General features: G+C 48.8%; 2 protein-coding genes across 2 annotated transcripts; one reads left to right on the top strand and one right to left on the bottom strand.

The window, feature by feature from the left end:
• Nucleotides 1-2,082: 2,082 nt before the first annotated feature.
• LOC119957250 (CD209 antigen-like protein C) lies at nt 2,083-70,966 on the bottom strand. Its single transcript, XM_038785096.1, has 8 exons — nt 70,849-70,966; nt 70,045-70,164; nt 35,147-35,221; nt 31,420-31,494; nt 25,110-25,190; nt 15,188-15,336; nt 5,745-5,857; nt 2,083-2,478 (listed from the first exon to the last, which is right to left on the bottom strand). The coding sequence occupies exons 1-8, from the start codon at nt 70,922-70,924 to the stop codon at nt 2,349-2,351; spliced, it is 819 nt and encodes a 272-aa protein (XP_038641024.1). The 5' UTR covers nt 70,925-70,966; the 3' UTR covers nt 2,083-2,348.
• Nucleotides 70,967-123,588: 52,622 nt separating this feature from the next.
• Nucleotides 123,589-134,181, top strand: LOC119957016 (probable G-protein coupled receptor 139). The gene is made up of 2 exons (XM_038784600.1): nt 123,589-124,382; nt 133,283-134,181. Exons 1-2 carry the CDS (start codon nt 124,202-124,204, stop codon nt 134,179-134,181), a joined length of 1,080 nt encoding a protein of 359 aa, XP_038640528.1. The 5' UTR covers nt 123,589-124,201.
• Nucleotides 134,182-144,179: the final 9,998 nt, after the last annotated feature.

Genomic DNA, 144,179 nt, shown 5'->3' on the forward strand with positions numbered 1-144,179 from the left:
TGTGCAGGTTAGGTGGATTGGCCATGCTAACTTACCCTTAGTGTCCAAAATTCCCCTTAGTGTTGGGTGGGGTTACTGGGTTATGGGGGTAGGGTGGTGGTCTTGACCTTGGGTAGGGTGCTCTTTCCAAATGCCGGTGCAGACTCGATGGGCCGAATGGCCTCCTTCTGCACTGTAAATTCTATGAATTCTATGAGTCCATCAGGATAGAGAGAGAGATGAGGGCCGGGAATCTCAGAAATCCTGGCCAAGTGTTGACGCCGGTGTAAACACCGGAGTGGTGAATGCCAGCGTTAACGGGCTTCCTGGCCCAGCAATTCACCGTTTTTTAGGGGGCTAGCATGGCGTCAGAGTGCTGCGCGCTGCTCTGGCACCAAAAGGCGACCCTGCACGTCCGGCGCGGAGCCGTGCATGCGCGCGATGGCAGTATCCGTGCTGGCACATGCTCGTGGTTGCCGTCTCCTCACTGGCACAGAGCAACATGTCGGGGACCTTGCAGCGGGCCCGCACGGAAGGAGGTAGGCTCCCTCCAGATCGCGGGCGCCCGCCGCTTGGAAGCCCCTGAACGCGGGCCTGGACCCTGTGGAGACCCGCCTGAAGTCAGATCTCCCTCCCTCCCCCACCCCCACCAGGATATTCACCGCGGCCGTGGGTCCGAGCTCCTGCCGGGTGGTACCAGGTTCGAACCACGCCGGCGGGACTCGGTGGGAGTTAGGCCCGTCGTCCGCGGAGAATTGCCGTGAGGGCCATTTTCAGCGGCTCCCAACCGGCGCCGTGGCGACCGCGAGGCTGCGATTGGCACCGATACTCCGGTCGCTGGAGAATCGGCGGCCCGGCGTCGTGCAGGGAATCTCCCATGACCCCGGCGATTCTGTGACCTGGCGTGGGCCTGGAATGTCCTGGCCCAGGGCTTTAACCCTCCAGCTTCTTGATCAAACTGCAAGACTCACAGGCTGGATGTCGGAGAAAAGCTGGCTGCTCCGTTTCCCTGGGGTGAGCCCCTGCCCAGGTGTTGGAGAGCGTTTCATCCCTTTATTAGAAGGGAAAAAACTTCAAAGAGCTTCCTTCGGCTCTGAGTTCAAACCAAAACTCACTCATAAACTGACTCACAGAGAAAAGGAAGATTCCAGAAGTCATGACCAATCAGCATCGACGACCAAGTCCATCAAGGTACGTCCATCCCCAATGTCAGCAAATCTGGATTCCTTGTTTTTAATTAAAGGCGAAGTTCATCTTACAGGAACAAGCAAATTTTTGTGCAAGTACAAAATTATAAAAGGCAAAATAACTGAAAATAAAGGTAATAGAGAATCTTGTTTCCCGATTTTCCCCACCCCTTGTGAGTGACAGAATGAGGCAGGGACAAATTGAAATGTATTAAAAGGGCGATCCCGCCATATATTCCTTCAGGTAAGGAATTGTTCCCTCACTGTTGTGACGTCACGTCAAAAGGTTTTACAAGTGGGCAGCACGGTAGCATGGTGGTTAGCATAAATGCTTCGCAGCTCCAGGGTCCCAGGTTCGATTCCCGGCTGGGTCACTGTATGTGCGGAGTCTGCACACCCTCCCACTGTGTGCGTGGGTTTCCTCCGGGTGCTCCGGTTTCCTCCCACAGTCCAAAGATGTGCAGGTTAGGTGGATTGGCCATGCTAAATTGCCCGTAGTGTCCTAAAAAGTAAGGTTAAGGGGGGGGGGGGGGTTGTTGGGTTACGGGTATAGGGTGGATACGTGGGTTTGAGTAGGGTGACCATGGCTCGGCACAACATCGAGGGCCGAAGGGCTTGTTCTGTGCTGTACTGTTCTATGTTCTATGTTTACGCAAAATATTAAGCTGTTGAGGGGAGCTCGCCGGGGGATGGGGCCTGCACGGCCAGGCCAACCTAACAGTGCCTCATCAGGTAGTTACAACCAACCTGGCACTGCCTGGAGAGGCTGTGCCAAAGCAGGCCCTCTGGGGAGCCCCATGAGGGGTGTTCTCCTTATCTGTGTGCGGTGGGTAACCCGGGTGATTGTGTGGGGAGGGGGGGGGGGGGGGGGGGGGGGGAGATGGGAGGGCGGAGTTGTCCCGTTGCTGGTGGGGGAGTGGGGGCACGGTCCTCTGTCTCCATGCAGGGGAGTTTAGTTTTAACAGAGATTGGGCCACCCTTTCTCACCAATCTCTGCGGAGCCGGCGTTGCTCCCAGATATTCCGTGCACGGAGAATCTGGAGAGAAAACGCAGCCATGCAGCTGGGGAGCTACACGCCGGTTTTCTCGCCCCAGCCAGCACTCTGTGCACAGAGTGTGAGATTCCCACCCTATATTTTAACACAGATTCACTTTCCACTCGCAGCAACGTTACGGCAAATATTATGCTGACTTTTCACAGGTCCAATATCGATCAACATTACATGGTGTATCATTCCACTCTCCGAAAACGAGCAGTTCTGCACAGTCTTCATTATTATTAGCATCATTGGGTTCATCTGGACTCCAAAACCTTAAAAGAGAAAAGAAGAAAGGGAACAAAACTCATTGTCAGAACTCAGCTTAAAACTGATCTTTGTTTTTACATGGTGAAAATCCATTTTGGTACTTAAAGAGATTTGGGTGCCCTTGTCTAAAATACACAAAGTTAACATGCAGGTATGGTGAACAATTAGGAAGCTAAATGGTATGTTGGCCTTTATTGCAAGGATATTGGAGTACAGGAATACAGAGGTTTTGCTGCATTGTACAAGACCTGATGAAAGCACACTTGGGATATTGTGCAAAGTTTCGGTCAATCTCTCAGGAAGGGTATACGTGTCTGAGAGAGGTTGCAAAGGAACTTTACAGGATTGATTCCTGGCATGAGGGGTTGGTCCGGTGAGAAGGGATTGAGTTTGATGGGTCGATAGTCCCTGGAGGTAAAAGGAATGAGAGGTAGCATTATTGAAGATTTTGAGAGGGATTGATGGGTACACACTGAGAGGAGGAGGCATTTCTTCACACAGAGGGTTTGAATCTTTGGAATTCTCTACCCCAGAGGGCTGTGGAAGCTCAGTCAGTGATACATTCCAGAATAGATTGATAGATTTTTGGACTCCTAAGGGATGTGGCACCAGACAGAAAAATTGAATTGAAGATCGACCATGATCTTATTGAGTGGGTGGAGCAGATTCAAGCACCAGATAACCCACTCCTGCTCCCATTCCTTATATTCACTTTCAAATCACAATTGGTCAAGATTGAGGGTGAAATGGTCCCACTTATTGGCAGCACTGACAGGAAAAATGGCTTTGAAGCCGTCAGCCCCAACAGCAACTTTCTCAATCACTTAGTCTTTTAAAGATCCCAGCACCATTTTTAAAAGCTGCCCTGGTACAAAAAACGTAAAATAAATCACCCACCCCTCCCCCCCTGCAAAACCCCGCACCCCCTTACCCTGGCACTGCCCAGACACTTCCCCGTGATACTGATCCAGCACTGTCACCAGCAGTACCCCCAGCACTATGCAAACACTGGCCGTAGGTACTGTCCCCGACACTACCCACAGTGCCTCTCAGCATTACTCCCAGTACTTTCCCCAGTACTGCCCTGGCACTGCCCTGAGCACACCTACCCCAGTATTGCCCACTTTCCCGTGGCACTGCCCAAACTGTCCCCAGGCAGTGCCAGCGGCCAGTTCTTGGGCATGACCCCCTCCCATCTGAGTGATGCACTCACCTGAGCTCTTTCAGTGGGTTCTGGCGTCAGGTACATGCTATGAGAGACATGTCGTAATTCGAATGGGGAAGGGGGGATACATCAGGCCCAGAGGTCTGACAATTAAATGTTAATTTATTCTATTGGGCTTTCGCATATTGATTATTGCATCACAGGACTCGGTGAAGGAGAGAGAGAAGAGATATGCTCCATCCATTTAGCAACCCCCCCCCCCCCCCCACCTCCCGCCGGCAGAGTAGGCCAAAAAAAAATCCGGATAGCGGTAATAGAAAAAGAACAGATGTAAAACGACACTCAAATGCCCATTTCTCTCCCATTAAATCTTTGTGCTCGCAATAGTTTCTCAGTTTTCAGTGGGGTGTTTGGGGAATGTTGTTCATGGGGATTCCTGCTTATTCACTGATGAAGTGGAAGTTTGATCTTTCCTGGATATTCATTTGGAGCTCCGCCTTCATGCAAAATATCTGCAAGGTGACAAGGTGCTTGGGCATGAGTTCTGAAGGTTGCTGAGTCATCCACAAAATATAGTGGGGCTGGATTCTCTGCTGCTCGAGCTGCGTGTTTCTGTGGATTTAATTGGCCAGTTGCTTCTTTGCTCCCACATTTGCCCTTCCCTGTAATGGGTTACCCATTGTTATGTTGAATAGTAATGGAGAGAGTGGGCCACCTTGCTCAATGGCCCTGTTGATGTGTCACTCTTTCCGTATTAAGCGTTTATCTCTGGATCGTTACAGTCTCTGTGGTTGTCCTTTGTATTTACACCGACCACATTGAGCTGTGTCTCCCCATGGCCCCACTGGTAGGAATGAATGTGTATTGGTTAAGGTAACTCTCAAAGAATATAAAATGCAGGATGATCACTGATCCCGCAGCGATGAGAAGGAAGTGATTGTCACGCAGGTCAATGCTCGGAGTTGAGCCACAAGAAGTTTAATGACCTCACACAAGTGTTCAAGGGTCAGTGATGCATCTTCAGATACATGCCATATTCTACCAACTGCACCAACAACCTCATTTATTGCTCAATTCACCACACACACTTCACTCACTTACCAACAGGCGCGAATGATCAAGACTCACATTAATAAAAGTTATAACAGATTTGGAGTTGGAACATGGTGAGAACACATGAAATGAAAATGAAAATCGCTTATTGTCACGAGTAGGCTTCAATGAAGTTACTATGAAAAGCCCCTAGTCACCACATTCCGACACATGGTAAGCCACCAAGCAAAAGTGCATTGCAGTCAGGGCACGGAGAATGGAGAGCAGACGTACAAGCTCTCCGGAGGGTGAGCTCCTATTCCAGATCGGTTACAGAAGATCCAGGTGAGACTTTACTGCACTGGGGCTGTGGAAGAAGGCTGATGGGTATGCACCAGGGGCATTGGAAACCCTGCCAGAGTCTGCATTCGAGGTCAAGATGCATGAAAGAGCTCAGCATCAATTTGCCAGAGGGCTTTGTGTGGAGATGGGTGTCTGTCCTTTCCAGCAAAGATTTGGCTTCCATTAACAAATCTGCAGAGCCAACCATTATGGCCGATATATTAGCTTCCTTTGCAACAAGAGCATTATCCACCAAACATCTGAGAGTTGCAGTGGAAGCTCAGACGGCTGCCATCATGGCTCTGAATACCAGTCTAATGAGGCATCTGGGGCATCTAAAATCTGGACCGGAATTCTCCGGCCGTTAGGGTTCTCTGTTTCCTCCGGCAGCACACCTTGCCCAGGGGTTTCCCGGCGATGTGGGGTGGCTTCAAATGGGCAATCCCATTGACAAGCGGCGGGAAGAGACAGTGCAACGCTGAGAGATAGGCGATTGGGGGGCCAGAGAATCCAGCCCCAGATGTTTGGGTGCACACACCAGTGGTGTCATTTTTGAAAGGACCTCATGGCACCCAATAAATTGGCATTGCCCACCAAATGTCACTGCTTCTGTCCCTAATTTGCTTTGCTGTTTGGCTGAATATCTGAAGGTCAAACACAAATCCAGCTTTATAATCATCTTCAATGCCAAGGATATTGTGCAGAATGTCCAAGGGGGAAAAGAGAACTTACTTTACAGAGGAAGCGTAGTCTGTCCCATCCACCCAGCGCCAATCACCTTCAGAGATCGAATCACTGAGTCCAATCCAGTGACTTCCTTTTTGAATCCATTGTTGTATAAATGCCTGTCAGACAGATTAAAGTTTACTGCAGTATACGGAGCAACGTAAATTGTTGGCAATATTAATGACAAACTCCCTGCTTGGCAACGTCCTGTCTGAGTTCTTAACCCATTTACTTTAAGCCAACCTTTGTTCCTACTGCAATCCAAGATACTGGCGATTGAAATGCATTCTCTATCCCAGAGGCTGGATCATTGAATATATTCAAGGCTGAGATTATGAGTCGGTCTAGGAGTCACGGCCTATGGGAGGCAGAAAAGAAAGTGGCGTTGAGACCATGATCAAATTGCATGGCAGAGCAGTCTCTACGTCAGTTGGCCTCCTCCTGCTACTTTTCCTTTTCCGATGAATACGAGTCAAATGTTTCATTTTCGGATAGTTGGTAGCACTTCTTCTGTCAGAAGTCAAGCCCCATGGGACTTCAGTGATTAATCTAAAGTGGAGTTTCTGAGCAACACTGGGAAAGTGTGGTCTTCTGGATGGGACAGTGTTGTAATGGTAGGTGGTCAGAGATTTAACAAGGGGCGGCAGGTTTCTGCAATCGGGCGTCAGGATGCTTAGACTTTTGCCCCAGGCCATTGCTGACATCTGCAGTTTCCTTGAAGAATATCTTTGATGATGACCCATTTTCAATGATCGACAAGGTTATCACATCCCTGAACATGTTAACGTGCTGCACCTTCTAGGGATCTAGTGTCTCAAGGATCCCTCAATTTTCGGTAGATTCTCTATTGCCCGATGCAGATTTCGTAATCGGTTATGGGGCGAAGAATCCACTCCGACGCCCAAATTGGGCTCGGTGGCAGTTTGACGCCCGTCAGCCATTCCCTGCCCGCTCCAAAATGGAGTCATCGCATTGGCGCGTCATCGACAGGCCCTCTCGCCATGCTATTCCCCTGATGGGCCGAGTTCCCAGCTGCACGGGCCACGTGTTGTCTCAGCGTGTGGGAATATGGCGTGGCGGCTGCGGACTGCGGCACCACCACACAGCGCCGGCCCTAGGGTTGCTGGCGCCCTGGGCAAGCTGAACTTCGGCGCCCTTGGGGGGGGGTGGGGCCAAGGGGGGGGGGGTGTGGCCGAGGGGGGGGGGCCGAGGGGGGGGGGGCCGAGGGGGGGGGGGCCGAGGGGCAGGGGGGGGGCCGAGGGGCGGACCCGGCGGGGGGGGCGGACTCGGCGGGGGGGGCGGACCCGAGGGGGGGGCGGGGGGGCGGACCCGAGGGGGGGGGGACGGACCGCGGGGGGAGCGGACCGAGGGGGGAGCAGACCGAGGGGGGGGCCGCCCTGGGGGAGGGCGGCCACCGCGCATGCGCTGGTTGGCACCTGCCCAACTGCGCATGCGCGGGACCCGAGTCTCTGGCGCCCCCTAGCACATGGCGCCCCGGGCGACTGCCCGAGTTGCCGGTGCCTTGAGCCGGCCCTGCCACCACACTCGGCCGGGATCTGTTCCGCTGGCTGGGGGAGCTTCCGTGAGGGTTGGGGTGACTGGTAGGGGGTTTAGCATACAAAATGATCAGAGGGTTAGATAGGCTGGACAGCGAGAGCCTTCTCCCGCGGATGGAGGTGGCTAGCACGAGGGGACATAGCCTTAAATTGAGGGGTAATAGATATAGGACAGAGGTCAGAGGTGGGTTTTTTACGCAAAGAGTGGTGAGGCCGTGGAATGCCCTACCTGCAACAGTAGTGAACTCGCCAACATTGAGGGCATTTAAAAATTTATTGGATAAGCATATGGATGATAAGGGCATAGTGTAGGTTAGATGGCCTTTAGATTTTTTCCATGTCGGTGCAACATCGAGGGCCGAAGGGCCTGTACTGTGCTGTATCGTTCTATGTTCTATGTTCTATGGGTGGCCAGTGGGGACGTGAATGGCGGGTCGGGTCCGTGCACGGCCTGGCGCCATGTTGCACGGCGTGACCGCTGCAGGTCGTCGCCGTGTGCATGTGCGGCCAGGGACCCAACCATTCTTCAGCCGCTTTCGGTGCGGGAGCCGAGAATTTCATCCGGCACCCTGCTAGCCCACTCTCGCAACCCCTCCCCTCCCGTCAACCCTTCCTGTCACTTCCTCATAGAATTCGATCAAATTTGTGAGGCAGATCGTTCCTTTAACAAATCCTTCATGTACGCCCTCGCGCTGTATGAATATCCCACCCAGTATGTCAGTGTTCCTCCTGGACTACTAAATCTGCATCATCCATTTCCTTTGTCAAGATGGAGACAAAATATTTAAAACCCTTCCCACAGCCCCTGCATCCACATACAAGTTGCCCTCTTCATCTCTGATAGGTCCAACATTTTCCTTAATATATCATTTTACCATTAATATATTGATAAAACATCTTTGGGTTTTCTTTAATTTTACTTGCTAATCTTTTTTCATGCCCTGTCTTTGATTTCCTGATTTCCTTTTTGACTTTGTCCCTGGACTTTCCCTGCTTGTCCAGGCTATCAGCAATGCTTAGTTCTTTAAGCCTATTGTACGCTTCCTTTTTCTGTTTAATGATCCCCTGCATTCCTCCAGCCAACGTAGACTAGGCTACCTATCTTATATTCACATAGACGAGGGGTGGGACTCTCCGCCGGCGGGCTGCTCCATTTTGCCGACGCCCAGGGGTTTCCCCGACGGCGTGGGGTTGCCCCACAATGGGGCAGCAGGGTAGCATGGTGGTTAACATAAATGCTTCACAGCTCCAGGGTCCCAGGTTCAGTTCCCGGCTTGGGTCACTGTCTGTGCGGAGTCTGCTCGTCCTCCCCGTGTGTGCGTGGGTTTTCTCCGAGTGCTCCGGTTTCCTCCCACAGTCCAAAGATGTGCGGGTTAGGTGGATTGGCCATGATAAATTGCCCGTAGTGTCCTAAAAAGTAAGGTTGGGGGGGGGGGGGGGGGGGGGGGTTGTTGGGTTCCGGGTATAGGGTGGATACGTGGGTTTGAGTGGGGTGATCATTGCTCGGCACAACATAGAGGGCGGAAGGGCCTGTTCTGTGCTGTACTGTTCTATGTTCTATCATTGCTCGGCACAACATCGAGGGCCGAAGGGCCTGTTCTGTGCTGTACTGTTCTATGTGCTATCATTGCTCGGCACAACATCGAGGGCCGAAGGGCCTGTTCTGTGCTGTACTGTTCTATGTTCTATGTTCTAATGGGAAACCCCATTGACTGGCTGGCGTGATGGAGCATCTCGCCCGCGTGATGAGGCAGAATGTGGTGCGGCCAGGATGGGGCGGAGAATTCTGCCCTAGGTTTTTGCTCCCCTAGATCTAGCAGATTAAGGGATGATTTAATTAAGGGGTTCCAGGTTGACCAATCTTTGGCACGCTAGCGAATTAAAGGCTGCAGAACTAAGGTGTTAAATGGAGTTAAATCACAGATTAACTGCGATCTAACCAAATGGCGGGACAGGCTTGAGGGATTGAATGGTCTTCTTCCGTACTGTCTGTCAGGGAAGCAATAATGCTTTCCTCAGCTGGTCTGACCTCTATATGACATCAGTGCCATACCAAACTGATTAAATCTCCTCCAAAATGGTTCAGTAAACTCCTCAATGTATCAAACTGCTCAAACTGCTGCAACGAAAGAATATTTTACACCAACACCTAAGGACCATGAAAGACGGTCAATAATGCTTACACATTGATAGTTCATTGCAAAACATAAAGTCAAAAGTACTTGTCAGCTGCACAGGTGGGGACGACAGAAGAACAGGGAAACAGCCTGATATCTTGGCTATTGTTACTAAAATCAGATTTTCATTTATTTAGCACTTTCATCACCCCAGAATGACTCAAACACGTCCTTGCCAGTTTTGTATTTCAGAAATGTAACAACTGCTGTAATGTGAGAAATGCAACGGCTGATTTATGTACAGTGAGGTCCCACAAACAACAATGAGATAATGACCGGGTCACTTGTTTCTACGGTTCAAGCTGAGAGGTCAGTATATTCACAGAATGTCAGGGAGAACCCTGCTTATCTTTGAGGACAGTAAGAAGCCTTACAACACCAGGTTAAAGTCCAACAGGTGTGTTTCGAATCACTAGCTTATGGAGCACTGCTCCTTCCTCAGGTGAATGAAGGGGTGGGTTCCAGAAACACATATATTGACAAAGTCAAAGATGCAAGACGATACTTTGAATGTGAGTCTTTGCAGGTAACTAAGTCTACAGGTCCAAACGGAGCAACTGGAGAGAGGGATAATCACAGGTTAAAGAGGTGTGAATTGCCTCAAGCCAGGACAGTTGCTAGGATTTTTCAAACCCAGGCCAGATGGTGGGGGATGAATATAATGCGACATGAATCCAAAGTCCCGGTTGAGGCCGTACTCACATATGCGGAACTTATTTGCTATAAGGCAATGGGACCCTGTGTGAGAACCTCTCTGGCTACATCAAGAGCATCTTGAAACCCATCGTGCAAGGAACGCCCAGCTTCAGTTGTGATACGACGGACGCCTTACAGAAACTCAGCACCCATGGACCAGTTGAACCCGGAACATTCCTCGTCACAATGGATGTCTCGGCACTCTACACCAGCATCCCCCATGACGACGGCATTGCTGCAACAGCCTCAATACTCAACACCGACAACTGCCAATCTCCAGACGCAATTCTGCAACTCATCCGCTTCATTCTGGATCACAATGTCTCCACCTTCGACAACAGGTTCTTCATCCAGACGCACGGAACAGCCATGGGGACCAAATTCGCACCTCAATATGGCAACATCTTCATGCACAAGTTTGAACAAGACTTCCTCACCGCACAGGACCTTGAACCGACGTTATACACCAGATATATTGATGACATTTTCTTCCCTTTGGACCAATGGTGAAGAATCATTGAAATGACTAAACGATGACATCAATAAGTTTCATCCCACCATCAGACTCACCATGGACTACTCTCCAAAATCAGTTGCATTCTTGGACACACTCATCTCCATCAAGGACGGTCACCTCAGCACTTTGCTTTACCGCAAGCCCACAGATAACCTCACAATGCTCCACTTCTCCAGCTTCCACCCTTAACACATTAAAGAAGCCAACCCCTCTGGACAAGCCCTCCGTATACACAGGATCTGCTCAGACGTGGAGGAGCATAACAGACATCTACAGATACTGAAAGACGCCCTCGTATGAACGGGAAACGGCGCTCGACTCATTGATCGACAGTTCCAATGCGCCACAGCAAAATAAACGCACCAAACTCCTCAGAAGACAAAAAATATGACACAACCGACAGAGCACCCTTCGTCGTCCAGTACTTCCCCGGAGTGGAGAACTACGACATCTTCTTCGCAGACTTCAACATGTCATCGATGCAGACGAACATCTTGCCAAGTTCATCCCCACACTCCCACTACTTGCCTTCAAACAACCGCGCAACCTCAAACAAACCATTGTTTGCAGCAAACTACCCAGCCTTCAGAACAGCGACCACGACACCACACAACCCTGCCATGGCAATCTCTGCAAGACGTGCCAGATCATCGACATGGGTCCCACCATTACACATGAGAACACCACCCACCAGGTACGTGGTACATACTCGTGCGACTCGGCCAACGTTGTCTACCTCATACGCTGCAGGAAAGGATGTCCCGAAGCGTGGTACATTGGAGAGACCATGCAGACTCTGCGACAACAGATGAACGGACATTGCACGACAATCGTCAGGCAGGAATGTTCCCTTCCAGTCGAGGAACACTTCAGTAGTCGAGGGCATTCAGCCTCTGATCTCCGGGTAAGCGTTCTCCAAGGCGGCCTTCAGGACGCGCGACAACGCAGAATCGCCGAGCAGAAACTTATAGCCAAGTTCCGCACACATGAGGGCGGCCTCAACCAGGACCTGGGATTCATGTCGCATTACATTCACCCCCCACCATCTGGCCTGGGCTTGCGAAATCCAACCAACTGTCCTGGCTTGAGACAATTCACACCTCTTTAACCTGGGGTTACCCCTCTCTCCAGTTGCTCTGTCTGGACCTGTAGACTTAATTACCTGCAAAGACTCACATTGAAAGTATCGTCTTGCATCTTTGACTTTGTCCATTTTTTATATGTTTCTGGAACCTACCTCTTGATTCACCTGGGGAATGAGCTGTGCTCCGAAAGCTAGTGATTTATGTATATCACAAACAACAGTGGTCCGAGCACTAGTGGAACACCACTAGTCACCTTTTTCCATTTTGAGACACTCCCTTCCACCACTACTCTCTGTCTCCTGTTGCCCAGCCAGTTCTTTATCCATCTAGCAAGTACACCCTGAACCCCATACGACTTCACTTTTTCCATCAACCTGCCATGGGAAACCTTATCAAACGCCTTACTGAAGTCCATGTATATGACATCTACAGCCCTTACCTCATCAATTAACTTTGTCACTTCCTCAAAGAATTCTATTAGGTCAGTAAGACATGACCTTCCCTGCACAAAACCATGCTGCCTATCACTGATAAGTCTATTTTCTTCCATATGTGAATAGATCCTATCCCTCAGTATCTTCTCCAGCAGTTTGCCCACCATTGACGTCAAGCTCACAGGTCAATAATTCCCTGGATTTTCCCTGCTACCCTTCTTAAACAAAGGGACAACATTAGCAATTCTCCAGTCCTCTGGGACCTCACCCGTGCTCAAGGATGCTGCAAAGATATCTGTTACGGCCCCAGCTATTTCGACCCTCGCTTCCCTCAGTAACCTGGGATAGATCCCATCCGGACCTGGGGACTTGTCCACCTTAATGCCTTTTAGAACACCCAAAACTTCCCCCTTCCTTATGCCGACTTGTCCTGGAGTATTTAAACATACATCCCTAGCCTGAACATCCGTCATGTCCCTCTCCTTGGTGAATACCGATGCAAAGTATTCATTAAGAATCTCACCCATTTCCTCTGACTCCACACATAAATTCCCTCTTTTGTCTTTTGAGTGGGCCAATCCTTTCCCTAGTTACCCTCTTGCTCCTTATATACGAATAAAAGGTATATCAATTGCAGGCAGGTGGTGGGAATTAACAAACATTTTATTAGGGTGCCTACAGATGGACACAGCTGAAGAAAACTCGGTTTCTGAGCGAGGAGATGCTTCCTCGTAATAAATCACTTCAAAAATTGCATTAAAAATTGGCTCCATTTCTAACCACCAATTGATATAAGAAACATCCATGACATTGCTGAAAATTAAGTAATGCGCTACATTACTGGAACAATGCTATGCTACTGGGGCATAAGTAATCTAAATTGAGCAGTCTCTGAATAATATATACAAATTTTTAATAAAAATGTTGTATTCTTACGTGACAATTGAAGAATTACCTGACTAAATGAGACTGCCGGGAACGTACTGGAAGGATTGCACTAAGCCTTTCCCACCAATATTTATAAAATGCACAGAAATAAAGGGCACACTTCTCCAGGAACATTTCTGAATGCGGTAGCGAGCGGGATTAGCCGCGAGCTCCCCAGCGCACAGCCCAGTGAGGCCAGCAATACAATTCAATGTTAATTGGTCCACTTAACGAGGCCTCACGGGCTTCTCGCCGCAAATTAATGCTCACCAGCTGATTCGCTGGGATTACGCTCGCTTGGAGGGTGAGCCACAGGGCAGCAAGTGCTGCCTGGGATGAGGTGGTGATGGCCGTGAGCTCGCGGAGTGTGAAGAGGAGGACTGGCCGGCAGTGCAGGCAGCGCCGGCCCTAGGGTTGCTGGCGCCCCGGGCAAGCTGAACTTCGGCGCCCTTGGGGGGGGGGGGGGGGCCGAGAGGGGGGCGGGGCCGAGGGGGGCCGCGGGGGGGGAGGGGCCGAGGGGGGGGGCGGACCCGGGGGGGGCGGACCTGAGGGGGGGGCGGGGCGGACCCGAGGGGGGGGGGCGGGGCGGACCCGAGGGGGCGGGGCGGGGCGGACCCGAGGGGGCGGGGCTGGGGGGCGGACCTGAGGGCGGGGCTGGGGGGGGCGGACCCGAGGGGGGGGCGGGGGGGCGGGGGGGGCGGACCCAAGGGGGGGGCGGGGCGGGCGGACCCGAGGGGGGGGGGGGGAGAGAACCGAGCGGACCGAGCGGGGGGGCGGACCGAGGGGACGGACCGGGGGGGGGGCCGCCCTGGGGCAGTGCGGCCACACTGGGGGAGAGCGGCCACCGCGCATGCGCTGGTTGGCGCCGGCCCAACTGCGCATGCGCGGGACCCGAGTCTGGCGCCCCCTAGCACATGGCGCCCCGGGCAACAGCCCGAGTTGCCGGTGCCTTGAGCCGGCCCTGAGTGCAGGGAGAAGGTCAACGACCTACACTGGGCAGCACAAGTGATTAGACACTAACCCACCCCCCCCAAGGGAGCATCCACCCCTCAACTCCCCATGCGATCCCCAGCCCTCCCTCCACCCCTCCCCCCCAAACCCCACCTTCACACCCCCTCTCCCACCACGGTGAACCACATGTGTGGCTAACGATGCCCTCTCTTTGTCTCCTCAGGAAACGCTGTCCCATAATCGTCGGGAAGAGCCGCAGACTGGTGGAAGGCTGCCAAACATCAGAATCCTCACCCGCTTTGAGGAGCGGGCCTTAGAGCTGACCAGTGTGACCAAGGACAGATCGGTCACCCACGCAGACGCTGGGGAAAAAGCAGAGGTGAGGAACCACCGGGCTCCACCCGGGGGGACCTATCGAAGGGGAGTAGTGATTGCCTTACTGACTCACCCAACCCTCCAGCTGACCACATGTCCATTCTCCCACAGGACCTCCAGGATATTACTGCCGTTGAGCGAGTGCGACGAAGATTCACTCGTCTTGTTCCGGGGATGACGGGACTGTCTTATGAAGGAGATTGGGAAACAGGGCCTGTATTCCCTAGAGTTTTGAGGAATGAGAGGTGATCTCATTGACAGCTACAAAGTACTTAAATGAATAGACAGGGTGGATGTAGGAAAGAGTTTATCTCGGTTGGGGAGTCTAGAACCAGGGGGCACAATTTCAAAACTCGGACCGAGACGAGGAGAAGTTTCTTTAGAGGAGTTTGTGAATCTTTGGAATTCTCTGTCCCAGAGCAGGGTGTGGAAGCTCAGTCACCGAGTATGTTTGAAGCAGAGATTGATAGATTCTGATTAGCAATAACATAAAGAGTTACGGGGATAGTGGGTGTAAAAACCATTGACGTGTCTGATCAGCTATGACCATATTAAATAGCAGAGCAGGCTTGATGGACCGAATGGCCTACTCCTGTTTCCAGGTCCCTATGGTAGATCCAGTTGAAGAGCTAGAATCGGCACAGGAATATCCATTCTCGCTGTCCTTCTAGTTCTATATCATCACTGAACAATCAGCTGTCGGTGAGTTTGAAATTATAATAATTTCCTACCTGTTCCGCAGCACTGTTAATGACGACAAGATTGGTGTGCATTGTTGTACAGGATCTCTGGGCATCAGCATAGTTTTTCTTCACTGATGAAAAGTAATAAAAGTTTTGCTGGAACCGCTTCCATTGGTCAGGACACTCAACCTGAGGATCTGCGAAGAGATTTAAACAAATATTAGAGCCAGCATGGACACCCCAGTACCTCATAAATCTCCTTAGTTACCAAGGTTTTACCATCATTCTAAAATGGCTAGTTACGGATCATCAAGTGCCCCATGGCACAAACAATTTAGGATCTCACAATTAAGAACATAAGAACATAAGAACTAGGAGCAGGAGTCGGCCACCTGGCCCCTCGAGCCAGCTCCGCCATTCAGTGAGATCATGGCTGATCTTTTGTGGACTCAGCTCCACTTTCCGGCCCAAACACCATAACCCTTAATCCCTTTATTCTTCAAAAAACTATCTATCTCTATCTTAAAAACATTTAATGAAGGAGCCTCAACTGCTTCACAGGGCAAGGAATTCCATAGATTCACAACCCTTTGGGTGAAGAAGTTCCTCCTAAATTGTCATGTATGTCCCTTTAAGAAAGGTTTTTGTCTTATCACATGGCTTCAGTGATGTCATTTTATGGGTGGAGCTGGGCTGTGGTTGTTTCAGTTTCATTCTGGACTGTTCTGAACTGCAGAGGAAGAAAGAAGAGATTTTTGCCCCGTCTTTCTCTATTTTCATTTTAAAAGCTGTTCCAGCAGGGTAGCATGGTGGTTAGCATAAATGCTTCACAGCTCCAGGGTCCCAGGTTCGATTCCCGGCTGGGTCACTGTCTGTGCGGAGTCTGCACGTCCTCCCCGTGTGTGCGTGGGTTTTCTCCGGGTGCTCCGGTTTCCTCCCACAGTCCAAAGATATGCGGGTTAGGTGGATTGGCCATGCTAAATTGCCCGTAGTGTCCTAATAAAAGTAAGGTTAAGGGGGGGGTTGTTGGGTTACGGGTATAGGGTGGATACGTGGGTTTGAGTATGGTGATCATTGCTCGGCACAACATTGAGGGCCGAAGGGCCTGTTCTGTGCTGTACTGTTCTAAGTGAAAAGCCCATTGGTTGTGGCTAATTGCTTTGGTAACTTAAGAGACTTTCTGGAAGGAATTAGAACTTGCTGGTTGAGACTGGATTAGAATCTTAGGGAAAGGACCAGCCCCATTCAAATGAGAATTCAGTGTTCTGGGCCATGCTCTTTAATAGGGGTTTGGTTTATTGGATTTTGTTATTGAATTGGAACAGTTAAGGGGGAATTCATTAGGTGTTATACATAGATTACTGTAGCTGTGTGGTGTATTTATATTTGTAATTGATAAAAATTCTTGCTGTGTTTATATGTATATATATTTATATATATGTTAACTATATTCTAAGAATAACTCTTGTTTTGATTTAAGTACCAAGGAAGACTGTTGAATTACACCTGAAGGGAAGACTCTTGTGCTCATCCTAGCCAAATTCAACATAAAAGGTTGTAGGTCAGGTGAATGCCATAGTACACTTTGGAGTTTCTAAGCCCGGGCCGAAAACACAAATCAGAGTCTAGTAATTGGCGACGGAATTCTTCCTTCCTGAGACTATGGGAATTCAACCCGCGCTGCTGGCCTCGTTCTGCATTACAAACCAGCTGCCTAGCCCACTGAGCTAAACCGACCCACAGCAGCAAGGAGAGGGGCACCCTGCTTTGCGAACGCCAAGCTTGGGAACCTGGACGCCATGGATGAGAGGCGGACGACCCTGTACCTGGGAAGGAGGCTGCCAGCCCTCGCCATTCGCCTTGCCTGGGCGCAGCTGGCAGGGGCTGTAAGCAATACCATTTGGACCGCCCGGCAGTGGCAAAAGAAACTGCACGACCTCCTCAGGGCGGCCAGAGTGAGTCGATAGCACTGTGCCCCTGGCACCAACCCCCATCCCACACACCCGTTACCCCACCCTCCCAACCCAGAGGGCAGTAAAACGCCCACCCTGCACCACATGCTGGGACCCATACTGGCCACTGAAGTCACCAGCTACCGGTCTCCTGGGCTGCATGCGCCGAAGTGTCTAACACTCTGTGTTTTGTTTCCCAACCCCAGGAGAGGGCCGCCCATAACTGCCGGGAGTGGAAAAAGACTGGATGTGGTCAGCAGGCCCGAGGAAAGGACTGGCGCCGGGGTGGGGGTCGGCATCAGGCGAGGAGGTGAGGCCCCGCTGAGTTACGGTTCCCCACGGCACGTATATCACCTTCACCCGCCAACACCCTCACCCCCCCAGACCCTCCCAATATCACCCCCACACCACCACCACTCTCCCTTCCCCAACACAACCCCCTCCCGAACACACTCCCACTTCCCCCGGCAATCATGCATCTTGTCTTGTGTCTTGCAGGGCCTGCTGGTGACGCGGCGGGCTCTCCTGGTGTCCCTCGCCCCCAGCCACAGTCAGAGCCAGAGCCCCAGGTGCCGACCAGTCACTAGGGCACCAACACGGATGCGAGTCACAGACCCGAGACCACGACACCCCCTGAGCTCGAGTCCGATGTTGACACAGATTTCCCGTCTCCAACACCACCACCATTCCCTCGACACTCACCTTGGAGTGAAGTGGCTCCTGGGTCTCTATCTGGCGCGCACCACACACATGCTCCGGTAAAGCAGGTGCAGATAGGAACATTCTAGGGGGCAGACAGTCAAAGGGTGGGCTGATCCCAGGGACTAGCTGCCATCCAGAGGGGTTTTGGTCTTCAGGAACGGACAGTGCCATTGATTGTGGAGATGCAGTCGCATAGCCAGGGTCTATATGAGGAGTTGTCAGCGAGCATCCAGCATCTGCCTGTGAAGGTGGAGGAGCCCAACCACGGAGAGGAGCAGGAGGTGGTACCGATCATGTGTGCCACCGCACGGGTGGCATCCGCAGTGCATACCTGGCGGCGAGGGCTTCGGTCATGGATCATGGAATTTACAGTGCAGAAGGAGGCCATTCAACCCATTGGGTCGGCACTGGCTCTTGGAAAGAGCACTCTATTTAAGCCCACACCTCCACCCTTTTCCCGTAACCCAGTAACCCCACCTCACCTTTTTTTTTTGAACACTAAGGGCAATTTATCATGGCCAATCCACCTAACCTGCACGTCTTTGGACAATGGGAGGAAACCGGAGCACCCGGAGGAAACCCATGCACACACGGAGAGAATGTGCAGACTCCGCACAGACAGTGACCCAGTGGAGATTCGAACCTGGAACCCTGGCGCTATGAAGCCACAGTGCTAACCACAATGCTACCGCGCTTGTCCAAAGCCTGAGGCAATCAGTGCAGATGGTGGCCGCAACCCAGGACAATGCTGCCCTCTCACCAGTAGCCATCGGCCAGAGTCACCTGGACATTGCAGTGGCACTAGTGAGCGTGGCCCAGTCACAGCGGGCCATGCCACAGACAGAGAGAGAGAGAGTTGGCCCAGTCCCAGAGGGAGATGGCATAGTCACTAGCTGATGTGGTACCGACTCAGAAGGTTGTGGCACAGTCAGAGCATGATGTGGGGCAGTCCCAAGTTGGTCCAACCCCTACGCTCCATGGTCGCGGGTATGCAGACCCTGGCCAATAAGGCAGTAGGCCTCCAGGGCAGGCAGTACCATGTGGCCCGGGGGAGCTCGCACCCCCATCTCGCGCAGTAGCCGCTGGACATCGGGCACCCCGAGAGCGCCTCGGGTTCACATCACACCCCCTCCTGCCTTGACGCATCTGGTGGGCAGCGGGCAGAACCGTGCCACCTGGGACACCCGAGCCGTAACTGGGCCCTGTGGTGATCACAAGTTAACTAGATGCAATACAACTGAGCAAACACTAGAGGGGGCACGGGAGAGCCATATAAATAGACGGGGACAGGAAGTGAGGACACACTTCACGGAGGGCAGAACTTGGAGCAGGACACACATACACACGCCAGCTAGGAGCACTGAAGGTAGCCGTAGGTAACAGCTCTGAAGAGAGAACGAACTCACAATAAAGCATCTTCTCCACATTTGAGACTACGAGCTTTATTAAGACACGAGTAACAACACATGGTACCAGGAGTGGCTTCAGACGCTTACTACAGGACAACTCAGTGGCAGATACAGAAAGCTCAAAATGGCATGGAAATCTCCTACTGGACATTTGACTTGGGAAGACATCGCTGATTCGAAGATGTGGCTTGGATACCCAGAGCAGCTGGACCTGACTGGCAATGTAATAAATGTCTGGAAAAGGTTTAAACAAATGTTTGATATTTATCTCACAGCTAATGATGTACAAGAAGCCTCAGACAACATTAAAATAGCAATTCTCACCGCAGGGCCTGTAAATAGGAAAGTGTATAATGGATTTAAATACTCAAAAGATGAAGACAGAAACAGCTTACAAACGTTACTAAACAAATTTGAAGAGTACTGTGAGAAATTTGAACAGCAAGGCATGCTCAGAGTCCAAACTGCACAGAGACTGAGTGATGCAAAACCTAAAAAATCACGAAAAGAACAAGAAATTGCGAATGAAAAGTACAGATCAAAAAGAAGAAATAACAAGAATTTCTCACAAAGCCAAAACGCTGAAACCCTGTCCAGATCGGGAAGAGAAGATTACTTTTTTTTTTTTAAATTTAGATTAGCCAATTATTTTTTCCAATTAAGGGGCAATTTAGCGTGGCCAATCCACCTACTCTGCACATTTTTGGGTTGTGGGGGCGAAACCCACGCAGACACAGGGAGAATGTGCAAACCCCACACGGACAGTGACCCAGAGCCGGGATCGAACCTGGGACCTCAGCGCCGTGAGGCGGTTGTGCTAACCACTAGGCCACCGTGCTGCCCTGGAAGAGAAGATTACTTACAACTTTTAGAAATCCAGTCCTGGTGGGAAAGAAAAATCCCTGAAATCCGCGAAAAATGTGAAAAAATGGCGTCGGAGCACATTTTGCAGTCTCTGGTAAGCAAAGAACTACAAATCGCGTCTGCGCATGCGCCGGAACCGGAAACCGCGCATGCGCAGTTTAAAAAAGATCGCGGTGCCGATCGTTATGCGCATGCGCAAGCCGCGCATGCGCAATGGACACAGAACCGCACAGGGAAGGAAAGCCGATCTGCGCATGCGCAATTCATTCCTACGCGTGACGTCATGACGTCTGAGCATCCCGACCACGCCCACTTAAAAGGGAAATGCCCGAAAATTGAAAATAAGACACTTAAAGTGGTAAACACAAATTTTCTTGCCTCAGAACACAGAAAAACGCCTGAACTTAAACCAACAGTTAAAAACAACTTGCACAACACCCTGAAAAAAGCAGTCTGCACCACCCAAAGTGAAGAGAACAAAAAGAATTCCGAAACAACAAAAGATGATTTGTTTTTTGAAGATTACCTCTCAGACACGGCTGAGACAGTCGGATATGCTTCTCACAGCATCAGCGACACGGTCGCAACGTTCAACACGAATCAACTCGTGGTAGAAGAATCCAACCAGGATGATTTGGTTTTCGAAGAATACTACTCAGACACAGCTGAGTCAGTCGGATATGCTTATCACAGCATCAGCGACACGGTCGCAAAGTTCAACACGAATCAACTCGTGGTAGAAGAAGCCAACGAAGATGAAATGGGTATCAAAGAATACTACTCAGACATGGAGGAGTTATTTGGACATGCTGATCACAGCATCAGCGACACCGTTGCAAAGCTCAACACGACTCTACTCATGGTAGATGAATCCAGCACCATGGTGCCATGGCAGCTCGTCGATACATTGGATGACAGCAATACCCTAGACGAAGACGACGCCACACAGAGAGCACAGGAAGACTCCACAGAGCGAGCGATGACAGGCTCCACAGTGCGAGTGATGAAAGACTCCAAAAGGGATGCAAGCAAACACTCCCTGGCGAACACCATGCATGAACAAGACCATGCAGGTAAACCCGCTGTATCTGAGCAACCGCAAGCAGACTATGAAAGTCTACCAAGCTCACAGGAACAAAAAGAAGACAATGCACCTCTACCCACTGCATGCGAAGACAGTGACAAGGTGATCACACTCGACGTACAGGATCACAGCGAGACTGACAGTTCTCAGCTTGTCTGTACCGACGCACAGAGCGAAAACAGTAACAAGGTGATCGCACTCGACGTACAGGATCACAGCGAGACTGACAGTTCTCAGCTTGTCTGTACAGAAGCACAGAGTCGGGCCACCCAACAGTCCAGAGAGACGATGCCGAAAGAAAACATGCAGATTTTGACTCCAGAAGAGGAGCACCTGGAGTCCAGAGAGACAACGCCGAAAGAAACCATGCAGATTCTGACTCCAGAAGAGGAGCACCTGGAGTCCAGAGAGACCAAGCCAAAAGAAACCATGCAGATTTTGACTCCAGAAGAGGAGCACCTGGAGTCCAGTGAGACAACATCAACGGAAATCATGAAGATTTCGACTCCAGAAGAGGAGCGCCAGAAGTCCACAGACACCGCGTCAAACGAAATCGAGAAGAATTTGACTCCGGAAGAGGAGCACCAAAAAAGCAAAGATGAGGAATCCAATTCTCCACAAATGATTGATGTCACCTGCACCGATGCAACATCAGATCATTCGCACCACTCTCGAGACGAAATGCTCAATGACTCAAATTATCCACTCGGGACACGAATAGAGTATAACAAGAAAAACAAAAGTCAAAAGAAGCACAGCAGAAACGGGACAAACAACAGCAAGAACAAAAGCAACATGAAGCGCGACAAGACCAACAACAATAGCAAGAAGCACAGCAGAAACGAGAACGACAACAGAAAGAACAAAAGCAACATGAAGCGCGACAAGACAAACAACAAAGTCAGGCACAAAGATAGCGACAACGACAGAGACAGAAACAACAAGAACGGCAACGAAAACAACAAAGTCAGGAACAAAGACAGCGACAACACCAAAGACAGAAACGACATAAACAGCAACAAGTACGGTAACGAAAACAACAAAAACAGGAACGACAGAAACAACAGCAATGAAACAACGACTTGTACACAATGGTACTACTTGGCACATGAAGGACAATGCCACAGCTCACTGCAAAACGATGACAAGACTACAAACATGTCATGGGATGGCAACGAATCGCACAAACTCACGTCTGCTCCAGAACGAGCAAGCACACCAGCATCCAAGGCGGATGAGACAATAAATCAACACCACAAGCACAGAAAAAAGTCCATGCCAGTCAACATCAGTGAGGTGACCATGCAAACACCTCGGGATGATGCATTGGGTACTTAAAATAACAAGGAACACCAACAACATTCACAGCGGACTTGCAATATCAATATCACCACGTCATCAACAACAAAAAGAAAAAAAAGCTCTGAACAAATTCATCAAGTTTGGACTCATAAATGTTTTTATTAAGATTGGACATATAACTACATTGGCTTTGTAAAATATGCAATAGCACCATCACCTGTATAGATACGCATATCATAAGTAACTGTTTTCTATAATTTTCTTTAACGATGTACAGCAAATATGTAAAGAGAAAAAGAGGGATGTGGTGATCGTAGATTGACTAGATACAATACAATTGAGCAAACACCAGAGGGAGAGCTATAAATACACCGGAACAGGATGTACAATTTTCTTTAACGATGTACAGAAAATATGTAAAGAGAAAAAGGGGGATGTGGTGATCACAAGTTAACTAGATGCAATACAACTGAGCAAACACTAGAGGGGGCACGGGAGAGCCATATAAATAGACGGGGACAGGAAGTGAGGACACACTTCACGGAGGGCAGAACTTGGAGCAGGACACACACACACACGCCAGCTAGGAGCACTGAAGGTAGCCGTAGGTAACAGCTCTGAAGAGAGAACGAACTCACAATAAAGCATCTTCTCCACATTTGAGACTACGAGCTTTATTAAGACACGAGTAACAACACAGGCCCATCCAGGTGCGGTCACTCCAGAAGATGCCACCAAAGGGGACCCAGGTCGCTGGCCGCCTCCACTCCTGATGTACCGTCTGGAGGTGCAACCAGATGTAACGTTAGGGCCCTGAGGGCCAGAAAAGTAGACACAAGTTGGCACAGGCACAGGACACAATGTAGCGAGAAGGGCTAGGGCATGAAGCTGTGTATATTTATTCATATTAAACACCTGATTATATTGTTAAAACCTGCCTCGGTGCTCTGTCAGATGGGTATGAGGGTAGGCTGGTCTGAGCTGGCCGTGGACAGGGTGAGGGGGGTAAATGGGCAGATGTTGGAGGTGGGCTTGACTCAGGGACCGCGGTTCAGCCAGGGCTCACGTCCCGACCCCCATCGTCCCCAACACAGGGAATCGACGAGGTGGAATGGCCAGCTCGCAGGAATCACTCAGGCAGACGGTGGAAAGTGCGATCTTGGGCAGGAGTCAGACATTATCAAATGTGGTGGAGTACCAGAGCTCATCGCAGAATGGGTTGTCATCATAGTCCATCCCATGGACCACACCCGCTGTTACAGCCAACCGAGAGTCTGTAGTGCGGCGGGTATGTATCACAAAGGAGGTTGTAGGCGGTCTCCGTTCCCCTGGCCTGCCTACCTCCCAAGTCGGTGAAACTGGATGTGATCAGAGCGCCCTGTGTGTATTGGCCCTGGCACACATGTCATGCAGCCTCCCGCGCCTGCCTGAGTTCCATGTCCTGTCCACCCTCATCCGCACCCTCCTCGTCAGACGAGGACTGCCATTTATCTCCTGCTCCAGTACGTCGCAGCTCTGCTGTGCGATGTTGTGGAGGACACAGCAGGCCAACATGATACTGGCGGCCCTCCCTGCATAATAGTGGGCCCCTCCAGAGCCGTCCAGGCACCTGAAGCTCTGGGTCTGGATGCCGAGCACCGCTCGATCACACTCCTGGTCGCTGTATAGGCGTCACTGTACCGGGTCTTTGCGTTCAATTTTATTGAACTCTTAACTATCACACATACTTTAACTGTGGGTTGACACGATGCTGACTTGACTGGAAACCTGAGGCTAACCTGACCAGACTACCTTACTGCCACATGGTATATGTTCTAGTTGCTGCTCACGGGCTCTGACTGTCTCAGAGGCTGCATCCCAAGAGAGCAGGAAAACAAGTGCCCTCTGGCTTTATAGTGGTCGTGTCCTGTCTGGTGATTGGCTGCTGTGTTCTGTGTGTTCATTGGTCATCCTGTGTGTCAATCACTGCCTGTCTGCACTCCATCATATACCTGTGTGTATATTATGACATCTCCCCCCCTTTTCTTTTACTTAAAAAAAATGTGTGCAGGTCAATAAACAGTGAGTGTGTGTGTTTACAGGAGCCTGACTATATACAAAGTATGTTAACGTATACATGGGAAGATGTCTAGTGCAGATAGAGGGCAGATAACAAATTAGAAAGAACCAATATGTACAGATGTGTAAATGGATCACAAGGTAATGCAACATTCAGTCGATAAACTCAGTCTCTGTGGCGGGCGCCGAATTCTGGTTGACCACCTCAAGGGTGGGTCAGGGGCCGCCTGCAGTTGAACTTGTACAAAAGTTGTTAATATTGTGTGTTCTGCATACAATCTGAAATGCCTCCAATAAAGTATTTTTCAAAAAAAATCCGCTCTTCCCCAATTCAAAACCTTTTTTTTGCAACTTGTTTCTTTGTCCATAACAAACCTAAGGACGCAATGATAAAACAAACCTTGCACGTTGAGTGCTCCAGGCATTATTCCAGCCTGCAAGCTAGATGCGTAACTCCAGCAACAGAAAAAGAAGTGAAATTGGTGATTTAATTGTATTTAGGATTTGAAGCAGTGATATGTCGTTATACAGTATTATCAATCCACGGAATTACTGTGTCAACATTCTGACAATTAATTTCTGATGGTAATTAAACTTACTCTCCTTCAGCTTTGAAATTTCAGACTTAAGTTCAGCAAGTTCAGCGAGTAAGCTTGTCACCTCTTTGGACAGTCGTGTACCTGAAAGAGAAACAACACTCCAGATCATGTGGCATTGCTTCTCCAAGAGAAACAGGGGCAGCACGGTAGCATAGTGGTTAGCATAAATGCTTCACAGCTCCAGGGTCCCAGGTTCAATTCCCAGCTGGGTCACTGTCTGTGTGGAGTCTGCACGTCCTCCCCCTGTGTGCGTGGGTTTCCTCCGGGTGCTCCGGTTTCCTCCCACAGTCCAAAGATGTGCGGGTTAGGTGGATTGGCCATGCTAAATTGCCTGTAGTGTCCTAATAAAAGTAAGGTTAAGGGGGGGTTGTTGGGTTACGGGTATAGGGTGGATACGTGGGTTTGAGTAGGGTGATCATGGCTCGGCACAACATTGAGGGCCGAAGGGCCTGTTCTGTGCTGTACTGTTCTATGTTCTATGTTCTAATGTCGACATGGGTGGACCACGACAGATTGATTTTGATGTTTACTCCTGGGAATTGAAGCTGTCAACCATCTCCACCTCGGCATCATTGATACAGACAAGGGTGTGTACAATGCTGTGCTTCCTGAAGTCGACGACCAGCTACTTAATTGGGTTACGGGTATAGGGTGGATACGTGGGTTTGAGTAGGGTGATCATGGCTCGGCACAACATTGAGGGCCGAAGGGCCTGTTCTGTGCTGTACTGTTCTATGTTCTATGAAACAGTATCTCATTATCACCTTTCCTCCAGACTTACTTTGAATATGTGGTAATACTGCTGGCCACAGACATTAACCGTATCAAAGAGCAGTGCATTCCAACCACTCCAGCAAGTGATTGCAATGCCCTTACCACATTTTGATGTGGCTGATGTTTGTAAATATTGGGGTTTCCCCACTGACAGTCACTCATCCATGAGGGGAGATGAATGAATCTAGGCTGCAACTGGTTTGTAGAAGCTGTCAATCACAGCCCACTACTAGAAAGGAATGAAAGGCTTTAAGATAATGGATCTGCAGGGTTGAAACACAGGGCACATGGAGCCTCCAGGGAAGTGTAACAGCTGTGGTTTTTTTAACTGTCCCTGTCAGGACTGCTCTCTAGCTTCTAGACGGGAGTGTCTTTTCTGGGGGTGGGTGGGGGATTCCTTTAACTGGTTAGGGAGTCCCTGGAAGGGGGGGCGTGGGGTAGGGTAAGTCACCCACATACCTGGGTGTGCACTCAGGAAATCAGGGCATGGGTGGCTGCTTTGCGGTTCAGGGGAAGGAGGGGGTGGTCGAACACAGGACCTCGCTATAGTGCCGCCCACTCAAAATGGTGGCCCAAGAGAGATATTCCCTGATCCCTGCATTCCTCGCCATGCATAAATTTGCATGGCAAGGGATATGGAATTGCTTCTACTTTTTCTCTCCCAGGGGGGAATGTAAATTCTCTTCTGACGGGAGAACAGTTACGCCAGGATCACGATGTGCGATCAGGCGGAGAATTGGGTGTCAGCGGGAAATCGAGATCTGCGCCAGGCTCCGGTTCCTCGATGGCGGTGTGAACGTGTTCCATTCCCCATACCAGCATGCAAAATGTACATTGGCATGCATTAACGTATCATTACTGGGCCTCATCCAGTAGTCTCCGCCCTCCCGCCTTCTCCGCATCTGCCAGGCGGGAATGAGGGCAGCGCGGTTCACTTATTGACCACATTAAAAACGGGGAATGGGCGCCGTGGCTGCTGAGGGAGAGAGGGGTAAAAAATGGTTCCAAAGGTGCAAGTGGGCTGACAGTTGTGCCAGGGCCGGAAGCAGGAGCAGAGGACGACCAAGGGATGAACTGTGGGTTTGGGGTGTCATTGACCACCATTGCCGCAGTCTGCAAGGTAGCCATGTAGCGAACTCCACTGACCGCCCATTGTGTCCTGTAAATGTGCAGACCTCCACCAGCAGTAGAAGTGCCACCCCACCCACCAGGTCACCCTCCTAGGAACCGTCAGACCCCAGCCGCCCCATCAACGGGATGGGAGTGGTCCACGCAGCCAGCAGTACACCAGATGTTGACACGCCTCAGTGTATCTATCCAAGTCGCTGCCCCACTGCAGGGGGAGCAGGGAAGTACAGACTGCACCCCGAACAACGGACAAATGCACCGCGGCCTTTGGCACCCCCCCCCCTAGCATACTGCCCCTCTCAGGGCAGATGCCGCACCAGCGACACTATCAACCAGGGCCGTCACCAAGCCCCACTTGCCTCCTGTGGCCGAGCTCCCATCCATCCAGTCCCCCCAGACAGGTAGGCACAACCCTTACATAGCAGAGAGGACACAAAGCACTCTACAGTTACGTTCCAACTGGTGTCCATTCTGCTGCCCTGCCCCATCCCTGGGGCCCTGCCCGCATGCCTGCCTGGTTGGTGGCAATGACTCCCCCACTGCATAACCAAGTGCCACCCTGCTGGTAAGGCATTACATAGCCCAGCCAAGAGGACACCCATAGTCATCAGTACTGGAGGACCCAGGACAAGGTCCGCAGAATGTATTGCTGGCAGGGGTAGAGCCAGCCTCTGGTACCCTGCCGGCAGGAATGGGTGGCTGGGCTAGGTGCCCAGTGGTGGGGCCAGGGGTGCAGTACGAAAGGCAACATGTCAGGGTGAATGGTCAGGGATGGGGGGGGGATTGGGAGAGGGACTCTGCACTGGTTGGAGTCAGACCTGGCACAAAGGAAGATGGCTATGGTGGTTGGAGGTCAATCTTCTCAGCTCCTGGAGATCACCGCAGGAGTTCCTCAGGGTAGTGTCCTCGGCCCATCCACCTTCAGTTGCTTCATCAATGACCTCCCTTCCATCATAAGGTCAGAAGTGTTTGCGGAGTACTGCACAATGTTCAGCACCATTCATGACTCCTCAGATAATGAAGCAGTCCATGTCCAAATGGAGAAAGGCCCGGACAATATCCAGGTTTGGACTGCCAAGGGGCAAGTTACATTCGCGCAACACAGGTGCCAGGCAATGACCCATCTCCAACAAGAGAGGATTTAACCATTGACATTCAATGGCATTACTATCACTGAATCCCCCACAATCAACATCCTGGGGTTACCATTGATCAGGATCTGGACTGCAATAGACATATTAAAAAATAAATAAATTTAGAGTTCCCAATTTTTTTTCCAGTAAAGGGGCAATTTAGCATGGCCAATCCATCTAACCTGCATATCTTTGGGTTTTAGACGTAGACATAGAATTTACAGTGCAGAAGGAGGCCATTCGGCCCATCGAGTCTGCACCGGCTCTTGGAAAGAGCATCCTACCCAAGATCAACACCTCCACCCTATCCCCATAACCCAGTAACCCCACCCAACACTAAGGGCAATTTTGGACACTAAGGGCAATTTAGCATGGCCAATCCACCTAACCTGCACAACTTTGGACTGTGGGAGGAAACCGGAGTACCCGGAGGAAACCCACGCACACACGGGGAGGATGTGCAGACTCCGCACGGACAGTGACTTAGGGCCGGGATTTGAACCCGGTCCCTCAGCGCCATGAGGCAGCAGTGCTAACCGCTAGGCCACATGCCGCCCACTAACCATATTAATACTATGGCTACCAGGGAAGGTCAGAGGCCAGGAATCCTTAGGCGAGTAACTCACCTCCTGACTCCCCAAAGCCTGCCAACCATCTACACGGCACAAGTCAGGTGTGTAAGGGAATATTCTCCACTTGCCTGGATGAGTGCAGCTTCGCCAACACACAATTCGCTCAACACCATCCAGGACAAAGCAGCCCCGCTTGATTGCTCCCCCTTCCACAAACATTCAAGCAACACGAGCTCCAGGAGAGGCATCATGCTCACTGGAAGCAGGACAGAGGGTTCAAGCCAAGGGACGCTGTACACATCTAGGACTTGGGGGGGGGGGGGGGGGGGGCGGGACCCAGTGAGACAGGACCAGCCTCTTATGCAGTTAAAACCAGAGAAAAAGCTGTGAAATGAAAATGAAATGAAAATCGCTGATTGTCACAAGTAGGCTTCAAATGAAGTTACTGTGAAAAGCTCCTAGTCGCCACATTCCGGCACCTGTTCGGGGAGGCTCGTACGCGAAGGCTGTGTGCAAAGATGTGGACCATCTTAAAGGCAGGGAGCCTACACCAGAGACAGCCCTGGCAGAAGAATAAGTTCCTCGTCCCTCATTCCCATCATCCATGAGGCATATGCAGAAAGTAAGGAGGCATGAGACAGTGGGAAATTTGGGCAGTTGGATAACGAACTAGCTAACCAATAGAAGTCAGAGAGTGGTGGTGGATGGCAAATATTCAGCCTAGAGCCCAGTTACCAGTGGCGTACCGCAGGGATCAGTTCTGGGTCCTCTGCTGTTTGTGATTTTCATTAATGACTTGGATGAGGGAGTTGAAGGGTGGGTCAGTAAATTTGCAGATGATACCAAGATTGGTGGAGTTGTGGATAGTGAGGAGGGCTGTTGTCGGCTTCAAAGAGACATAGATAGGATGCAGAGCTGGGTTGAGAAGTGGCAGATGGAGTTTAACCCTGACAAGTGTGAGGTTGTCCATTTTGGAAGGACAAATATGAATGCGGAATACAGGGTTAACGGTAGGGTTCTTGGCAATGTGGAGGAGCAGAGAGATCTTGGGGTCGATGTTCATAGATCTTTGAAAGTTGCCACTCAAGTGGATAGAGCTGTGAAGAAGGCCTATGGTGTGCTAGCGTTCATTAGCAGAGGGATTGAATTTAAGAGCCATGAGGTGATGATGCAGCTGTACAAAACCTTGGTCAGGCCACATTTGGAGTTCTGTGTGCAGTTCTGGTCGCCCATTTTAGGAAGGATGTGGAAGCTTTGGAAAAGGTGCAAAGGAGATTTACCAGGATGTTGCCTGGAATGGAGAGTAGGTCATACAAGGAAAGGTTGAGGGTGCTAGGCCTTTTCTCATTAGAACGGAGAAGTATGAGGGGTGACTATGTAGAGGTTTATAAGGTGATCAGGGGAATAGATAGAGTTGACAGTCAGAGACTTTTTCCCCGGGTGGAACAAACCATTACAAGGGGACATAAATTTAAGGTGAACGGTGGAAGATATAGGGGGGATGTCAGAGGTAGGTTCTTTACCCAGAGAGTAGTGGGGGCACGGAATGCACTGCCTGTGGAAGTAGTTGAGTCGGAAACATTAGGGACCTTCAAGCGGCTATTGGATAGGTACATGGATTACGGTAGAATAATGGAGTGTAGATTAATTTGTTCTTAAGGGCAGCAGGGTAGCATTGTGGATAGCACAATTGTTTCACAGCTGCAGGGTCCTGTGTCCAATTCCGGCTTGGGTCACTGTTTGTGCGGAGTCTGCACATCCTCCCCGTGTGTGTGTGGGTTTCCTCCGGGTGCTCTTGTTTCCTCCCACAGTCCAAAGATTTGCAGGTTAGGTGGATTGGTCATGATAAATTTCCCTTAATGTCAAAAATTGCCCTTAGTGTTGGGTGCAGTTACTGGGTTATGGTGATAGGGTGGAGGTGTTGACCTTAGGTAGGGTGCTCTATCCAAGAGCCGGTGCAGACTCGATGGGCCGAATGGCCTCCTTCTGCACTGTAAATTCTATGACAATCTATGATTAATCTAGGACAAAGGTTCGGCACAACATCGTGGGCCGAAGGGCCTGTTCTGTGCTGTATTCTTCTATGTTCTGTGTTCAATGAAACTCAATCCAATAAAAGCTAACACACTGTACGCCTTCTTAACAACGATATCAACCTGGGTGGCAACTTTCAGGGATCTATGCACATGGACACCGAGATCTCTCTGCTCATCCACACTATGAAGAAACTTACCATTAGCCCAGTACTCTGTCTTCCTGTTACTCCTTCCAAAATGAATCACCTCACACATTTCTGCATTAAACTCCATTTGCCACTTCTCAGCCCAGCTCTGCAGCTTATCTATGTCCCTCTGTATCCTATAACATCCTTCTGCACTGTCCACAACTCCACCGACTTTAGTGTCATCTGCAAATTTACTCATCCATCCTTCTGCGTCCTCCTCCAGGTCATTTATAAAAATGACAAACAGCAGTGGCCCCAAAACAGATCCTTGTGGTACACCACTAGTAACTGAACTCCAGGCTGAACATTTCCCAATTTCCTCTAAATCCACTAAGTAAGTTTGAAGTATTCAAGATGGTTGCAGGTTGAGTGCCGAGAGAACCAACAAACCATCTTCAAAACTCGAGAACTCTGAATTGAAGACACAAAGATCTAGATAATAATAATATAATAATGTCAGTTTTGAATTTCACACTCACCATTACTAGTCACCTGGGAAAGCTCCTTTTTGAAATTTGCGTCAATCGTCTTCATTTCATTGCACATCTGTGAAACTAAAATGGTACCAAGATTTGTTACAGAACATTCCGACTATTGATTGGAACCTCTATAGGTCGAACAGTCGTATGGGGCAATTTTTGTACAGTGTGTGCAGGAGGGACACAATGGGCGAAATTCTCTGCAGACCGTCGTAACGCCGATTTCCGGCGAGCAAAATTGGTGTAGATGACTCCGGCGTGGGGGCCTTCTTTTAGGCGGCTATTCTCCGTTCCCGGAGGGGCCAGCAGCTGACTGACGCGATACGCGTCAGTTTCACCAGCTGCGGAAGTGGTGAGACCCGGCGTTTTTTGGGGGGGGGGGGAGGAGGAGAGAGACAGACCGGCATTTTGGAGGGGGGGGGGGGAGAGAGAGAGACAGACCGGCATTGGTGGGGGGGGAGGAGGAGGAGAGAGACTGACCCGGCGTTTGGGGGGGGGGGGGGGGGGGGGGGGGGGAGGAGGAGGAGCGAGACAGACCGGCATTTTGGGGGGGGGGGGGAGGAGGAGAGAGACAGACCCGGCATTTGGGGGGGGGGGGGAGGAGAGAGAGACAGACCCGGCATTTGGGGGGGGGGGAGAGAGAGAGAGAGACAGACCGGCATTGGGGGGGGGGGGAGGAGGAGGAGAGAGACAGACCGGCATTTGGGGGGGGGGGGGGAGGAGGAGGAGAGAGACAGACCCGGCGTTGGGGGGTTTTGCGGCGTTGAGTTGAGAGGAGGGGGGGGGGGTTTGCGGCGTGGCGTTGAGTTGAGAGGATGGGGGGGGGGTTTGCGGCGTTGAGTTGAGAGGGGGGGGGTTTGCGGCATTGAGTTGAGAGGGGGGGGTTTGCGGCGTTGAGTTGAGGGGGGGTTGCGGTGTTGAGTTGAGAGAGGGGGGGCGGTGTTGGAGGGGGGCGGCGTTGGAGGGGGGTAGGGGTGGTGAAGGGGGTAGGGGTGGTGAGGGGGGGGTTGGGGTAGGGGCAGCGGCATGCAGAGGAGGGGGGCGACGGATGCCCGGGGCCAATGCACCGTCGCCCCCCTCTGCACGCAGCTGCCCCTACCCCAACTCCCTCCCCTCACCACCCCTACCCCCTTCACCACCCCTACCCCCCTCCAACGCCGCACCCCCCCACTAACAGAGGAAGGAAGGGGGGGAGGAGGAAGGAAAGGGGAGGAGGAAGGAAGGGGGGAGAAGGAAGGAAGGGGGGAGGAGGAAGGAAGGGGGGGAGGAGGAAGGAAGGGGGGAGGAGGAGAGAGGGGGGGGGTGTGTGGGTACCGGCCTTCAGAGGGAGGGGGGGGTGTGGGTACCGGCCTTCAGAGGGAGGGGGACGGGGTGTGGGTACCGGCGTTGAGGGGGGGGGGGACCCGGCGTTGAGAGGGGGGGACCCGGCGTTGAGAGGGGGGGGGGTTGCAGCGATGAGGGTGGGGGGTTGCGGCGTTGCGAGAGATGGGGGGTTGCGGCATTGCGAGAGATGGGGGGGCGGCGTTGGAGGGGGGTAGGGGTGGTGGGGAGGGGGGTAGGGGTGGTGAGGGGGGGGTGGTTGGGGTAGGGGGCAGCGGCGTACAGAGGGGGGGCAACGGTGCGTTGGCCCGGGCATCCGTCGCCCCCCCTCTCTGCACGCCGCTGCCCCCAAACCCCCCCCCGATGCCGCAACCCCCCCTCGATGCCGCACCCCCCCCGATGCCGCAACCCCCCCAATGCCGCAACCCCCCCCCGATGCCGCAACCCCCCCCCCGATGCCGCAACCCCCCCCGATGCCGGAACCCCCCCCCCGATGCCGCAACCCGCCCCGATGCCGCAACCCCCCCCGATGCCGTAACCCCCCCCCCCGATGCCGCAACCCCCCCGATGCCGCAACCCCCCCCCGATTGCCGCAACCCCCCCGATGCCGCAACCCCCCCCCGATGCCGCAACCCCCCCCGATGCCGCAACCCCCCCCCCCCCGACACTGAACGGCGTCAACCATCATCAATGGTTGACGGCATTCTAAAGCAACTGTGATTTTCGCCGACGTGACCCGTGGCCACGTCGGCGGGACTTCGGCCCATCCGGGCCGGAGATTTGTGGAAACAAAAATATAATGAAATCCCGCCGGCGCCAGCTGTTTTCAGAGGCTGCCGGCGGGATTTGCACAGCGCCGGTTTTTGGCCGGTCAGAGAATTAAAAACCCTGCGGGAGCGGGATTAACGCCGCTGCCGGCCGATTCTCCGACCCTGCGTGGGGTCGGAGAATTTCGCCCAATATGTGGATAGGCCGACAAGAGGTGGGGCCACATTGGATTTGATACTGACTAATGAACCGGGCCAAGTGTTAGATTTGTTTGTGGGAGAGCACTTGGAGATAGTGACCACGATTCGGAGTCTTTCACTATTGCAATGGAGAGGGATAGGGCCATAAGGCAGGGCAAGGTTTATAATTGGGGGAGGGGTAATTATGGTGCGATTAGGCAAGAAATAGGGAGCATAAGATTGGAACAGAAAATGTCAGGGATAGGCACAATTGAAAAGTTGAGCTTGTTCAAGGAACAAATACTGTGTGTCTTTGATAGGTATGTCCCTGTCAGGCAGGGAGGAAATGGCCGTGTGAGGGAAACATGGTTCACAAAAGAAGTTGAGTGTCTTGTCAAGAGGAAAAAGGAAGCATATGTAAGGATGAGAAAACAAGGTTCAGTTGGGTCGCTTGAGGGTTACAACGTAGCAAGGATGAGCTGAAAAAAGGGCTTAGGAGAGCTAGGAGGGGGCATGAGAAGTTATTGGCGGGTCGGATCAAGGAAAACCCCAAGGCTTTTTACTCTTATGTGAGAAATAAAAGAATGACCAGGGTGAGGTTAGGGCCGGTCAACGACAGTAGTCGTAAATTGTGCATGGAGTCAGGAGAAATAGGAGAGGCGTTGAATGAATACTTTTCTTCAGTGTTCACCAAGGAGAGGGGCCATGTTTTTGAGGATGAGAGTGTGATACAGGCGGGTAGGCTGGAGGAGGTAGATGTTCGCACTATAGGAAGGATGTGGAAGCATTGGAAAGGGTGCAAAGGAGATTTACCAGGATGCTGCCTGGTTTGCAGGATAGGCCTTATGAGGAAAGGTTGAGGGAGGTTGGGCTTTTCTCTTTGGAGCATAGGAGGATGAGAGACGACTTAATAGAGGTTTATAAGATGATGAGGGGGATAGATCAGAGACTATTTCCTCAGGTGGATGAAGCTGTTACAAGGGGGCATAACTATAAAGTTCGGGGTGGGAGATATAGGAGGGATGTCGAGGTAGGTTCTTTACTCAGAGAGTGGTTAGGGTGTGGAATGGACTGCCTGCTGTGATAATGGAGTCGGACACTTTAGGAACTTTCAAGCGGTTATTGGATAGGCACATGGAGCACACCAGAATGACAGGGAGTGGGATAGCTTGATCTTGGTTTTGGACAAGGCTCGGCACAACTTTGAGGGCCGAAGGGCCTGTTCTGCGCTGTACTGTTCAACGTTCTATGTTCCATGTTCTCTTTGTCAAGATTGGATTTGCTTTTCCTGTCCCTCATGGAGCATAATTACACGATAAGGTTCACATTTGTATCCCCCACCCCCACTCTCAATTTCCTTTCACCAGAATCTGCTGGATTGGTGCAAGTCACTACCTTCCAGATAGACCACATTGGAAAATAATAATATAATAATGTCAGTTTTGGAATTTCACACTCACCATTACTAGTCACCTGGGAAAGCTCCTTTTTGAAATTTGCGTCAATCGTCTTCATTTCATTGAATATCTGTGAAACTAAAATGGAAGCAAGATTTGTTCCAGAACATTAGTCAAGATTGGATTTGCCTCTCCTGTCCCTCATGGAGCAAAATCACACGATAAGGTTCACATTTGTATCCCCCACCCCCACGCTCAATTTCCCTTCACCCTAGATTGGTACAAGTCACCACCTTCCAGATAGACCACATTGGAAAATAATAATCTTTTATTAGTGTCACAAGTAGGCTGACATTAACACTGCAATGAAGTTACTGTGAAAATTCCCCAGTCGTCGCAATCCGGCTCCTGTTCGGGTACACAGAGGGAGAATTCAGAATGCCTAATTCACCAAACAAGCGCAGCTTTCGGGACTTATGGGAGGAAACCGGAGCACCCGGAGGAAACCAACGCAGGCGCGGGGAGAACGAGCAGACTCCACAGACAGTGACCCAAGCCGCGAATCGAACCCAGGTCCCCGGTGCTGTGAAGCAACAGTGATAAACACCGTGCTATCGTGCCGCCACTCAGCAAAGCTGGGAAAAGCACCCAATTTCCCAAACTTCCACTCCAACAATTAGGAGAGAAAATCTGTTGCTGAAGGGGTTTGGGCTAATGGATGTTACCTAAGGGTTGAAGAAGGGTTGAAGTGGTGACCTGCAGAGTAGATGTGGGTCCACTTTCATTCTTAATTTATACAGAATCACAGGATCGCACAGCGCAGGAGAGGTCCGATGGCCCATCGAGTCTGCACCGACATGCAAAAAACACTTGACCCACCTACTTAATCCCATTTATCAGCACTTAGCCCATAGCCTTGAATGTAATGGTGTGCCAAGCACTTATCCAGGTACTTTTTAAAGGATATGAAAAAATGAAAAATGAAAATCGCTTATTGTCACGAGTAGGCTTCACTGAAGTTACTATGAAAAGCCCCTAGTCGCCACATTCCGGCGCCTGTCCGGGGAGGCTGGTACGGGAATCGAACCGTGCTGCTGGCCTGCTTGGTCTGCTTTAAAAGCCAACGATTTAGCCCAGTGAGCTAAACCAGCCCCTGAGGCAACCCGCCTCTACCACCCTCCCAGGCAGTGCATTTTACCTTCTCGGTAAAAACGTTTTTACTCGGGGCGGCACTGAGGTGCAGTGGTTAGCACTGATGCCTCACAGCACTGAGGAACCGGGTTCGAATCCCGGCTCTGGGTCACTGTCAGTGTAGAGTTTGCCCATTCTCTCCGTGTCAGCGTGGGTCTCACGCCCACAACCCAAAGATGTGCAGGCTAGGTGGATTGGCCACGTTAAATTGTCCCTTTATTGGAAAAAAAATCATTGGGTACTCTAAATTTATTCCAAAAAAAAAGTTTTTCCTCACGTTCTCACTAAACCTCCTGCCCCTCATCTCAAACTTATGCCCCCTCCCAAAGTCACCACCATGAGAGATGCCAGTCTTCAATTCACTCCATGTAATATTAGAAAACAGCTGAATGTAGACGATATAACAAAGGAAATAGGCATTGACAATATAGCAAGTGTATAGCTGAAGACTTGTTCTCCAGAACTTGCAAGGCATCTAGCCAGTCTCTTTCAGTGCAGCTAAAACACTGGCATATGGCATATATGCATCAACGTCCTATTCTAAAGAGCTAAGTCTCCATGTGTCTGTGTGGGTTTCCTCCGGGTGCTCCGGTTTCCTTCCACAAGTCCCAAACGCGTGCTTGTCCTTTAGCGAAGAAAATCTGCCATCCTTACCCGGCCTGGCCTTCATGTGACTCCAGACCCACAGCAAATATGGTTGACTCTTCGGTGCCTTCTGGATTGGTTGTGGGGTTGTGAGCGTGAGACCCACGCAGACACAGGGAGAATGAGCAAACTCTACACTGACAGTGACCCAGAGCCGGGATTCGAACCCGGTTCCTCAGTGCTGTGAGGCATCAGTGCTAACCACTGCACCTCAGTGCCGCCCCGAGTAAAAACGTTTTTACCCAGAAAGTAAATTGAAGGTGAATTGAACATTCCGAATTCTCCCTCAGTTTACCAGAACAGTGTTAATGCAAGCCTACTTGTAACAATAATAAAGATTATTAAAAATAAATCCAATTAGGTCAAGTGCCACCTTGCAGATCATCAGCAAAATGATGGAAAGTGTCAACAACAGTGTTATCAAACATCATTTGCTGACTAATGTGGTGCATGTAATATATGTACGTATGATAATTCACACTGTCTTTGTAAGCGCAGTAGCACTATCCTACCACTAGGGGGAGTAGCTCTGGGAGTACTCAGGAACTTGTACTGGGCTCCACCCTTGGCTCTGCCCATGACTCCTCCCCCTAGTGCAGCTGTATAAATACCCTTGTCCAGAGTCAGCCTGAGTTCACTAAGAGTTCATCAACGGGTAACAGGCTGGCTCTGAAGTAAGTCGATTAAATTGATGGAACCATCAACTAATAACCTGACCACTTCAGCTCAAGCTTCATCAAGAACACTCAGCTCCAGGTGATGACCTTAGTCCCAATGGACACATTTTTTTAAAAAATCATTCACGAGATGTGGGTATCGCTGGCTGGGCCAGCGTGTATTGTTTATCCCTAATTGTGAAATGAAATGAAATGAAAATGAAAATCGCTTATTGTCACGAGTAGGCTTCAATGAAGTTACTGTGAAAAGCCCCTAGTCACCACATTCCGGCACCTGTCTGGGGAGGCTGATACGGGAATCGAACCGTGCTGCTGGCCTGCTTGGTCTGCTTTAAAAGCCAGCGATTTAGCCCAGTGAGCTAAATCAGCCCCTTGTCTTGAAACTGAGGCCATTGCCCATGAATTGACACCAATCCAGAAGGCACCGAAGAGTCAACCATATTTGCTGTGGGTCTGGAGTCACATGTAGGCCAGACCCGGTAAGGACGGCAGATTTCCTCCCCTAAAGGACACGGGTGAACCAGATGGGTTTTTACGACAATCGAGAAGAAATGATTTCATGATCATCATTGGACTTTTAATACTTTATTTTTATTGAATTCAAATTTCACCATCTGTGGTGGTGGGATTTGAACTGGGGTGCCCGGAGCCTTATCCTGGGTCTGGATTTCTACCTCAGTGACATAATGCTGAATTCCAGAACTGAGGTCACTGAGTGACTGATTTTGACTTCAAGACAGAGTGCGGCACCAAGAGATCTGAAATGAAGAACTTTCCCAGCAGCTGGAGTCAAATCAAGAGATCCAGCATATTGCTGCTGGAGTACATTAGCATATTGTTAAGGCCCAACTATCTCCAGTTGCTTCAATAATTACCGCCTTCATCATAAGATCAGAAGTGATGTTTGCTGATGGTGGCATGGTGTTGTGGGCAGGAGGGAGTTCAATTTAAAAGAGCCTTGATTTCTCCCCTCGCCACCCATCCAACAGAAAAGTGCCTTTGGTTTTTGATTTCCCTCTCAACAGTAATGGCTTATTTTCCCAACACTCTCAGTTCTAGCACAATGTTATTATATTAATAAGAACATAAGAACATAAGAACTAGGAGCAGGAGTAGGCCATCTGTCCCCTCAAGCCTGCTCCGCCATTCAATGAGATCATGGCTGATCTTCTGTGGACTCAGCTCCACTTTCCGGCCCGAACACCATAACCTTTAATCCCTTTATTCTTCAAAAAACTATCTATCTTTATCTTAAAAACATTTAATGAAGGAACCTCAACTGCTTCACTGGGCAAGGAATTCCATAGATTCACAACCCTTTGGGTGAAGAAGTTCCTCCGAAGCTCAGTCCTAAATCTACTTTGCCTTATTGTGAGGCGATGCCCCCTAGTTCTGCTTTCACCCGCCAATGGAAACAACCTGCCCGCATCTAGGGGCCTCACGGTAGCATGGTGGTTAGCATCAATGCTTCACAGCTCCAGGGTCCCAGGTTCGATTCCCGGCTGGGTCACTGTCTGTGCGGAGTCTGCACGTCCTCCCCGTGTGTGCGTGGGTTTCCTCCGGGTGCTCCGGTTTCCTCCCACAGTCCAAAGATGTGCGGGTTAGGTGGATTGGCCATTCTAAATTGCCCGTAGTGTAAGGTTAATGAGGGGGATTGTTGGGTTACGGGTATACGGGTTACGTGGGTTTAAGTAGGGTGATCATTGCTCGGCACAACATCGAGGGCCGAAGGGCCTGTTCTGTGCTGTACTGTTCTATGTTATATGTTCTATCTATCCTATCTATTCCCTTCATAATTTTAAATGTTTCTCATCCTTCTAAATTCCAATGAGTACAGTCCCAATCTACTCAATCTCTCCTCGTAATCCAACCCCTTCAGCTCCGGGAATAACCTTGTGAATCTCCTCTGCACACCCTCTAGCGTCCTTTCTCAGGTAAGTGTCATGTAAGAGTACCTTTAAGAAATGGATGTTTCAGCAATGTACCTTTAAGAAATGGAGCAGCTCATATGACTGAAGTGATGTCAGAGGTCAGATAGCTGAGTTGAGCTCACTTCTGCTTTTTTCGGGCTTTTGGTTTCAGTTTTGAGAAAAAGAGCTTGGGTGTGTCTGTGTTTGCAGTGAGCTGGATCTGCTGTGATCTCTGCCAGGAAAGAATATCTCTGAATCATTTGGGTGATTTAAACTCGTAATAGGAATGTCTTTAACCTGATGTGTTTCTGTTTAAAGGTGTTAATTCTTTGGAGGTTTGAAGGAACATTTTGAGGGATTATTTAGTGTTGTATTATTTTTGGGGTTATCTTTGAAATAAGGGGTGTTAAGGGATCCAATGTTTATTTAAAAAGGTTAAGTTGAATTCATAGAATAAACATTATTTTGTGTTTAAAAACCCACGTGTCCGTAATTGTAATACCACAGCTGGAGACCAAGCATGTGCTACAAAAGCAACAATACATTAAAGGGAGAGGTTGGTTGAACTCCATGATACATTTCGGGGTTCTGAAACTGCCACTCCCAGAACAATTGGGGGCTCGTCCGGGATAAAAGTCTGTCTATTGGATTGGCTTTTGTGAGCTTAAAGACAGTGAAGGGTTGTTGCTTTTCCGGTGTGGTATTTTAGTTTAAGTGTATTGTGGATAATGGCACTTTCAGAGGCTCAGAAGTTTTTGGGGATGGTGAATGTCACACACAGTACCTGACGGACAGAGACTAAAAGCAGACTGTTAGATTTGGCAAAAACATTGCAGTTAACATTACCTGCCAAAATGCGAAAAGTTGAGGTAATTATGGGGATGGTTAAGCATTTAAAGGTGCCTGAGATAGTGCCTGACTCATTGGAAATGGCAAAAATCCAGTTGCAAATTAAACAAATGGAACATGAGGAAGAATTAAAGTGGCTTGAATATGAAAGAGAGAGAGAGAAAAGGGAAAAAGGAAAAGGAGAGAGAAGAAAGGAGAAAAGAAAGAATAGCTCTAGCAAAACAAAAAGAAAAAGAAAGGGAGATACAGATCAGGGAAAAAGATAAAGAGAGGGAGTTTGAACTTCAGAAACTGGCCATAAAACATGAAAGTCAATTAAAACTGGCAGACATTAAGGGAAACTTTTAGTTGGATGATAGTGATGAGGATAGTGAGAAGGAGCATCAGTGTCGAAGGCTTGGTGGGAATCTATTTAACTATGTCCAAGCATTGCTAAAGTTTGACGAGAAGGAAGTGGAAACCTTTTTCATTTCATTTGAGAAGGTAGCTAAACAAATGAAATGGCCACAGGACATGTGGGTGTTACTGCTTCAAACAAAGCTCGTAAGTAGAGCTTGTGAAATGTTTGCATCACTACCGGAGGAGGTATCTGGGACGTACGAAGAGGTGAAGAAATCCATCTTAGGTGCATATGAGCTAGTGCCTGAAGCTTACAGACAAAGGTTTAGAAATTTAAGGAAAGAATTTGGTCAAACATACCTGGAGTTTGAAAGGCTCAAACAGAGTAATTTTGAAAGGTAGATAAGGGCTTTGAAAATAGATCAAACGTGTGAAGCTTTCAGAGAAATTATACTTTTGGAGGAGTTTAAAAATTCAATTCCTAATGTAGTGAGAACTGATGTGGAAGAACAGAGGGTTAAAACTGCGAGGTAGCAGCAGAAATGGCAGATGATTATGAATTAGTTCTTAAATCAAAGATTGGTTTCCAACATCAGTTTCAGCCTGTGAGGGATAGAAACTGGAGACATGAGAAATACTCAAGTGGTCAAGGTAAAGGTGATCTGATGGGAGACAATAAAGAGAATGTACCTCAGATTTTTAAAAATCCAGGAGGGTAGAAAATAAATGAAAAGTTTCAAATGTTTTCACTGTAATAAACTAGGCCATGTAAAGTCACAGTGTCGGTGGTTGAAGAAACGCACTGGGATAGCTGATTTGGTAAAACAGGATAAAGACAGTGGGATTTGTTCGAGTGGTAAAGGAAAGCCCAAGGGAAGTGAAGGAGGTGCAAACGATTGTACAGCCTCTTCAAGAAGTAATTGTTAAGGAGGTGCCAGATGTCTTTAAAGAATTAACTTGTGTGGGTAAAGTTTACTCATGTGTATCAGGAGGAGCAGGTAAAGAAGTCACAATTTTAAGAGATACAGGGGCTAGTCAATCTTTAATGGTAAGAGAGAGACAGACCGGCATTGGGGGGGGGGGGAGGAGGAGAGAGACAGACCGGCATTTGGGGGGGGGGGGAGGAGGAGAGAGACAGACCCGGCGTTGGGGGGTTTGCGGCGTTCAGTTGAGAGGAGGGGGGGGGGTTTGCGGCGTGGCGTTGATTTGAGAGGAGGGGGGGGTTGCGGCGTTGAGTTGAGAGGGGGGGGTTTGCGGCATTGAGTTGAGAGGGGGGGGTTTGCGGCATTGAGTTGAGGGGGGGTTGCGGTGTTGAGTTGAGAGAGGGGGGGCGGCGTTGGAGGGGGGGCGGCGTTGGAGGGGGGTAGGGGTGGTGAAGGGGGTAGGGGTGGTGAGGGGGGTTGGGGTAGGGGCAGCGGCATGCAGAGGAGGGGGGCGACGGATGCCCGGGGCCAATGCACCGTCGCCCCCCTCTGCACGCAGCTGCCCCTACCCCAACCCCCTCCCCTCACCACCCCTACCCCCTTCACCACCCCTACCCCCCTCCAACGCCGCACCCCCCCCCACTAACGGAGGAAGGAAGGGGGGAGGAGGAAGGAAAGGGGAGGAGGAAGGAAGGGGGGAGGAGGAAGGAAGGGGGAGGAGGAAGGAAGGGGGGGAGGAGGAAGGAAGGGGGGGAGGAGGAGAGAGGGGGGGTGTGTGGGTACCGGCCTTCAGAGGGAGGGGGGGGTGTGGGTACCGGCCTTCAGAGGGAGGGGACGGGGTGTGGGTACCGGCGTTGAGGGGGGGGTCCCGGCGTTGAGAAGGGGGGACCCGGCGTTGAGAGGGGGGGGTTGCAGCGATGAGCGGGGGGTTGCAGCGTTGAGGGTGGGGGGTTGCGGCGTTGCGAGAGATGGGGGGCGGCGTTGGAGGGGGGTAGGGGTGGTGGGGAGAGGGGTAGGGGTGGTGGGGAGGGGGTAGGGGTGGTGGGGAGGGGGGTAGGGGTGGTGGGGAGGGGGGTAGGGGCGTTGGAGGGAGGTAGGGGTGGTGAGGGGGGGTGGTTGGGGTAGGGGGCAGCGGCGTGCAGAGGGGGGGGCAACGGTGCGTTGGCCCCGGGCATCCGTCGCCCCCCCCTCTCTGCACACCGCTGCCCCCAAACCCCCCCCCGATGCCGCAACCCCCCCCGATGCCGCAACCCCCCCCGATGCCGCAACCCCCCCCGATGCCGCAACCCCCCCCGATGCCGCAACCCCCCCCCCCGATGCCGCAACCCCCCCCGATGCCTGCCAACCATCTACACGGCACAAGTCAGGTGTGTAAGGGAATATTCTCCACTTGCCTGGATGAGTGCAGCTTCACCAACGCACAATTCGCTCAACACCATCCAGGACAAAGCAGCCCCGCTTGATTGATCCCCCTTCCACAAACATTCAAGCAACACGAGCTCCAGGAGAGGCATCATGCTCACTGGAAGCAAGACAGAGGGTTCAAGCCAAGGGACGCTGTACACATCCGGGACTTGGGGGGGGGGGGGGGGGCGGGACCCAGTGAGACAGGACCAGCCTCTTATGCAGTTAAAACCAGAGAAAAGCTGTGAAATGAAAATCGCTGATTGTCACAAGTAGGCTTCAAATGAAATTACTGTGAAAAGCTCCTAGTCGCCACATTCCGGCACCTGTTCGGGGAGGCTGGTACGCGAAGGCTGTGTGCAAAGATGTGGACCATCTTAAAGGCAGGGAGCCTACACCAGAGACAGCCCTGGCAGAAGAATAAGTTCCTCGTCCCTCATTCCCATCATCCATGAGGCATATGCAGAAAGTAAGGAGGCATGAGACAGTGGGAAATTTGGGCAGTTGGATAACGAACTAGCTAACCAATAGAAGTCAGAGAGTGGTGGTGGATGGCAAATATTCAGCCTAGAGCCCAGTTACCAGTGGCGTACCGCAGGGATCAGTTCTGGGTCCTCTGCTGTTTGTGATTTTCATTAATGACTTGGATGAGGGAGTTGAAGGGTGGGTCAGTAAATTTGCAGATGATACGAAGATTGGTGGAGTTGTGGATAGTGAAGAGGGCTGTTGTCGGCTTCAAAGAGACATAGATAGGATGCAGAGCTGGGCTGAGAAGTGGCAGATGGAGTTTAACCCTGAAAAGTGTGAGGTGGTCCATTTTGGAAGGACAAATATGAATGCGGAATACAGGGTTAACGGTAGGGTTCTTGGCAATGTGGAGGAGCAGAGAGATCTTGGGGTCTATGTTCATAGATCTTTGAAAGTTGCCACTCAAGTGGATAGAGCTGTGAAGAAGGCCTATGGTGTGCTAGCGTTCATTAGCAGAGGGATTGAACTTAAGAGCCATGAGGTGATGATGCAGCTGTACAAAACCTTGGTCAGGCCACATTTGGAGTTCTGTGTGCAGTTCTGGTCGCCTCATTTTAGGAAGGATGTGGAAGCTTTGGAAAAGGTGCAAAGGAGATTTACCAGGATGTTGCCTGGAATGGAGAGTAGGTCTCACGAGGAAAGGTTGAGGGTGCTAGGCCTTTTCTCATTAGAACGGAGAAGGATGAGGGGTGACTTGATAGAGGTTTATAAGATGATCAGGGGAATAGATAGAGTAGACAGTCAGAGACTTTTTCCCCGGGTGGAACAAACCATTACAAGGGGACATAAATTTAAGGTTAATGGTGGAAGATATAGGGGGGATGTCAGAGGTAGGTTCTTACCCAGAGAGTAGTGGGGGCACGGAATGCACTGCCTGTGGAAGTAGTTGAGTCAGAAACATTAGGGACCTACAAGCGGCTATTGGATAGGTACATGGATTACGGTAGAATAATGGAGTGTAGATTAATTTGTTCTTAAGGGCAGCAGGGTAGCATTGTGGATAGCACAATTGCTTTACAGCTCCAGGGTCCTGTGTCCGATTCCGGCTTGGGTCACTGTCTGTGCAGAGTCTGCACATCCTCCCCGTGTGTGTGTGTCTGTGGGTTTCCTCCAGGTGCTCTTGTTTCCTCCCACAGTCCAAAGATTTGCAGGTTAGGTGGATTGGTCATGATAAATTTCCCTTAATGTCCAAAATTGCCCTTAGTGTTGGGTGCAGTTACTGGGTTATGGTGATAGGGTGGAGGTGTTGACCTTGGGTAGGGTGCTCTATCCAAGAGCCGGTGCAGACTCGATGGGCCGAATGGCCTCCTTCTGCACTGTAAATTCTATGATAATCTATGATTAATCTAGGACAAAGGTTCGGCACAACATCGTGGGCCGAAGGGCCTGTTCTGTGCTGTATTCTTCTATGTTCTGTGTTCTATGAAACTCAATCCAATAAAAGCTAACACACTGTACGCCTTCTTAACAACGATATCAACCTGGGTGGCAACTTTCAGGGATCTATGCACATGGACACCGAGATCTCTCTGCTCATCCACACTATGAAGAAACTTACCATTAGCCCAGTACTCTGTATTCCTGTTACTCCTTCCAAAATGAATCACCTCACACATTTCTGCATTAAACTCCATTTGCCACTTCTCAGCCCAGCTCTGCAGCTTATCTATGTCCCTCTGTATCCTATAACATCCTTCTGCACTGTCCACAACTCCACCGACTTTAGTGTCATCTGCAAATTTACTCACCCATCCTTCTGCGTCCTCCTCCAGGTCATTTATAAAAATGACAAACAGCAGTGGCCCCAAAACAGATCCTTGTGGTACACCACTAGTAACTGAACTCCAGGCTGAACATTTCCCAATTTCCTCTAAATCCACTAAGTAAGTTTGAAGTATTCAAGATGGTTGCAGGTTGAGTGCCGAGAGAACCAACAAACCATCTTCAAAACTCGAGAACTCTGAATTGAAGACACAAAGATTTAGATAATAATAATATAATAATGTCAGTTTTGAATTTCACACTCACCATTACTAGTCACCTGGGAAAGCTCCTTTTTGAAATTTGCGTCAATCGTCTTCATTTCATTGTACATCTGTGAAACTAAAATGGAACCAAGATTTGTTCCAGAACATTCCGACTATTGATTGGAACCTCTATAGGTCGAACAGTCGTATGGGGCAATTTTTGTACAGTGTGTGCAGGAGGGACACGATATGTGGATAGGCCGACAAGAGGTGGGGCCACATTGGATTTGGTACAGGGTAATGAACCGGGCCAAGTGTTAGATTTGTTTGTGGGAGAGCACTTGGAGATTGTGACCACAATTCGGTATCTTTCACTATTGCAATGTATCACAATTGCAATGCAGAAGGATAGGGCCATAAGACAGGGCAAGGTTTATAATTGGGGGAGGGGTAATTATGATGCGATTAGGCAAGAAATAGGGAGCATAAGATGGGAACAGAAAATGTCAGGGATAGGCACAAATGAAAAGTTGAGCTTGTTCAAGGAACAAATACTGTGTGTCTTTGATAGGTATGTCCCTGTCAGGCAGGGAGGAAATGGCCGTGTGAGGGAACCATGGTTCACAAAAGAAGTTGAATGTCTTGTCAAGAGGAAAAAGGAAGCATGTGTAAGGATGAGAAAACAAGGTTCAGTTGGGTCGCTTGAGGGTTACAACGTAGCAAGGATGAGCTGAAAAAAGGGCTTAGGAGAGCTAGGAGGGGGCATGAGAAGTTATTGGCGGGTCGGGTCAAGGAAAACCCCAAGGCTTTTTACTCTTATGTGAGAAATAAAAGAATGACCAGGGTGAGGTTAGGGCCGGTCAACGACAGTAGTCGTAAATTGTGCATGGAGTCAGGAGAAATAGGAGAGGCGTTGAATGAATACTTTTCTTCAGTGTTCACCAAGGAGAGGGGCCATGTTTTTGAGGATGAGAGTGTGATACAGGCGGGTAGGCTGGAGGAGGTAGATGTTCGCACTATAGGAAGGATGTGGAAGCATTGGAAAGGGTGCAAAGGAGATTTACCAGGATGCTGCCTGGTTTGCAGGATAGGCCTTATGAGGAAAGGTTGAGGGAGGTCGGGCTTTTCTCTTTGGAGCATAGGAGGATGAGAGACGACTTAATAGAGGTTTATAAGATGATGAGGGGGATAGATCAGAGACTATTTCCTCAGGTGGATGAAGCTGTTACAAGGGGGCATAACATAGAACATAGAACATAGAACAATACAGCGCAGTACAGGCCCTTCGGCCCTCGATGTTGCACCGACATGGAAAAAAAAACTAAAGGCCATCTAACCTACACTATGCCCTTATCATCCATATGCTTATCCAATAAATTTTTTAATGCCCTCAATGTTGGCGAGTTCACTACTGTTGCAGGCAGGGCATTCCACGGCCTCACCACTCTTTGCATAAAAAACCCACCTCTGACCTCTGTCCTATATCTATTACCCCTCAATTTAAGGCTATGTCCCCTCGTGCTAGCCACCCCCATCCGCGGGAGAAGGCTCTCGCTGTCCACCCTATCTAACCCTCTGATCATTTTGTATGCCTCTATTAAGTCACCTCTTAACCTTCTTCTCTCTAACGAAAACAACCTCAAGTCCATCAGCCTTTCCTCATAAGATTTTCCCTCCATACCAGGCAACATCCTAACTATAAAGTTCAGGGTGGGAGATATAAGAGGGATGTCCGAGGTAGGTTCTTTACTCAGAGAGTGGTTAGGATGTGGAATGGACTGCCTGCTGTGATAATGGAGTCGGACACTTTAGGAACTTTCAAGCGGTTATTGGATGGGCACATGGAGCACACCAGAATGACAGGGAGTGGGATAGCTTGATCTTGGTTTTGGACAAGGCTCGGCACAACTTTGAGGGCCGAAGGGCCTGTTCTGCGCTGTACTGTTCAACGTTCTATGTTCCATGTTCTCTTTGTCAAGATTGGATTTGCTTTTCCTGTCCCTCATGGAGCATAATTACACGATAAGGTTCACATTTGTATCCCCCACCCCCACGCTCAATTTTCCTTCACCAGAATCTGCTGGATTGGTGCAAGTCACTACCTTCCAGATAGACCACATTTGGAATTTCACACTCACCATTACTAGTCACCTGGGAAAGCTCCTTTTTGAAATTTGCATCAATCGTCTTCATTTCACTGAATATCTGTGAAACTAAAATGGAAGCAAGATTTGTTCCAGAACATTAGTCGAGATTGGATTCGCCTCCCCTGTCCCTCATGGAGCAAAATCACACGATAAGGTTCACATTTGTATCCCCCACCCCCACGCTCAATTTCCCTTCACCCTGGATTGGTACAAGTCACCACCTTCCAGATAGACCACATTGGAAAATAATAATCTTTTATTAGTGTCACAAGTAGGCTGACATTAACACTGCAATGAAGTTACTGTGAAAATTCCCCAGTCGTCGCAATCCGGCTCCTGTTCGGGTACACAGAGGGAGAATTCCGAATGCCCAATTCACCAAACAAGCACAGCTTTCGGGACTTATGGGAGGAAACCGGAGCACCCGGAGGAAACCCACGCAGGCGCGGGGAGAACGAGCAGACTCCACAGACAGTGACCCAAGCCGCGAATCGAACCCAGGTCCCCGGTGCTGTGAAGCAACAGTGATAAACACCGTGCTATCATGCCGCCACACAGCAAGGCTGGGAAAAGCACCCAATTTCCCAAACTTCCACTCCAACAATTAGGAGAGAAAATCTGTTGCTGAAGGGGTTTGGGCTAATGGATGTTACCTAAGGGTTGAAGAAGGGTTGAAGTGGTGACCTGCAGGGTTGATGTGGGTCCACTTTCATTCTTAATTTATACAGAATCACAGGATCGCACAGTGCAGGAGAGGTCCTATGGCCCATCGAGTCTGCACCGACATGTAAAAAACACTTGACCCACCTACTTAATCCCATTTATCAGCACTTAGCCCATAGCCTTGAATGTAATGGTGTGCCAAGCACTTATCCAGGTACTTTTTAAAGGATATGAAAAAATGAAAAATGAAAATCGCTTATTGTCACGAGTAGGCTTCACTGAAGTTACTATGAAAAGCCCCTAGTCGCCACATTCCGGCGCCTGTCCGGTGAGGCTGGTACGGGAATCGAACCGTGCTGCTGGCCTGCTTGGTCTGCTTTAAAAGCCAACGATTTAGCCCAGTGAGCTAAACCAGCCCCTGAGGCAACCCGCCTCTACCACCCTCCCAGGCAGTGCATTTTACCTTCTAGGTAAAAACGTTTTTCCTCGGGGCGGCACTGAGGTGCAGTGGTTAGCACTGATGCCTCACAGCACTGAGGAACCGGGTTCGAATCCCGGCTCTGGGTCACTGTCAGTGTAGAGTTTGCCCATTCTCCCCGTGTCTGCGTGGGTCTCACGCCCACAACCCAAAGATGTGCAGGCTAGGTGGATTGGCCACGCTAAATTGTCCCTTTATTGGAAAAAAAATCATTGGGTACTCTAAATTTATTCCAAAAAAAAAGTTTTTCCTCACGTTCTCACTAAACCTCCTGCCCCTCATCTCAAACTTATGCCCCCTCCCAAAGTCACCACCATGAGAGATGCCAGTCTTCAATTCACTCCATGTAATATTAGAAAACAGCTGAATGTAGACGATATAACAAAGGAAATAGGCATTGACAATATAGCAAGTGTATAGCTGAAGACTTGTTCTCCAGAACTTGCAAGGCATCTAGCCAGTCTCTTTCAGTGCAGCTAAAACACTGACATATATGCATCAACGTCCTATTCTAAAGAGCTAAGTCTCCATGTGTCTGTGTGGGTTTCCTCCGGGTGCTCCGGTTTCCTTCCACAAGTCCCAAACGCGTGCTTGTCCTTTAGCGAAGGAAATCTGCCATCCTTACCCGGTCTGGCCTACATGTGACTCCAGACCCACAGCAAAAATGGTTGATTCTTCGGTGCCTTCTGGATTGGTTGTGGGGTTGTGGGCGTGAGACCCACGCAGACACAGGGAGAATGAACAAACTCTACACTGACAGTGACCCAGAGCCGGGATTCGAACCCGGTTCCTCAGTGCTGTGAGGCATCAGTGCTAACCACTGCACCTCAGTGCCGCCCCGAGTAAAAACGTTTTTACCCAGAAGGTAAATTGAAGGTGAATTGAACATTCCGAATTCTCCCTCAGTTTACCAGAACAGTGCTAATGCAAGCCTACTTGTAACAATAATAAAGATTATTAAAAATAAATCCAATTAGGTCAAGTGCCACCTTGCAGATCATCAGCAAAATGATGGAAAGTGTCAACAACAGTGTTATCAAACATCATTTGCTGACTAATGTGGTGCATGTAATATATGTATGTATGATAATTCACACTGTCTTTGTAAGCGCAGTAGCGCTATCCTACCACTAGGGGGAGTAGCTCTGGGAGTACTCAGGAACTTGTACTGGGCTCCACCCTTGGCTCCGCCCATGACTCTTCCCCCTAGTGCAGCTGTATAAATACCCTTGTCCAGAGTCAGCCTGAGTTCACTAAGAGTTCATCAACGGGTAACAGGCTGGCTCTGAAGTAAGTCGATTAAATTGATGGAACCATCAACTAATAACCTGACCACTTCAGCTCAAGCTTCATCAAGAACACTCAGCTCCAGGTGATGACCTTAGTCCCAATGGACACATTTTTAAAAAAAATCATTCACGAGATGTGGGTATCGCTGGCTGGGCCAGCGTGTATTGTTTATCCCTAATTGTGAAATGAAATGAAATGAAAATGAAAATCGCTTATTGTCACGAGTCGGCTTCAATGAAGTTACTGTGAAAAGCCCCTAGTCACCACATTCCGGCACCTGTCTGGGGAGGCTGATACGGGAATCGAACCGTGCTGTTGGCCTGCTTGGTCTGCTTTAAAAGCCAGCGATTTAGCCCAGTGAGTTAAATCAGCCCCTTGTCTTGAAACTGAGGCCATTGCCCATGAATTGACACCAATCCAGAAGGCACCGAAGAGTCAACCATATTTGCTGTGGGTCTGGAGTCACATGTAGGCCAGACCCGGTAAGGACGGCAGATTTCCTCCCCTAAAGGACATGGGTGAACCAGATGGGTTTTTACGACAATCGAGAAGAAATGGTTTCATGATCATCATTGGACTTTTAATACTTTATTTTTATTGAATTCAAATTTCACCATCTGTGGTGGTGGGATTTGAACTGGGGTGCCCGGAGCCTTATCCTGGGTCTGGATTTCTATCTCAGTGACATAATGCTGAATTCCAGAACTGAGGTCACTGAGTGACTGATTTTGACTTCAAGACAGAGTGTGGCACCAAGAGATCTGAAAAGAAGAACTTTCCCAGCAGCTGGAGTCAAATCAAGAGATCCAGCATATTGCTGCTGGAGTACATTAGCATATTGTTAAGGCCCAACTATCTCCAGTTGCTTCAATAATTACCGCCTTCATCATAAGATCAGAAGTGATGTTTGCTGATGGTGGCATGGTGTTGTGGACAGGAGGGAGTTCAATTTAAAAGAGCCTTGATTTCTCCCCTCGCCACCCATCCAACAGAAAAGTGCCTTTGGTTTTTGATTTCCCTCTCAACAGTAATGGCTTATTTTCCCAACACTCTCAGTTCTAGCACAATGTTATTATATTAATAAGAACATAAGAACTAGGAGCAGGGGTAGGCCATCTGGCCCCTCAAGCCTGCTCCGCCATTCAATGAGATCATGGCTGACCTTCTGTGGACTCAGCTCCACTTTCCGGCCCGAACACCATAACCTTTAATCCCTTTATTCTTCAATAAACTATCTATCTTTATCTTAAAAACATTTAATGAAGGAGCCTCAACTGCTTCACTGGGCAAGGAATTCCATAGATTCACAACCCTTTGGGTGAAGAAGTTCCTCCGAAGCTCAGTCCTAAATCTACTTCCCCTTATTTTGAGGCTATGCCCCCTAGTTCTGCTTTCACCCGCCAGTGGAAACAACCTGCCCGCATCTATCCTATCTATTCCCTTCATAATTTTAAATGTTTCTCATCCTTCTAAATTCCAATGAGTACAGTCCCAATCTACTCAATCTCTCCTCGTAATCCAACCCCTTCAGCTCCGGGAATAACCTTGTGAATCTCCTCTGCACAGCCTCTAGCGTCCTTTCTCAGGTAAGTGTCATGTAAGAGTACCTTTAAGAAATGGATGTTTCAGCAATGTACCTTTAAGAAATGGAGTAGCTCACATGACTGAAGTGATGTCAGAGGTCAGATAGCTGAGTTGAGCTCACTTCTGCTTTTTTCGGGCTTTTGGTTTCAGTTTTGAGAAAAAGAGCTTGGGTGTGTCTGTGTTTGCAGTGAGCTGGATCTGCTGTGATCTCTGCCAGGAAAGAATATCTCTGAATCATTTGGGTGATTTAAACTCGTAATAGGAATGTCTTTAACCTGATGTGTTTCTGTTTAAAGGTGTTAAGTCTTTGGAGGTTTGAAGGAACATTTTGAGGGATTATTTAGTGTTGTATTATTTTGGGGGTTATCTTTGAAATAAGGGGTGTTAAGGGATCCAATGTTTATTTTAAAAGGTTAAGTTGAATTCATAGAATAAACATTGTTTTGTGTTTAAAAACCCACGTGTCCATAATTGGAATACCACACCTGGAGACCAAGCCGTGTGCTACAAAAGCAACAATACATTAAAGGGAGAGATTGGTTGAACTCCATGATACATTTCGGGGTTCTGAAACTGCCACTCCCAGAACAATTGGGGGCTCGTCCGGGATAAAAGTCTGTCTATTGGATTGGCTTTTGTGAGCTTAAAGACAGTGAAGGGTTGTTGCTTTTCCGGTGTGGTATTTTAGTTTAAGTGTATTTTGGATAATGGCACTTTCAGAGGCTCAGAAGTTTTTGGGGATGGTGAATGTCACACACAGTACCTGACGGACAGAGACTAAAAGCAGACTGTTAGATTTGGCAAAAACATTGCAGTTAACATTACCTGCCAAAATGCGAAAAGTTGAGGTAATTATGGGGGTGGTTAAGCATTTAAAGGTGCCTGAGATAGTGCCTGACTCATTGGAAATGGCAAAAATCCAGTTGCAAATTAAACAAATGGAACATGAGAAAGAATTAAAGTGGCTTGAATATGAAAGAGAGAGAGAAAAAGGAAAAAGGAAAGAGAGAGAGAGTGAGAGAGAGAGAGAGAAAGGAAAAGGAAAAGGAGAGAGAAGAAAGGAGAAAAGAAAGAATAGCTCTAGCAAAACAAAAAGAAAAAGAAAGGGAGATACAGATCAGGGAAAAAGATAAAGAGAGGGTGTTTGAACTTCAGAAACTGGCCATAAAACATGAAAGTCAATTAAAACTGGCAGACATTAAGGGAAACTTTTAGTTGGATGATAGTGATGAGGATAGTGAGAAGGAGCGTCAGTGTCGAAGGCTTGGTGGGAATCTATTTAACTATGTCCAAGCATTGCTAAAGTTTGACGAGAAGGAAGTGGAAGCCTTTTTCATTTCATTTGAGAAGGTAGCTAAACAAATGAAATGGCCACAGGACATGTGGGTGTTACTGCTTCAAACGAAGCTCGTAAGTAGAGCTTGTGAAATGTTTGCATCACTACCGGAGGAGGTATCTAGGACGTACGAAGAGGTGAAGAAATCGATCTTAAGTGCATATGAGCTAGTGCCTGAAGCTTACAGACAAAGGTTTAGAAATTTAAGGAAAGAATTTGGTCAAACATACATGGAGTTTGAAAGGCTCAAACAGAGTAATTTTGAAAGGTAGATAAGGGCTTTGAAAATAGATCAAACGTGTGAAGCTTTCAGAGAAATTATACTTTTGGAGGAGTTTAAAAATTCAATTCCTGATGTAATGAGAACTCATGCGGAAGAACAGAGGGTTAAAACTGCGAGGTAGCAGCAGAAATGGCAGATGATTATGAATTAGTTCATAAATCAAAGATTGGTTTCCAACATCAGTTTCAGCCTGTGAGGGATAGAAACTGGAGACATGAGAAATACTCAAGTGGTCAAGGTAAAGGTGATCTGATGGGAGACAATAAAGAGAATGTACCTCAGATTTTTTAAAAATCCAGGAGGGTAGAAAAGAAATGAAAAGTTTCAAATGTTTTCACTGTAATAAACTAGGCCATGTAAAGTCACAGTGTTGGTGGTTGAAGAAACGCACTGGGATAGCTGATTTGGTAAAACAGGATAAAGACAGTGGGATTTGTTCGAGTGGTAAAGGAAAGCCCAAGGGAAGTGAAGGATGTGCAAACGATTGTACAGCATCTTCAAGAAGTAATTGTTAAGGAGGTGCCAGATGTCTTTAAAGAATTAACTTGTGTGGGTAAAGTTTACTCATGTGTATCAGGAGGAGCAGGTAAAGAAGTCACAATTTTAAGAGATACAGGGGCTAGTCAATCTTTAATGGTAAGAGAGAGACAGACCGGCATTGGGGGGGGAGGAGGAGGAGAGAGACAGACCGGCATTTGGGGTGGGGGGGGGGAGGAGGAGGAGAGAGACAGACCCGGCATTGGGGGGTTTGCGGCGTTGAGTTGAGAGGAGGGGGGGGGTTTGCGGCGTGGCGTTGAGTTGAGAGGAGGGGGGGGGGGTTTGCGGCGTTGAGTTGAGAGGGGGGGGGGGTTTGCGGCATTGAGTTGAGAGGGGGGGTTTTGCGGCATTGAGTTGAGGGGGGGTTGCGGTGTTGAGTTGAGAGAGGGGGGGGCGGCGTTGGAGGGGGGGCGGTGTTGGAGGGGGGTAGGGGTGGTAAAGGGGGTAGGGGTGGTGAGGGGGGTTGGGGTAGGGGCAGCGGCATGCAGAGGAGGGGGGCGACGGATGCCCGGGGCCAATGCACCGTCGCCGCCCTCTGCACGCAGCTGCCCCTACCTCAACCCCCTTCCCTCACCACCCCTACCCCCTTCACCACCCCTACCCCCCTCCAACGCCGCATCCCCCCCCCCCACTAACGGAGGAAAGAAGGGGGGGAGGAGGAAGGAAAGGGGAGGAGGAAGGAAGGGGGGAGGAGGAAGGAAGGGGGGAGGAGGAAGGAAGGGGGGGGAGGAGGAAGGAAGGGGGGGAGGAGGAGAGAGGGGGGGTGTGTGGGTACCGGCCTTCAGAGGGAGGGGGGGGTGTGGGTACCGGCCTTCAGAGGGAGGGGGACGGGGTGTGGGTACCGGCGTTGAGGGAGGGGTCCCGGCATTGAGAAGGGGGGACCCGGCGTTGAGAGGCGGGGGGGTTGCAGCGATGAGGGGGGGTTGCAGCGTTGAGGGTGGGGGGTTGCGGCATTGCGAGAGATGGGGGGGCGGCGTTGGAGTGGGGTAGGGGTGGTGGGGAGAGGGGTAGGGGTGGTGGGGAGGGGGTAGGGGTGGTGGGGAGGGGGGTAGGGGTGGTGGGGAGGGGGGTAGGGGCATTGGAGGGAGGTAGGGGTGGTGAGGGGGGGTGGTTGGGGTAGGGGGCAGCGGCGTGCAGAGGGGGGGGCAACGGTGCGTTGGCCCCGGGCATCCGTCGCCCCCCCTCTCTGCACGCCGCTGCCCCCAAACCCCCCCCGATGCCGCAACCCCCCCCCGATGCCGCAACCCCCCCGATGCCGCAACCCCCCCGATGCCGCAACCCCCCCCGATGCCGCAACCCCCCCCCGATGCCGCAACCCCCCCCCGATGCCTGCCAACCATCTACACGGCACAAGTCAGGTGTGTAAGGGAATATTCGCCACTTGCCTGGATGAGTGCAGCTTCACCAACGCACAATTCGCTCAACACCATCCAGGACAAAGCAGCCCCGCTTGATTGATCCCCCTTCCACAAACATTCAAGCAACACGAGCTCCAGGAGAGGCATCATGCTCACTGGAAGCAGGACAGAGGGTTCAAGCCAAGGGACGCTGTACACATCCGGGACTTGGGGGGGGGGGGGGGGGGGGGGCGGGACCCAGTGAGACAGGACCAGCCTCTTATGCAGTTAAAACCAGAGAAAAAGCTGTGAAATGAAAATCGCTGATTGTCACAAGTAGGCTTCAAATGAAATTACTGTGAAAAGCTCCTAGTCGCCACATTCCGGCACCTGTTCGGGGAGGCTGGTACGCGAAGGCTGTGTGCAAAGATGTGGACCATCTTAAAGGCAGGGAGCCTACACCAGAGACAGCCCTGGCAGAAGAATAAGTTCCTCGTCCCTCATTCCCATCATCCATGAGGCATATGCAGAAAGTAAGGAGGCATGGGACAGTGGGAAATTTGGGCAGTTGGATAACGAACTAGCTAACCAATAGAAGTCAGAGAGTGGTGGTGGATGGCAAATACTCAGCCTAGAGCCCAGTTACCAGTGGCGTACCGCAGGGATCAGTTCTGGGTCCTCTGCTGTTTGTGATTTTCATTAATGACTTGGATGAGGGAGTTGAAGGGTGGGTCAGTAAATTTGCAGATGATACGAAGATTGGTGGAGTTGTGGATAGTGAGGAGGGCTGTTGTCGGCTTCAAAGAGACATAGATAGGATGCAGAGGTGGGCTGAGAAGTGGCAGATGGAGTTTAACCCTGACAAGTGTGAGGTTGTCCATTTTGGAAGGACAAATATGAATGCGGAATACAGGGTTAACGGTAGGGTTCTTGGCAATGTGGAGGAGCAGAGAGATCTTGGGGTCTATGTTCATAGATCTTTGAAAGTTGCCACTCAAGTGGATAGAGCTGTGAAGAAGGCCTATGGTGTGCTAGCGTTCATTAGCAGAGGGATTGAACTTAAGAGCCATGAGGTGATGATGCAGCTGTACAAAACCTTGGTCAGGCCACATTTGGAGTTCTGTGTGCAGTTCTGGTCGCCTCATTTTAGGAAGGATGTGGAAGCTTTGGAAAAGGTGCAAAGGAGATTTACCAGGATGTTGCCTGGAATGGAGAGTAGGTCTCACGAGGAAAGGTTGAGGGTGCTAGGCCTTTTCTCATTAGAACGGAGAAGGATGAGGGGTGACTTGATAGAGGTTTATAAGATGATCAGGGGAATAGATAGAGTAGACAGTCAGAGACTTTTTCCCCGGGTGGAACAAACCATTACAAGGGGACATAAATTTAAGGTTAATGGTGGAAGATATAGGGGGGATGTCAGAGGTAGGTTCTTACCCAGAGAGTAGTGGGGGCACGGAATGCACTGCCTGTGGAAGTAGTTGAGTCAGAAACATTAGGGACCTACAAGCGGCTATTGGATAGGTACATGGATTACGGTAGAATAATGGAGTGTAGATTAATTTGTTCTTAAGGGCAGCAGGGTAGCATTGTGGATAGCACAATTGCTTTACAGCTCCAGGGTCCTGTGTCCGATTCCGGCTTGGGTCACTGTCTGTGCGGAGTCTGCACATCCTCCCCGTGTGTGTGTGTCTGTGGGTTTCCTCCAGGTGCTCTTGTTTCCTCTCACAGTCCAAAGATTTGCAGGTTAGGTGGATTGGTCATGATAAATTTCCCTTAATGTCCAAAATTGCCCTTAGTGTTGGGTGCAGTTACTGGGTTATGGTGATAGGGTGGAGGTGTTGACCTTGGGTAGGGTGCTCTATCCAAGAGCCGGTGCAGACTCGATGGGCCGAATGGCCTCCTTCTGCACTGTAAATTCTATGATAATCTATGATTAATCTAGGACAAAGGTTCGGCACAACATCGTGGGCCGAAGGGCCTGTTCTGTGCTGTATTCTTCTATATTCTGTGTTCTATGAAACTCAATCCAATAAAAGCTAACACACTGTACGCCTTCTTAACAACGATATCAACCTGGGTGGCAACTTTCAGGGATCTATGCACATGGACACCGAGATCTCTCTGCTCATCCACACTATGAAGAAACTTACCATTAGCCCAGTACTCTGTATTCCTGTTACTCCTTCCAAAATGAATCACCTCACACATTTCTGCATTAAACTCCATTTGCCACTTCTCAGCCCAGCTCTGCAGCTTATCTATGTCCCTCTGTATCCTATAACATCCTTCTGCACTGTCCACAACTCCACCGACTTTAGTGTCATCTGCAAATTTACTCACCCATCCTTCTGCGTCCTCCTCCAGGTCATTTATAAAAATGACAAACAGCAGTGGCCCCAAAACAGATCCTTGTGGTACACCACTAGTAACTGAACTCCAGGCTGAACATTTCCCAATTTCCTCTAAATCCACTAAGTAAGTTTGAAGTATTCAAGATGGTTGCAGGTTGAGTGCCGAGAGAACCAACAAACCATCTTCAAAACTCGAGAACTCTGAATTGAAGACACAAAGATCTAGATAATAATAATATAATAATGTCAGTTTTGAATTTCACACTCACCATTACTAGTCACCTGGGAAAGCTCCTTTTTGAAATTTGCGTCAATCGTCTTCATTTCATTGTACATCTGTGAAACTAAAATGGAACCAAGATTTGTTCCAGAACATTCCGACTATTGATTGGAACCTCTATAGGTCGAACAGTCGTATGGGGCAATTTTTGTACAGTGTGTGCAGGAGGGACACGATATGTGGATAGGCCGACAAGAGGTGGGGCCACATTGGATTTGGTACAGGGTAATGAACCGGGCCAAGTGTTAGATTTGTTTGTGGGAGAGCACTTGGAGATTGTGACCACAATTCGGTATCTTTCACTATTGCAATGTATCACAATTGCAATGGAGAAGGATAGGGCCATAAGGCAGGGCAAGGTTTATAATTGGGGGAGGGGTAATTATGATGCGATTAGGCAAGAAATAGGGAGCATAAGATGGGGACAGAAACTGTCAGGGAAAGGCACAATTGAAAAGTTGAGCTTGTTCAAGGAACAAATACTGTGTGTCTTTGATAGGTATGTCCCTGTCAGGCAGGGAGGAAATGGCCGTGTGAGGGAACCATGGTTCACAAAAGAAGTTGAATGTCTTGTCAAGAGGAAAAAGGAAGCATATGTAAGGATGAGAAAACAAGGTTCAGTTGGGTCGCTTGAGGGTTACAACGTAGCAAGGATGATCTGAAAAAAGGGCTTAGGAGAGCTAGGAGGGGGCATGAGAAGTTATTGGCGGGTCGGATCAAGGAAAACCCCAAGGCATTTTACTCTTATGTGAGAAATAAAAGAATGACCAGGGTGAGGTTAGGGCCGGTCAACGACAGTAGTCGTAAATTGTGCATGGAGTCAGGAGAAATAGGAGAGGCGTTGAATGAATACTTTTCTTCAGTGTTCACCAAGGAGAGGGGCCATGTTTTTGAGGATGAGAGTGTGATACAGGCGGGTAGGCTGGAGGAGATAGATGTTCGCACTATAGGAAGGATGTGGAAGCATTGGAAAGGGTGCAAAGGAGATTTACCAGGATGCTGCCTGGTTTGGAGGATAGGCCTTATGAGGAAAGGTTGAGGGAGGTCGGGCTTTTCTCTTTGGAGCAGAGGAGGATGAGAGACGACTTAATAGAGGTTTATAAGATGATGAGGGGGATAGATCAGAGACTATTTCCTCAGGTGGATGAAGCTGTTACAAGGGGGCATAACTATAAAGTTCGGGGTGGGAGATATAGGAGGGATGTCGAGGTAGGTTCTTTACTCAGAGAGTGGTTAGGTTGTGGAATGGACTGCCTGCTGTGATAATGGAGTCGGACACTTTAGGAACTTTCAAGCGGTTATTGGATAGGCACATGGAGCACACCAGAATGACAGGGAGTGGGATAGCTTGATCTTGGTTTCGGACAAGGCTCGGCACAACTTTGAGGGCCGAAGGGCCTGTTCTGCGCTGTACTGTTCAACGTTCTATGTTCCATGTTCTCTTTGTCAAGATTGGATTTGCTTTTCCTGTCCCTCATGGAGCATAATTACACGATAAGGTTCACATTTGTATCCCCCACCCCCACGCTCAATTTCCCTTCACCAGAATCTGCTGGATTGGTGCAAGTCACTACCTTCCAGATAGACCACATTGGAAAATAATAATATAATAATGTCGTTGGAATTTCACACTCACCATTACTAGTCACCTGGGAAAGCTCCTTTTTGAAATTTGCGTCAATCGTCTTCATTTCACTGAATATCTGTGAAACTAAAATGGAAGCAAGATTTGTTCCAGAACATTAGTGGAGATTGGATTTGCCTCCCCTGTCCCTCATGGAGCAAAATCACACGATAAGGTTCACATTTGTATCCCCCACCCCCACGCTCAATTTCCCTTCACCCTGGATTGGTACAAGTCACCACCTTCCAGATAGACCACATTGGAAAATAATAATCTTTTATCAGTGTCACAAGTAGGCTGACATTAACACTGCAATGAAGTTACTGTGAAAATCCCCCAGTCATCGCAATCCGGCTCCTGTTCGGGTACACAGAGGGAGAATTCAGAATGCCTAATTCACCAAACAAGCGCAGCTTTCGGGACTTATGGGAGGAAACCGGAGCACCCGGAGGAAACCCACGCAGGCGCGGGGAGAACGAGCAGACTCCACAGACAGTGACCCAAGCCGCGAATCGAACCCAGGTCCCCGGTGCTGTGAAGCAACAGTGATAAACACCGTGCTATCATGCCGCCACACAGCAAGGCTGGGAAAAGCACCCAATTTCCCAAACTTCCACTCCAACAATTAGGAGAGAAAATCTGTTGCTGAAGGGGTTTGGGCTAATGGATGTTACCTAAGGGTTGAAGAAGGGTTGAAGTGGTGACCTGCAGAGTAGATGTGGGTCCACTTTCATTCTTAATTTATACAGAATCACAGGATCGCACAGTGCAGGAGAGGTCCGATGGCCCATCGAGTCTGCACCGACATGCAAAAAACACTTGACCCACCTACTTAATCCCATTTATCAGCACTTGGCCCATAGCCTTGAATGTAATGGTGTGCCAAGCACTTATCCAGGTACTTTTTAAAGGATATGAAAAAATGAAAAATGAAAATCGCTTATTGTCACGAGTAGGCTTCACTGAAGTTACTATGAAAAGCCCCTAGTCGCCACATTCCGGCGCCTGTCCGGGGAGGCTGGTACGGGAATCGAACCGTGCTGCTGGCCTGCTTGGTCTGCTTTAAAAGCCAACGATTTAGCCCAGTGAGCTAAACCAGCCCCTGAGGCAACCCGCCTCTACCACCCTCCCAGGCAGTGCATTTTACCTTCTAGGTAAAAACGTTTTTACTCGGGGCGGCACTGAGGTGCAGTGGTTAGCACTGATGCCTCACAGCACTGAGGAACCGGGTTCGAATCCCGGCTCTGGGTCACTGTCAGTGTAGAGTTTGCCCATTCTCCCCGTGTCTGCGTGGGTCTCATGCCCACAACCCAAAGATGTGCAGGCTAGGTGGATTGGCCACGCTAAACTGTCCCTTTATTGGAAAAAAATCATTGGGTACTCTGAATTTATTCAAAAAAAAAAGTTTTTCCTCACGTTCTCACTAAACCTCTTGCCCCTCGTCTCAAACTTATGCCCCCTCCCAAAGTCACCACCATGACAGATGCCAGTCTTCAATTCACTCCATGTAATATTAGAAAACAGCTGAATGTAGACGATATAACAAAGGAAATAGGCATTGACAATATAGCAAGTGTATAGCTGAAGACTTGTTCTCCAGAACTTGCAAGGCATCTAGCCAGTCTCTTTCAGTGCAGCTAAAACACTGGCATATATGCATCAACGTCCTATTCTAAAGAGCTAAGTCTCCATGTGTCTGTGTGGGTTTCCTCCGGGTGCTCCGGTTTCCTTCCACAAGTCCCAAACGCGTGCTTGTCCTTTAGCGAAGAAAATCTGCCATCCTTACCCGGCCTGGCCTTCATGTGACTCCAGACCCACAGCAAATATGGTTGACTCTTCGGTGCCTTCTGGATTGGTTGTGGGGTTGTGAGCATGAGACCCACGCAGACACAGGGAGAATGAGCAAACTCTACACTGACAGTGACCCAGAGCCGGGATTCGAACCCGGTTCCTCAGTGCTGTGAGGCATCAGTGCTAACCACTGCACCTCAGTGCCGCCCCGAGTAAAAACGTTTTTACCCAGAAAGTAAATTGAAGGTGAATTGAACATTCCGAATTCTCCCTCAGTTTACCAGAACAGTGCTTAATGCAAGCCTACTTGTAACAATAATAAAGATTATTAAAAATAAATCCAATTAGGTCAAGTGCCACCTTGCAGATCATCAGCAAAATGATGCAAAGTGTCAACAACAGTGTTATCAAACATCATTTGCTGACTAATGTGGTGCATGTAATATATGTATGTATGATAATTCACACTGTCTTTGTAAGCGCAGTAGCGCTATCCTACCACTAGGGGGAGTAGCTCTGGGAGTACTCAGGAACTTGTACTGGGCTCCACCCTTGGCTCCGCCCATGACTCCTCCCCCTAGTGCAGCTGTATAAATACCCTTGTCCAGAGTCAGCCTGAGTTCACTAAGAGTTCATCAACGGGTAACAGGCTGGCTCTGAAGTAAGTCGATTAAATTGATGGAACCATCAACTAATAACCTGACCACTTCAGCTCAAGCTTCATCAAGAACACTCAGCTCCAGATGATGACCTTAGTCCCAATGGACACATTATTTTTTTAAATCATTCACGAGATGTGGGTATCGCTGGCTGGGCCAGCGTGTATTGTTTATCCCTAATTGTCTTGAAACTCAGGCCACTGCCCATGAATTGACACCAATCCAGAAGGCACCGAAGAGTCAACCATATTTGCTGTGGGTCTGGAGTCACATGTAGGCCAGACCCGGTAAGGACGGCAGATTTCCTCCCCTAAAGGACATGGGTGAACCAGATGGGTTTTTACGACAATCGAGAAGAAATGGTTTCATGATCATCATTGGACTTTTCATACTTTATTTTTATTGAATTCAAATTTCACCATCTGTGGTGGTGGGATTTGAACTGGGGTGCCCGGAGCCTTATCCTGGGTCTGGATTTCTACCTCAGTGACATAATGCTGAATTCCAGAACTGAGGTCACTGAGTGACTGATTTTGACTTCAAGACAGAGTGTGGCACCAAGATATCTGAAAAGAAGAACTTTTCCAGCAGCTGGAGTCAAATCAAGAGATCCAGCATATTGCTGCTGGAGTACATTAGCATATTGTTAAGGCCCAACTATCTCCAGTTGCTTCAATAATTACCGCCTTCATCATAAGATCAGAAGTGATGTTTGCTGATGGTGGCATGGTGTTGTGGACAGGAGGGAGTTCAATTTAAAAGAGCCTTGATTTCTCCCCTCGCCATCCATCCAACAGAAAAGTGCCTTTGGTTTTTGATTTCCCTCTCAACAGTAATGGCTTATTTTCCCAACACTCTCAGTTCTAGCACAATGTTATTATATTAATAAGAACATAAGAACTAGGAGCAGGAGTAGGCCATCTAGCCCCTCGAGCCTGCTCCGCCATTCAATGAGATCATGGCTGACCTTCTGTGGACTCAGCTCCACTTTCTGGCCCGAACACCATAACCTTTAATCCATTTATTCTTCAAAAAACTATCTATCTTTATCTTAAAAACATTTAATGAAGGAGCCTCAACTGCTTCACTGGGCAAGGAATTCCATAGATTCACAACCCTTTGGGTGAAGAAGTTCCTCCGAAGCTCAGTCCTAAATCTACTTCCCCTTATTTTGAGGCTATGCCCCCTAGTTCTGCTGTCACCCGCCAGTGGAAACAACCAGCCCGCATCTATCCTATCTATTCCCTTCATAATTTTAAACGTTCCTCGTCCTTCTAAATTCCAATGAGTACAGTCCCAATCTACTCAATCTCTCCTCGTAATCCAACCCCTTCAGCTCCGGGATTAACCTTGTGAATCTCCTCTGCACACCCTCTAGCGCCAATACGTCCTTTCTCAGGTAAGTGTCATGTAAGAGTACCTTTAAGAAATGGATGTTTCAGCAATGTACCTTGAAGAAATGGAGCAGCTCATATGACTGAAGTGATGTCAGAGGTCAGATAGCTGAGTTGAGCTCACTTCTGCTTTTTTCGGGCTTTTGGTTTCAGTTTTGAGAAAAAGAGCTTGGGTGTGTCTGTGTTTGCAGTGAGCTGGATCTGCTGTGATCTCTGCCAGGAAAGAATATCTCTGAATCATTTGGGTGATTTAAACTCGTAATAGGAATGTCTTTAACCTGATGTGTTTCTGTTTAAAGGTGTTAAGTCTTTGGAGGTTTGAAGAAACATTTTGAGGGATTATTTAGTGTTGTATTATTTTTGGGGTTATCTTTGAAATAAGGGGTGTTAAGGGATCCAATGTTTATTTAAAAAGGTTAAGTTGAATTCATAGAATAAGCATTATTTTGTGTTTAAAAACCCACGTGTCCGTAATTGTAATACCACACCTGGAGACCAAGCCGTGTGCTACAAAAGCAACAATACATTAAAGGGGGAGGTTTGTTGAACTCCATGATACATTTCGGGGTTCTGAAACTGCCACTCCCAGAACAATTGGGGGCTCGTCCGGGATCAAAGTCGATCTATTGGATTGGCTTTTGTGAGCTTAAAGACAGTGAAGGGTTGTTGCTTTTCCGGTGTGGTATTTTAATTTAAGCGTATTGTGGATAATGGCACTTTCAGAGGCTCAGAAGTTTTTGGGGATGGAGAATGTCACACACAGTACCTTATGGACAGAGACGAAACGCAGACTGTTAGATTTGGCAAAAACATTGCAGTTAACATTACCTGCCAAAATGCGAAAAGATGAGGTAATTATGGGGGTGGTTAAGCATTTAAAGGTGCCTGAGATAGAGTCTGACTCATTGGAAATGGCAAAACTCCAGTTGCAAATTAAACAAATGGAACATGAGAAAGAATTAAAGTGGCTTGAATATGAAAGAGAGAGAGAAAAAGGAAAAAGGAAAGAGAGAGAGAGTGAGAGAGAGAGAGAAAGGAAAAGGAAAAGGAGAGAGAAGAAAGGAGAAAAGAAAGAATAGCTCTAGCAAAACAAAAAGAAAAAGAAAGGGAGATACAGATCAGGGAAAAAGATAAAGAGAGGGTGTTTGAACTTCAGAAACTGGCCATAAAACATGAAAGTCAATTAAAACTGGCAGACATTAAGGGAAACGTACAGTTGAATGACAGTGATGAGGATAGTGAGAAGGAGCGTCAGTGTCGAAGGCTTGGTGGGAATCTATTTAACTATGTCCAAGCATTGCTAAAGTTTGACGAGAAGGAAGTGGAAGCCTTTTTCATTTCATTTGAGAAGGTAGCTAAACAAATGAAATGGCCACAGGACATGTGGGTGTTACTGCTTCAAACGAAGCTCGTAAGTAGAGCTTGTGAAATGTTTGCATCACTACCGGAGGAGGTATCTGGGACGTACGAAGAGGTGAAGAAATCGATCTTAAGTGCATATGAGCTAGTGCCTGAAGCTTACAGACAAAGGTTTAGAAATTTAAGGAAAGAATTTGGTCAAACATACATGGAGTTTGAAAGGCTCAAACAGAGTAATTTTGAAAGGTAGATAAGGGCTTCAAAAATAGATCAAACGTGTGAAGCTTTCAGAGAAATTATACTTTTGGAGGAGTTTAAAAATTCAATTCCTAATGTAGTGAGAACTGATGTGGAAGAACAGAGGGTTAAAACTGCGAGGTAGCAGCAGAAATGGCAGATGATTATGAATTAGTTCATAAATCAAAGATTGGTTTCCAACATCAGTTTCAGCCTGTGAGGGATAGAAACTGGAGACATGAGAAATACTCAAGTGGTAAAGGTAAAGGTGATCTGATGGGAAACAATAAAGAGAATGTACCTCAGATTTTAAAAAAATCCAGGAGGGTAGAAAAGAAATGAAAAGTTTCAAATGTTTTCACTGTAATAAAGTAGGCCATGTAAAGTCACAGTGTTGATGATTGAAGAAAAGCACTGGGATAGCTGATTTGGTAAAACAGGATAAAGACAGTGGGATTTGTTCAAGTGGTAAAGGAAAGCCCAAGGGAAGTGAAGGAGGTGCAAACGATTGTACAGCCTCTTCAAGAAGTAATTGTTAAGGAGGTGCCAGATGTCTTTAAAGAATTAACTTGTGTGGGTAAAGTTTACTCATGTGTATCAGGAGGAGCAGGTAAAGAAGTCACAATTTTAAGAGATACAGGGGCTAGTCAATCTTTAATGGTAAGAGATGAGCAATTATGTAGTTTGGGAAGAATGTTGGCAGAAAAGGAGGTGATATGTGGAATTCAGGGTGAGAGGAGTAGTGTTCCATTATATAAGGTAAGGTTGGAAGAGGAATCTGATAATATACTGTAAAAGTGATGTCTTGATGAGAAAATGGAGACCTTTACATATGCAGGTGGATGAAAAGTGGGCAGAAGTTCATCAATAGTATTGCCGGTAGGGTATAGAAAGGAGGTGTTGCGAGTTGCACATGAGGTACCAGTGGGAGGTCATTTAGGAATCAGGAAAACTTAAGCTAAAATCCAGACACATTTTTATTGGCCTGGATGTAATTAAATTTTGTCAATCATGGCACACATGTCAAGTGATAGGGAAACCTCCAGCAGTGATAAAACCAGCGCCCTTAATACCCATTCCAGCATTTGAGGAACCTTTTAAGAGGGTCCTAATTGATTGTGTAGGACCACTTCCTAAAACAAAAAGTGGAATCAATATCTTTTGACGATAATGGATGTGTCTACTAGGTTTCCAGAGGCCATTCCAGTATGTAATATTACAGCTAAACGGATTGTGGAGGAGTTACTTAAATTCTTTACTAGATATGGACTATCCACAGAATGAGGCCGAATCAAAGTCCTATACAACTGTAACATGACCTGCCGACTCTTGTACTCAATACCCCGTCTGATGAAGGCAAGCATGCTGTATGCCTTCTTGACCACTCTATCGACCTGCGCAGCCACCTTCAGGGTACAATGAACCTGAACACCCAGATATCTCTGTACATCAATTTTCCCCAGGGCTTTTTCATTCACCATATAGTTCGCTCTTGAATTGGATCTTCCAAAATGCATCACCTCGCATTTGCCTGGATTGAACTCCATCTGCCATTTCTCTGCCCAACTCTCCAATCTATCTATATTCTTGTGGTAAACCACTGTTACACATGTATTAGGTGATGCAAGGTCTACAGGTTCGCCGGCAGCCCCTGCCTGCTGGCTCCGCCCAGTAGGAGGAGTATAAATATGCGTGTCCTCTATTCAGCAGCCATTTTGCCAGCTGCTGTGGGAGGCCACACATCTTACTGCAATAAAGCCACAGTTTTATCCAACCTTAGTCTTTGTACAATTGATCGTGCATCATTTTATTGCAGTAAGATTTTCTAAAAGATGGACCTCCGAATCAAACCAGATCGCCTGCAGCTGGATCTGCAATCAAGCGACGCCAAAAAGGACTTTAATCAGTGGCTAGCTTGCTTCGAGGCCTATATCAACTCAGCGACCACCCTTCCGACGGAGGCTCAGAAGATACGGGTCCTGCACAGAAGGTTGAGCTCCAGCGTGTTTCCGCTGATCCAGGACTGCGCAGACGCCAATGCGCTCCTCAAAGAAAACTGCGCACAGAGAATGAATACACTCTTCGCCAGGCATGTGCTCACCACTCACTGGTGAGTCCATTGAAGACTTCTGGCGGGCCCTAATCCCACTCGTCCGGGACTGTGACTGTCAGGCCGTTACGGCCACTGAACATTCCAACCTTCTTATGCGCGATGTGTTTGTAATGGGGATTGGGTCGGACCTCATCCGCCAAAACTGCAGACGGAGACTAAAAAGCTAGCACTCTTCATGAAGGTCGTCTCACGTAATGCTCAGGCAAACCCCTCCGGCCGCACAGCCCACCCCTCCTATCCCTCGTGGACCCCACAGATGGCTGCCCCAGCCGGGGCTTTACCCAGCCAGTACGCCTGCGCCACATGCCAACCTGCGCACCCCGGGGGTCCCCGATGTTACTTCTGCGGCCAGCAGAAGCACCCTCGCCAACGCTGTCCGGCCCGCACTGCCTGCATCAGAAGCAGAAGTTTTATTTTCACTCGGTATTGGAAACAATGTACTTTATGAGGAACCGTGGACTGGGAGGAGTGTGAGGGCATTGAACTTTGGACAAGACCTTTGTCTTCATTGTACAGTGTATGGGGTGGGTAGTTCGGTGTGGGTTTCGACAGGGGAGCGACGATGATCAGTGTGCATTTGTTTTCTTTGTTTGTTGTTTGTGGGACGATTGTGTGGGGGGGGGGAACTGGAGGGGCGAGGGGAAGTCAGAGGCATTGGGCGGGAGCCACCGTGTTAGTTGGGCGGGCTACTGGAGTGGGTGGGGTGGGGGGGGGTTGGGGAGGATGGGGTTGGTTCGTTGTTTGGTAATGGAGGGACGGGGTTGCTGACATGGGAATGGTTGGTGTGGCGCAGCTGGGAAGGGAGTGATGACGGACATCCGAGGGAGGGTCTGGAGGGCTGCCTTGTCGTGGGCCGGAAGCCGACTCAAAAAGGAATATGGCTGATCATCAGGGGAGGGGGGCAGGGAGCCCCTGACCAGGCTGGTCAGGGAATCCCTACAGTGCAGAAGGAGGTCATTTGGGCCCTGTTGTTGAAAATACAGAAAAATGTTTCATTTGAAACATGGAAGTCTGGCAATATCTGGTCTAAGAGAAACATGAGAGGATACAGGGAAAGATCCCATAAAGGGTTAATAGCAGCTGCAAAGGACGGGATTATAAAATGCAAATTCTTTCTCTCAAGCAGGATTATCAAACACACAGGATTCTTTTTTTAAGCTAAAATCAATGGCTCACACCTTCATTGAAAGTAACTATTTTAGGAAAGGGCTGATTTAGCTCATTGGGCTAAATCGCTGGCTTTTAAAGCAGACCAAGCAGGCCAGCAGCATGGTTCGATTCCCGTACCAGCCTCCCCGGAATGTGGCGACTAGGGGCTTTTCACAGTAACTTCATTGAAGCCTACTCGTGACAATAAGCGATTTTCATTTCATGTATCTGGAAAGGTATGGATGAGAGTTTCAATTGAATTAAGTGACGAATGTTTAAAGCAGGCAGGTCTTTCAAGTCATAACCAAGTGAAATTTTAGCATACAGCTAAAAGCAAAGGTTTCACACCTTCATTGAAATTAACTCTCTTAGTTAAACAGCTGGAAAGGAAGGATGATGTTCAGTTGAATTTGGTGTCAATTCTAAGTGTGAAATTCTACTAATACCAAGTAAATTAAAAGAAAATTGAAGAAAACCTGTCTATGAGAAACATAATTTAAAGTCAAAAATCAAAGGCAAAGTTATGAGCTGGGGACAATTGGAAAAATAATACTATACACATCACAGGCATTAAAAGAAACACCTATTGAAACCAAAGCATTTTGAATATCGCAAAGGAACTTTGAATATCACAAAGGATAATGTAATCAGATCTGAGAGGTGAGGTTATGCCCAAAATGAATAATTAGTTGTATTACAATGTTTAGATCAAAGATGCTTTTTAACAATCAAAGTGAAATAAGTTAATTTACAATAAGGTAATAAAAACTTAATAATTGTTAGAAAGAGAATATAAACCCAGGGAGCAGAAGCAGTTCAGAACTCAGAAAACTCAGAGAACTAGGAGAGAGGAGAGAGGAGAGAAGCATATTCAGCTCTCACAGCACGGCCATGGGAAAGACAAGGCAAGCAGCCGAGTTTAAACAGTTATACATCTAAGGAAGACTAGAATTTAAACAGGAGTCAGAGTCAGCTTAGAGATAGCTAGCAGAGTTAGCTCTTATAGCTCAGTACATGGGATCGACAAGACATAGCAACAGAGCTAACCAGCGAATACATCTAAAGAAGACCAGACTTTAAAGAAGATTGAGTGTCAAGGTGGGCCTGAAGGTCCCTACAACCAACCAGCAGGATCCAGAAGCAAAATCTTTTTACTTTTCTGTATAGAAAGTGTTTGCAGCTTTTAAAAGAAAAAACATAATACTAAAATAATTTAACTTAACCTGAAAAAGTGGTTATTCCTAAAGTCTACTTTACTTACTTAGCAATGCAGGACCCAGGACATCGATGCTACTAAGTGGTAAGTAGATAAAATCTTCGGTGAAGGTATGGGTTATACCGGGGGATAACTTGAAAATATAGTTTGACCTGAATAGCACCCACCGAAGCCTGCATCGGAGTCAGGGAGTGAGAATCCCTGTTCACCATTTAGAATGTCGGCCCTTTTTGGTATAGGGGGAATTCTAAGAGTAGTGGTGCGTGTTCAAAAACAGCCATCATGTTTGCACTGACGCACTGAAGGAGCACCCCACCTATGGTCAGGCCCCCACCCTATCCCTGTAACTCAGTAACCCCACCTATCCTTTTGGACTACGAAGGAGCAATTTTATCATGGCCAAACCACATAGCTGCTAATCTTTGGACTGTGGGAGGAAACCGGAGCATCCGGAGGAAACCCACGCAGACATGGGGAGAACGTGCAGACTCCGCACAGCCAGTTACCCAAGGCCAGAATTGAACCCGGGTCCCTGGCGCTGTGAGGCAGTAGTGCTAACCATTGTGCTGTCCATTGGTGCATTACTCCTGCATTATTAATGCATGTTCATTTATGTATATCTTTGAATTAACTTTGTGAACTGTCATTACCGGATACATAACGCCATGTTCCAAAGTTTTAAACAATTCGCAGAACTTACACAGTATAATTGCAGTTCCTAGAATCACCACCGACAGCAGGATGGAGAGACCCAGGAGAATGGGGATGACCAGAGGTGGACATTTTCCTCGGACAGGGTCTGCTGATCGGACACCTTGTTCTGTGAAGAGTACGAGAATGTTATCACTGAAAGGGGGAGAGGGACCCGTCTTGTTCAAAAGACTCAGAATCTTTCCGCATTTGCTGCTGGAGAGAAGGCAAGTGCTGCTGTCAACACTGGACATTTTTAAACTTTGCACGGTTGAACAACATTTTTTTGATTAAAAAACATTCCATAAGAGCGGCTTCAAGATCGAAACTGGACAGGAAACTGAAATGAGGCAAGTTATGGAGCGTTACAAAAAGAATATACTAAATATATTTTACTGATTTAATCTGCATCAGACAAGGAATAGAGACGATTGTTCATCATACGCCTCCCCCTAATCAATTCCTCAACATTTCACCGTTCTGCACCAGCATCTTTACTTCAAAATCCCCCTCACACATTTCAGTCAATAACATCATCAAATTGGTGGTCCCAGTTTTGTTTTCTCAGCCCTCTGTTTTATCTCACTGTTTATTATTAATTTCACCATTAGTTAAAGGGATGGTCACAGGGGGCTTTCTGCCCCCATTACATTCTCTCACTGTTTCGTCTAAAATCACTAATTCAAAAGTGGAATTTACCAACAAAACCTTTTCTCAACCAACGAGAAAGTAATTCAGCTGAATTTGAGTGAATTCCAGTGAATTAAGAAGGACTGAATAACTGCACAATAATGACTGGATCACTGGTGTGTACCTGACTCCACGTTTTCCTGATTTTTCCTGTCTCCTCTTGATCGATCGATATTTTCATATATATCATCCAGCTCCATGTTCTCTGCTGGATGAGCTTCTTGTCTTGAGAGGCAGCTGGAGAAAAGAAACTTTCTTCTCGCAGTTCAACTTCCTGCACATTTAACGCCTCTGAAAAGCCGCAAGCTATAGGATGATCAAGATAATTTAGCACTTCTGCTTTTTAAATAAAGAATAATTTTCTTCGAAAATTTTTTAAAAATTAAATTAGAGTACCCAATTCATTTTTTCCAATTCAGGGGCAATTTAGCATGGCCAATCCACCTAGCCTGCACATCATTGGGTTGTGGGGGCGAAACCCACGCAGACACGGGGAGAATGTGCAAACTCCACACGGAGAGTGATCCAGAGCCGGGATCGAACCTGGGACCTCGGCACCGCGAGGCAGCAGTGCTAACCCACTGAGGCACCGTGCTGCCCAGCACTTCTGCTTTTGGACGATGACATGGACTTGTCCCTAGTCCCCACTGAATGTGTTTCTGCTGTTGGTGGCTTTAATTTCCCTTCTATGATCAGTTGCTGAAAATACTTGCCGCTCAGTTTACCTGTATTTACATCGTCACAGAATTCTGTATTTGAATCTCCAGGTCATTCTGTTCCTCCACAATCTTTCAACATCTTGCGAGTGTCTGTTCCCATTCCATTGAGTACATAATCCCATTCCACTGGAAATCCAGGGAATCAAGAAGTAGGGTACAATTTAACGGGATAAAAGCAGAGCCCTGTTTTGGATGCGTTTAGCGGCGTGTTTCTCGTTGCCTACTTGATGATCAGCTTCGGGCAATATAATTGCGGGAGGAAGATTTGGTGCTGGAAAAGACAGTGAAGATTTGTCAAGCAAGCGAGATTTTTTTAGAACAGTACAGCACAGAACAGGCCCTTCGGCCCTCGATGTTGTGCCGAGCAATGATCACCCTACTCAAGCCATGATCTAATTGAATGGCGGAGCAGGCTCGAGGGGCCAGATGGCCTACTCCTGCTCCTAGTTCTTATGTTCTTATGTTCTTAAGCCCACGGATCCACCCTATACCAGTAACCCAAGGACCCCCATTAACCTTATTTTTTAGGACACTACGGGCAATTTATCATGGCCAATCCACCTAACCCGTACATCTTTGGACTGTGGGAGGAAACCGGAGCACCCGGTTGCTGCACAAAGAATAGGCGCACTCTGCTCAAAATAGTTTAGAGCCAACATGGAAGAAGAACAATAAAGGAGCCAGGGCCATTAGTGCTGTGACGCACATCATGAAGAAACGCGGTCTCAGTGCGGCGGCCATTTTAAGCAGCCAACAGAAGCCGCCGCCGCCATCTTGTGCCAAAAATGTGGCACTGGACATGCCAAACGGCAATGTCCGGCCTATGGAAAAGTTTGCTCCAGGTGGGGCCGTGTTGGCAAATCAATGTTTTGCACGTTCCACCATGGACCATGCACGAGCGGAGCATGCTGTGGAGGAGAGAAACACGGAAGAACGATTTTTCATCGATCCCATTGCAGCGAGAAACCAGACAAAGGGGAAAGCAAAGTTGAGGCAAAGAATGAAGATAATAAGAACGCTCCGGAAACCTTCACGTCCATACTCAGATCGTTGTGACTTTGACCCTAAAGTGACAGCCAACCACATGAGTCGACATGCTTTGGAGGACACTTTGAACGAAACCAAAGTACAGGGGTAAGAGCACTCCAAGAACAGCGACAAAACCATTCTTCAACGTCTTCAGTCCCTCTGAAGTTCCACAGGGTGGAATTTTAAGCCAAACTGTGTCGGCCAAACAAAAGGCTGATTTTGAACTAGCCGCTCTATTTCGAAAACAAATAACTCCGTATGCGGAGCTATATTTTTCATGTGAAAAGACTGACGATGATGCTGAATCCGAGGGCGATTACTATGAAAGTCTGCTTGAAGCTATCGCTGATGTTGCAGATTGTGATGACCTGGAAGGTGAGATGGATGACGGACACTATGAGCTGCTTGGACATCTCTTCTCCAGCAGCATGAAGCCCCAGCGGCATGGCTCTGAGGGTCTGCAAGCAATGATGAGGTGCTGACAGACGACGCCCAGAAGGTGCGGGCCTGTTTGGAGAGGGCGTATGTAGAGATTGAAGCTGCTAATACAACCGATGATCAGCTGTTGATTGAACCAGAGACACAAGACGCCGTCCCAATCTTGGAAAAACTGGTCTTGGAGGTGTCCCGTTACAAGTCCTTGGAGCGGCTCTGGTAATTTACTCCCAAGCAGTCGACAACACCGATGACGAATGGGAAGACATAGATAAATGTGGGCAGTATGGCGGCACAGTGGTTAGCACAGGTGCCTCACAGTTCCAGGAACCAGGGTTCAATTCCGACCTCAGGTGACTGTCTGTGTGGAGTTTGCACTTTCTCCCCATATCTGCGTGGGTTTCCTCCGGGTGCTCCAGTTTCCACCCCCACAGTCCAAAGATGTGCGGGTTAGGTCAGTGTTTTTCAAACTTCTTTTCCGGGGACCCATTTTTACCAACCGACGGACCTTTGGGACCCAACCTGGCCAACCTTCGCGGCCCACGGGCCGACCTTCGCGACGCATGCGGGTCGGCCTATGCGACCCACGCCAGCCGACCTTCGCGGCCCACGCCGGCTGACCTTTGCAACCCACCATTTTCTCTTACCTTGTTTGCTGCTGACAAAATGGAGGAAATGGTCCATTTGGCCCTCGTGCGTGCTCCTCCAGTGGAACCTGTTGGACGAAGGTGAAGCTTTCCGGTTTCGGAAGTATGGAGTCTCCATTGGTCCAAGCTCCACAACGCAATTGTGGCACAGAGCATGCGGAAGTAAGGCTCTGTCAGCGAGACTGTCTTTTCCCAATCTTAAATGTGACACCCAGATCCTGATTATTCTTGGAGCAAAAGACTTTCACTTCATCAGCATCAAAGTTCAGAAAGCAATCAATCACATCATTCTCCCCGAACTTTTTGCAGCCGGCTTTTAACAATGCGAGCGGCCTTCAAAAAGGCTGCGACCATATAAAGAAAAATGTGGCCGCACTGCGCATGCCTGCCCGCTCATCGGTGCGCATGAATTTGCGCAATCGGGAGCTCCACGACGGACGGCTCCGCAACCCCCCCCCCGACACCCGCCCGCGACCCACCCGCAGGTCGCACCCCCGACTTTGAAAATGCCTGGGCTAGATGGTTTGGACTCGCCAAATTGCCCCTTAGTGTCCAAAAGGTTGGGTGGGTTACGGGGATGGTGTGGAAGCCTGGGCTTAAGTAGGATGCTCTTTCCAAGGGCCGGTTCAGACTCGAAGGGCCGAATGGCCTCCTTCTGTACTGAAAATTGTATGATTCTATGAAGTACATCCATATGTGCTTTAAATGTCTGCCATTGCCAATCTGCCTTCAATCCCTATCCACCGTCAACCCCTTAAGTACCCATTGCCAGCTTACCCCAATGAATACATGTCTCATACCATCAAAGTTGGCTTTTTTAAGTTCAGGACCCCAGTCCCAGACTTAACTGTCACTCTCCATCTTTTTGAAGAATTCTACCATATTATAATCGCTCTACTAAAGAATCTCGCACCATAACGTTGTTAATTAATCCTCTCTCATTGCACTATACTCATTCTAGGATGGCCTGCTCTCCAGTTGGTTCCTCGGCATATTGGTCGAGAAAACCATCCCTTAAACATTCCAGGAAATCCTCCTCAATCACACTGTTACCAGTTTGATTCGCCCAATCAATATGCAGATTGAAGTCACCCATAATAACTGCTGAATCCTTACTGCACACATCTCTAATTTCCTGCTTGATGCCATCCCCAACATCACAGCTACTGTTTGGTGGTCTGCACTGTTATGGGCCAGGGTTTAACAACTCCAAAATGTATTGTGGAATGAAATGAAAATCACTTATTGTCACAAGTAGGCTCCAGTGAAGCTACTGTGAAAAGCCCTTGGTCGCCACATTCCGGGGAGGCTGGTACGGGAATCGAATCGTGCTGCTGGCCTGCTTGATCTGCTTTAAAAGCCAGCGATTTAGCCCAGTGTGCTAAACCAGCCCCTTGTTCACCTGACCTCTGACTTTTTATGTTGAATTTGGCTGGGGTGACCTTCCTTCCAGGGGTTATTCAACAGACTTCTCAGGCGCTTTCCTTTCCCACTTTTCGTTTTAGGATTCGGTCCCACACAATCAATTACGACCCTTGAAAAAGGTTCCTCAAATGCTGGAATGGTTATTAAGGGCACTGGTTTTATCACTGCTTGAGGTTTCCCTATCACTTGACGTGTGACATGATGAACACCTTTTTTTTTTACATAATTAGTGTGCCCAATTCATTTTTCCAATTAAGGGGCAATTTAGCGTGGCCAATCCACCTGCACATCTTTTTGGTTGTGGCAGCGAAACCCACATAAACACGGGGAGAATGGGCAAACTCCACATGGACAGTGACCCAGAGCTGGGATGGAACCTGGGACCACGGCGCCGTGGACTACTGCTATCCACTGTGCCACCGTGCTGCCCAGGATCAACAAAATTTAACTACATCTTTATGTAGTCCAGGCCAATAAAAATATTTTTGTATTTCAGCTTGAGTTTTCCTGACTCCCAAATTACCTTCTATTGGTACCTCATGTGTTGCTCATAACACCTCCTTTCATCAATACCAGTTGGTGAATCTCTGCCCTTTTCATCCGCCTGCATTTGTAATGGTCTCCATTTTCTCATAAAAACATCATTTTTAAAGTAATAACATTCTGGTATACACTCAGATTCTTTTTCCATGTATGCTTTCTAATACATCCGCCTTATCTCTATATCTTCTGTTGTAACTCCGCCAACTTTCCTGTACAAAAAATGTCTGCCTCATCCTCCATCTGTTCTTGTTCTTTTCCAACCATCTGATCAAAAATCGTTTCTGATAATTGAACTTCAACTTTATCTTCACTCTTTGATTTCTTCTCTTGTCTTAACCTGTGACTTTGCGACCTTGTTACTACACAATCAGGAAAAATCCCAGGACCTTCATCCTTCAAAAATTCAGTTGTGATTTTCCACTTGCTTATCAACCACAGTAGGCATCACTCCCACCTGCGATCCAGCTATATCATTACCCAAAATAAACTGTATTCCTGGACAAGATAGTTTCTCTAATACTCCTACCACCACTTCACCACTCTTCACTGGACTTTCCAACCTTACCTTATATAATGGAACACTACTCTTCTCACCCTGAATTCCACATACTACCATCTTTTCTGGCAATATTCCTCCCAAACTACATAACTCCTCATCTCTTACCATCAAAGATTGACTAGCTCCCGTATCTCTTAAAATTTTGACTTCTTTATCGACCCCTCCTGGTACACATGAGTAAACTTTACCCACACAAGTAATTCTTAAACGAGATCTGGCATCTTCTTATCAATCACCGCTTGATCAGGCTGAACATTAAGGGGCAGCAGGGTAGCATGGTGGTTAGCATAAATGCTTCACAGCTCCAGGGTCCCAGGTTCGATTCCCGGCTGGGTCACTGTCTGTGTGGAGTCTGCACGTCCTCCCCCTGTGTGCGTGGGTTTCCTCCGGGTGCTCCGGTTTCCTCCCACAGTCCAAAGATGTGCGGGTTAGGTGGATTGGCCATGCTAAATTGCCCATAGTGTCCTAGAAAAAGTAAGGTTAAGGGGGGGTTGTTGGGTTACGGGTATAGGGTGGATACGTGGGTTTGAGTAGGGTGATCATGGCTCGGCACAACATTGAGGGCCGAAGGGCCTGTTCTGTGCTGTACTGTTCTATGTTCTAACATTCATTTGCACCTCGTTTGCTTCACTTGTGCTTTCCTTTACGACTTTAACAAACCCTACTGATTTATCCTGTTCTATCACATCAGCCTTCCCAGTGCTTTTCTTCAACCACCAACACTGTGATTTTACATGGCCTAGTTTGTGATAGTGAAAACATTTGAAACTTTTCAATTCTCTTCCACCCTCCTGGATTTCTTTTTTAATCTGAGGTACACTCTCCATATTATCTCCCATCAGATCTCTTTACCTTTACCACTTGAGTATTTCTCATGTCCCCAGTTTCTATCCCTCACCGGCTGAAACTGATGTCGTAAACCAAGCTTTGATTTATGAACTAATTCATAATCATAGAATATAGAACAGTACAGCACAGTACAGGCCCTTCAGTCCACGGTGTTGTGCCGACCATTTATCCTAATCTAAGATCAAACTAACCTACACCCCTTCAATTGTGCCTGTCCATGTGCCTGTCCAAGAGTTGCTTAAATGTCCCTTATGACTCTGACTCCACCAGCTCTGCTGGCAGTGCATTCCACACACCACACCCACACACATCTGCCATTTCTGCTGCTCACCTGTCAGTTTTAACCCTGTGCTCTTCCACATGAGTTCTCACGACATCAGGGATTGAATTTTTAAACTCCTCCAAAAGTATAATTTCTCTGAGAGCTTCATCCGTTTAGTCTATTTTCAAAGCCCTTATCCACCTATCAAAATTACTACCACTTTAACAAACACCATTAGGTTATCCTGTTTTACCACATCAGCCTTCCCAGTGCTTTTCTTCAACCCCCAGAACTGTGACTTTATATGGCCTAGTTTATTACAGTAAAAACATCTGAAACCTTTCATTTCTCTAAGAGCTTCATACGTTTGGTCTATTTTCAAAGCCCTTATCCACCAATCAAAATTAATCTGTTTGATCCTTTCGAACTTTATGTATGTTTGACCAGGTTCTTTCTTTAAATTTCTAAACCTTTGTCTGTAGGCTTCTGGCACTAGTTCATATGCACCTAAGCTGGATTTTTTCACCTCATACGTCCCAGATACCTCCTCTGATAATGATGCATACACTTCACTAGCCCGATGTACCAACTTTGCTTGAATCAGTAATACCCACATGTATGTGGCCATTTAATTTGTTTAGCCACCTTCTCAAATGAAATGAAAAAGGCTTCTACATCCTTCTCCTCAAACATTGGTAATGCTTGGACATATTTAAATAAATCCCCACCAAGCCTTCGACTATGGCACTCTTGCTCACTGACCTCAAACTGTACGTTTCTCTTTTATTATAGGCCAGGGTTTAGGGAACAGCAAAGTATATCATGGAGTTTACCTGACCCACAACTTTTAATAGATTTTGGTTATGGGGAGCACAAGGGCCCACTTCACAGGTGTGATGCAACAGAGATCTAAAAGTATTTTTAAAGAAAAACAATGTTTATTCTATGAATCCAGTTAACATTTTTATAAACACACAGTGAACAGTTTATCAACAACCAACACAAATAAATCCCACAAATACAATACTCTCTAGAAAACCCTTTATAACTTTCCTGACAACATCCATAAGTCCAAAAACTCTTTTTAACAAAGACATTAGGTTTGCATTCCTCACAGAAACAGGTATTACTTTGAAATCATCAAGTGATCGGGAGACATTCTTTAGTTTGCAGAGAGAGATATAAATACACATCTGCTTGGTTTGAATGCAGCCCTCCAACTGAAAGTGAAACTAAAATGCGGAGCGGAAGTTGGGGGGAGAATGCCGGACGTTGTGGGTGGCCTGTGCTCCGCACCAACCATCCCACAACCGTCAACCCAGGGATTCAATGGAACCATGAGAAAGAATGGCCAGCTTGCACGCACAGATTACCCAGGTGGATGGTGAACAGTGCTACTGTGGGCAGGAGTCAGACCTTGTCAAACGATGTGGAGCACCAGAGCTCATCGCAGAGCGGGTTGTCATCATACTCCATCTCATGACCAGAACCCAGATACCTGCCAACCCGGTGCCCTCACCCCGTCGTACGGGAGGGATGTATCAGAGGGGGTTGCAGGTGAGTGGGGTGGCTGGCGGGTAGGGAGGGAGGATGCAGTGTCTGTCCCCCTGCCCAGCGCCCCCCTCCCCCAGTTGGTGATCCTGGAGTTGATCAGAGCGTCCGTTGCGCGTTGACTCTGCGCAAACACCATGTGGCCTCCCATGTCTGCCTGGGTCCATGCCCTGCCCATCCTCCCCCTCCTCTGCATCCTCCTCGTTGGATGAGGACTGGCGGTGATCCGTCATCTCCAGCACATCGCCCCTCTGCTGAATGATGTTGTAGAGGATGCAGCAGGTCACCAAGATACAGACGACCCTCTCAGCATCATACTGGTGGGTACCACAATACTCCCACGGTGCCAGACATGCCATGATATGGCAGATATGTTACATTGTCTCACTGTTCAGCCAGTGTCTTTGAGGGTATGCCCTGTACGGCAGGTCCTCAAATCTCAGGCGCTGCTAATACACACAAAGCCTCATGCGGCGCCTCCTTGACACCTCCTGCTCTTCGGGTAGTTGGCTCTCCAACCTGGGGGGGCAGCCTCCATTTCCTCTATGGCATGATTTGCTGCCACAGCCTACTCCTCCTCGAACAGCGCCAGCCCGTACAGCACAGGGCATCCCCCAGGGCTGCAGTGACCTGCAGGAAGGCCACCATTGCTAGTCGAATTCCAACATCCCATGTCTGCAGATGAAAATACCCCCGTGCCCAACCAGATCCACCGGGCTACATAGTGGTCCTGGTGCACACTGCAGGCTCTGTCCCTACTCTCCCCCCTATCTGGCCCTATGAGTGGCCTCTGGTGCTGGCCCCTGAATCCAGGGGTACCTTCAGCTGGCACTGCCCTTGCCAGCGGTACACCCAATGGCCCCTGCCCGGTTCCTTGTGTAGGATCTAGGCTGGGCATTGCCCTGCGTGTGCCGCCTTATCCCTGGCGGTGGGCGGCTGCCAGTTGGGGGGGGGGGGGTTATGGTGGCGGGTGGGGTGTGGGGCTGGGCCACCAATACAGCTGGGGTCACTCTGTAGAACTAGGGCCAAGGTGGGTGATCAATGGGGTGCACAGCAAGATTGCCGCCTTGCAGGCCGTGGTAATGGCGGTACGTGCTTGGACATCGCCCCAGTCCCGGGGTAGGTCACAGCGCCACACGACCTGTACCCACCCCCCCCCCCCCCTCCCACCCCAGCAAGCTCAGTCAGTGTCCGGCCCGGTAGCCCACGATCGTACCCCTCTGTGTCCCACCTCCTCTCTCTCTCATCAAAGTAACAGGGAAGTTGTTATGGGGGACTTTAACTTTCCAAATATTTACTGGAAACGCTATAGACCGAGTACTTTAGATGGGTCCGTTTATGTCCAATGTGTGCAGGAAGGTTTCCTGATGCAGTATGTCGATAGGCCAACGAGAGGCAAAGCCATATTGGATTTTGTACTGGGTACTGAACCAGGACAGGTGCTAGATTTGGAGGTAGGTATCACTTTGGTGATAGTGACCACAATTTAGTTACGTTTACTTTAGCGATGGAAAGGGATAGGTATATACCGCAGGGCAAGAGTTATAGCTGGGGGAAAGGCAATTATGATGCGATGAGGCAAAACTTAGGATGCATCGGCTGGAGAGGAAAACTGCAGGGGATGGGCACAATTGAAATGCAGAGCTCGTTCAAGGAACAGCTACTGTGTGTCCTTGATAAGTATGTACCTGTCAGGCAGGGAGGAAGTGGTCGAGCGAGGGAACTGTGGTTTACTAAAGTAGTTGAATCACTTGTCATGAGGAAGAAGGAGGTTTGGAACAGAAATTGGCTAGCTGAAAGAAGACAGAGGGTGTTGGTTTATGGGAAATGTTCAGCCTGGAGTTCAGTTACTAGTGGTGTACCGCAAGGATCTGTTTTGGGGCCACTGTTGATTGTCATTTTTATAAATAGCCTGGAGGAGGGCAGAGAAGGATGGGTGAGTAAATTTGCAGATGACACTAAAGTCGGTGGAGTTGTGGACAGTGCGGAAGGATGTTGCAGGTCACACAGGGACATAGATAAGCTGCAGAGCTGGGCTGAGAGGTGGTAAATGGAGTTTAATGCAAAAAAGTGTGAGGTGACTCATTTTGGAAGGAATAACAGGAAGACAGAGTACTGGGCTAATGGTAAGATTCTTGGTAGTGTGGAGGAGCAGAGAGATCTCGGTGTCCATGTCCATAGATCCCTGAAAGTTGCCACCCAGGTCGAGAGGGTTGTTAAGAAGCCGTACGGTGTGTTAGCTTTTAATGGTAGAGGGATTGAGTTTTGGAGCCATGAGGTCATGTTGCACTTGTACAAAACTCTGGTGCAGTCGCATTTGTAGTATTGCGTGCAGTTCTGGTCGCCGCTTTATAGGAAGGATGTGGAAGCATTGGAAAGGGTGCAGAGGAGATTTACCAGGATGTTGCCTGGTATGGAGGGAAGATCTTATGAGGGAAGGCTCAGGGACTTGAGGCTGTTTTCTTGAGAGAAGAAGGTTAAGTGGTGATTTAATTGAGGCATACAAGATGATCAGAGGATTAGATAGGGTGGACAGTGAGAGCCTTTTTCCTCGGATGGTGATGTCCAGCACGAGGGGATATAGCTTTAAATTGAGGGGAGATAGATATAGTTTAGATGTCAGAGGTAGATTCTTTACTCAGAGAGTAGTAAGGGTGTGGAATACCCTGCCTGCAACAGTAGTGGACTCGTCGACACTAAATGCATTCAAATGGTCATTGGATAGGCATATGGACGATAAGGGAATAGTGTAGATAGGCTAGTGTAGATGGTTTCACAGGTCGGCGCAACATCGAGGGCCGAAGGGCCTGTACTGCGCTGTAATGTTCTATGTTCTCTGTTCTATATTCATCAGCCACATCGCCAGTTTACCGATTTTTTAAATTCCCGTTGGAGTGTCCATCGGAGGTGGAGAATCGCAGAGACCCTGGAGAATACCAGGTCAGGCCCGCCCATGACATGTAAACAGTGTTTAAAGTCCAGGCATTCCGGACTGCATTGACACCGCAATCAAGATGACAGAGATTTGTGATTTGGCGTCAAATAGGCACCCGCTGCGATTTTGCCATCTGGACCTATTCTTCCCCAATCATGGGCAGGATTCTCCGATAATGGGGCTCCATTATCGCCGGGTCGGAGAATCGCCGGGGGAGGGGCGGCGTGAATTCCGTCCCCGCCGGCTGCTGAATTCTTCGGCGGCAGAGTATTGGCGGGGGCGGGATTGCGCCGCGCCGGTTGGCGGTCGCTCACAGCGCCCCCCCCCCCGGCGATTCTCCGGCCTGCGATGGGCCGAAGTCCCGCCCGTTCTATGCAGGTCCTGCCGGTGTAAATTGGAGTAGGTCCCTTAACGGCGGGACCTGACGGCACGGGCGGGCTCCGGGGTCCTCGGGGGGGGGGGGGGGGCACGGGGCGATCTGGCCCCGGGGGGGGGGGGGGGGGGGGGTGGGGGGGTGTGCCCCAATGGTGTCCTGGCCCACGATCGGGACCCACCAATCCGTGGGTGGGCCTGTGCCGTGGGGGCACTCTATTCCCCCGTGCTGGCCGTGTCAGCCTCCGCGATGGCCGGCTCGAAGGTGACCCCCCCCCCTTGCGCATGCGCGGGGATGACGTCAGCAGCCGCTGACGCTCCCGCGCTTGCACAGACCCGCACCAGCCGGCGCAGTCCCTTCGGCCCAGGCTGGCACGAGACCAAAGACCTTCCACACCGGCCGGCGGGGCGCAAACCCCTCCACCGCCGGCCTAGCCCCTGAAGGTGCGGAGGATTCCACACCTTTTGGGGCAGCCCGACGCCGGAGTGGTTCACGCCACTCCGTCCCGCCTGGACCCCCCCGCTCCGCCGGGTACGGGAGAATCCCGCCCATGATTTGTTACAGGTCAGCAGTTGTCGACTAACATCAGGAGACTGTTGAATGTGGTGTTGTTGCCCTCCGCAGTGACTTAGCTCGAGGGGTTCATTTTGATGGATGCGGATAAAGCGTTCCAGAGGGTTGAGTGGGGATACCTTGGGAGTTTTTGCAACTTTTTAACTTGAGGCCAAAATGCATATCTTGGATTAGGCTTTTGTATAGCTGGGCAGCAAACATTGAAAAGGTGCAGGTTGGTTTCAGTGGGTTCTTCTGAGAGGTGGTGGGCAGGTATGAGAGGTGCTCTCAGGAGGCAGCGAACCACATGCACGTACATGTTTTCATCCTAGCCCACAAATATCAATTTTTGGGTCTGATGTACCATCAATTGGCGCGAGACACGATGAAGATCTAAACTATGGCTTTAATTAGCTAGTTGTTAGCCCGGTGGTCGACTACAGAGAAAGGCCGACCGCCGGGAACTCTGGGTACTTATACCCCGCCTCGGAGGCGGGGTCTCCTTGCCTCTCGACCAATTGGTGAGCAGTCACATGACTAGTCCCAGCCAATCAGACGAGAGGCACATGACCAGCCAGAGCCAATGGGGAACCAATGCTCTGCACCAATGGCAGTGCTCCCATTCATACCACCACAGGGTCTCCTTTTTTGAAAAGTTGTCTGTGTGTTAAGCTGGAGCTGTGCCTGTTGGTTGGGCAATTTTGGCTAACAGCCTGGAAGCGTATCTTCTTGGGTGGAGGTGTCCGGTTCCACCTAAGGCTTCGGGGACCTGAAGGAATTCCTGTACCTGGAGAAGATCAAGTATACGATGAGGGGGTTGTTGGACGGGGTTTACTCAGGGTGGCAGCCATTAATTACCTTTTTCAGGGACCTGGTTATCGTCAGCTGTTGGGGGGGTTGGGGTTGATTAATCTTTAGGGTTCTCTTTGAGAAGGGGGGGAAAGAGGCCTGGGGGGGTTGGGGGAGGTAGTATTGGTTGTGGGATGAGCTTAATAATTAATAACACTCTTTATTGTCACAAGTAGGTTTACATTAACACTGCAATGAAGTTACTGTGAAAAGCCCCTAGTCACCACATTCCGGCGCCTGTTCGGGTACGCAGAGGGAGAATTCAGAATGTCCAATTTCACCCTAACAGCACATCTTTCGGGACTTGTGGGAGGAAACCGGAGCACCGGGAGAGAACCCACGCAGACACGGAGAGAACATGCAGACTCCGCACAGACAGTGACCCGAGCCAGGAATCGAACCTGGGACCCTGGAGCTGTGAAGCAACAGTGCTAACCACTGTGCTACCTGCCGCAGTTTGTGTTGTGTGGGTGTATTCTTGTAATTTTGTAAAAATTTCATTGGAATAAAAATATTGAAAAAGGATTCTGATATATATCCCAAACAAATTCTTGTAGCAGTATTAGATAATGTGACATACCCGTGATTATCCAGGTTCAATGTGCAGTAAAATCCTCTCTATTTAAAGAAGCAAAGGGCATTATCATATCAGGTTTGTAGAGTTATTCATCATGAAGGATTGGGATAGTAGCCAGTTTGAATCTGTGCTGACACTGCCACTTAATCTTTGGAACCAACAGTATGATGTGCAGATTGATGGGCAGAAATGAGAGCAAACTCTGAACCAAGACTGCAGGATCATTGGAAAGTGGAACAGCAATACAAATTCATTGGGCAGGATTCTGCGTTTCAGAGACTAAGTGCTGATGCCGGCACTGAATCGGTGGACTACCACGGCAACAAAATAGGCGGCGGTCCCGGACCAATTCATCGGCCGTTAATGGGCTAGAACCGGCGCAATGTGGAACACGATCAATTCCACTGAAAAATTGTGTCGGATTCGCCAGGGTCAGGGTTGGCACTTGAGAGGCTGAGAAGTTGCAGCTGCATATCAGCAAATCACTCCCCACACACACTCATCCCAGCCATTAAGATGGCACTGGTTGTGTTGGAGCACGCCCATCCCATTGATGTATCAGCTGGGGCCAGAAGGTACCGAGGGGATGGCCTGAGGGACAACCCGTGGGACTAAGTTCACAGTGGGCAGTCAGCAATATGTGCAGGTGTATGCATACCTTGCAGGCTGCAGCAATAGTGTACCGTGCCCTGCCACCCCGACCCACTACCCACCCCCTACTCCCTCCGGCCCCGGTAGAAGCACCCCCCCCCCCCCCCCCCTCACTATAATGATGTTGGACATTTTCGTACCCCCGATTTTTAAATTCGCAAGTAAAACTCGCCATCGGTAATTTCTCCTGGCGGAGGCGGAGCATCACAGGGGCCCCGGAGAATACCCGTTAATGATATGCCAAAGCGTTTATTGCACGTGCGGAGTAGGATGCACTGATGCCGCTCGTTGAGGCACAGTCCGGCTCATTATTTATTTATATGGAAACAAACTCAAGTGTCATCAGTTAGACCAAGTGAGTCTGATCATGCCAATTCCTCTGTCTGTTTCACCTCATTGTAGAATGAAGCAACTAACGAACTTCATCTCACCTAATAATTGATCCACCTATGAAGGCATTGAAGAAATACACATGGAAAAGCACAAGTACCTCGTCCAGCTTGACAAGTATCAATTGTTATCTCGATGGCCTAGGCTTCCTCACAATGGGTGAAGAGAACATACTCAGTATTCAGAAAAGATGGTCAGTCTGTGTGTGGGGCTGACTGACAACACAGAGCACGAGGAGGGTAGTGGGGAAGCATAACATCAGTAACACATAATAGAGCAAGAGTATATTCCGGGATCATGCCAGTTCTCACTCTTTGATGGAGCATTGTCCTCGGCTCCACATCTCCAAGTTTGACTGTACACGTGTAAACTCTCTCATCTCATGTACTTAGAACATAGAACAGCACAGCACAGAACAGGCCCTCCGGCCCTCGATGTTGTGCCGAGCCATGATCACCCTACTCAAACCCACGTATCCACCCTATACCCGTAACCCAACAACCCCACCCCCCCCCACAACCTTACTTTTTTAGGACACTACGGGCAATTTAGCATGGCCAATCCACCTAACCCGCACATCTTTGGACTGTGGGAGGAAACCGGAGCACCCGGAGGAAACCCACGCAGACACGGGGAGGACGTGCAGACTCCGCGCAGACAGTGACCCAGCCGGGAATCGAACCTGGGACCCTGGAGCTGTGAAGCATTTATGCTAACCACCATGCTACCGTGCTGCCCACTTAACTTCCTTTCGAAATTATTCAGGGAACAGTTCCAACAACCTCTTCGGGTACAGCATTCATTTAACATGGTCACTTGTCATCTCACTTAACAATCGAGTGAAGATAAATCTCTTGATTTCCCTAATAGGTATCTTGCCAGAGCTATGTTGGCAGTCACCGAAATCGCAAAATGCGATTGGGCGGAGAATTCTTTTCCGACGCCATAATTGCAGCGGACGCCGATTTGACACCGATTCGCAATTCCCCGTCACCTCGACAGCGGTGTCAGTGCGTTCCGGAATGCACGTACAGTAAACACCGTTTGCATGTCACTAGCGAGCCTGACGCGGTACTCTACTGGGGCTTCACGATTCTCCTCCTCTGATGGGCCGAGTTCACTTGTGCTTTTAAAAATCATGAAATCTGCGCCGTGACTGATTAGGGAGATAGAGGAGGTAGGAAACAGAGAGGAGGGACTACGGGCTTCCGGGCCTGTCACTGCCAGGGCTTGGGGCAAGGGGGGGGATTGACAAGGGAATGGGCCGAGTGGTCAGGGTGAACCCCCACGGGGACTGGGGCAGTGTCCAGTCGTGGACTGCCCAACAGGCCGAGGAGGAGGAGGTGCCAAGGTAGCGCCTCATGAGGCTTTGTGTGTACCTGCAGCACCTGTCATTCAAGGACCTACCGGGCCGGGTATGCCGTCGAAGGCGCCAACTGAACAGGGAGACTGTGCGACATATCTGCCAGATCATGGCACACCTGGCACCCAGGATATGGGGGAGGACGCCCGCTCCCGGTGGCCGTCAAGGTGACGGTCGCCCTGACGTTTTACGCGACAGGCTACTTCCAGAGCCAAGTGGGGACCTGTTCAGGATCTCCCAGACCTCGGTGCACATATGTATCTGTGCCACCAATGAGGCCCAGGCGGCTCAATCAATCCATTTTAATGGGGACCGAGCCCACCAGGATGCCCAGGCAGGGTATTCGCTGCCATCAACGGGATGCTCCGGATCCAAGGGATGATTGACGGGATGCAGGTACACCTCGAGCACCTGCAGATCACAGGCCTCTCTACACAAACCAAAAGGGGTTTCACTCACTGAAGGTGCAGCTGATATTTGACCATAATGTATTTTATATTTGACCATAAATTTTTTATATTTGACCATAATTTGACCATAATTTGACCATAATTTGACTCATCATGAAGCGCATCACCTCCATACTCCCAGAACGCCTTGCTCCACTTCAATTCGCATACCATCGCAACTGGTCCACATCAGACGCCATTTCCCTGGCCCTACACTCATCCCGAGAGCACCTCGAAAACAAGGACTCCTACATTAGACTCCTATTTATTGACTACAGCTCCGCCTTCAACACCATAATCCCAGCCAAGCTCATATCAAAGCTCCAAAACCTAGGACTTGGCTCTCCACTCTGCAACTGGATCCTTGACTTTCTGACCAACAGACCACAGTCAGTAAGAATGAACACCAACACCTCCTCCACAATAGTCCTCAATACCGGTGCCCCGCAAGGCTGCGTACTTAGCCCCCTACTCTACTCCCTGTACACACACGACTGCGTGGCAAAACTTGGTTCCAACTCCATCTACAAGTTTGCTGACGATACGACCATAGTGTGCCGGATCTCGAATAACGACGAGTCAGAATACAGGAGGGAGATAGAGAACCTGGTGGAATGGTGTAACGACAACAATCTCTCACTCAATGCCAGCAAAACTAAAGAGCTGGTCATCGACTTCAGGAAGCAAAGTATGTACACACCCCTGTCAGCATCAACGGGGCCGAGGTGGAGGTGGTTAGCAGTTTCAAATTCCTAGGGGTGCACATCACCAAAAACCTGTCCTGGTCCACTCACGTCGACGCTATCATCAAGAAAGCACAACAGCGCCTATACTTCCTCAGGAAACTAAGGAAATTCGGCATGTCCACATTAACCCTTATCAACTTTTACAGATGCACCATAGAAAGCATCTTATCGGGCTGCAACACAGCCTGGTATGGCAACTGCTTGGCCCAGGACCGCAAGGAACTTCAGAGAGTCGTGAGTACCGCCCAGTCCATCACACGAACCTGCCTCCCATCCATGGACTCCATCTACACCTCCCGCTGCCGGGGGAAAGCGGGCAGCATAATTCAGGATCCCTCCCACCCGGCTTACTCACTTCTTCCAACTTCTTCCATCGGGCAGGAGATACAGAAGTCTGAGAACACGCATGAACAGACTCAAAAACAGCTTCTTCCCCGCTGTCACCAGACTCCTAAATGACCCTCTTATTGACTGACCTCATTAACACTACACCCTGTATGCTTCAACCGATGCCAATGCTTATGTAGTTACATTGTATACCTTGTGTTGCCCTATTATGTATTTTCTTGTATTTTCTTGAATTTTGTTCATTCCCTTTTCTTCCCATGTACTGAATGATCTGTTGAGCTGCTCGCATAAAAATACTTTTCACTGTACCTTGGTACACGTGACAATAAACAAACAAATCCAAATCCAATTAAGCTACAAATCATACTCATCAGCGACCGATACCAGGGCAGTATGCACGATGCCTCATCCTGGTACATTCCACAATTCCTAACATAGAACATAGAACATAGAACGGTACAGCACAGAACAGGCCCTTCGGCCCTCAATGTTGTGCCGAGCCATGATCACCCTACTCAAACCCACGTATCCACCCCATACCCATAACCCAACAACCCCCCCTTAACCTTACTTTTATTAGGACACTACGGGCAATTTAGCATGGCCAATCCACCTAACCCGCACATCTTTGGACTGTGGGAGGAAACCGGAGCACCCGGAAGAAACCCACGCAGACACGGGGAGGACGTGCAGACTCCACACAGACAGTGACCCAGCCGGGAATCGAACCTGGGACCCTGGAGCTGTGAAGCATTTATGCTAACCACCATGCTACCGTGAGGCCCCATGTTTGAGACGCTCTCATTGGCTGGTGGGGGGGGGGGGGGGGGGGGGGGGGGGGGGTTGGCTCCTGGGTGACAGGGGTTTTCCACTTCAGTCATGGCTGCTGACACTGATCTGGAAGCGACAGAGCGACACGGAGACCAGCTACAACGACACCCATACAGCGACCAGGTCAGTGATTGAGCGGTGCTTCGGCCTCATGAAGATGCGCTTCAGGTGCCTGGATTTCGTCGGAGGAGCCCTACAGTAGATGCTGAGAGGGTCTCCTGTATCGTGGCGGCACGTTGAGTCCTCCATAACATCGCGCAGCAGAGGGATGATGTGCTGGAGAGGTGGAGGAACGCCAGGCCTTGTCCAATGAGGAGGATGTGGGGAGGGTGAGGATGGGAAGGACATGGGGCCCAGGCAGGCACGGGAGGCCGCACAACCCGTGTGCCAGGGCCAACGTGCAAAGGACACTCTGATCGCCTCCAGGATCACCAACTGGGGGTGGGAGGGTGGGAGGTGAAACTAGTCGGGGCACAGAAACCGCATCCTACCCCCGCATGTCCGTCAGTCACCCCTTTACCTGCAACTTCCTCCGTGATATATACCTGCCGCACTACGGGGTGTGGGCCCTGGGTTGGCAGTAACAGCTGGTATGTGCCATGGGCTAGAGGACGATGACAACCCGCTCCGCACTGTATGTCAACCTCTGACTTTCCACCCTCCACCTCGGAGATCCCTGCAGGCGAGCTGGCCATTCCATCACATGGTCCCATCGAATCCCGACGGCGTCGGTGGTGTGCGGTGTCACCCATCAGGAACCCGGCCTGACTCAGCCCGGCGCCGCCACAGTTGGGGGAGGGTCGAGCCGCGGACAGGTGGGGGGCATTATTCGGGGCTGGGAGCACTTTGGGGATGGTCCGGGGTGTGCGAGCCGACCAAAGGGGAGGCACTATATCGCAGGCCGGGTCCACGATCGACTACAGTCATGCAGCGCGGCTGCTGCCATGCGCATGCGCGGCCACCGACCTGGCAATTCTCCGCGGCGTATCGCCAACTAGAGCCGGGTGTTCTACGCTGCCGGCATGTTCGCCTCCAGCAAAACAGGGAATCGGTGACCGTTTTACACCATTTGTATTGCCGTAAACCGCCTCGGTTCCCATGCCGGCATGGGGGACAGAGAGCCGGACAATTGGAGAATCCAACCTGTGATGTGAGGTCATTTGGACATTCTGAATTCTCCCTCTGTGTCCCTGAACAGGTGCCGGAGTGTGGCGACTAGGGGCTTTTCACAAAAACCTCATTGCAGAGTTAACGTAAGCCTACTTGTGACGATAATAAAGATTTTTTTTTTAAATTATCAGTTTGAAAACCTCTGGTTACATTAACTGATGTCGGCAGAATCTCCCAATAATAAATCTCATGCCTTTCAAAATGAGAATTTATTTGCTCAGTAATGAATTACAATAACTTAACAACCCGGGTTATGAGGATTATTCGGAGAAACAGCGTGTGCAGAAAAGGAGGAGGTGTTGCAGTCTTGGTCAAAGATAATATCATAGCCTTTGCACGAGATGCAGTTCCTGAATTAGAATCTATATGGTTAGAGGTGAGAAACAGGAATCGAGTGGTGACCTTGTTTGGTATTTATTATAGACCTCCAAATAGTGGAGAGGAAGAGAGCATTTGTAGGCAGATTGTGGAAACCTGGAGGGCAAGTAGGGTTGTGATAGTTGGCGATTTCAATTACCCTCAGGAAGGCAGTGAAAAGAGTGGGGCGCGGAAGGGGAGAATTTCCTGCAGTGTGTGCAGGAGAACTTTCTGGAACAGTACATTTCCAGTCTTACCAGGGAGTAGAACATAGAACATAGAACATTACAGCGCAGTACAGGCCCTTCGGCCCACGATGTTGCACCGTCCTGTGAAACCCTTCCAAAGTCCCTCTACACTATTCCCTTATCGTCCATATGCCTATCCAATGACCATTTGAATGCGTTTAGTGTTGGCGAGTAAGCTGTGCTGCGTCTGGTCCGAGGAAATGAAGCAGGGCAGGCTTTTTGTTTCTTTATTCGTTGATGGGGTGTGCCCGTCGCTGGCTGGGTCAGCATTTATTGCCCATCCCTGATGCCATTTAAGAGTGAACCACATTGCTGTGGGTCTGGAGTCACATTAGGCCAGACTGGAGATGAGTTGGAAGTGGTGTTCCCCAGAGCTCAGTGTTGGGAACGCTGGCTTCCTCTGATTTCTATAAATGATTCAGAGGTGGGTATTGAGAGCAAAAGGGTTGCAGATGATACGGAGCTAGGGAGAATAGTAAAGTGAGGATGATGTTGAGCGACTTCGGAGAGACATTGGCAAGTTGGCCAAATGGGCAGACACCTGGTAGAAGAAACATGGGGGGGGACAAGGCAACCTCAATGGTACAAAGTTGGGAGTATAGGGGCAGAGGGGACCTTGAGTTCCAAGTACATAACTCTCTGAAGAAGGCCAGGCAAGTTGAAAAGTTGTTGAGAAGGTGTTACAAGCCCTTAGAGGGATAGAGCTGTAAAACATCCGCTTCCCCGCCTCCAGGTATTTTAAGTTTATTGTCAACTCAAGAATGCAAAAGAATTAATCAGCAACATTCTAAAAACAGTCCCGAGCCCCCAGCCGCTAGGCCCAAAATAACAATACAGTAATATCCATACAAACCCCAACAATAAACAAAACCAACATCGGTACAAACTGTACACAGACAATTGGGCCAATGCCCTGCTGCTCTCACAGTTCTGGTATCCGGTCTCCGGACACCATCCAGTCCAAAACTGCAAATATGAGTCAGTTCTCCTCCACTTTCAGGCCAACTGAAATCCGCACCATGCTCAACTCCCAGCCGGTAAGCAGAAAGGCAGCCAGTGACAAGCAAGCAACATCTCCTTCATCCAACCGGTCATAGCACCAATCATCCTTGCCACAGTCGAGGCTTCAAAGTCCGGAAAAGGCAGCCAACATACAGAGTAACACACCAGGTCCGTAGCAGGGTTACAGCCAGAAGCAGCAGGACCTCAGAGAAGGATTCCCCTCCAAGGCCTCAGAGTGGGAGCTCGTCAGGTGACTAAGGGGGAGGAGCTCCCTCCTAATTGGAGGAGCTCCCCAAAGAAGATAAAACCTCGAAGCAGTTCAGGGAAGGAGATCCTGCGGGGAGCTGGGAGAGTATTGCGACTAGTGTGGAATGAAGTTAGTTATAACCTGGCCTCTCGTGAAGTCTTTGCCTCCGTCTGCAACAGAAGGCTTATGGGATCTTTGGGGTTATAAATAAAGGCAGAGAGGATAAAAGCAAGGAACTGTGCTACATCTCTAAAAATCATTGGTCAGACTACATTGTGTTCAGTCTGGGCACATTATTTAAGGAAGGATGTTAAAGCCCAAGAGAGAGTCTAGCACGAGGGGACATAGCTTTAAATTGAGGGGAGATAGATATAGGACAGATGTCAGAGGTAGGATCATTACTCAGAGAGTAGTAAGGGCGTGGAATGCCCTGCCTGCAACAGTAGTGGACTCGTCAACACTAAGGGCATTCAAATGGTCATTGAATAGGCATATGGACGATAAGGGAATAGTGTAGATGGGCTTTAGAGTGGTTTCACAGGTCGGTGCAACATCGAGGGCCGAAGGGCCTGTACTGCGCTGTAATGTTCTATGGTCTATGTTCTATGAATGGCCGCCTTCTATGCTGTAAATAAGAAAAGCAAACTTTCCCAGACTAAGATTAGGCGGATGAGCCTGTCACTTCCTGGATTTTTCTTTTCCCCTTTTTTGGAAAAGGAAAGTGATATATGAACAAACCTCCAGTTCTCTTGCACTGCTCCTATATCAGGTGACGATTGAAAGACGGCATTTCATCCAGACTAAGAGACTTAGCAACGTTCAGTAACACTAATTGTTTTACATTAATTGTTGGTAGTTTCAAAATCAATCGGTTTAGTGTGATAATCATTTTCTAGCCAGGACCAACATTATTTAGCACAGGAAACAGGACATGGTCAGAAGCCAATTTGAGCTGACCTGGAAGATATTTGTAACTTGTTACTGCATTGTTGGAAACCAGTCAATTGACCAATTTAGGAGTAAGGCTGTTAATATAATCTACAACACATTGTAATATTTTATGATTTATAATTGTATATAATTAACACTCAATTTTAAATAGCCCGACCATGAGGATCCTCTTTGACATTTTTTTTAAAACAACGATAAATGGGCTCAAATGTACAAATGCTCGTTGACATTCTGTTTGGCCAACGGAATAAATTTGAACTTTGAAGCTTGTCACTCGTAACTTGTCCATTTGTTGAACATCTGCTGGTCTCCAGATGTGTCAATTCCTCAGATACAAATGTTGACAGAGTCTATTGTTCTGACAATAGGGGATAGACTATACTGGTAAACAATGCTCCGGACAGGAAGGGAGGGGGGGGGGGGGGGGGGGGCGGGGGAGAGGAGGCGGTTAATTTGACCTGGACTAATTTATTCTCTCATCATCATGCCTAGGGGGACAGCACGGTAGCACAGTGGTTAGCACAATTGCTTCACAGCTCCAGGGTCCCAGGTTCGATTCCTGGCTTGGGTCACTGTCTGTGCGGAGTCTGCACGTTTTCCCCGTGTGTGCGTCGGTTTCCTCCGGGTGCTCCGGTTTCCTCCCACAGTCCAAAGATGTGCAGGTTAGGTGGATTGGCCATGATAAAATTGCCCTTAGTGTCCAAAATTGCCCTTAGTGTTGGGTGGGGCTACTGGGTTATGGGGATAGGGTGGAATGTGGGATTGGGTAGGGTGCTCGTTCCAGGGGCTGGTGCAGACTCAATGGGCCGAATTGCCTCCTTCTGCACTGTAAATTCTATGATATTACGATTCTATGATTCATGAGTATTGCAAGAAGGTGTCTTCCCAGGCAACCATAAAAGGCGGGATTCTTCATTTCTGAGACTGACTTTCATGACAGAAAGACTGGCGCCATTTCAGGACCGAGTCAGCTACCGTTTAAGAGGCTAGAACCGGCGCCACGTGAAACATAATCAATTCTAATGTGATTCTCCTGTTTCGTGATTGGCACTCAGGAGGCCGACAAACTGCAGCCGCAGACACACAGTTCACTCCCCACACACACCATCCCAGCAAACAAGTCGGCAGTGAGGAGAGCAGTCCCACGATTCACAGATGCCGAGCTGGAGACCCGCCTGGTCGCCATGGAGAAGGGCAATCAGTAGCTAATGGTGTCCCTCAGGGATCCGTGTAGGGCCCACAATTGTTCACAATTTACATAGATGATTTGGAGTTGGGGACCAAGGGCAATGTGTCCAAGTTTGCAGATGACACTAAGATGAGTGGTAAAGCGAAAAGTGCAGAGGATACTGGAAGTCTGCAGAGGGATTTGGATAGGTTAAGTGAATGGGTTAGGGTCTGGCAGACGGGATACAATGTTGACAAATGTGAGGTTATCCATTTTGGTAGGAATAACAGCAAACGGGATTATTATTTAAACGATCAAATATTAAAGCATGCTGCTGTGCAGAGAGACTTGGGTGTGCTAGTGCATGAGTCACAGAAGGTTGGTTTACAGGTGCAACAGGTGATTAAGAAGGCAAATGGAATTTTGTCCTTCATTGCTAGAGGGATGGAGTTTAAGACTAGGGAGGTTATACTGCAATTGTATAAGGTGTTAGTGAGGCCGCACCTGGAGTATTGTGTTCAGTTTTCGTCTCCTTACTTGAGAAAGGACGTACTGGCACTGGAGGGTGTGCAGAGGAGATTCACTAGGTTAATCCCAGAGCTGAAGGGGTTGGATTATGAGGAGAGGTTGAGTAGACTGGGACTGTACTCATTGGAATTTAGAAGGATGAGGGGGGATCTTATAGAAACATTTAAAATTATGAAGGGAATAGATAGGATAGATGCGGGCAGGTTGTTTCCACTGGCGGGTGAAAGCAGAACGAGGAGACATAGCCTCAAAATAAGGGGAAGTAGATTTAGGACTGAGTTTAGGAGGAACTTCTTCACCCAAGGGGTTGTGAATCTATGGAATTCCTTGCCCAGTGAAGCAGTTGAGGCTCCTTCATTAAATGTTTTTAAGGTAAAGATAGAGAGTTTTTTGAAGAATAAAGGGATTAAGGGTTATGGTGTTCGAGCCGGAAAGTGGAGCTGAGTCCACAAAAGATCAGCCATGATCTCATTGAATGGCGGAGCAGGCTTGAGGGGCCAGATGGCCTACTCCTGCTCCTAGTTCTTATGTTCTTATGTTCTTATGACCCTGTCCCGAGGAGGTTGACACCCGTCGCTGTGTGTCGTGCCTGGGTGTAGGTGGCACAGGCAGTGGGCAACATATTCTGGACCGGCCAGCCATAAAGAAATGCACAACCTCCTCAGGGCAGCACTTTGCCCCTGGCACTAACCCCCGTCCCACACGCCCGTAACACTACCTCCCTCTCCACAGGAAGGGTGGCTGAGCCCCAACCCTGCACCCAATGCCGGCACCCGTACCGGCTGGAATGGCCATGTGCTCTGGCCCCTGAGGCCACCAGTCGCCGAGGTGGACTTTGGCCATGGACGAAGAAGTGTGACCTCATTTAGTTACGGTTCCCCATGCCACTTGTGTCAACCACCCTCACTCCCACCGTCACCCTGAACAACCCCCACCTTCACGCCCATCCTACACCCCCCCCAACCCCACCCACAGTCCCCCTCAGCCCGCGGTCCAATCATACAGGAGATGCGGCAGGTCCACCTGGCGTCACTGAGCCAGTGCCACAGCAGGAGCCGCCGGATCCCCCCCCACTCCCCCCTCCGCCACCGGTGAGCTGAGCAGAATTGCCAGCAGCCCGGCCACCAGCCCTGCTCCCGGGACTCAGGATGCCCAGGTTGCAGGATGGAAGTGATTTTCCGTCAGAGTTATCTCCAGCACCCTCCACCATCCAGCACCTGGGGAGACCAACCGCGTACAGCAGCAGGAGGTGGTGCTGACAATGGGTGCCACCTAGGCCAACGTTGCACAGGTGGCGTTGGCGGCAGTGGCATTGGGGGAGATGGTTTCAGCTACGGATCAGCATGTCCAAGGCCTGGAGCATCCTGTGCAGGCTCTGGCCGGGGCCCAGGCCGGGGTTGCCGACTCACAGGCGACCAGGTGCCAGAGCCACCTGGACATCGCAGCGGCGCACCTGGGCGTGGCCCAGTCACAACAGGCCACGGCTGGGAATGACAGTGGCCATTGCCCAGGCGCTGGCTGACGTGGCACAGACACGGGGGGAGGTGGCCTCGTCCCACAGGGAGATGGTGCAGTCACTGGGCTGATATGACACAAACCCAGAAGGTGGTGGGGCAATGGGTGATGTAGCTCAATCCTAGGCAGTGATGGTCCTCTCCCTGCGGACCCTGGCTGAGACCAGAGCGGGCCTCCAGGCCTGGCAGCGCCAGGTGGTGGGGAGCCTCAGGGGTTACCTCTGTTCGCATTAACGTCCCATGGAGTATCCCGGGGGCCATCGGCCACCCGTTCCGGTGACTCCGGAAGAGGAGTACCAGAACACCGCGGCACCCCGCACCCCCCCCTCCCTCATGTCTCTGGTGCATCTCGTGAGCAGCGGGCAGAACACTACGCCAACCTGGGATGCCCGAGCAGGGCACCGAGCGCCCGTAAGATGGGAAAGTTGGACACCAGTTAAGTTGGCAGGGGTGCAGGGCACAGTTTAGTTTCAAGGGCTAGGGCGCGAATCTGTAAATATTCGTTCACATTAAACACCTGTTTCAAATGTTACAACCTGTCTCGGTGCTCTGTCAGGTGGGTGTGAGAGGGGGGGGGGGGGCGAGTCAGAGCTGGCCAGAGGGGAGGGGAGGGGGAAATGCGCAGATGTTGTGGTTGGCCTGGGCTCCCTCCACCCCCACCTCCCCGCTCACCCCCTCCGACCGCCCCCACCAGCGTTAACCCAGGGATTGGATGGGATCGTGTGAAGGAATGGCCAGCTCGCAGGCAGGGATCACACTACAGGGCGGTGGGAAGTGGTACTGTGAGCAAGAGTCAGACAATGTCAGATCATATGGAGCACATCGCAGGGGGGTCGCCACCATTCTCCATCCCATGGATCAGACCCGTTGTTACTGGCAACCCAGTGCCCACGCCCTGTAGTGTGGCAGACATGTGTCACACAGGGAGTTGCTGGGGGGCGGTGGGAGAGAGAGAGAGAGAGAGAGAGAGAGAGAAATCATGCACACTGCCCAGGTGTAGAGGTGTATGATGCATATCTGATGGTCACATATCAGCTGCACATTCGAGGGGTGCCCCTTTCGGTTGGTGTAGAGTGGTCTTTCATTAGCAGGTGCTTGCAGGCGGACATGCATCCCATCGATCACCTCCTGGATATGGGTATCCTGTTCGATAGTGGCAAACCCCACGTCCGGGCAGCCTGGTGGGCTTGGACCACATTGAAGTGTATGTATTGTGCTGCTTGGGCATATGGGGCCTCTGTGACGTGTGACGGCATGGTGCGTCTGTGCACCAAGATCAAGGAGATCCCAGACAGGTTCTCACTCCGCGCCTGGAAGGAGCCCATCGCATAGAGGTTCAGGGCGACTTGATGGTCAACAGGAGCTGGTATCCTCCCCCATACCCCTCACAGCTGCGTCAACACCTGGCAGATATTGTTGTGCTTCTTCATGTAGCATAAGCTGCTTCCTTGATGTATACTCTATACCAGGGGTGGGCAAACTTTTCCGTGCAAGGGCCACATTCAGAAATTCATAATTTTAAAGGGCCGCATAGTATATTAAGTAAAATAATTACTTCACCCGGTTATGATTCTGGGCGCCTCATATAGAACATAGAACATAGAACAGTACAGCACAGAACAGGCCCTTCGGCCCTCGACGTTGTGCCGAGCAATGATCACCCTATTCAAGTCAATGTATCCACCCTATACCAGTAAGTAACCCAACAGCAACCCCCCCCCCCCCCCCATTAACCTTAAAAAAAAATTAAAAATTAAAAAAAAAATTTTTAAAAAAAAAATTTTTTTTTTAATGACTTGGTGGGCCGCATAAAGACCCATAGCGGCCCGCGGGCCGTAGTTTGCCCACCCCTGCTCTATACAATTGAACAGTTAACAATTCTCCTACTTGAGTTCTACTCTCCCGCTAATCTTTTTTTTTGGAAATGTTTTTTATTGAGTTTTCATATTTTATATCCAACAAATTACAAATTATTAGAAAAAAACGCGCAAAAATTAACATGTATATTTACAGGTAAGCATCTTCATAATAACAACTGTGGCCGCCCCCTTTAACTGGCATACATATTTTACATTCCCCAATATGGCCGAGGCACATGTTTATAGGCATTTATTTACAATTTGGTTTTGGGCCTTAGCTTACCATCAGACTGTTTGTGGCTTTGTCCTTCCTTTTTTTTTGGAATAATTTTTATTCAAGTTTTCAACAACAAATTTTATCACAACAGAGAAAAACAGTAACCCCTCCCCTCCAATACATAGAACATAGAACAGTACAGCACAGAACAGGCCCTTCGGCCCTCAATGTTGTGCCGAGCCATGATCACCCTACTCAAACCCACGTATCCACCCTATACCCGTAACCCAACAACCCCCCCTTAACCTTACTTTTATTAGGACACTACGGGCAATTTAGCATGGCCAATCCACCTAACCCGCACATCTTTGGACTGTGGGAGGAAACCGGAGCACCCGGAGGAAACCCACGCACACGGGGGGAGGACATGCAGACTCCACACAGACAGTGACCCAGCCGGGAATCGAACCTGGGACCCTGGAGCTGTGAAGCATTTATGCTAACCACCATGCTACCGTGCTGCCCCATGCTACCCTGCTGCCCCAGCAAAACATCCAAAAACATACAAAACATACTGCCCCATATAAAAACGATAAATTAACAAGAAAAAGAAATAAGCATAAACCATGAGAATAAACCCCCATAACGAACCCGTAGCCCCCCCCCCCCCCCCCCCCCCGGCTACCTTCCCCCGATTCCCGTCCATTTTCCTATAGTAACTCAGTCTCACTAACCAGTCTGCTCGAATCCACATGTGGGTGTGACGCTTCCGATCTGCCCCTGTGTCACCTGTGGAAAGAGGAAGAGCATGTGTGCCCTGTCCTTTTATATGGGTAGCCCCCTTGTGGTAGTGTCACCTCTGGGTGTGTCTTGACTGCCCATTGGTCGTGTCCTATCTTACTGACCTATTGGTTGGATGTCAGTGTGTCATGATGTCTCTGGTGCTCCCTCTAGTGTTTATTTAGTTGCAGTGCACCGACATTTACCCCTTGTGAATTTACAGTGATGCATATCACCACAGATATGTCGCACGGTATCTCTGATCAGCTGAAGTCTTCGGCATGCCTGGTCCGTCACCCCTCCCCATCCCTGCAGGGCCTCCTCCAGGGTTGCGGTGACTAGGAGGAAGGCCATTGCTGGTTGAATTCCAATATCTATTGTCTGCAGGGGGTGAAAGGTCGCTATGTTAGCATGTTGCGGTAATATAATCAGGGCCTGTTTAATACCTATTAACTTGGATATCTTAAATGAAAGAATTGGTCTGCTCCAGCAAGAAGCCTGCAGAATCTGAATATACAGAACTCAGACAGGCTGTCTGGAGAAGCCCCTGATAATCCATCAAGTAATTATCGCTCCCACTTGAGATGCATTGGCCTATTAGTTCCTGATGACCCATCAAGCAATCTTCGTTCTTCCCAGGACGGGCTCAGGTACCCTGTCATCAACCAGACCACTGGGCACTTGGACCCTGCCTCCTGAGACTCCATTGGCCGAAGACCAAGGGCAGGTAGAAAAAGAGGTGGGTGGCGACAGGGGAATAAGACAGGAAGCAACGACTCGGTGTGTGGGGTGACGTTGACCAGACCAGAAGCAAGGAAGGAAGCCAGCGAGAGTCACCTTTGCAAAGAGGAACCAGAGGGACTCAGGGATCGGATCTACAGGTTGCCAAACCACCTTTGCGGGTAGTGTAGTCACATCCTGCGGAGGGAGGATATTGGGGATATGGGGAGGGGGGATATGGGGATATGGGAGAGGGGTGATATTGAGGATATGGGGGATATGGGAGAGGGGGAATATGGGGGAGGGGGTATGGGGAGGGCGATATAGGGGATATGGGGAGGGGGGAATGGGGGGATATGGGGATATGGGGGAGGGGGATATGGGGACTTGGGGTAAATGGGGGAGGGGATATGGGGGATATGGGGGGGTTATGGGGAGGGGGATATGGGGGATATGGGGAGGGGGATATGGGGTATATGGGGAGGGGTATATGGGGGATATGGTGGAGTGGGGATATGGGGTATATGGGGGATATGGGTGAGGGGATATGGGGTATATGGGGGCTATGGGGGATCTGGGGGATATGGTGGAATGGGGATATGGGGTATATAGGGGAGGGGGATATGGGGATATGGGGAGGGGGATATGGGGGATATGGGTGAGGGGATATGGGGGATATGGTGGAGTGGGGATATGGGGGATATGGGGGGGGTATGGGGATATGGGGATATGGGTGAGGGGGATATGGGGGAGTGGGGATATGGGGAGGGGGATATGGGGGATATGGGGAGGGGGATATGGGGGATATGGTGGTGGGAATATGGGGGATTGGGATATGGGGGATATGGTGGATATTGTGGAGTGGGGATATGGGGATATGGGGGATATTGGTGAGGGGGATATGGGGAGGGGGGATATGGTGGAGTGGGGATATGGGGGATATGGGGAGGGGGATATGGGGGATATGGTGGAGTGGGGATATGGGGGAGTGGGGATATGGGGGATTGGGGATTTGGGGGAGTGGGGATATGGGGATATGGTGGAGTGGGGATATGGGGGAGTGGGGATATGGGGGATTGGGGATGTGGGGAGTGGGGATATGGGGGATATGGGGGAGGGGGATATGGGGATATGGGTGAGGGGGATATGGGGGAGGGGGATATGGTGGATATTGTGGAGTGGGGATATGGGGGATATGGGGGATATGGGGGATATGGGGTATATGGGGGAGGGGGATATGGGGGGGATATGGGGGATATGGGGGAGGGGGATATGGGGGATATGGGTAGGGGATATGGGGGATATAGGGGAGTGGGGATATGGGGGATGTGGGGAGGGCCGCCTCAATGTCGTGCTCCTGGAAGCTCGGGGCTGCGCGGTGGCCAGCCATCTTAGCGGGTCTTCCGGGGGGGGGAGACGTCTTTTGTGCTGTGACATCTTGCGGCGTTAATACCGCCGCGCGGCATGAAGTGACGCGGTGCGTCCACGGTGGGTGATGCCGTCGCGAATGGCGTAACGCCGCTGCTAGCCCATTCGGGCCCGGAGACTTTGCGCCGTTTGGGGGGAGCCCGACTCCGGAGTGATCCGTGTTGTTTTTGGTGCCGGTTCCCGGCCATCGCCCCGGTTTTGGGAGAATCCCGTCCCCCGTTTATAGCTGGTGGGACGCGATCCCATCATTTCAAGCTGGCCAAGATGCATCATAAGAGTGTTTTAAAAGCAGCAAAACTTCCCCTGGGAGGGGGATATAAGTAGCCCACATTTGCTGTAACCAGTTCTGGAATGCGAGAGGTTTCTCTATGAACCATAGTTCTTACTTCAACAGGGGTCCAAGGTTTTAGGACAGGTACATGGCCTGTCATTATCTTGGGGTTCTGAGTAACAGGTCCTGCTGCCCGCAGCTCTCTGCCGGACACTGTAAGCCGGGCAAAGGCACACTCCCACGAGAGGACGTTCCGGTGGCCGCCGTTTCTCCCTCTCCTGCAGGGGCGGTGGCTACAGCAAGCTGATTATGTAGCAAAGTGCTCTCTGCATTACTCCCTCCCACCGGCTGCCCTCCCACCGGCTGCCGGGCCTGTCCTCCCCCGGCTGCCCTCCCACCGGCTGCCGGGCCTGTCCTCCCACCGGCTGCCCTCCCACCGGCTGCCCTCCCACCGGCTGCCCTCCCACCGGCTGCCAGGCCTGACCTCCCACCGGCTGCCCTCCCACCGGCTGCCCTCCCACCGGCTGCCCTCCCACCGGCTGCCGGGCCTGTCCTCCCACCGGCTGCCCTCCCACCAGCTGCCCTCCCACCGGCTGCCCTCCCACCGGCTGCCCTCCCACCGACTGCCCTCCCCCATATCCCCATGCCCCATATTCCCCATATCCCACATATGGGGATATGGGCAGCACGGTAGCATAGTGGTTAGCATAAATGCTTCACAGCTCCAGGGTCCCAGGTTCGATTCCCGGCTGGGTCACTGTCTGTGCGGAGTCTGCACGTCCTCCCCGTGTGTGCGTGGGTTTCCTCCGGGTGCTCCGGTTTCCTCTCACAGTCCAAAGATGTGCGGGTTAGGTGGATTGGCCATGCTAAATTGCCCGTAGTGTCCTAAAAAAAAAGTAAGGTTAAGGGGGGGATTGTTGGGTTACGGGTATAGGGTGGATACGTGGGTTTGAGTAGGGTGATCATGGCTCGGCACAACATCGAGTGCCGAAGGGCCTGTTCTGTGCTGTACTGTTCTATGGGAGGGGGGATATGGGGGATATGGGGGATATGGGGAGGGGGAATATGGGGAATATGGGGATATGGGGCAGGGGGATATGGGGGAGTGGGATATGTGGGATATGGGGAGGGGATATGGGGAGGGGGATATAAGGGATATGGGGGAGGGGGATATGGGGAGGGGGTATATGGGGAGCGGGATATGGGGAGGGGGGTATATGGGGAGGGGGATATGGGGGAGGGGGATATGGGGGATATGGGTGAGGGGGGATATGGGGAATACGGGGAATATGGGGAGGGCAATATGGGGAGGGGGTATATGGGGAGGGGGATATGGGGATATGGTGGATATGGGTGAGGGGGATATGGGGGATATGGGTGAGGGGGATATGGGGGATATGGGTGAGGGGGATATGGGGGATATGGGGGATATGGGGGTAATGGGTGAGGGGGATATGGGGGATATGGGTGAGGAGGATATGGGGGATATGGGTGAGGGGGATATGGGGATATGGGGATATGGGGATATGGGTGAGGGGGATATGGGGATATGGGGGATATGGGGTATGTGGGGGAGGGGGATATGGGGACATGGGGAGGGGATATGGGGATATGGGTGAGGGGGATATGGGGGAGGGGGATATGGGGGATATGGTGGAGTGGGGATATGGGGGATATGGGGAGGGGGATATGGGGATATGGGGGATATGGCAAGGGGGATATGGGGTATATGGGGAGGGGTATATGTGGGATATGGTGGAGTGGGGGTATGGGGGATATGGGGATATGGGTGAGGGGGGATATGGGGGGATATGGGGGATCTGGGGGATATGGTGGAGTGGGGATATGGGGTATATAGGGGAGGGGGATATTGGGGATATGGGTGAGGGGATATGGGGGATATGGTGGAGTGGGGATATGGGGGATATGGGGAGTGGGGATATGGGGAGGGGGATATGGGGGAGTGGGGATATGGGGAGGGGGATATGGGGATATGGGGAGGGGGATATGGGGGATATGGTGGAGTGGGGATATGGGGGATTGGGGATATGGGGGATATGGTGGATATTGTGGAGTGGGGATATGGGGATATGGGGGATATGGGTGAGGGGAATATGGGGAGGGGGGATATGGTGGAGTGGGGATATGGGGGATATGGGGGATATGGGGAGGGGGATATGGGGGATATGGTGGAGTGGGGATATGGGGGATTGGGGATATGGGGGAGTGGGGATATGGGGGATGTGGGGAGGGGGGATATGGTGGATATTGTGGAGTGGGGATATGGGGTATATGGGGAGGGGGATATGGGGGAGGGGGATATGGGGGATATGGGGGAGGGGGATATAGGGGAGTGGGGATATGGGGGATGTGGGGAGGGCCGCCTCAATGTCGTGCTCCTGGAAGCTCGGGGCTGCGCGGTGGCCAGCCATCTTAGCGGGTCTTCCGGGGGGGGGGAGACGTCTTTTGTGCTGTGACATCTTGCGGCGTTAATACCACCGCGCGGCATCAAATGACGCGGCGCATCCACGGTGGGTGATGCCGTCGCGAATGGCATCACGCCGCTGCTAGCCCATTCGGGCCCGGAGACTTTGCGCCGTTTGGGGGGAGCCCGACGCCGGAGTGATCCGTGTTGTTTTTGGTGCCGGTTCCCGGCCATCGCCCCGGTTTTGGGAGAATCCCGTCCCCCGTTTATACCTGGTGGGACGCGATCCCATCATTTCAAGCTCGCCAAGATGCACCATGAGAGTGTTTTAAAAGCAGCAAAACTTCCCCTGGGAGGGGGATATAAGTAGCCCACATTTGCTGTAACCAGTTGTGGAATGCGAGAGGTTTCTCTATGAACCGTAGTTCTTACTTCAGCAGGGGTCCAAGGTTTTAGGACAGGTACATGGCCTGTCATTATCTTGGGGTTGTGAGTAACAGGTCCTGCTGCCCGCAGCTCTCTGTCGGACACTGTAAGCCGGGCAAAGGCACACTCCCACAAGAGGACGTTCCGGCGGTCACCGTTTCTCCCTCTCCTGCAGGGGCGGTGGCTACAGCAAGCTGATTATGTAACAAAGTGCTCTCTGCATTACTCCCTCCCACCGGCTGCCCTCCCACCGGCTGCCCTCCCACCGGCTGCCCTCCCACCGGCTGTCCTCCCACCGGCTGCCAGGCCTGCCCTCCCACCGGCTGCCCTCCCACCGGCTGCCAGGCCTTCCCTCCCACCGGCTGCCGGGCCTTCCCTCCCACCGGCTGCCCTCCCACCGGCTGTCCTCCCACCGGCTGCCCTCCCACCGGCTGCCCTCCCTCCGGCTGCCGGGCCTGTCCTCCCACCGGCTGCCCTCCCACCGGCTGCCCTCCCACCGGCTGTCCTCCCACCGGCTGCCAGGCCTGCCCTCCCACCGGCTGCCCTCCCACCGGCTGCCAGGCCTTCCCTCCCACCGGCTGCCGGGCCTGTCCTCCCACCGGCTGCCCTCCCACCGGCTGCCCTCCCACCGACTGCCCTCCCACCGGCTGCCCTCCCACCGGCTGCCAGGCCTTCCCTCCCACCGGCTGCCAGGCCTTCCCTCCCACCGCCTGCCGGGCCTTCCCTCCCACCGGCTGCCGGGCCTTCCCTCCCACCGGCTGCCGGGCCTTCCCTCCCACCGGCTGCCGGGCCTTCCCTCCCACCGGCTGCCCTCCCACCGGCTCTGTCTGTTTATTGGCATTCTCATTCTTTACGTTATCTTTACTCTCTCTGCTATTCTCACGTTTGATCTTTGGGGGCTGGTGCCTCCGAGCCACTTTCTTCCATGTCTGAAAGCACCACAGCAGATAATTCTAATCCCAACTAGGGTCTCCATTCCCATCTCTTGTCGAAACTTCCTATGTTTCAATCAGCAGTATTTTAAAACTACGGCCAAGCCCCATGGGACCTCCGATACAAATCGCTACTGAATGTTACTGCATAACAAACTTCTCCGGTTTCTCTTATTACCGTATCAGCTGGCGATTCCGGCGGGATGAGGGGATCTCCGGCCTTTCTCCATTACCTTACCATTGTTTTTATCCTCTGTTCCGTTATCTTACTCATGTTTACTCCCTTATCCTTCTCCTTTGCAGAGTCCGCCTTCTTTATTGTTCCGGACGTCTGTACCGTGGCTTCGGGGTGACCTACAAGGGGGCGTCCAACTTTATTGCCCATCGTGGCTTCTTGAAAACACTTTGAAGCACACACATACAACAAAGGCGGCGGTAAATTATTAACAAATACTATAAGGAGCGCTCACCGGTGATAGTCCTTTTGCGAATCACGAAGCCTGCTGATTGTTCAGTTTTTTTTTCAGGCTCTAAGAACCTTTGTTCTTCTAAGGCAACTATCAGTAATTTATTAACTAAGATAACTCTCCTAGCATGAGTCACTGGCCTGTAATTAAGGCTGCCGAACCGCAGACCCCCCTTTAGCTGGGGTCGCGCTATGGCTCCCCCCTTTCAGCTGAGAGAGTCCTGTTTCGAGATTCGTTTTTGGGTATCACTTCCTGTTAAATTCGGGAAACTGCAATGACTACGCCAATTGTTGAAGATAATAATTTAGTCAGCACATCGAGTTTTCGCGAAATGTCCTTTATTTAACACGAAGTTCGTGGGGGGATTAGATAGGCCAAAGTCATTCCAAATGTCCCCCCTCTACAGAGGTAAGGCAAGCAATTTGTATGTTACAGTAAGCAATATCTCGGACAAAATGCATTCTTTAGATTAGCAAAAAGACAGAAAAAACGAGCAGGCCTTGAGTTCCTCGCTTGAGAAAAATAATAATTGTCTGCTGTCAGCAAAACAGTGTGCAGCTGGATGCTTGTTTACATTGTATGACCTTCTGATTGTTTCATACAGAACCTCTTGATTAAAAAATAAGGCAAAATATCCATCATGCTTTGCTAAAGTGTCTATTTCCATGAAATATAGTCAAGCAGCCGGTTTAAAATGAATATAGAGTATTAAGGCAGCTAATCCTCCAAATAAAGTCCCTTCTACAGGGTCACATTATGGACAACACAAAAAACCATCACAATGACTGGGATCCTTGCAGGAGAGTATTACAAAGAACAAAAAATAGTACAGCTCAGGAACAGGCCCTACGGCCCTCCAAGCCTGCGCCGACCATGCTGCCCGTCTAAACTAAACTCTTCTACACTTCCTGGGCCAGTATCCCTCTATTCCCATCCTATTCATGTATTTGTCAAGATGCCCCTTAAATGTCACTATCGTTCCTGCTTCCACCACCTCCTCCGGCAGCGAGTTCCAGGCACCCACTATCCTCTGTGTAAAAAATCATGTCTCGCACATCTCCTCTAAACCTTTCCCCTCGCACCTTAAACCTATGCCCCCTAGTAATTGACCCCTCTACCCTGGGAAAAAGCCTCTGACTATCCACTCTGTCTATGCCCCTCATAATTTTGTAGACCTCTATCAGGTCGCGTCTCAATCTCCGTCATTCCAGTGAGAATAAACCAAGTTTATTCAACCGCTCCTCATAGCTAATGCCCTCCATACCAGGCAACTTCCTGGTAAATCTCTTCTGCACCCTTCTCTAAAGCCTCCACGTCCTTCTGGTAGTGTGGCGGCCAGAATTGAACACTATACTCCAAGTGTGGCCTAACTAAGGTTCGATACAGCTGTAACATGACTTGCCAATTCTTATACCCAATGTCCTGGACAATGAAGGCAAGCATGCCGTATGACTTCTTGACTACCTTCTCCACCTGTGTTGCCCCTTTCAGTGACCTGTGGATTTTATTTTATTTTATTTATTATTGTTACATGTATTAGTATACAGTGAAAAGTATTGTTTCTTGCATGCTGTACAAACAATGCATACCGTACATAGAGAAGGAAGGAGAGACTGCAGAATATAATGTTACAGTTGTAGCAAGGTGTAGAGAAAAGATCAATTTAATACGAGGTAGGTCCATTCAAAAGTCTGATGGCAGCAGGGAAGAAGCTGTTCTTGAGTCGGTTGGGATGTGACCTCAAACTTTGGTATCTTTTTCCTGATGGAAGGAGGTGGAAGAGAGTATGTCCGGGGTGCGTGGGGTCCTTAATTATGATGGCTGCCTTTCTGAGGCACCTTTTGTAGTTTCCTGCGGGCTTGGGCAGGGCAGGCTCCTTACCAAGCTGTGATACAACCAGAAACAATGCTTTCTATGGTGCATCTGCAGAAGTTGGTGAGGGTCGTAGCTGACATGCAAAATTTCCTTAGTCTTCTGAGAAAGTAGAGTCGTTGGTGGGCTTTCTTAACTATACTGTCGGCATGGGGGGACCAGGACAGGTTGTTGGTGATCTGTCCACCTAAAAGCTTGAAGCTCGCGACCCTTTCTACTTCGTTCCCATTGATGTAGACAGGGGCATGTTCTCCTCCACGCTCCCTGAAGTCGATGACAATCTCCTTCGTTTTGTTGACACTGAGGGAGAGATTATTGTCGTCGCACCAGTTCACCAGATTCTCTATCTCATTCCTGTACTCTGTCTTGTCATTGTTTGAAATCCGACCCACTACTGTGGTGTCATCAGCAAATTTGAAAATCGAGTTGGGGGGGAATTTAGCCACACTGTCATCGGTGTATAAGGAATATAGCCTTGTGGGGCACCGGTGTTGAGGGTGATCGTGGAGGAGGTGTTGTTGTCTATCTTTATTGATTGTGGCCTGGGGGTTAGAAAGTTCAGGATCCAGTCGCAGAGGGAGGAGCCAAGGCCCAGGCCACGGAGTTTGGAGATGAGTTTCATAGGAATGACGGTGTTGAAGGCTGAGCTGTAGTCGATTAAATAGGAGTCTGGAATAGGTGTCTTTGTTATCTAGGTATTCCAGGGTAGAGTGCAGGGCCATGGAGATGGCGTCTGCTGTGGACCTGTTGCAGCGGTAGGCAAACTGTAGTGGATCAAAGCAATCCGGGAGGCTGGAGTTGATTCGTGCCATGACTAACCTTTTGAAGCACTTCATGATGATGGATGTCAGAGCCACTGGACGATAGTCATTAAGGTACGCTGCTTGGCTTTTTGTTTGGTTCAGGGATGATGGTCGTCTCCTTGAAGCAGGTAGGGACCTCAGATTGTTGTAAAGAGAGGTTGATGATGTCGGCGAATACCCCTGCCAGCTGATCCGCACAAGACCTGAGTGCCCGGCCGGGTACCCGATCCGGGCCAGTGGCTTTCCGAGGGTTGACCTTTGAGAAGACTGCTCTGACGCCTGCAGTGGTGATCTCAAATACAAGTTCATCAGCGGGTTCTGGGGTGGAGGGCTTGCTCTTGCCGACCTCTTGCTCAAAGCGTGCATAGAATGCGTTGAGCGCATCAGGGAGGGGTGCATTGGAGCCGACGATTTTACATGCCTTCATCTTGTAGCCTGTTATGTCTTGCAGACCTTGCCATAGACGGCGGGGCTCCGTGTGGCTAGCCTGGGACTCGAGCTTGGTCCAGTACTGTCTTTTGGCATCTTTGATGGATTTATTTAGATCATATCTGGCTTTCTTGTCAAGGTCACGGTCATATACTTTGACATAGAACATACAGTGCAGAAGGACGTCATTCGGCCCATCGAGTCTGCACCAACCCATTTAAGCCCTCACTCCCACCCTTTTCCTGTAACCCAATAACCCCTCCTAATCTTCTTTGGTCACTAAGGGCAATTTATCATGGCCAATACACCTAACCTGCACATTTTTGGACTGTGGGAAGAAACCGGAGCACCCGGAGGAAACCCACGCACACACGTTGCGAACGTGCAGACTCCTCACAGACAGTGACCCAGCGAGGAATCGAACCTGAGACCCTGGCGCTGTGAAGCCACAGTGCTAATCACTTGTGCTACCTGACTTGAACGCCTCGGACCTGGACTTCAGCAAGCAGTGGATATCCCTGTTCATCCAGGTTTCCGGTTGGGAAACACACGGATTTGGCACACAGCCTTCTACACACTTACTAATGAAGTCAGTTACTGTAGTGGCGTACTCGTTCAGGCTGGTCGCAGACCAGTCCACTGACTCTAAGCAGTCCCGTAGGAGATCATCCGATTCCTCAGACCAACAATGCGCAACTTTCTTTGGCGGATTCTCCCGCTTCAGTTTTTGCTTATAAGACGGGAGCAGGAGCACAGCTTTGTGGTCAGATTTGCCAAAGTGTGGGCGGGCGACAGAGCGGTAGGCATGTTTGTGTAGCAGTGGTCCAGGATCCAGCAGAGGGCAGCAGAGCAGAGCTACTGATTGGCTGTTCTGGGGGGATTTACATACGCGCAGTGCGGTCAGTCTAATTTGAAGGTGTACCTGCGAAAGAGACCCGAGGAGTTTGAGTGAAGGCAAGCATCCAGCAGAGGGCAGCAGAGCAGAGCTACTTATTAGCTGTTCCGGGGAGATTTGCATACGTGCAGTGCGGTCAGCCTAATTTGAAGGTGTACCTGCGAAAGAGACCCGAGGAGTTGAGTGAAGGCTAGCATCCAGCCGAGGGCAGCAGAGCAGAGCTACTGATTGGCTGTTCTGGGGAGATTTACATACGTGCAGTGCAGTCAGCCTAATTTGAAGGTGTACCTGCGAAAGAGACCCGAGGAGTTTGAGTGAAGGCAAGCATCCAGCAGAGGGCAGCAGAGCAGAGCTACTGATTGGCTGTTCCAGGGAGATTTGCATACGTGCAGTGCGGTCAGCCTAATTTGAAGGTGTACCTGCAAAAGATACCCGAGGAGTTTGAGTGAAGGTAAGCATCCAGCAGAAGGCAGCAGAGCAGAGCTACTGATTGGCTGTTCCGGGGAGATTTGCATACGTGCAGTACAGTCAGCCTAATTTGAAGGTGGTTTGTGGAGGGGCTGTTGTCAAGTGACAGTTAAACCTGAAACACTTCCTCAGTGTTTCCCGCTCACCTCCTCCTCTAACCAAAAAAAAATCAACCACGGTCGTTGGGAAGTGTGAGCAGGGGTCTGCCGTGAAGGTAAGTGAGTACTTTTAAATTTGCTTACCTTTCCGCGGGAGCAGCCTCCGGATTTTCGGTGGGAGCAGGGGCCTGTCGGGAAGGTGAGTGAGTGCCTTTAAATTTGCTTACATTACAGCGGGAGCAGCCTCCGGATTTTCGGCGGGAGCAGGGGCCTGTCGGGAAGGTGAGTGCCTGTAACAAGTCGGGCGGTTGCTAAACCCAAGACACTACACTTGCAGTGTCCCCCACCCTTCCACCTCCTCTAACCGAATATCAGGTAAGAAGCTTGCGCAGCTCAAAGAGACACAGCCGGAGTGAGGCACATCCAGAGTGGGAATTGCAACTTGGTAATTTGGTGCAGTGAGGTAAAAAGGTGTTTTTTCGGAGGTGCTTTTTAACCCTGGTAAGTGACTGGTAAGTAGCTTGACAGCTCTGGAGCTGCAGATGGACTCACTTTGGAGCATCTGCGATGCTGAGGAGGTCGTGGATAGCACGTTTAGCGAGTTGGTCACACCGCAGGTGAAAATTAATGAGGGAGATAGAAAATGGGTGACCAAAAGAAAGAGCAAGAGTAGGAAGGCAGTGTAGGTGTCCCCTGCGGTCATCTCCCTGCAAAACAGATATACCGCTTTGGATACTGTTGAGGGAGACGGCTCACCAGGGAAAGGCAGCAGAAGCCAGGTTCATGGCACCGTGGCTGGCTCTGCTGCACAGCAGGGCAGGAAGAAAAATGGCAGGGCTATAGTGATAGGGGACTCGACCGTAAGGGGAATAGACAGGCGGTTCTGTGGATGCAATCGAGACTCCAGGATGGTATGTTGCCTCCCTGGTGCAAGGGTCAAAGATGTCTCGGAGCGGCTGCAGGACATTCTGTGGGGGGAGGAGGGTGAACAGCCAGCTGTCGTGGTGCACATAGGCACCAACGATATAGGTAAAAAATGGGATGAGGTCCTACAAGCTGAATTCAGGGAGTTAGGAGTTAAACAAAAAAGTAGGACCTCAAAGGTAGTAATCTCAGGATTGCTACCAGTGCCATGAGCTAGTCAGAGTAGGAATGTCAGGATAGATAGGAGGAATGCGTGGCTCGAGAGATGGTGCAAGAGGGAGGGATTCAAATTCCTTGGGCATTGGGACTGATTCTGGGGGAGGTGGGACCAGTACAAATCGGACGGTCTGCACCTGGGCAGGACTGGAAACGATGTCCTGGGGGGTGTTTCCTAGAGCTGTTGGGGAGGGTTTAAACTAATGTGGCAGGGGGATGGGAACCGATGCAGCAAGTTGGAAGGTAGTAAAACAGGGACAGAAGCAAAATGAAGTAAGGGGGAAAGTGCAAGACAGAGAAGACACAGTCAAAAATCAAAAAGGGCGACAGTACAAGGTACAGTGACTGAGGGGAGCTCAGTGAATAGGCCCAGTAATACTAAAAGGAATAAAACTGGAGATGTTAAAATTCAAAACAGAGGTAAAAAAAACAACATAAGTGTACTTTACCTGAATGCTCGTAGTATTCGGAATAAAGTAAATGAGTTGATGGCGCAAATCATCGTGAATGACTATGATTTAGTGGCCATTACTGAAACATGTTTAAAGGATGGTCACGACTGGGAGTTAAATATCCGAGGCTATCAAACTATTCGGAAGGACCGAGTGGATGGTAAGGTAGGTGGTGTAGCTCTGTTATTTAAGGATGACATCCGGGCAATAGTTAGGGATGATATTGGTGCTATGGAGGATAAGGTTGAATCCATTTGGGTGGAAATCAGGAATAGTAAGGAAGCCACCAAATAGCAACGTTATGGCCACTATAGGCCACCAAATAGTAACGTTATGGTGGGGCAGGCAATATACAAAGAAATAACTGATGCATGTAGAAATGGTACAGCAGTTATCATGGGGGATTCTAATCTACATGTCGATTGGTTTGACCAGGTCGGTCAAGGCAACCTTGAGGAGGAGTTTATAGAATGTATCCGCGATAGTTTCCTAGTATGTAGGAACCTAGTATGTAGGAACAGTATGTATTGGAACCGACGAGGGAACAAGCGGTCCTAGATCTTGTCCTGTGCAATGAGACAGGATTGATTCATGATCTTATAGTTAGGGATCCTCTCGGAAGGAGCGATCACAATATGGTGGAATTTAAAATACAGATGGAGGGTGAGAAGGTAAAATCAAATACTAGTGTTTTGTGTTTAAACAAAGGAGATTACAAGGGGATGAGAGAAGAACTAGCTAAGGTAGACTGGGAGCAAAGACTTTATGGTGGAACAGTTGAGGAACAGTGGAGAACCTTCCAAGTGATTTTTCACAGTGCTCAGCAAAGGTTTATACCCACAAAAATGAAGGACGGTAGAAAGAGGGAAAATCGACCGTGGATATCTAAGGAAATAAGGGCGAGTATCAAATTGAAGGAAAGAGCATACAAAGTGGCAAAGATTGGTGGGAGACTAGAGGACTGGGAAATATTTAAGGGGCAACAGAAAGCTACTAAAAAAGCTATAAAGAAGAGTAAGATAGAGTATGAGAGTAAACTTGCTCAGAATATAAAAGCAGACAGCAAAAGTTTTTACAAATATATAAAGCAAAAAGAGTGGCTAAGGTAAATATTGGTCCTTTAGAGGATGAGAAGGGAGTTTTAATAATGGGAGATGAGGAAATGGCTGAGGAACTGAACAGGTTTTTTGGGTCGGTCTTCACAGTGGAAGACACAAATAACATGCCAGTGACTGATAGAAATGAGGTTATGACAGGTGATGACCTTGAGAGGATTGTTATCACTAAGGAGGTAGTGATGGGCAAGCTAATGGGGCTAAAGGTAGACAAGTCTCCTGGCCCTGATGGAATGCATCCCAGAGTGCTAAAAGAGATGGCTAGGGAAATTGCAGATGCACTAGTGATGATTTACCAAAATTCACTAGACTCTGGGATGGTCCCGGTGGATTGGAAATTAGCAAATGTGACACCACTGTTTAAAAAAGGAGGTAGGCAGAGAGCAGGAAATTATAGGCCAGTGAGCTTAACAGGGCTGGGTTAGCTCACTGAGCTAAATCACTGGCTTTTAAAGCAGACCAAGCAGGCCAGCAGAATGGTTTGATTCCCGTACCAGCCTCCCCGGACAGGCGCCGGAACATGGCGACTAGGGGCTTTTCACAGTAACTTCATTGAAGCCTACTTGTGACAATAAGCGACTTTCATTTTTTCATTTCATTAACGTCGGTAGTAGGGAAGATGCTGGAATCTATCATCAAGGAAGAAATAGCGAGGCATCTGGATAGAAATTATCCCATTGGGCAAACGCAGCATGGGTTCATAAAGGGCAGGTCATGCCTAACTAATTTAGTGGAATTTTTTGAGGACATTACCAGTGCAGTGGATAACGGGGAGCCAATGGATGTGGTATATCTGGATTTCCAGAAAGCATTTGACAAGGTGCCACACAAAAGGCTGCTGCATAAGATAAAGATGCATGGCATTAAGGGTAAAGTAGTAGCATGGATAGAGGATTGGTTAATTAATAGAAAGCAAAGAGTGGGGATTAATGGGTGCTTCTCTGGTTGGCGATCAGTAGATAGTGGTGTACCTCAGGGATCCGTGTTGGGCCCACAATTGTTCACAATCTACATAGATGATTTGGAGTTGGGGACCAAGGGCAATGTGTCCAAGTTTGCAGATGACACTAAGATGAGTGGTAAAGCGAAAAGTCCAGAGGATACTGGAAGTCTGCAGAGGGATTTGGATAGGTTAAGTGAATGGGCTAGGGTCTGGCAAATGGAATACAATGTTGACAAATCTGAGGTTATCCATTTTGGTATGAATAACAGCAAACGGGATTATTATTTAAACGATAAAATATTAAAGCATGCTGCTGTGCAGAGAGACCTGGGTGTGCTAGTGCATGAGTCACAGAAAGTTGGTTTACAGGTGCAATGGAATTTTGTCCTTCATTGCTAGAGGGATGGAGTTTAAGACTCGGGAGGTTATGCTGCAATTGTATAAGGTGTTAGTGAGGCCACACCTATAGTATTGTGTTCAGTTTTGGTCTCCTTACTTGAGAAAGAACGTACTGACACTGGAGGGTGTGCAGAGGAGATTCACGAGGTTAATCCCAGAGCTGAAGGGGTTGGATTACAAGGAGAGGTTGAGTAGACTGGGACTGTACTCGTTGGAATTTAGAAGGATGAGGGGGGATCTTATAGAAACATATAAAATTATGAAGGGAATAGATAGGATGGATGCGGGCAGGTTGTTTCCACTGGCGGGTGAAAGCAGAACTAGGGGGCATAGCCTCAAAACAAGGGGAAGTAGATTTAGGACTGAGTTTAGGAGGAACTTCTTCACCCAAAGGGTTGTGAATCTATGGAATTCCTTGCCCAGTGAAGCAGCTGAGGCTCTTTCATTAAATGTTTTTAAGGTAAAGATAGAGTTTTTGAAGAAAAATGGGATTAGGGATTATGGTGTTCGGGCTGGAAAGTGGAGCTGAGTCCACAAAAGATCAGCCATGATCTCATTGAATGGCGGAGCAGGCTCGAGGGGCCAGATGGCCGACTCCTGCTCCTAGTTCTTATGTTCTTATGTTTGGGCCTCTGGTGGAACAGGTGACGTGTTGGTGGTAACTTGGTAGTACGCTCTTGAGCTGGGCCTGATTGAAGTCCCCAGCCACAATGAACAAGGCCTCTAGATGTTTCGTTTCAAGGCTATTTGTGGTGGTGAATATTTCATCCAGTGCAATTTTCACGTTCGCATAGGGTGGAATGTAAACTGCCGTCAGGATAACGGAGCTGAACTTCCGCGGAAGGAAGTAGGGGCAGGTATTCCAGGTCTGGGGAGCAGAAACCCGCCCGTGTTGCTACATCTGGGCAACGGGAGGTGTTGATTAGGAAGCAGACGCCACCTCCCCTAGCCTTGCCTGAGGCCACCGTACGGTCCATTCAAAGAACAAAGAAGAAAGAAAATTACAGCACAGGAACAGGCCCTTTGGCCCTCCCAGCCTGCGCCGATCCAGATCCTTTATCTAAACCTGTCTCCTATTTTCCAAGGATCTACTTCCCTCTGTTCCCGCCCGTTCATATACCTGTCTAGATGCCTCTTAAATGATGCTATCGTGCCCGCCTCTACCACCTCCGCTGGTAAAGCGTTCCAGGCACCCACCACCCTCTGCTTAAAAAACTTTCCACGAACATCTCCCTTAAACTTTCCTCCTCTCACCTTGAAATCGTGACCCCTTGTAACTGACACCCCCACTCTTGGGAAAAGCTTGTTGCTATCCACCCTGTCCATACCTCTCATAATTTTGTAGACATAATTTCGGTGGATTGAGAAGCACTCTGGTTGTCAGGCACAGTCCGGTGAAGCAGGAGTGAGCCATGTCTCCGTGAAGCAGAGCACACGTCAGTCCCTTAGTTCTCTTTGGAAAGTGAGTCTGGCTTTAAGTTCATCCAGCTTGTTTTCTAGCGATTGGACATTAGCTCGGAGTAAGCTAGGCAGAGGGGCTTTGGGACCGCGTTGTTTCACTCTCACCTGCAGGCCTGCATGTTTTCCACGCTTCCTGGAAACTTTCCACTTCTTTTTGAGCCTGGGAGACGGTGAGAGTATGCAGTGCTATGCAATATCCAGTATGCAATGTCCAATGAAGTTATTCACTCTGGCCAGTGTATGGATGGAGGATTTGTTGCCTTGCTTGCGATTCCTGCGTCGGCAGGTGGGTCTGCGCGGTCGAGCGTTCCGGGTCGCTGTCGGGCTGCGGTTTGTCTTCACAGGTTGGTGGATGTCCGGACCATGCTCCGGCGTAGATGGGGTGAAGGCCGGTCAGTGGATGACGTCTCTGGGATCGCAATTGCGGATGAGGCAATGGTCGGTTCTGTGTGCTGGGGTCCGCAGGGTCCTTTCCAGATCACGGTCTTCCTTCAGAGGATGGAGGATCTCAAGACCTGCAAGTAAATTTAAAAGAGCCGTATTAGTGATTGTTAGGCTGTGGGAGTTGATTTTAGTTGACTGTAAAGGGGGGGGGGGGGGAGGGGAAGGAGTGCTTGGGGCCTGCAGGGGGTCGCAGCTGTCCGGGTCAGAGGGGTTGGGAGCTGGGGGGGGGGGGGGGGAGGGAGTGGAAGGAGTGCTTGGGGCCTGCAGGGGGTCGCAGCTCTCTGGGTCAGAGGGGTTGGGAACTGGCGGGGGAAGGGCTACAGCTGCTGCGATGCTGGTCGTTGGAGAGCAGCAGAGTAAAGGTCCTGGCTTCTGTGGTGTTTTCCCGGTCTCTGGGAGCTTGTTGAGTGAAGGCCCTGGCTTCTAGGGCATTTTCCTGGTCTCTGGCAGGCACGGTAGTGGAATCCCCAGGCCTGGGACTGCAGCTCCGGCTTGGTCGGCTGGTCCGCGTTGATTTCAGGCCATCAGTTTCAGGTGTCTCCAGGGTCCTAAAGATCGTTAAATCTGTAAGTAATTGAATTAGAACATTGTTGGAGAGTTTAAAAGAGTTAGAATGAAGTTTTAGAAGCATAGAACGAGAGTAAAAGATAGAATTAGAGGGTATGCTGGGCACAGCTTGCAAGAAGTCGCCTCGCTACGCTGCCATCTTTCTTTCCCGATTTGTACACCTAGATCTCTCGGACTGTCAATACTCTTGAGGGTTCTACCATTCACTGTATATTCCCTACCTGCATTAGACCTTCCAAAATGCATTACCTCACATTTGTCCGGATTAAACTCCATCTGCCATCTCTCCGCCCAGGTATCCAAACGATCTAAATCCTGCTGTATCCTTGACAGTCCTCATTGCTATCCGCAATTTCACCAACTTTTGTGTCGTCTGCAAACTTACCAATCAGACCAGTTACATTTTCCTCCAATCATTTTATATACTACAGATCCTGCAGAGGGCGGCAGAGCGGCAATGCTGATTGGCTGTTGCGGGGAGTGATTTGCCTCAGGTGCAGTCACTGAGACTAGAAGGAGCTCCCAGCGAGGGGAGATGTGGGGACAAGTTGAAAGCTGCTGTCGGGGAGTGTGAAAATCAGGTAAGCTTTTTTCTTCTGTGATTGTCAAGTGGATAAATGGAAGGGATGCAGAGAGGGCAGTGCAATGTTCCTCCTGCAGGATGTCCGAGGTGAGGGACACCGTCAGTGGCCCTGCTGAGTTCACCTGCGGGAATTTCACCCATCTCCAGCTCCTCAAAGACCGTGTTAGGGAACTGGAGCTGGAGCTGGATGAACTGAGGATCATTCGGGAGGCAGAGTCAGTTATAGATAGAAGCTACAGGGATGTGGTTACTCCTAAGAATTAAGGTAGCTGGGTGACATTTAAAAGGAGGGGGAAGAAGCAGTCAGTACAGGGATCCCCTGCGGTTGTTCACCTTAATAACAGGTATACTGTTTTGGATACTGTTGGGGGGGGGAACACCTATCAGAGGTAAGCCATGATGACCAGGTCTCTGTCACTGAGTCTGTCCCTGTGGCTCAGTCGGGAAGGGTGGAGAGCAGGAGAGCATTTGTTATTGGAGACTCTATAGTTAGAGGTACAGACAGGCGGTTCTGTGGCAACGATAGAGACTCACAGTTGGTGTGTTGCCTTCCGGGTGCCAGGGTCCGTGACGTCTCTGATCGTGTTTTCAGGATCCTTAAGGGGGAGGGGGAGCAGCCACAAGTCGTGGTACACATCAGTACCGACGACATAGGTCGGAAAAGGGACAGGGATATAAAACAGGAATTCAGGGAGCGAGGGTTGAAGCTGAGAGCCAGGACAGAATGTGTTGTCACCTCTGATTTGCTGCCAGTGCCACGTGCGAGCAAGGTGAGGAACAGGGATAGAGTGCAGACAAACACGTGGCTACAGGGATGGTGCAGGATGGAGGGTTTCAATTACTTGGATAATTGGAGAACATTCTGGGGAAGGTGGGACCTGTACAAACAGGATGGGTTACAGCTGAACCAGAGGGGCACCAATATCCTGGGAGGGAAATGTGCTACCGCTCATCGGGGGGGGGGGGGGGGGGGGGGGGGGGGGGTTAAACTAATTTGGCAGGTGGGATGGGACACTAAAAGTTTCTATTAGTATGTGAAGAGAAAGAGATTGGCAAAAACAAATGTAGGCACCCTACAGGCAGAAACAGGGGAATGCATAATAAGGGGCAAAGAAATGGCTGAGCATTTTGATACATACTTTGGTTCTGCCCACAAAACAAGACACAAATCAGATTCCAGAAATGTTGGAGAACGAAAGCTTTAGTGAGAGGGAAGAACTGAGGGAGATCAATATTAATAGAGAAATGGTGCTGGGAAAAGTGATGGAATTGAAGGCAGATAAATCCCGAGGGACTGATAATCTACATCCCAGAATGCTTAAGGAGGTGACTCTGGAAATAGTGGATGCATTGGTGGCCATCTTCCAGGATCCTGTTGACTGTGGAACAGTCCCAGCATATTGGAGGGTAGTTGAGGTCATTCCAATATTCAAAAAGGGTGGTAGAGAGAAAACAGGGAATTTTAGGCCAGTAAGCCTAACATCGGTAGTGGGAAAAGGAAAGCATGGGCAGGATCAGTCAGAGTCAGTGTGGATTTATGAAGGAGAAATCATCGTTGACAAATCTGTTGGAATTCTTTGAAGATGTAACCAGTACAGTTGACAAGGGTGAGCCAGTCGATGTGGTATACTTGGACTTTCAGAAGGATTTTAAGAAAGTCCTGCAAAGAGATTATTGTGCAAAATTAAAGCGCATGGGATTGGGGTAAGAAGTGTGTTGAGGTGGACAGAAAACTGGTTGGCAGAGAGGAAACTAAGTGTAGGAATTAATGGGTCCTTTTGAAATTGGCAGGCAGTAACTAGTGGGATACCACAGGGATCGTTGATGGGACCCCAGCTATTCACAATATATATTAATGATTTGGATGAAGGAATAAAATGTAACATCTCAAAGTTTGCAGATGATGCCAAGTTAGGTGGGAAGATGAACTGTGATGAGGATGCAGAGATCCTACAGCGTGATTTGGTCAGGTCCGGGGAGTGTGACAATCAATGGCAGATGCAGTATAATTTGGATAGTGAGGAAGCAAAAACAGGAAGGCAGATTACTACCTGAATGGCTGTAAATTTGGAGAGGGGAGTGTGCAGGGGTACTTGGATACCCTTTTGCACCATCGCTGAAGGTAGACATTCAGCTGTCGCAGGCGGGAAAGAAGGCAAGTGGTATGTTGGCCTTCATTGCGAGAGGTTTCGGGTACAGACACAGGGATGTGTTGCTGCAATTTTCTAGGGCCTTGGTGAGGCCACACAGAGAATGTTGTGCGCAGTTTTGGTCTCCTTTTCTGAGGAAGGATCTTCTTGCTCTTGAGGGTGGGCAGCGAAGGTTTATCAGACGGATTCCAGGGATGGCGGGACTGTCACATGAGGAGAGATTGCTGAGGTACGGATTGTTCTCGCTGGAGTTCAGAAGACTGGGGGGGTGGGGGGGTCTCATAGAGACTTATAACACTCTAACAGGAGCAGACAGAGGAGATGCAGGGAAGATGTTACCGACCATGGGTGTGTCCAGAACCAGGGGTCACCACAGTCTGAGGATTCAGGGTGAACCATTTCGGACAGAGATAAGGAGGCATTCCTTCACCCAAAGAGGGGTGAGCCTGTGGAATTCATTACCACAGGAAGTAGTTCATGCTGAAGAATTGAATATATTCAAGATGCGGCTGGATATCGCACTTGGGATGAGTAGGATCAAAGGCTATGGGGAGAAAGCAGGATTAGGCTATTGAGTTGGATGAAAAAATGAAAAAAATGAAATGAGAATCACTTATTGTCACAAGTAGGCTTCAAATGAAGTTACTGAGAAAAGCCCCTAGTCGCCACATTCTGGCGCCTGTTTGGGGAGGCTGGTATGGGAATTGAACAGTGCTGCTAGCCTGCCTTGCTGCTAAACCAGCCCCTGATTAGCCATGATCATGATAAAAGGCGGAGGAGGATCGAAACGCCGAAAGGGTACCTCCTGCTCCTACCTTCTACATGTCTATGTATCTATCTAAGAGGGGCAGGGGGAGTGGGAGAGGGAGAGAGTGTGAGAGAGGGAGGTATTGTGAAAGAATAAGGAAGTGTTAGCGAGAAAGGAAGTGTGAGAGAGGGGGAATGTGCCAGAGGGAGGGAATGTGAGAGTGGAAGGGTGTGTGAAAGGGTGAGAGATGGAGAGAGTGTGAGGGAGGTGAGAGAGTGAGTGAGGCAAGGAGTGCAAATGAGAGAAAGTGAGAGAGGGAGTGAGTGGAAGTGAGAATTGTAAGAGCGGGGATGTGAGAGAGTTAGGGTTTATGGGAGAGGGAGGGAGTGTGTGAGAGAGTGAGGGTTTATGGGAAAGGGAGGGAGTGTGTGAGAGGGTTATTGTGAGAGAGGGAAGGTGAGAGAGTGAGAGATTGTGAGAGAGGGACAGAGTGTTAGAGAGGGAGGGAGTGTGATTGAGGTGCAAAGTGTGAGAGAGGCAGAAAGTGTTGGAGAAGAAAGGGGTTTGGTAAAGGGAGGTATTGTTAGAGAATGAGTTAGAGAACAGGCAAGGAGTGTGAGAGAGTAAGAGAATTCTAGAAAGGAGGAAATGTGAGGGAGGAAGTGTGTAAGTAATGGAAGTAGTGTGAGAAAGGACGGAGGGATTGTGAGAAAGGGAGGAGCGTTAGAGAGGACATGAGTGTGAGACATAGAGAGTGTGAAAGCGAATGAGAGTGTGAGAGAGGGAGAGAGTGTTTGAGAGTAAAATAGTCTGTGAGAATGAGTGAGAGAAAGGGAGAGAGCGGTAGAGACGTAGGGAATGCATGAGGGAGAGAACATGAGAGAGGGAGAGTGTGAGAGTGAGCGTGAGAGAGGAGAGGCTGAGAGTGAATGTGTGAGTGGGAGAGATTGTGTGTGAGAAAGATTGTGTGTGAGAGAGAGTGAGAGTGAGATTTGAGACAAAACTTGTGCGTGAAAGTCTCTGTGAGGCAGGGTGTGTGAAATAGTAAAGGTCTGCCAGTAAGATTGTGTAAGAAAATGGGAGGGATTTTTCTGTGAGACAGTAAACGTCTGAGAGAGTGTCATTGTGTGTATTAGTGTGAACTTCTGAGAGAGTGGATGTATATGAATGTGTGTGGGTGTGTGTGAGAAAGAATGGTACAACCACCCAGCGATAAAAAAAAGTCCTTTCAAGCCACAGAACGTGTTTTGTGTGATTCTGCCTCAGAACCAGAAACCTAATGGACACCCAATATTCCCCTTGACATGAGTTGCATTACCATTGCTGCATCCCCCACTAACATCATAGATTATCATAGAATTTACAGTGCAGAAGGAGGCCATTCGGCCCATCGAGTCTGCACCAGCTCTTGGAAAGAGCACCCTACCCAAGGTCAACACCTCCACCCTATCCCCATAACCCAGTAACCCCACCCAACACGAAGGGCAATTTTGGACACTAAGGGCAATTTATCATGGCCAATCCACATAACCTGCACATCTTTGGACTGTGGGAGGAAACCGGAGCACCCGGAGGAAACCCACGCACACACGGGGAGGATGTGCAGACTCCGCACAGACAGTGACCCAAGCCGGAATCGAACCTGGGACCCTGGAGCTGTGAAGCAATTGTGCTATCCACAATGCTACCGTGCTGCCCCGATCATAGCAGTGGTTACCATTGATTCGATACAGCTGGATCAGCCATTTAAATACAGAGGCTCGAAAACAAGGTTAGTGGTCGGGATGCATAAAGAGAGCCACACACCACTTGACTCTCAAAAACCACAAGAATGTCACACCTCTGGGTCAGTGTCCATGTGGAGTTTGCACATTCTCCCCATGCTTGCGTGGGCTTCACCCCCACAACCCAAAGATGTGCAGGGTAGGATTGGCCACGGTAAATTGCCCCTCAATTGGACAAAATGCATTGGGTACGCTAAATTTTGGGGGAAAAGCCACAAAAATGCTGAAGTCAGGAGTTTGTTTTCCACTTCCGAAGACATGCAGTTCCATCACCACTCAAGGAGCTTGACACCATGCGCTACAAATCTGCCTGATTATTTACGACACAGTCGAACGCATTTAGAGAAGTGTATAGAGGTTGCACACGGCATTTTCACTCAGATATTCGTAAGTCAATGACGCTGCCGAATAATGAGTATGAAGGGGGAATCATTTGTTGGAAATGGTGGAGGATATGAACTTGGAATGATAAGAAACCATTCCAGGCATTCCAGAATTATTGGTTGCATCATAGCTGCTGATGGATGGTCGATTTGGACCCATCATCCTGTTCCTCCAACATCATCTCATGATGTGTTTAAAATCTGCTGATATCAACTAATCGTGGTCTAATCGGCTGAATAAGGTGTAAATCTGGCCAGCAAGTAAAATTAGTGCCAACGAGCACATGATATACAGGAACTCCAGCCAGTTGTATCAGTCCATATGAAGGACCAATGACTGGGAAATGGCAGAAAGCCAGACATCTGATATTACGGAGGCTGAAAATGGAATAATGAGCAGAAACAGGAGTGTTTTAATCTTTTTTTCTTAAATTTAGATTACCCAATAATTTTTTCCAATTAAGGGACAATGTAGCGTGGCCAATCCACCTACTCTGCACATTTTTGGGTTGTGGGGGCGAAACCCATGCAAACACGGGGAGAATGTGCAAACTCCACACGGACAGTGACCCAGAGCTGGGATCGAACCTGGGACCTCAGCGCCGTGAGGCAGCAGGGCTAAGCCACTAGGCCACCGTGCTGCCCCAGGAGTGTTTTAATCTTGATAAAATAATGTCATCAAAATAATGGATTAGCGTCCCATCCAATCAGGAAGATAATCTGAAGAGAGAACCAATCATTCTTGGAGTCTAATATACCATGCTCCAGGGTTTGATGAAGAACGTGGTGAAATTGAATCCTTTGCAGTCTGCTGGAGAGTTCAGAATACACTTGCGGAGATTGGATAAAACTCCACAACGTTTATTATTATGAATCAGGAATGAAGACTCCGACTATGTCGCTAAATGAAGGATGATGTTAAGGCATGTCAGATCACACGGCACTATCTGAGCGTCAGTTTCATGTGGTGCGTCGTGCTGATGTTGCAAAATTCGAAAAAGATATCTCGGGAATGTGCACGTTGCTGGCTACGCAAGCATTTATTACCCAGCCATAGTTGCCATTCAGAAGGTGGTGGGAAGCCAATTTATTGAGCCGGTGTAGTCGCTGCGATGCCAGATTCAGTGAGGGAGCGGCGATATGTTACAAGTTCAGGATGCAGAGTGCGGAGTTGTTTCCAAGTATCTGCTGCCATTATCCATCGATATTGTTATGGTGGTAGGTTTGGAGTTGATGGCTAAGGGTCGCTGGTGAGTTCCTACGGTGCATTTTGGAGTTAGTGCTCGGATTTTTAACCTTTAGCCCTGCTACACAGCAACATAGGGATTAGGAGCAGAAGTAGGCTCACGTACCTGCCCTGCCATTGCATCAGACCATGCTGATGATCTGATATTCACGGTGTTAATATGACTTGTCAATGGTAACCCCCAGAATGTAGACAGCGGGAGATTTAGCAACGGCTATGCCATTGAATGTCACGGGGAGAATTTCATGTTGGTGTGGGAGTTATTTGCCACTTGTCAGCCCAAGCTTAGATATTGCCCAGGTCTTGCTGCATGTATTACTGGACTGTTTTAGTGTCTGACCCTCGCATATGATCAGACCCTCCCATGTGATCAGACCCTCCAATATGGTCAGAGCCTCCAACATTTGCAACTCTCAGAGACCCTGAGGCATCCCGACCAGACCGAGCAAATGTTCCACTTAACGTGCTATTTAAAAAATGTTGGATTGGAAGGGGTTAACTGGCCCTGTGTGTTCAGTGACTGTGGTTAATATCATTCCCCATGGACCCTAAATGTGTCACTGGAGGTCCTTCCTGCTCTATGAAAAGCGATTCGTGTTATTGTCTTATCCCATCGTGTCAGCGGGAGCTAACATCTGGCAGAGGTTCCAGAGCGAAGGAGAGGACAGATCAGAATCTGCGAGCGAGATTGGAATATTAGAACAATGGAAAACAACCTGAGAAAAATATCTTTAAATGTTCCAATACCGGAGAGGAGTTTGTCCGAGTGGATTGACGGGCTGACTGCAGATTATTGGTGGATAACATCATTTGTTCGGATCAGATACGCTCTTTACATTTTTCAAAGCGTTTACTATCCAATCCTCGCTATTGCTGGCATTCCTGGTAAGTCTCCCTGTCCCGTCTTTAATTTCAGATTACATGTTTAACTGCATTACTGTTTTTGCATTTACTCTGCCCTGTTCGTTGAGTGATTTTGTTTCTGTTTAGTCTCTGCGACCAGTTATTAACTCGACAAACGCTGTTAAATGTTTTAATAACTCACTGTCTCCTCGATACATGGTGGGATTGCCGAGACATCTCTATATTCAGCCATTCTGCCTGCACTTCTCATTTTATTGTTAATCTCCCTGTTCTTTGCCTATGGGAACATTGGATGACGTTGTCTTCGGTTGCATTCAGAAAAACAGTGCAGTATCCACAGATCCCATTCGAGATCGGACCAATCTCTGTGTTTGACGCAGAGTTTCAACCTTCGCTGTCACATTGAACCCACATTGAACCCACATGGGGGCAGCACGGTAGCATGGGGGGGGGGGGGGGGCAGCACGGTAGCATGGGGGGGGGGGGCAGCACGGTAGCATGGTGGTTAGCATAAATGCTTCACAGCTCCAGGGTCCCAGATTCGATTCCCGGCTGGGTCACTGTCTGTGCGGAGTCTGCACGTCCTCCCCGTGTGTGCGTGGGTTTCCTCCGGGTGCTCCGGTTTCCTCCCACAGTCCAAAGATGTGCGGGTTAGGTGGATTGGCCATGCTAAATTGCCCGTAGTGTCCTAAGAAGTAAGGTTAAGGGGGGGTTGTTGGGTTACGGGTATAGGGTGGATACCTGGGTTTGAGTAGGGTGATCATTGCTCGGCACAACATCGAGGGCCGAAGGGCCTGTTCTGTGCTGTACTGTTCTATGTTCTATGTTCTTTCCATCCCAATTGTGCCTTCAATTTCCTCCAGTATACCATCCTCTGATCACCATCGTCTGTACAATCCATCATCTGCGTTTTAATTGAAACTATTCCAATAATTTGCAGAGATGGATTTGTGCATGCTTCCTTGTTGTTACGGATTTACGGATTGACCAGTACACCATGTGACAGATAAGTGTCATTTCTTTGCAAGTAAGTGATTGAGGCAGAAGCTATTTTCTTCACCACATGGGACACCGATTCTCTTCTGACCAGCCTCCCTGTTTGGAAAATTTCACAAGCACAGCGTTTGCAAAATCCTGCTGTCCATGTGTGAACATATTACGCCCATTGGTCAGATCTATATTCACCCCGACCCCCGCCGCCACTGCCTCAGGGTCAGTACTTGACGTTGCATTTCACTGATGAAATGGGGCGATGGTAAGGTAACAGAAATAGTATGAGCCGCACCCTGCCACTGCCAGTGTGGGTAATGCAGTTCCCCTTCATGTGTAGATAACATGTTGGTGCAACGCCCTTCTGCTGGCAATGCGAGACAGTGTTTGATTGTGAATTCAGTGGATGTTTGAACCCAGCAGACAATGGGTGAATATTAACACTCCTATTTTGTGTCACCCTTCAAATTATTCAAATTACGTTTTTCCATGTTCCCGCGAATTGTCCACCGGTTAATTATGTATTTAATTCTGTGTATAAAATTAATCCATTCCCCTTTATATCTTATCCTGGATTTGGTTTTGTGTTCCATGTTGTGACTTCTTAGTGTGACAGTTGAAAAAACATGAATGCCTGGCGGCTCCGTTAGTGGCACCTCCCACCTTGGCTTTCCATGATGGAAAAGCAGCTTTGAACACGTGTGTCTGAAACATGGTCTGTGCATAGCCACCGAACGCCCGTGTTAATCATGCTCAGCTTAGCACGCCTTAAGCAACAAGGTGAACCCCCATCTAGTGTCATTCAAAATGGGCTAGACATCTAACTGCTAAGCTGAGAGGCTTCTGGCTTACTTTTCGAATTGGAAAGTTTGGAAAGTTTCTGTGAACTACCCCAGGCTTTGCAATAATACTTTACCAGCCCATACTGAACACAGATGCAGAGTGAGAGGTGATTCAACAAGAAGGTGGCCAGAGAATCTGTGTGCCATTCACCGCGAATTGGAACCTCGTACCGACGTGAGGGCGGTGTTCTCAGTGGCCGTTAATGTCACAATTGTATTGAACTTCTATGAATCTGAGAATCTCCATTTGGGAGCCGCTGACATGTCCATGACCCACGAGCGTGCTGTTGATCGATGCATCTACGCGGTGATGGAGATATCTCTGCCTGGTGAGGTTAAAAGATCGTTTTCTCCCTCAGCAGGGAGAAACAAGATGCAAGATCCCATGCTATTTTTGCACAGAGGATTCCCGATAACGAACGTCTCTCTTTGGCCAGGCATATCAATGGGACGCCATACAAGGCATAAGGGAGATCCATTGCATGCATTTCTGTGCATTTCTGCGAGTTTCAGTATGTGATTGTACCTGTAGTATGTTTATGTGTCTGTTTATATGTATGCGAGAGCGAAATTGTGTCCCCGTTTCTGCGATTGTGTGAGTGAGTGCTTGTGTGTTTCCAATTGTTTGATTACGTTGTAAGTAGTTGCACAAGTGTGTATTAGTCAGTGTGTATATCAGTGTGATACAATGAATATATTTCTGATTCCGTGTCTGTGTGTGTGGAGGTGGAGGATTGATTTGATTTGTTCTGTGCCTGGATCTTGTTTGCATGTATATAAGACAAAGAGTGCCTGTGAGTGCAGTTTTGAGAGTTAATGTGTGCCTGCCTCTATGTGTCTGTGAAGGATAAATATTATTTGTGTCAGGAAGGGCAGGTGTGTGAGTGAGTATGTGCGTTACACGTACGTCTGTGTGTGTGTGTGTGTTGTGTCTGTGCTTGTGAATATGTGAGTGTGTGATTCTCTGCCTTTGTGTATATTTGCATGTGTCCGAGACTATGTATTTCTCTGTGTAAGTGTGGATTATATTGCATTGCTTGAGATTGCGTATGCACTTAGGGTGTGAGATTCTGTGACTATGTGTCATCGCACATAGTCTGTGTGTGCAGTTTTTTTTCACGTGATTATGATTTTCTGGTTGTTTGTGCCTTTGTCAGAAAGTGCATGTGTGTGAGTGTTTGTGCGCGTGTACGGGTGTATATATGCGTGCGTCTGCATACATGCACATGTTTATGTGTTAGTACTGTATGTACATATGTCAATTTGATATAAATCGTATGTATCTGTATTTCATGAGACGTCTATGTGTGCGTATTTCTGAGCGAATGTAAATGTGAGTCCGTGTGTGCTCATGTGAGCATGTGTGTGTGTGTCATTGTGTGTGGGTTTGTGATTGTGTGTGTGTGTCTGATTGTGTGCGTATGTGTGTGATTGTGTGCGTGTGTGTGGGTTTGTGATTGTGTGTGGGTTTGTGATTGTGTGTGTGTGTGTGTGATTGTGTGCATGTGTGTGGGTTTGTGATTGTGTGCGTGTGTGTGGGTTTGTGATTGTGTGTGTGTGTGTGATTGTGTGCGTGTGTGTGTGATTGTGTCCGTGTGTGTGGGTTTGTGATTGTGTGTGTGCGTGTGATTGTGTGTGTGTGGGTTTGTGATTGTGTGTGTGGGGGGGGGGTTTGTGATTGTGTGTGTGTGTGATTGTGTGTGTGGGGGGGGGGGTTTGTGATTGTGTGTGTGTGTGATTGTGTGCGTGTGTGGGGGGGTTTGTGATTGTGTGTGTGTGTGTGTGATTGTGTGCGTGTGTGTGGGTTTGTGATTGTGTGTGTGGGTTTGTGATTGTGTGTGTGTGTGGGGGGGTTTGTGATTGTGTGTGTGTGTGTGTGTGATTGTGTGCATGTGTGTGGTTTTGTGATTGTGTGTGTGGGGGGGGGGGTTTGTGATTGTGTGTGTGTGTGTGATTGTGTGCGTGTGTGGGGGGGTTTGTGATTGTGTGTGTGTGTGATTGTGTGTGTGTGTGTGTGTGATTGTGTGCGTGTGTGTGGGTTTGTGATTGTGTGTGTGTGGGGGGGGGTTTGTGATTGTGTGTGTGTGTGTGTGATTGTGTGCGTGTGTGTGGGTTTGTGATTGTGGGTGTGTGTGTGTGGGGGGGGTTTGTGATTGTGTGTGTGTGTGATTGTGTGCGTGTGTGTGGGTTTGTGATTGTGTGTGTGTGTGATTGTGTGCGTGCGGGGGGGTTTGCGATTGTGTGTGTGTGTGGGTTTGTGATTGTGTGTGTGGGTTTGTGATTGTGTGTGTGTGGGGGGGTTTGTGATTGTGTGTGTGTGTGTGTGATTGTGTGTGTGTGTGTGGGTTTGTGATTGTGTGTGTGTGGGAGGGGTTTGTGATTGTGTGTGTGTGTGATTGTGTGCGTGTGTGGGGGGGTTTGTGATTGTGTGTGTGTGATTGTGTGCGTGTGTGTGGGTTTGTGATTGTGTGTGTGGGTTTGTGATTGTGTGTGTGTGGGGGGTTTGTGATTGTGTGTGTGTGGGGGGGTTTGTGATTGTGTGTGTGTGTGTGTGTGATTGTGTGCGTGTGTGCGGGTTTGTGATTGTGTGTGTGTGGGGGGGTTTGTGATTGTGTGTGTGTGTGATTGTGTGCATGTGTGTGGGTTTGTGATTGTGTGTGTGTGTGGGGGTTTGTGATTGTGTGTGTGTGATTGTGTGTGTGTGTGATTGTGTGTGTGTGTATGGGGGGGGGGGTTGTGATTGTGTGTGTGTGTAAGTTACAATGCACATTTCTCTGCTTGTCTGTGTGTGAGTATGTGCGAGTATATTGTAATGCGTCAATGTGTCTGTTTTGTCAGGAAAACAGTGATAGATTTTAGGAATGCATACCTTGATATAAGGTATGGATTTAAGTTGTTTTAATTAGTTGGTTTTGTAGAAGGAAGAATAAAAATATAGTTAGCGTCATGTTAGAAAAATATGTTTCAATGTGTGGAGGTTTTGGTTAGTGCAAACTGTCTTTGTATTGGGAGGCGTTTACCGAGCGGAAAGTGAATGTAACTTTGAGGATGTAACAGTCGTTGCTTTGCACCATGGGACACGTTCAGCACACGTTCCGAGACACGTTCTGACTCGGGATGGTATATGCATAGAATTTACAGTGCAGAAGGAGGCCATTCGGTGCAACATGAACAAAGATGTGCCGGTTAGTTGGTGTTATTGTGTTGTGGGGATAGGATAAGGGAGTGGACCTAGCTAATCTGCTCTTTCAGAGGGTCAGTACCCACTTGATGGGCCGAATGGCGCTGTAGGGATTCAATGGAAATTTATTGGAGCCGATGGATGTGGTATATCTGGATTTCCAGAAAGCCTTTGACAAGGTGCCACACAAAAGGTTGCTGCATAAGATAAAGATGCATGGCATTAAGGGTAAAGTAGTAGCATGGATAGAGGATTGGTTAATTAATAGAAAGCAAAGAGTTGGGATAAATGGGTGTTTCTCTGGTTGGCAATCAGTAGCTAGTGGTGTCCCTCAGGGATCCGTGTTGGGCCCACAGTCCAAAGATGTGCAGGTTAGGTGGATTGGCCATGATAAATTGCCCTCAGTGTCCAAAATTGCCCTTAGTGTTGGGTGGGGCTACTGGGTTATGGGGATAGGGTGGAGGTGTTGACCTTGGGTAGGGTGCTCTTTCCAAGAGCTGGTGCAGACTCGATGGGCCGAATGGCCTCCTTCTGCCCTGTAAATTCTATGATAATTCTATGATAATAACCGAGAAATGAGCACATCACCCACAGAATCACTCACATACATGCACACAGACTGCCCGGCTAAGGAATATAAACAAAGGATAACAACCCCACGCACATTCTTACATATATTCTCACAACATCCCTGACAAAGACAATTTCTGCCGATTGATCAAACACACACACACACACACACAGACACGAAAGTTCACACACAGGTTAACACCAGACACTTGTACTCTCTGAAACTGGCACACAAACAAACAAGCACCAAATTATGCACGCACAGCAAAACACATGTGGGGCGTGATGCCAAACGATTCCACACATGCTCCACAGCCAAACGCGCACGCAACCACTTTCACTGCAATTGAATCACAATCAAAAAATCACGCAACATCATAGACACATGCAGGGAATAATCCACTCTCACACGCACATAAATTCACAGGCACACAATCCCTCACACACGTGCAGCTGCAGGCATTTAGACACATGTCATGCTCTCACAGAATTAGACAAGTAATTCTGAGGTAAGTAATTGAGGTCACGGCCTCAAGAAATGCAGAGAAAACATTTGTCAACATACACATGCAGTGCCAGTTTTTCAATGACTGTGTGCTAATGTGCGTATTCTGTGTGTAGTTTTCTATTCTGTGAGCGTGTGTGTGTGTATTTGGGTTGGTATTAATATTTCTGTTTAGACATGCGTGTGCTTGTCTGTGATGACCCATCTGGATAAGTGTGCGCTCAAACGTCTCAATACGTATCTGTGTGTGTATTTGAGTATGTCTGTGTATCAGAAGTGGGGGGGGGGGTACAGCCAGAGGTCGTAGTTCACATAGGCAGGAAGAGTGATGAGGTCTGGCACAAGGAGTTCAGGGGGTTGGACAGTAAGCTAAAGAGCAGGGTTGTAATCTCAGGATAACTCCCTGTCACGTGCCATTGAGGCTAGAAACAAGAGGTTAGTGGAGCTAAACACATGGCTAAACTGGTGGTGTAGGAGGGAGGGTTTCAGATTCTGGACCATTGGGATCTCGTTTAGGGAAGGTGGTCCCTGTATAAGATGGACGGGTTGCATCTAAACTGGAGGGGCAGCAATATCCTGGCTGGGACGTTTTCTGGAGTCACTCTGTTGGATTTAAACTCGTATGGAAGGGGGTTGGGAACCAGGGCATTTGCTTGGAAAGTGCAATAACTGAAGGGTAAATAGAGTACAAAAATAAGAGAACAAAATTACCCCCAGGCAGAGCAGAAAAGGTAAAATGCAGGAGAATGGGATGAGAAAAATATAAGCCTTGATTAAATGGCGGAACAGACTCGATTGACCAAGTGGCCCAATTCTGCTCCTACGCCTTGTCTTATGGTCTTATCATAGAATCATAGAATTTACAGAGCAGAAGACGCTGTTCGGCCCATCGAGTCTACACTGACCCTTACAAAGAGCACCCAACTGAAGCCCACGTATCTACCCTATCCCCGGAACCCAATAACCCCCACTTTACATTTTTAGACATGAAGGGCACTTTATCATGGCCAATCCACCTAACCCGCACATCTTTAGATTGTGGGAGGAAACTGGAGCACCCGGAGGAAACCCACGCAGACACGGGGAGAACGTGCAGACTCCACACCGACAGTGACCCAAGCCGGGAATCAAACCCGGGACCGTGGAGCTGTGAAGCAACAGTGCTAACCACTGTACTACCATGCTGCTCCGTGCTATCTTTTTAAAATAACTGTAAATGTGTGTTTGGTCGTTTGCGTTGCTGTGTCTTATGAATGTTCATGTCAGTTACGTCGGTGGATTGACCACACTAAAATGCCCCTTAATTGGAAAAAATGAATTGGGTACTCTAAATTTATAAAATAAAACCATGTCAGTTAGTTTGAGTATGTGTGTGTGTTTGTTTGTCTTTCCGTGCATGGTTTTAGTGTGTATGTGTGTTTGTGTGTGAGAGAGAGAGAGATTCCCAGTCAGGAACGATTTGTTTTAATTTCTCTGTTCTGGAGCCCTGTACCCGCATTATGTTCAGCTCTTGTGTCTCTGTGGGACCGTCGGGCAAAACTGTAAACTGGCTTTTTTAGGCTCTCCCTGTCACTTCCGGACCCTCTTTTTTCACCCGGTTCATTGTCACGATATAGTCCCGTGCAACCTATTGGCAGGATGGAGTTGAGATTCTAAAATTGTTTACTTCGGGAATGTGAAGGGATGGCCAATCTGAAAGTGACAACATGCTCACTGGAGAGGAAGATAGATCAAAATGAATACACACTTGATCTTCAGCATGAAATATTGGACATTTTGCAACATTCTTTCACTGCCAAATTTTTGATGACTGTCCAGAAGTCAGTTAATTTGAGAGAAGAAGATACTGAGAGAAGAGATCGTGGTCCGAATAGAAAAATACTTGTTTAGAAATCCCCTCAGTCAGCACAATGAGGTTATGAATTATCCGACTGAGTATGTGTATTAACGATAGAGGAAAAACCACAATTTAGACTAAAATCTAGAAATATGAAAGCTCTTTGTCTGTGAGAATAGAGGACTAAATCTTCCCTCCTGCAACGTTTTCAACCAGTACCTGACAATTTCAGAGGGGTGACCTGTTTATGTGCTTCACTACTATTGATAATGATAATAATCGCTTATTGTCACACGTAGGCTTCAAAGAAGTTACTGTGAAAAGCCCCTGGTCACCACATTGGGGGAGGCCGGTGTGGGAATTGAACCCGGGCTGCTGCCCTGTTCCGCATTACAAGCCAGCTGTTTAGCCCACTGTGCTAAACCAGCCCCTCCTTCAGTACAGGTTATATATCTATCAATATTTTTTGTTATCTTGGTGAATTTATTTATCAGGAGAAAGCGTTGCGTTTAGCGTTTCGAGTTTTGCAATGTTGACATGTATATTTTTCATTTGCTATATCAATTAGAAAGACACCTGTTCTTCGCATGTTCTTGAACAATTCCGCGCTTGGGATGGGGTGGGACATTCCTCTTCAGGAATGCATCTTAGAGAGGTGGACGAAACGCAAAATTTTGATACATCTCTCCACTGCTGGTGAAACACTCTTGTTCCTTTCTGTCACGCTCAGCTCCCTCATCCCTCTGGCGCACCCCCATTGCCCCCTCAGCTCCACCAACACTTCTGCATCCCATCCCTCCCCGGAACAAAGTTGTATAATTTAATATCCACTTCCTTCCATTGTTCTCAGTCCTTGCCTTTTGTTATTTATGGTTCCTCTCCTCACAATATATCACAGGATGCAGCAGCCAATTTGAAACTATCAATTAAAATGGCAGCGTCTACCACAAAAGGATGCATTATTTAATTCTGCTTTTTTTTCTTTCTTCCTTTCAGTGAACCTAATCACGATTACGATACTGAGGAGAAAAAACTGTGGTCTCTCGAAATGTGTCAGTTTTTACCTGGTGGCCATGGCAGTAGCTGATCTACTGGTTGTTATATTCGACTTGGTTATGAGACACATTCCGATTGTTTATCGAGAATACTTCCGCTTCCTATTTTCTGTTCGCGTGTGTAATATCCACGCCGTCCTGCTTTATGCAGCCACTGACTGTTCTGTTTGGTTCACTGTCACTTTCACCTTTGATCGTTTTGTCGCTATTTGTTGTCCAAAGCTGAAAAGTAAATATTGTACTGAGAAAACGGCGGCTGTTGTTTTGGGAACAGTGACTGTGCTCGGCAGTTTAAAGAACTTGTTCTGGTATTTTATGTTAACAGGATGGTATTGGCTCGAGAACTTCCCCTGGTTTTGTGGATACGCAGTTGATGCTGTGTTAAATCCGTTCTGGGTGACAATTGAGTTTCTACACAACATCCTAACTCCGTGTGTTCCATTTTTACTGATTCTGCTGCTCAATGTTTTCACCATCCGACACATTTTAGTGACTAGCAGAGCCCGCAAGCGACTTCTGGATCAGAGCAGCGGAGAGAGTCTCAAAGATCCAGAAATGGAGAGTCGAAGGAAATCGATTATCCTACTCTTTGTTATCTCGGCTAATTTCATCCTGTTATGGTCAACGTTAATGGTTTATTCTATATGGATTCGAATGGATTATTTAGGGTTTGAGTTGATTGATTTAGATTGGATTGTTATGGAATTGGGCTTTATGCTCCAGCTACTGAGTTGCTGCACAAACACTGCAATTTACGCCATGACACAGACCCTGTTCAGAGAGCATTTGAAAAATGTGCTTAAGTATCCCTTCGCTCAATTTATTAAATTCATTAAATAATGAGAATAACTTATTTACTGAGAGTTTCCAGAATTTTCTATTCTTATTTCACATTTCAGAGAGCAGTTGAAGAATGTACTAAATTATAACTTTATCCAATCATCCATAAGAAGAACTCAATTATTGAGAGTATAAATAAGTTATCTATTTATTTCCTATTTCCAGCTAGAAAATCCTCTCTCGTCCCATTGGCAGCGGCAATGACCTCACAATGCTTGAAAAAACGTGACATTCCTGCCATTGACAGTATTGCCTGTATCATACTGATTGTACGACATCATAACATTGCGCATATAATGTCCTCCCATCAAGATATTTCCACAGACTCAATGGAAATGTAAACCCACCATCGAAGATAACTCTTTCCCAATTTTTCATCATTCAAAGCGCTCCCACTAAATTCACAACTCGTCACAGTGGTCCACTGTCATTGTTATGTGCGTCTATTCAGCATAAAGATCCCTCACGTTGCACTCACAGCATCTGGAAGCATCCACAGGTTCACAGAATTCCACTGGCATTGTCATTATGTCTGTTCTGCATCCATATCTGTCACCAACGATTGTCAGAAGCACCCAACTCCTCACAACACTCCATTTCCATTATTTATTGTGTATTTCCATAATCCAATCCCTCACACTGACAGTACTGAAACAGCCATCTCGACAAAACATTCCACTGCCATTGTTCAATTTGTCTTGATTTGAAGGAAAATGTAACTGGTCTGATTAGTAAGTTTGCAGACGACACAAAGGTTGGTGGAATTGAGGATAGTGATGAGGACTGTCAGAGGATACAGCAGTATTTAGATTGTTTGGAGACTTGGGCGGAGAGATGGAGTTTAATCTGGACAAATGTGGGGTAATGCACTTTGGAAGATCTAATGCAGTAGGGAATATACAGTGAGTGGTAGAACCCTCAAGAGCATTGATAGTCAGAGAGATCTAGGTGTACAGATCCACAGGTCACTGAAAGGGGCAACACAGGTGGAGAAGGTAGTCAAGAAGGCATACGGCATGATTGCATTCATTGGCCGACGCATTGAGTATAAAACTTGTCAAGCATTTTGTAGCTGTATAGAACCTGAGTTAGGCCACACTTGGAGTATAGTGTTCAATTCTGATCGTCTCGTCACACTACCAGAAGCATGTGGAAGCTTCAGAGAGGGTGCAGAAGAGATTTACCAGGATGTTGCCTGGTATGGAGGGCATTAGCTATGAGGTTGAATAAACTCGATTTGTTCTCACTGGAACGACGGAGGATTAGGGGCGACCTGATAAAGGTCTACAAAATTATGAGGGGCACTGAGAGAGTGGATAGTCAGATGCTTTTTCCCATGCTGGATGGGTCAACTACTAGGGGGCATAGGTTTAAGGTGCGAGGGGCAAGGTTTAGAGGAGATGTTCGAGGCCAAGGTTTTTGCACAGAGGGTAGTGGGTGCCTGGAACTCTCTGCCGGAGGAGGTGGTGGAAGCAGGGACGGTAGTGATCTTTAAGGAGCATCTTCAAAAATACATGAATAGGATGGGAATAGAGGGATACGGACCCCGGAAGTGTAGAAGATTTTAGTTTAGACGGGCAGCGTGGTTGGCACAGGCTTGGAGGGCCGAATTTACAGAATTTACAGTGCAGAAGGAGGCCATTCGGCCCATCGAGTCTGCACCGGCTCTTGGAAAGAGCATCCTACCCAAGGTCAACACCTCCACCCTATCCCCATAACCCAGTAACCCCACCCAATACTAAGGGCAAGTTTGGACACTAAGGGCAATTGATCACAGCCAATCCACCTAACCTGCACATCTTTGGACTGTGGGAGGAAACCGGAGCACCCGGAGGAAACCCACGCACACACGGAGAGGATGTGCAGACTCCGCACAGACAGTGACCCAAGCCGGAATTGAACCTGGGACCCTGGAGCTGTGAAGCAGTTCTGCTATCCCTAATGCTACCGTGCTGCCCTGAAGGGCCTGTTCATGTGGTGTACTTTTCTTTGTTCTTTCCATGATAATATCCCTCACACTAATTGTACAGAAACACAGAACTCCTCACAATACAAAGTTCCATTGCCCTTGTTCAGTGTGTCAGTTTATCATGCAAATCGTTACACTGTCAGTATTGAAATACCCAAAACCTGAGTACTCCATTGCCATTGATTTTTTATTTTTTTTAAAATTTAGATTACCCAATTATTTTTTTAAATTAAGGGACATAGAACATAGAACATAGAACACTACAGCGCAGTACGGGCCCTTCGGCCCTCGATGTTGCGCCGACCTGTGAAACCATCTGAAGCCTATCTGACCTACACTATTCCATTTTCATCCATATGTCTATCCAGTGACCACTTAAATGCCCTTAAAGTTGGCGAGTCTACTACTGTTGCAGGCAGGGCGTTCCACACCCCTACTACTCTCTGAGGAAAGAAACTGCCTCTGACATCTGTCCTATATCTATCACCCCTCAATTTAAAGCTATGTCCCCTCGTGTTGGTCATCACCATCCGAGGAAAAAGACTCTCACTGTCCACCCTATCTAACCCTCTGACTATCTTATATGTCTCTATTAGGTCACCTCTCAGCCTTCTCCTCTCTAACGAAAACAATCTCAAGTCCCTGAGCCTTTCCTCGTAAGACCTTTCCTCCATACCAGGCAACATCCTAGTAAATCTCCTCTGAACCCTTTCCAAAGCTTCCACATCCTTCCTATAATGTGGTGACCAGAACTGCACGCAGTACTCCAGGTGCGGCCGCACCAGAGTTATGTACAGCTGCAGCATGACCTTGTGGTTCCGAAACTCAATCCCCCTGCTGATAAAGGCTAGCACACCATATGCCTTCTTAACAGCCCTATTAACCTGGGTGGCAACTTTCAGGGATTTATGTACCTGGATGCCGAGATCTCTCTGTTCATCTACACTACCAAGAATCTTGCCATTAGCCCAGTACTCTGCATTCCTGTTACTCCTTCCAAAGTGAACCACCTCACACTTTTCCGCATTAAACTCCATCTGCCACCTCTCAGCCCAGCTCTGCAGCTTATCTATGTCCCTCTGTATCCTATAACATCCTTCAGCACTATCCACAACTCCACCGACCTTCGTGTCATCCGCAAATTTACTAACCCATCCTTCTACACCCTCTTCCAGGTCGTTTATAAAAATGACAAACAGCAGTGGCCCCAAAACAGATCCTTGCGGTACACCACTAGTAACTGAACTCCAGGATGAACATTTGCCATCAACCACCACCCTCTGTCTTCTTTCAGCTAGCCAATTACTGATCCAAACCGCTAAATCACCTTCAATCCCATACTGCCTTATTTTCTGCAATAGCCTACCGTGGGGAACCTTATCAAACGCCTTACTGAAATCCATATACACCACATCAACAGCTTTACCCTGATCCACCTGTTTGGTCACCTTCTCAAAAAACTCAATAAAGTTTGTGAGGCATGACCTACCCTTCACAAAACCGTGTTGACTATCACTAATCAACTTGTTCTTTTCAAGATGATTATAAACCCTATCTCTTATAACCTTTTCCAACATTTTACCCACAACCGAAGTAAGGCTCACAGGTCTATAATTACCAGGGTTGTCTCTACTCCCCTTCTTGAACAAGGGGACAACATTTGCTATCCTCCAGTCTTCCGGCACTATTCCTGTCGACAAAGAGGACATAAAGATCAAGGACAAAGGCTCTGCAATCTCCTCCCTGGCTTCCCAGAGAATCCTAGGATAAATCCCATCTGGCCCTGGGGACTTATCTATTTTGACATTTTCTAAAATTGCTAACACCTCCTCCTTTTGAACCTCAATTCCATCTAGCCTGGTCGACTGAACCTGAGTGTTCTCCTCGACAACATTGTCTTTCTCCAGTGTAAACACTGACGAAAAATATCCATTTAATGCTTCCCCTATCTCCTCTGATTCCACACACAACTTTCCACTACTATCCTTGATTGGTCCTAATCTTACTCTAGTCATTCTTTTGTTCCTGATATACCTATAGAAAGCCTTAGGGTTTTCCTTGATCCTATCCGCCAACGACTTTTCGTGTCCTTTCCTCGCTCTTCTTAACTCTCCCTTTAGGTCCTTCCTGGCTAACTTGTAACTCTCAAGTGCCCTAACTGAGCCTTCATGTCTCATCCTAACATAAGCCTCCTTCTTCCTCTTGACAAGTGCTTCAACTTCCTTAGTAAACCACGGTTCCCTTGCTCGACAACTTCCTCCCTGCCTGACAGGTACATACTTATCAAGGACACGCAGTAGCTGTTCCTTGAAAAAGCTCCACATTTCAATTGTACCCATCCCCTGCAGTTTCCTTCCCCATCGTATACATCCTAAATCTTGCCGAATAGCATCACAATTGCCTTTCCCCCAGCTATAATTCTTGCCTTGCGGTATATACCTATCCCTGCCCATTGCTAAAGTAAACATAACTGAGTTGTGATCACTATCACCAAAGTGCTCACCTACATCTAAATCTAACACCTGGCCGGGTTCATTACTCAGTACCAAATCCAATGTGGCCTCGCCCCTTGTTGGCCTGTCTACATACTGTGTCAGAAAAACCTCCTGCACGCACTGTACAAAAACTGACCCATCTGTAGTACTCGAACTATCGTATTTCCAGTCAATATTTGGAAAGTTAAAGTCCCCCATAACAACTACCCTGTTACTCTCGCTCCTGTCGAGGATCACCTTTGCAATCCTTCCCTCTACATCTCTGGAACTATTCGGAGGTCTATAGACAACTCCCAACAGGGTGACCTCTCCTCTCCTGTTCCTAACCTCGGCCCATACTACCTCAGTAGACGAGTCCTCAAGCGTCCTTTCTACCGCCGTAATACTTTCCTTTATTAACAATGCCACACCGCCCCCTCTTTTACCATCTTCTCTGTTCTTACAGAAACATCTAAATCCTGGAACCTGCAACAACCATTCCTGTCCCTGCTCTACCCATGTCTCCGAAATCGCCACAACATCGAGATCCCAGGTACCAACCCATGCTGCAAGCTCACCCACTTTATTCCGGATGCTCCTGGCGTTGAAGTAGACACACTTCAAACCAGCATCCTGCTTGCCGGTGCCCTCTTTCAAACTTTTAACCCTATCCCTGACCTCACTACTCTCAACATCCTGTACACTGGGACTACAATTTAGGTTCCCATCCCCCTGCTGAATTAGTTTAAACCCCCCCGAAGAGCACTTGCAAATCTCCCCCCCAGGACATTGGTACCCCTCTGGTTCAGGTGAAGACCATCCTGTTTGTAGAGGTCCCACCTACCCCAGAATGAGCCCCAATTATCCAGGAAACCAAAACCCTCCCTCCTGCACCATCCCTGTAGCCACGTGTTCAACTCCTCTCTCTCCTTATTTCTCACTTCACTAGCACGTGGCACGGGTAACAACCCAGAGATAACAACTCTGTTTGTTCTAGCTCTCAGCTTCCACCCTAGCTCCCTGAATTTCTGTCTCAAATCCCCATCTCTCTTCCTACCTATGTCGTTGGTACCTATGTGGACCACGACTTGGGGCTGCTCCCCCTCCCTCTTAAGGATCCCATAAACACGATCAGAGACATCACGAACCCTGGCACCTGGGAAGTTGTTAGGTGTTCCGGGATTTCGATGTTTTCAGAAGAATAGGGAGGGAGGTAAAATAGGAGGGGGTGTGGCACTGTGAATTAGGGAGTGCATCACAGCTGCAGGAAAGGAGGTAGTTGAGGAGGGTTTGTCTACTGAGTCAGTGTGGGTGGAAGTCAGAAACAAGAAAGGAGCAGTCACTTTATTGGGAGTTTTCTATAGACCCCCCAATAGCAGCAGTGAGATAGAGGAACAGATTGGGCAGCAGATCTTGGAAAGGTGTAGAAGTAACAGTTGTTGCCATGGGTGACTTCAACTTCCCTAATATTGACTGGAACCCCCTTACTGCAAATGGTTTGGATGGAGTAGATTTTGTCAGGTGTGCACAGGAAGGATTCCTGATTCAATTGTCGATAGGCTGATTAGGGGGGAGGCCATATTGGACTTGGTGCTCGGCAACAAATCAGGCCAGGTGTCAGATGTCTCGGTGGGAGAGCATTTCGGTGACAGTGACCACAACTCCTTGACCTTTACCATAGTCATGGAGAGGGATATGAACAGACAGTATGGGAAAGTATTCAATTGGAGGAGGTGAAATTATGCCGCTGTTAGACAGGAGCTGAGGAGGATAAATTGGGAACAGTTGTTCTTGGGGAAATGCACAAGAGTAATGTGGGGGTTGTTTAAGAAGCACTTGCTACGAGTGCTGAATAGTTTTGTCCCACTGAGCCAAGAAGAAATGGTAAAGTGAAGGAGCCTTGGATTACAAACAGAGGTTGAGTAGACTGTACACATTGGAATTTGGAAGGATGCGGAGTGGGGGGGGGGGGGGGGGGGGGGGGAGGGGGGGGGGGGGTGGGGGGGGGGGGATCTTATAGAAACATATAAAATTATGAAGGGAATAGATAGGATAGATGCGGGCAGGTTGTTTCCACTGACGGGTGAAAGCAGAACTAGGGGGTATAGCCTCAAAATAAGGGGAAGCAGATTTACGACTGAGCTTAGGAGGAACTTATTCACCCAAAGGGTTGTGAATCTATGGAATTCCTTGCCCAGTGAAGCAGTTGAGGCTCCTTCATTAAATGTTTTTAAGATAAAGATATAGTTTTTTGAAGAATAAAGGGATTAAGGGTTATGGTGTTTGGGCCAGAAAGTGGAGCTGAGTCCACAAAAGATCAGCCGTGATCTCATTGAATGGCGGAGCAGGCTCGAGGGGCCAGATGGCCGACTCCTGCTCCTAGTTCTTATGTTCTTATGGATGACAAGAGAAGTGGAGCTTCTAGTCAAGAGGAAGAAGGAAGCTTAAGTCATGGATGTGATGAGACACATTGATGAAGGTTGGGCAGTGGATGTGGTGTATATGGATTTCAGTAAGGCATTTGATAAGGTTCCCCATGTTCGGCTCATTCAGAAAGTTAGGGGCATGGAATACAGGGAAATTTGGCTGTCTGGATACAGAATTGGCTGGCCGAAAGAAGACAGCGAGTGGTAGTGGATGGAAAGTATTCCGCCTGGAGGTCGGTGACCAGTGGTGTCCCGCAAGGATCGGTTCTGGGACCTCAGCTCTTTGTGGTTTTTATAAATGACTTGGATGAGGAAGTGGAAGGGAGGGTTAGTAAGTTTGCCGATGACACAAAAGTTGGTGGAGTTGGAGCTAGTTTTGTGTGTTGTTGCAGGTTACAGCAGGACATTGACAGGATGCAGAGCTGGGCTGAGAAGTGGCAGATGGAGATCAACCTTGATAAATGTGAAGTGATTCACTTTGGAAGGGCTTTGGAGGGGCTGGTTTAGCACAGGGCTAAATCGCTGGCTTTGGAAGCAGACCAAGGCAGCCACCAACACGGTTCAATTCCTATACCAGCCTCCCTGAACAGGCGCCGGAATGTGGCGACCAGGGGCTTTTCACAGTAACTTCATTTGAAGCCTACTTGTGACAATAAGCCATTTTCATTTTCATTCATTTCATTTCATTTGCTGAATACAGGGTTAAAGGCAGGATCCTTGGAAGTGTGGAGCAACAGAGAGATTTTGGGGTCCACGTACATAGATCCTTCAAAGTTGCCACCCAGGTTAATAGGGTTGTTAAGAAGGCGTACGGTGTGTTCGCTTTCATTAGCAGGGGGATTGAGTTAAAGAGCTGTGAGGTTTTGCTGCAGCTTTATAAAACTCTAGTTCACCCACACTTGGAATATTGTGTCCAGTTCTGGTCGCCTCATTATAGGAAGGATGTGGATGCTTTGGAGAGGGTACAGAGGAGATTTACCAGGATGCTGCCTGGACTGGAGGGCATGTCTTATGAAGAAAGGTTGAGGGAGCTAGGGCTTTTCTCACTGGAGTGAGAAAGGTGTAAAAGGTGATGAGAGGCATGGATAGAGTGGATAACCAGAGACATTTCACCAGGGTGGAAATGGCTGTAACGGGGAGACATCATTTTAAGGTGATTGGAGGAAGGTATAGGGGAGATCCCAGAGGTAGGTTCTTTACACAGAGAGTGGTGGGTGTGTGGAATACACTGCCAGCAGAGGTGGTGGAGTCAGAGTCATTAGGGACATTTAATCAGCTCTTGGACAGGCACATGGGCAGCAGGAAATTGAAGTGGTGTAGGTTAGGTTGATCTTAGATTAGGATAAATGGTCGGCACAACATCGAGGGGCCTGTACTGTTTGTGAGTTGTGGTCACTGTCAGCGAAATGCTCGCCCACCGAGACATCTGATACCTGGCCTGGTTTGTTGCCAAGCACCAAATGCAATATGGCCTCCCGCCTAGTCGGCCTATTATATATTGAGTGAAGAGTCCTTCCTGTGCTCCATCCAAACCATTTGCAGGAAGGAGGTTCCAGTCAATATTAGGGAAGTTGAAGTCACCCATGACAACAACTCTTTACTTCTGCGCTTTTCCAAGATCTGCCGCCCAATCTGTTCCTCCATCTCTCTGCTACTATTGGGGGTCCATAGAAAACTCCCAATAAAGTGACTGCTCCTTTCTTGTTTCTGACTTCCAGTCATGCTAACTCAGTAGCACACGAGGTACCAGTTGGGTCATTTGGGAGTAAGGAAAACTCAAGCTAAAATACAAAGATATTTTTATTGGCCTGGACAACATAAAGATGCAGTTAAATTTTGTTGATCATGTCACACATGTAGATTGATAGGGAAACCTCAAGCAGTGATAAAACCAGTGCCCTTAATACCCACTCCAGCATTTGGGGAACCTTTCACTAGGGTCTTAATTTATTGTGTAGGACCACTTCCTAAAACAAAAAGTGGGAATCAATATATTTTGACTATAATGGACGTGGCTTCTAGATTTCCAGAGGCCACTCCAGTACACAATATTACAGCTGAAAAGATGGTGGAGGAGCGACTTAACCTTTTTTCTAGATACGGACGACCCACAGAAATACAGTCAGATCAAGGATCAAATTTTACCTCTCGGTTATGAAAGGAAGTTATGGATAACATGGGAGTAAAACAATTTAAATCAACTGCGTACTATTGCAGTGAGCGTTAGAACAGTGGCAACAATGTTGAGGGCGTATTGTCATGATTATCCAGAGGATTGGGATTAAAGAATTCCATTGATATTGTTTGCAATTTAGGATGCACCAAATGAGTCAACCAAATTCAGTCCTTTTCAACTAATTTTTGGTCACGAGGTAAGAAGACACTTAAATTGATTAAGGAGAAATTGGTGAGTGAGCAATCTGAAATTATATTATTGGATTACATGTCAAATTTTAGGGAACGATTAAATAGAGAAGGTGAATTGGCTAGACAACATTTAAAAGTTGCACAGCATGCGATGAAACAGGTAGTGGGCTAGGAAGCAAAAGTTCATAGTTTTACCGACGGAGATAAAGTTTAGTATTGTTACCAGTGGTAGGTGAACCTTTAAAAGCAAGATTTTGTGGACCTTATCAGATTGAAAGGAAATTAAGTGAGGTGAATTATATGGTAACGCCTGATAGAAGGAAAACTCACCAAGTGCGTCATGTGAACATGCTTAAAAGGTATTTTGAGGGCCAGCACGGTGGCACAGTGGGTTAGCCCTGCAGCCTCGCAGCGCCGAGGTCCCAGGTTCGATCCCGGCTCTGGGTCACTGTCTGTGTGGAGTTTGCACATTCTCCCCATGTTTGCGTGGATTTCTCCCCCACAACCCAAAGATGTGCAGGTTAGGTGGATTGGCCACCCTAAATTGCCCCTTAATTGGAAAAAAATGAATGCGGCACACTAAATTTAAAAAAAAAGTATTTTGAAAGGGAAGGAGAGCAAAAGGAGGAAGTTGTAGTAATTCTAACTCAAAGTGAAGAACCAAATCCAGATGACTCTGAATTTGACATTCCTCAAATTAAATTGGAAAATGAGGATGTTCTTATAAATTGGGGATAAATTGTTGAGTTACCTTCCAGAGGA

The sequence above is a fragment of the Scyliorhinus canicula genome, chromosome 25 (assembly GCF_902713615.1).
Source record: "Scyliorhinus canicula chromosome 25, sScyCan1.1, whole genome shotgun sequence".
Classification (NCBI taxonomy): domain Eukaryota; kingdom Metazoa; phylum Chordata; class Chondrichthyes; order Carcharhiniformes; family Scyliorhinidae; genus Scyliorhinus; species Scyliorhinus canicula.

What these genes read in the sequence shown, in the direction of transcription:
- LOC119957250 (XM_038785096.1), bottom strand. Translation starts at nt 70,924, where the DNA reads ATGGAGCTGGATGATATATATGAAAATATCGATCGATCAAGAGGAGAC. An exon ending in TTCCCAGGTGACTAGTAATG is followed by an intron (nt 25,191 to 31,419) that starts GTGAGTGTGAAA and finishes TTTCTCTTTCAG; the next exon opens with GTACACGACTGTCCAAAGAG. An exon ending in AATTTCAAAGCTGAAGGAGA is followed by an intron (nt 15,337 to 25,109) that starts GTAAGTTTAATT and finishes ATCTCTTCGCAG; the next exon opens with ATCCTCAGGTTGAGTGTCCT.
- LOC119957016 (XM_038784600.1), top strand. Translation starts at nt 124,202, where the DNA reads ATGGAAAACAACCTGAGAAAAATATCTTTAAATGTTCCAATACCGGAG. An exon ending in CGCTATTGCTGGCATTCCTG is followed by an intron (nt 124,383 to 133,282) that starts GTAAGTCTCCCT and finishes TCTTCCTTTCAG; the next exon opens with TGAACCTAATCACGATTACG.